Source organism: Micromys minutus, assembly GCF_963924665.1.
Source record: "Micromys minutus genome assembly, chromosome: 13".
In the NCBI taxonomy this organism is placed as follows: Eukaryota; Metazoa; Chordata; class Mammalia; order Rodentia; family Muridae; genus Micromys; species Micromys minutus.
This window is the reverse complement of record NC_137982.1, coordinates 54,144,972-54,289,150: the sequence shown is the minus strand read 5'-3', so window position 1 is coordinate 54,289,150 and position 144,179 is coordinate 54,144,972. Positions and strand designations below refer to the sequence as shown.

Here is a 144,179-nt window from a genome sequence, read left to right as displayed (position 1 = left end):
CTCTTGAATTTTATTAGAATTATATTAATTTCTTAGTTTGTAAGTAATATAGCTACCATATTCTTGTTTGTACAGCTATTATATTGCTTTATTTCTTTGCTAGGTTGAATTATATACTGTTAGGATACATGGTAACTTTTGAAAATTTGAATTTCTCTTAGTGGCATACCATAATGCTATTTAAATTAATGTTCAGCAAATTTAGAAAATTAATTACATAGAAAGAAAATAATTTAATAACACTTTACTGCTGCTTAACCACCTCACTTTTTACTTATTTATTTTTATCACTTTTTAAAATATGCTATTGCTACCATCGTGATTGCTTTATTTTTTTAAACTTTACTTTAAAAAACGAACATAAAAGAAAAAAATTTTAAACTTTTTGCATAAATGTATGCAAATACAAATATGACAATGCTTGGCTTTTTTTTCCCTTTTTTTTTTTTTTAAGGTTTTATATTCTGCATTAAGGTCTTACTAGTTACAATGAGCAAAAAGTACATGTAAAACAGGATGTAACCCGGAGTTAGTCAACGATTTCTTGGTGTGTAAGGATTGAGCATAATTCTTTTTTGTTTGCTTATTTGTTTTGTTTTGTTTTTTTCTTGAGCTTCACACAGTCTGTGAGTTGTTTCTGCGGCACTCCGAGCCTCTGGGGTTAGCATCCCACTATCAGTGACTGCATATTATGTCTGTTCTTTTGTGACTGGGTTATCTCACTCAGGATGATATTCTCTAGGTGAAACCATTTTCTTAAGAATTTGGTTAAGTCATTGTTTCTGATAGCTGAGTGGTATTCCATTGTGTAAATGTACCACAATTTTTGTATCCATTCATCTACTGAAGGACATGTGGGTTCTTTCCAGCTTCTGGCTATTATAAATAGGGCTGTTACCAACACTGTGGTGCATGTATCTTTGTTGTATATTGGAGTGTCTCTGGAGTATATGCCCAGAAATGGAATAGCTGTATTTTCAGGTAGTACTATGTCCAATTTTCAGAGGAATCGCCAGACTGATTTCCAGAGTGGTTGTATCAGTTTACAACCCCCTCAACAATGGAGAAGTGTTCCTCTTTCTCCCCAACCTTGCCAGCATCTGCTGTCATCTGAGTTTTAGATCTGGCCAATATGACTGGTGTGAGGTAGAATCTCAGGGTTGTTTTGATTTTCATTTCCCTGATGACTAAAGATGTTGAGCATTTCTTTAGATGTTTCTCAGCCATTCAATATTACTCAATTGAGAATGTTTTGTTTAGCTCTGTACCACATTTTTTAATAGGGTTGTTTGATTCTCTTTTGTCTAGCTTTTTGACTTCTTTGTATACCTTGGATATTAGGCCTCTATCTGATGTGGAGTTGGTAAAGATCTTTAAACATTCTGTTGGCTGCCGTTTTGTTTTCTTTTTTTTTTTTAAACAACTTTATTTTACAAAACAAAGATAAATGTTCAGATTTTAAACATTTTTTGCTTAAAATTATACATTTTTGTCAGTACTTTTTTCAGATTTTAACATAATTTTTATATAAAACTATATGAATATATTTTTTAGTCAGTACTTGATGTTTTTCAAGGTTTGATTGTATGCCTTGAAAACTTAATAGTTACAATGAGCTAACGTACATGTAAAACAAAATGTAACATGGAAATAGTTAAAGTTTTCTTGTTTTGTAAATATTTTTTTTGTTTTGTTTTGTTTTCTTATTTCTTGGACTTCATACAGTCTGTGAGTTGTTTCTGGGGGAGTGCAAGCCTCTGGGGTTAGCATCCCACTTTCAGTAACTGCATACTATGTCTGTTCTTTTGTGACTGCGTTATCTCACTCAGAATGATATTCTCTAGATGCAGCCATTTTCTTAAGAATTTGGTTAAGTCATTGTTTCTGGTGGCTGAGTAGTATTCCATTGTGTATATGTACCAAAATTATTGTATCCATTCATCTTCTGAAGAACATCTGGGTTCCTTCCAGCTTTTGGCTATTATAAATAGAGCTGCTATGAACATTGTGGTGCATATATCTTTGTTGTGTATTAAAGTGTCTCTGGAGTATATGCCCAGAAGTGGAATAGCTGGGTCTTCAGGTAGTACTATATCCAATTTTCTGAGGTATCGCCAGACAGATTTCCAGAGTGGTTGTATTAGCTTGCAACCCCACCAACAGTGGAGAAGTGTTCCTCTTTCTCTGCAGCCTCGCCAGCATCTGCTGTCATCTGAGTTTTGTATCTTGGCCAATCTGACTGGTGTGAGGTGGAATCTCAGGGTTGTTTTGATTTGCATTTTCCTGATGGCTAAGGATGTCGAGCACTTCCTCAGATGTTTCTCGGCCATTTGGTGTTCCTCAACTGAAAACGTTTTGTTTAGCTCTGTACCCCGTTTTTTAATAGGGTTATTTAATTCTCTGGTGTCTAGCTTTTTGAGTTCCTTGTACACATTGGATATTAGGCCTCTATCTGATGTGGTGTTGGTAAAAATCTTTTCCCATTCTGTTGGTTTGCCGTTTTGTTTTCTTGACGATGTCCTTAGCCTTACAGAAACTTTGCAATCTCATTAAGTCCCATTTGTTAATCTTTGACCTTAGAGCTTGAGCCATTGGTGATTTGTTCAGGAAATTTTCTCCTGTGCCTATGTGTTCTAAGGTTTTCCCTACTTTCCCATCTAATAGTTTCAGTGTATCTGGTTTAATGTGGAGATCTTTGATCCACTTACACTTGACCTTTGTACAAAGAGATAAAAGAAAGGGTCTATTTTCATTCTTTTGCATGCTGAGTGCCAGTTGGACCAGCACCATTTGTTGAATAGGCTGTCCTTTTTCCATTGAATGTTTACTGCTCCTTTGTCAAAAATCAGGTAACCATAAACATGAGGGCTCATTTCTGGATCTTCTATTCTATTCCATTGATCCACATGCCTATTTCTGTACCAGTACCATGCAGTTTTCAGCACAATTGCCTTGTAATATAGCTTGAGGTCAGGGATAGTGATTCCCGCAGATATTTTCTTGTTCTTGAGGATGGATTTAGCTACTCTAAATCTTTTGTTATTCCATATGAAATTGCACATTGATCTTTCCAATTCTATGAAGAACTGGATTGGAATTTTGATGAGGATTGCATTGAATCTGTAGATTGCTTTTGGTAGGATGGCCATTTTTAAGATGTTGATTTTTCCAATTCATGAGCATGGGAGATATTTCCATTTTCTGAGATCCTCCTCAATTTCTTTCTTTAGAGGTTTGAAGTTCTTGTCATATAGGTCCTTCACTTGCTTAGTTAGAGTTACACCAAAGTATTTCATAGTTTTTGTAACGATTGTGAAGGGTAGCTTTTCCCTAATTTCTTTCTCCACATGTTTGTCCTTTGAGTATAGGAAGGCTACTGATTTGTTTGAGTTAGTTTTGTATCCAGCCACTTTGCTGAACTTGTTTATCAGCTGTAGGAGTTCTCTGGTGGAATTTTTGGGGTCACTCAAGTACACTATCATGTCATCGGCGAAGAGTGATGTTTTTATCTCTTCCTTTCCGATTTGTATCCCCTTGATCTCCTTTTGCTGTCTAATTGCTCCAGCCAGGACTTCCAGTACTATGTTGAATAGGTAGGGGGAGAGTGGGCAGCCTTGTGGAGTCCCTGATTTTAGTGGGATTGCTTCAAGTTTCTCGCCATTAAGTTTGATGTTGGCTGTTGGTTTGCTGTATATTGCTTTTATCATGTTTAAGTATGGGCCTTGGATTCCTGTTCTTCCCAGGACTTTTAACATAAAGGGGTGTTGGATTTTGTCAAATGCTTTCTCAGGGTCTAGTGAGATGACCATGATTTTGGTCTTTGAGTTTGTTTATATGGTGGATTATGTTGATGCATTTCTTTATGTTAAACCATCCCTGCATCCCAGGGATGAAGCCTACTTGGTCATGATGGATGATCATTTTGATGTGTTCTTGGATTCGGTTTGCAAGGATTTTGTTGAGTATTTTTACATCAATGTTCATAAGTGAGATTGGTCTGAAGTTCTCTTTCCTTGTAGGGTCTTTGTGTGATTTATGTACGAGGGTTATTGGAGCCTCAAAAAATGAGTTAAGTAATATTCCATCTGATTCTATCTTTTGGAAAAGTTTGGCGAGTATTGGTGTTATATCCTCAATAAATGTCTGATAAAATTCTGCACTGAACCCGTCTGGACCTGGGCTTTTTTTTTGGTTGGGAGGCTTTTGATGACTTCTTCTATTTCTTTAGGTGTTATAGGGTTATTTAGATGGTTTACTTGGTCCTGGTTTAACTTTGGTACCTTGTATCTGTCTAAAAATTCGTCCATTTCCTCCAGATTTTTTAATTTTGTGGAGTATAAGTTTTTGTAGTAGGATCTGATGATTTCTTGAATTTCCTCAGTTTCAGTTGTTATGTCGCCACTTTCCTTTCTGATTTTGTTAATTTGGATACTCTCTCTTTGCCCTCTAGTTAGTCTGGCTAGGAGTTTATCAATCTTGTTGGTTTTCTCAAAGAACCAACTTTTGGTTTTGTTGATTTTTTTCAATGGTTCTTTTTGTTTCTATTTGGTCTATTTCTGCCCTAATTTTGATTATTTCTTGCCGTCCTCTCTTTTTGGGTATATCTTCTTCCTTTTGTTCTAGGGCATTTAGCTGTGCTGTCAGGTTGCTGATGTGAGCTCTCTCCCGTTTCTTTTTGGAAGCACTTAGGGCTATGAGTTTTCCTCTCAATACTGCTTTCATTGTATCCCATAGTTTTGGGTATGTTGTGTTTTCGTTTTCATTGAATTCTAGAAAATCCTTAATTTCTTTCTTTATTTCTTCTTTGACCCTGCTATCCTTTAACAGATCGTTGTTTAGTTTCCACGTGTATGTGGGCTTTTTGTTGTCTTTGTTGTTGTTAAAGACCAGCCGTAGACCATGGTGATTTGAGAGGATGCATGGGAGTATTTCAATCATCTTATATCAATTGAGGCTCGTAATTTTTCCAATTATGTGGTCAATTTTCAAGAAGGTGCCATGGGGTGCTGAGAAGAAGGTGTATTCTTTTACTTTAGGATGATATGTTCTGTATATATCTATTAATTCTAGTTGGTTCAAAGACTCTGCTAGCTTTGCAGTGTCATTGTTTAGTTTCTGTTTCCATGATCTGTCCATTGGTGAGAGTGGGGTATTAAAGTCTCCCACTATTATTGTGTGGGGTGAAATGTATTTTTTGAGCTTTAGTAGGGTTTCTTTTATGAATGTGGGTGCTTTTTCATTTGGAGCATATATGTTAAGGATTGAGAGTTCGTCCTGACCGATTTCCCCAGTAATGAGTAAAAAGTGCTCTTCAGTAACTTTTTTGATAACTTTTGGTTGGAAATTTACTTTATTCAATATTAGAATAGCCACTCCAGCTTGCTTCTTGGGGCTATTTGCTTGGAAGTTTTTTTCCCACCCTTTTACTCTGAGATAGTGTCTGTCTTTGTCTCTGAGATGAGTTTCCTGTATGCAGCAAAGGGCTGGATTTTGTTTATGTATCCAATCTGATAGCCTATGTTTCTTTATTGGAGAGTTGAGTCCATTTATGTTAATAGATATCAAGGAATAGTTGTTTCTGTTTCCTGCCATTATTGCTTTTGTGGGTTGAGTTGTGTCTGTTTTTTTTTTTTTTTTCTTTCTTGTTTTGGTTTTCTTGTTTAGGAGTTTTCTTGTTTTTACTAGGCTGTATTTTCCCTCATTGTATTGGGTTTTCCACCAATAATTCGTTGTAGTGCTGCTTTTGTGGTCAGATATTTTGTAAATTTTGATTTGTCTTGAAATATCTTCATCTCTCCATCTATGATGATTGATAGTTTCGCTGGGTATAGCAGCTTGGCCTGGCACTTGTGCTCTCTTAGGGTGTGCATGATGTCTGTCCAGGCTCTTCTAGCTTTCATAATCTCTGTTGAGATATCTGGTGTGATTTTGATTGGCCTGCCTTTATATGTTACCTGACCTTTTTCCCTTACTGCTTTTAGTATTCTTTCTTTGCTTTGGGCACTTGGTGTTTTGACTATTATGTGTCCGGAGGTATTTCTTTTCTGGTCCAACCTATTTGGAGTTCTGAAGGCTTCTTTTATGCTCGTGGTCATCTCATTCTTGAGGGTAGGGAAGTTTTCTTCTATGATTTTGTTGAAGATATTTACTGTGCCTCTTATTTGATAATCTTCTCTCTCTTCTATTCCTATTATCCTTAGGTTCGGTTTTCTCATTGTGTCCTGGATTTCCTGGATATTTTGGGTTAGGAGCTTTTTGTTTTTTGCATCTTCTCTGGCTGTTTTGTCTATGTTTGCAATGTTGTCTTCTGCCCCCGAGATTCTCTCTTCCATCTCTTGTAATCTATTGGAAATGCTTGCTTCTGTGACTCCTGATTTCTTTTTTAGGTGTTCTACCTCTAGGGTTATCTCTTTTAGTGATTTCTTTATTGTGTCAATTTCCGTTTTAAATTCCCTCTTCCATTCCTTCGTTTTTTTGGTTGTGTTTTCCACTAGTTCTTTGAGTGTTTTTCTTGCTTCCTCTTTAAAAGCTTCTGAATCTTTTTGCTTTTCCTCCCGTTCTTGTTTAAGTATCTCTATCAGCATATTGATGTATGATTTCAGGTCTGCATCTTCTTTTTCTGGAGTGTTTGGCATTCCTGTGTTTGCTGTTGTGGGAGAGCTGGGTTCTGGAGTTTCCAGGTTGTCTTGGTTTCCTTGGGATATACTCTTTCACTTTCCTTTTGCCATTTTGTTGTCAGTGATATGTTCTCGCCTTTCCCTTGTATCTGGTCTGTGTCCAGGTGGCAGATGGGCCGAGCCCTGTTCTATGCCTCAGAGTCGCCGGGTGGAAACAGAAGTTCCAAAGTTCTATTCCTGGTCCCTGGATCAGGCAGGGCTGGGGTGAGCTTACAGTGCTCACTCCGCAGAGATCTCTCTGCTAGCTGGCTGCCCAGGTCTCCTACGCACCAGTCTTTAAAGCTTTAGGTGCTGCTGATCCCTGTGGCAGATGGGTCGCGCCCTGTTCTGTGCACTGATGTCGCCGCCTGGTGGAAACAGAAGTTCCAAAGTTCTGTTCCTGGTCCCTGGATCAGGCAGGGCTGGGGGTACACTTACAGTGCGCACTCCGCAGAGATCTCTCTGCTCCCTGGCTGCCCAGGTCTCCCACTCACCAGTCTTTAAAGCATTAAAAGCCGCTGATCAGTGTGGTGGATGGGCCGCGCCCAGTTCTGCGCACTGAAGTCACCCATGTCTGTTCTTTTGTGACTGGGTTATCTCACTCAGGATGATATTCTCTAGATGTATCCATTTTCATAAGTATTTCGTTAAGTCATTTTTTTCTGAGAGCTGAGTAGTACTTCTTTGTGTAAATGTACCACAATTTTTCTATCTATTCATCTACTGAAAGACATCTGGGTTCTTTCCAGCTTCTGGCTATTATAAATAGAGCTGCAATGAATAATGTGGTGAAGAAGTGTTCCTCTTTCTCCACATCTTCGACAGCATCTGCTGTCATCTGAATTTTTGATCTTGGCCAATATGACTGGTGTGAGGTGGAATCTCAGGGGTATTTTGATTTGCATTTCCCTGATGGCTAAGGATGTTGAGCACTTTTTTAGAAGTTTCTCAGCCATTCCATATTCCTTGATTGAGAACATTTTGTTTAAGTCTGTACCCCATTTTGTAATAGGGTTGTTTGATTCTCTGGTGTCTAGCTTTTTGAGTTCTTTGTATACCTTGGATATTAGGCCTCTATCTGATGTGGGGTTGGTAAATATCTTTTCCCATTCTGTTGGCTGCTGTTTTGTTTTCTTGACAATGTCCTTACCCTTACAGACTTTACAATCTCATTAAGTCTCATTTGTCAATCTTTGACCTTAGAGCTTGAGCCATTGGTGTTCTGTTCAGAAAATTTTCTCTTGTGCCTATGTGTTTGAATGGTTTCCCTACTTTCTCTTCTAATAGTTTCAGTGTATCTGGTTTAATGTGGATATCTTTGATCCACTTACACTTGAGCTTTGTACAAGGAGATAAGAAAGGGTCTATTTTCATTCTTCTGCATGCTGAGTGCCAGTTGGACAAACACCATTTGTTGAGTAGGCTGTCCTTTTCCCATTGAATGTTTACAGCTCATTTTTTTCAAAAATCCTGTGACCATGTATACGAGGGATCATTTCTGGATCTTCTATTCTATTCCATTGATCCATGTGCCTATTTATGCACCAGTACTAAGCAGTTTTCAGGACAATTGCCTGGTAATATAGCTTGAGGTCAGGGATATTGATTCCAGCAGATGACCCAGACATACAGGATTAGTGAGAATGGGGTGAGAAAGCTAGGGGCAGAGAGATCTCAGTGGAGCACACAGAAAGTGAGTGCCTGCCTGTATTGATCCAGGGACCCACGAACCTGACATTGGGTCCTCTGTTCACTGGTAGTAGCTTTTGGGGTGCAAAATAGGCGCTCAGACCAGTTGAAAGCTCAGAACCAAAGGAAGCAGATACACCCAAGAGGAGTAGACAACAAGAAATAATCAAACCTGGGTAGAAATAAACCAAATAGAAACAAAAAGTATCATTGAAAGAATCAACAAAACCAAGAGCTGGTTCTTTGAGGAAACTAACAAGATTGATAAACTCTTAGCCAGACTAACTAGAGGGCAAAGAGAGAGTATACAAATTAACAAAATCAGAATGGAAAGTGGAGAAATATCTACTGATACCAAGGAAATTCAAGAAATCATCAGATCCTACTACAAAATCTGGAAAGCATGGAGAAAATGGATGAATTTCTAGACAGATACAAGATATCAAAGTTAAACCAGGGCCAGATAAAGCATCTAAATAATCCCATAACACCTAAAGAAATAGAAGCAGTCATCAAAAGCCTCCCAACCAAAAAAAGCCCAGGTCCAGATGGGTTCAGTGCAGAGTTCTATCAGACATTTATTGAGGATATAATACCAATACTCTCCAAACTATTCCACAAAATAAATCCAATGCAACACTACCTAACTCATTTTTTGAGGCTACAATAACCCTCTTTCCTAAACCACACAAAGACCCTACAAGGAAAGAGAACTTCAGACCAATCTCACTTATGAACATTGATGCAAAAATACTCAAGAAAATCCTTGCAAAGGAATCTAAGAACACATCAAAATGATCATTCACCATGATCAAGTAGGCTTCATCCCTGGGATGCAGGGATCATTTAATATAAGGAAATCAATCCATCAATGTAATTCACCATATAAACAAACTCAAAGAACAAAACCACATGGTCATCTCACTAGATGCTGAGAAAGCATTTGACAAAATCCAACACCCCTTCATGTTAAAAGACTTGGAAAGAACAGGAATCCAAGGCCCATTCCTAAACATAATAAAAGCAATATACAGCAATCTAACAGCCAACATCAAACTTAAATGTGGGAAACTTGAAGCAATCCCACTAAAATCAGGGACTCGACAAAGCTGCCCACTCTCTCCCTACCTATTCAACATAGTACTGGAAGTCCTGGCCAGAGCAATTAGACAACAAAACAAAATCAAAAGGATACAAATTGGAAAGGAAGAAGTAAAAACATCTCTGTTTGTAGATGACATGATAGTGTACTTAAGCGACCCCACAACTTCCACCAGAGAACTCCTACAGCTGATAAGCAAGTTCAGCAAAGTGGCTGGATACAAAATTAACTCAAACAAATCAGTAGCCTTCCTATATTCAAAAGACAAACGTGGAGAAAGCAATTAGGGAAACGATACCCTTCACAATATTCACAAAAACTATGAAATACCTTGGTGTGATTCTAACTAAGCAAGTGAAGGACCTGTATGACAAGAACTTCAAACCTCTAAAGAAGGAAATTGAGGAGGATCTAAGAAAATTGAAAGATCTCCCATGCTCATTGATTGGAAGGATCTACATTTTAAAAATGGCCATCTTACCAAAAGTTATCTAAAGATTCAATGCAATCCACATCAAAATTCCAACCCAGTTCTTCATTGAGTTGGAAAGAGCATTGTGCTATTTCATCTGGAATAACAAAATACCTAGAACAGTGAAATCCAACCTCAACAACACGCCCAGCATTTGTATCTTGTAATGTTATTATCTGGATTCCAAAGTCCCTAAGTACAATCACTTCTTTAGTTTTGAAACTCTCAACACATCACCTCTTTATTTTGGGAAGCTCCACTTTATGCCTGCTGCTTTTTTTTTCTGGTTAGGAGTCCCACGATTCTGGCATTTTTACACATAGGATCCAGACTCTCCTTACAACACATCCTTCACCTTCATAGCTTCTTGATGTATCTCTTATGACCTTTTTGCAAAGACTTTACACAACCATACCTTATCTTATCTCAGTGGTGCTCTGGACCTGTAGCAAGATTCCATGTTCCTCTCATGACGAAATCATTCTTTCCATCAATACCAGTGATGAGTGCCACCGCCAACTTCTTCTGACAATCTGTGGACCATAAACCCCTAGGACCTTAGTTGTCTCAGCTGTTGCAGACCTCCCCTTGTGGCCCTTGATAAGAACTTCCCTGGGTACTTGTTTTCAAGCAAGGAACAGCTATTGTAGTATATTCAGCTTAGGCCCTTTTCAAGTCCATGTCCTTTTTCATAAACTGAAGACTTTATAATATTTATGTGTGTTTTCATGTGCATATTTAAAAGACCATAGAAACCAGAGAAACATGTAAGAGCCTCTGGAGCTGGAGGTCATAATTAGCTGTTCAATTTGTGTTACAGATCGTTCTAGTCATTTGTAAAACCAGCAAGTTATTCTCTACTGAGCCATCTCTCAAGCCAATGAGCTAGAGTCTGTATTTTCTGGGGTTTTGCAACTTTCAGCTTGTACTAGATATTTTCCTATCCAAACAGCAAGTTTTTAAAATCTTTCTGTTCTTCTTACTGTTGGTTTCCATTGCAAATGCAATTAAGTGCAGGAAATAGTACACATACCACAACTTAAATGCTCCCCTTCTTGAAAATTTATCCTACACACAAATGCATACACTGTCAAGTGAAATCAAGTTCTCAGAACTCAAGTCAGAATGCATCCTGATTCTTTGTGAAATATCACATGACAGACTCCTTATTAGGTTTCTCATAGAGTCTTCGTTCTTTCTGAAACCTTATGAGCCTACCTCTATCACCCATGTTTCTTCCAGCAACCTGTCACCAGAATAGTTTGGCGAACTCTTCTGAGAGTATTCAAGTTTTTTTTTTTTTTTTTTTTTTTTATTCAATATTTTTACCCACAAACCAGTTCCAAGAACATAAGGTTAGCATAATTATGTTTATCACAACAGTTATACATTTCTGGTACCAAATTATAATTCTTGCTATTTTTCTTGATAATATAATGAAATTACCTTGAAAAAAGAAAATTAAAAGGTGGAGATATATGTCAAGCTACCGTTCACAGATTTTCATTCCATCAAGGTGAATAAGCCATTCCAGTAAAAGCTTAGAGTAGCTGGTCATGGTTTATTCTACCCACCACCAAGAAGCGATGGGAAATAAGTGGTATACTCATCTCACTTTTCCATTTTATTCAGTTAGTGACCCATCCCAGAAATGCTGTCACCCACAAATTAAGAGAGTCTTTATACCTCTACTAACCTAATCTAAATAATCTCTCATTAGCATGCCCACAACTAAGTTATATAGATATTCTTTTATAGGTGTACCCAGAGACTTGTCATTTTAGTGATTCTAGGACCTTCCAAGTTGAAAGTCATTATTAACCACCACACATGGCCTGGTACCTAGTTTTCTTCAATTGGTCAATATGAGACAGGACCAAAGACAAAGAACACAGTCTTTATAAGAACTAATATGACAAACCGCATAGCTTTATGTCTGCCATATTTTTGTATAGTAGATATAGGTGAATACTTTAAGCCCATATTTAAGTGTAAAGTTTTATACAAGACTTTGAATATCAGCAGGCAGAAGCCATTGCAGATGTGTGTGTAAGGGATAAGAAATTTTCTCAAGGTTGTGTGCTTAAAAGAACATATGAACATGTACAAATAATGATCCAAAACTGTTCATAACATTAAGTGTTGTTCACAACCCTAAGGTTTGAAGAAAATGTACATTATTACTGGATAGAAATTTGCCTCAGTGAATTTTTAACTTATAATTTAGCATATTCTTATCAAATATAGGTGAATTTATCATTTTAAAGTGAGCCATATTTTTTTTGTATAAATTGACTCTCAAATAAACAAGGCTATCTGCGCTCTGAGCAGACCCAGAGCCACAGCTCTCTGTACTCAAATCTAACCTTGAGGGAGCTGTTTTACCAGGAGTCCTGACACACCTGAGATCAAAGCAGAGACCACCACTACTATTCAGACCTACCTAGTCCAAGTGGGACCCACATGAAACTGACAAGACACAGGAAGAGCTGAGCAGCCTTGAACAGGATCCTTCTTGTTTCTATCTGCCACCCAGAGATAACCCTGAGTCACAGCTCTTTTTATTCAAATATGTTCTCCTAGAGTGCTGACATAACTAAAATCACAGGCTCATAGGCTCACAGGAGGGACAAGCTTCAGGCAGAGGCAGCAAGACCTCTAATATCACCTAATACCAGAGATAACCAGATAGTGCAAGGCAAGTACAAGAAACTCAGCAACAAAAACCAAGGCTACTTGGCATTATCAGAACCCAGTTCTCCTACTACAAAAAGCCCTGGATACAGCAACATACCAGAAAAACAAGATTATAATTTAAAAACCACATCTCATGATGATGATAGAGGACTTTAAGAAGGACATAAATAATTCCCTTAAAGGAACAAAGGAGAACATGGATAAACAGGTTGAACCATTGAAAGAGGAAACACATAAATCCATTAAAGACAGAGAGGAAAACACAATTTAACAGTTAAATGAATTGGAAAAAACCATCCAGGATCTAAAATAAAAATAGAAATAATAAAGATATTACAAATGGAGACAACCCTTGAGATAAAAAAATCTAAGAAAGAGATCAGGAGTCATAGATGCAAAGATCACCAGTAGATTGCAAGAGGAAAAAGAGAGAATCTTAGGCATAGAAGAAACTAGAGAAGACATTGACACAACAGTCAAAAAAGAAAAAAAAAAGCAAAAAGTTCCAAACTAAAAATATTCAAGAAATCCAGGAATTCAGGACAAAATGGAAAGACTGAACCTAAGAATAATAGGTATAAAAGAGAGTAAAAACCCCCAACTCAAAAGACTCGCATAAATTTCCAATAAAATTATAGAAGGAAACTTCACTAACCTAAAGAAAGAGATGCCCATAAACATACAAGAAGCATACAGAACACCAAGCAAATGATCACAGAGAAAAAAAATCCTCCTGCATTACATAATAATAAAAACACCAAATATACAGAACAAAGAAAGAATAATGAAAACAGTAAGGGAAAATGGTAAAATAACATATAAATGCAGACCTTTCAGAATTATATAAGACTTCTCAACAAACTTTAAAAACCATAAAATCTTGGGCAGATGTGATACAGACCCCCAAGAGAACAAAAACCCCAGCCCAAGCTACTTTACCCAGCAAAATTCTCAATTAGCATAGAGGATGAAAACCAAGATTTTCTACAAAAAAACAAATTTAAACAATATCTTTCTACCAATCTAATAGAGTATAATAAAAGGAAAACTGCAATACAAGGATAGAAACTACATCCATCCAAAAGCAAGAAAGTAATCTCACAACAAACCCAAAAGAACAGAACCACACAAGGATAGTTTTGCCTCTAACAACACAAATAACAGTAAGAAACAGCCACTGGTCTTTAATATCTCTCAAAATAAATAGACTCAATTCCCCAATAACAAGACATAGACTAACAGGCTGCATACCATTTTGCTGCATACAGGAAACACACCCCAGTGACAAAGACAGACACAGCCTCAAAGAAAAGGCTGGAATTTTTTTTTTTTTTCTCTAGGCAATGGCCCCTAAAAACAATCTGGAGTGGAGCCATTTTAATTTCCAATAAAATAGATTTTCAACCCAAAGTTATCAAAAAAGATGGGGAAGGACCCTCCATACTCATCAAAGGAAAACTCCACTAAGAGGAACTCTCAATTCTGAACATCTCTGTCCCAAATACAAGGGATCCCATGTTTGTTAAAGAAATACTACTAATGCTTCAAGCACACTTTGTACTTCATATAATAACAGTAGGATACATTAACACTCCACTCTAACCAATGGACAAATCGTGGAAATGGAAACTGAAAAGAGACATAGTGACATTATGAACCAAATGGTCTTAACAGGTGTCTACAAAACATTTCATGCTAAAACACAGAAATGTACCTTTGTCTTAGTACCTCATGGTACTTTCTCCAAAACTGAGTATATAATCAGACACAAAACAAGCCTCAACAAATGTAAATAGATTGAAATAATCCCATGCTTCCTATTTGATCACCACCAACTAAGGCTCATTTTCAACAACAACAAAAGCAATGGAAAGACCACACATACATGAAACTAAACAATAATCTAGTAAATGATAACTTGGACTGGGTAAAAAAAATAAGGAAAATAAAGAAAGAAATTTAAAACTTTCTATAATTTAATGAAAATGAAGGCACACCCAAAGTTATGGGACACAATGAAAGCACTGATAAGAGGAAAACTCATAGCTCTGAGTACTTTCCTAAAGAAATTTAAGACAGCATATATTAGAATCTTAACTGCACATCTGAAAATTCTGAAACAAAAAGAAGTAAACACACCCAAAAGGAGTACATGGCAGGAAATAATCAAACTCAGGGTAGAAATCAACCAAGTAGAAACAAAGAAAATTTGGACAATCAACAAAATCAGGAGCTGGTTCTTTCAGAAAATCAACAAAAAAGATAAACCCTTAGCCAGACTAACCAGGTTACATAGGGTTTTGTTAAGATTCAAGTTAAGAAAATCAGAAATAAAAATGGAGATATAACAACAGAAACTGAAGGAATTAAAGAAGTTATCAGATCCTACTACAAATGCTTGTATGTGTGGTAAATTATAAAAAAGGGCCCAGCCTGTTTCTGCAACTTATTGCTCCATGCTTCCCACAGATATTTCTGACTCATGGTAGTTCTGACACTATAGGGCCATAAGGAACTAGTGCTAATTCATCTCAGTGGCTCCACACTGCGAACAAGGCTCTGTTTGATCCAGGCAGTCAGTGAGTCATTACAGCAAGGCATCTTGCACACATAATTTTCTTGGCAGGTTCTCATCATGCCAGGCTCACACATCCCAGTTCCATGGAAGTTTTGGTGCTTCCTGCCACTGTACCTTCTCTTGAACTCAATTAAGTTGCCACATGAAGGAAAACACCACACAGTAACCTCTGGTTCAATTGATATGATATAATTTTCCCATCTAAACAGCACAAAATCCTGTACACATGCATCCTTTATAAAATATTCATAACAACTTATATCTATTTGTAAAGAAGAATGTTTGCATCTACCTCAATGTTGCTTCCAGGTCCTTATCCCTGCTCTAGTTCCTCCCTGTCTTTCTAAAAGTTTGTTTCCACCCATTCTTCCTTCTAGTACAATGACAGGCCTCATTTTATCTTGGATCTGCCTTTTTACACTTCGCTCTTTCTGTCTGGTTGAAAAAGGAACATTTCTCTGGAACTTAAGAAAGACTAAAAATGTATATGTAATATCCTGGCTAGATTGTATAGCATTTGAAAACCACCTAAATAAATATGTTCTCTCAACGTTAAACAGCTTGGGTAAGTTATCAGACTATAATTAGTCTTCATCCCTGTCAGAAATCTGAGAATGAGCAATATATCTGTAAATATAGAGACATATCTTCCAGAACTGAGACAGGTTGTAGAGACAATTATCTACTTGCACAGTCCCCTGTTAGTAATATGTGAGAACAAGTCTTCAGCCTTCTGGTCAAATGCAGAATGTGAAGGACTGATCATTCTGGCTTGGCAGAGATTTAATCTTGACTATTCTGCATAATGTGTCCTTTTCTGGACAGTATTTCGGTGTAGATGAAATAAGCAAATTCTGCCCAGTGTCTGCTGAGCCACAGAGTATCACCTTGCCTGGAAATAGAGATGCTCGTTTTTTTCTTTGAATCAATCAAAAGGGAACAGTTAGAAGCAGACATGTCTCAAAAAAAGATAAATAATGTTAAATGTTATATTTTGTGGATTTCTGATGACTTTGAAAAAATCTATCTATATAAAGTAATATGGACTATTAACTATTTTTCAATATTTCTGATGAATATTTTGAAAACATCCTAACACTGAAATAGGAGACATTAATTTGTAATTTGGCCCTTAATCCCTGTGTTTAATCATTTCAGATTAGGTTGCAATGGCTTCAATAGAAGGACTGTTCCCAAGCCTTATACTTTTAAAATTTTTGTAACAATAGAGGAGACTTGTGTCAATGAAAACCTTAACTTGTATCAAAATAAATTCTATAAAAATGTAAAGGTTATAGCTTTAGATTAGTAACACATGTAAAGATTTTTACCAAATGAGATTATGGCTATACAATCAAGTTCCAGGTAATTTCTCCCTGTTAAATTATGACAATTTCCAAATTTCATAGAAAAAACAACCTTCGAATAATCACGTTCAACTCCCCAAAGTCCAAGGATTGGTGAGATGACTCTCCAATGACTTCTTCAAGCTGTACATGGGTGTTGAGATATCTAGAAGGGTGTGGAGGAATGAGGAAGCCAACCACACCAATGAGTGCTGTAGTTTTTGATATTTGTCTTGGACTAGATCCTGAGGATCAGGAGTTCCAGCAGGTCTGACAGTGAGACTCACCAAAGCTATACATTTTGTGATATATAAATCTCAAAACAAAGCTTTACTATCATTGAAATCTCTTTAGTTAGGATGACACTGTTTTTCAATTTTTGATTTACTTTTTCAGGTGATCTCCTTTTATCAAATCTGATCCATATGTATCTAGAAGGTATCCAGAGCCCAATAATCTTTTCTAATAGTGCAAAGACAAACCTTTTTTCCAAATTAGCATAGCCATTAGTTGGCAACCAGAAAAACTTGTATCTTGTAATTTTTTCCAAAGAAATAATATCACCAAAAAACTTAAAATCACACCCATTTTGAAAATTAAGACAATATAAAACAGATGAATAAATTAAAACACTGTATGAGCCTATTCTTTGGCCTTTCTAATCCTTCAGGCTAAGAAATCAACCCATAATTCTCATGGAGCTCACTTTGGAGAACTTGCAGACTTTAATATATGATTTAACTCTTGAGTTCCCTATTTGAGGCTTGCATTTACCAATAATTTCTATAAGATATATCTGTATTCACTCTGCCTGGTTTATAGACTTCTTTTTTTTTTTAGTAACTTTTAAAACAGGCAAATATTATTACTCTATTTGGAGTCAGTGACTTAAAAGATGTAATTAGTGCATTCCTCACAGCAGAGTGTTTTAATGTGCATTATTTACCAAAACATGAAGAGAACGTTTATGGGGCTCTTCAAAAGTAGCACACAATTGTTTTTGGTTGATGCTAACGGACTTGAATCAAACAGACACTGGCTAGTACTACTAAGTTCTTACACATTGGTTATCTCAGTAAGGGTACTGGAGACTAAGCCTGTACTAACTACTGGTTACTATGATGAGAAGGTAATAGGAGAACAATCCAGTGGATTCTTCTCTAACTTCAGCATCTGTCAGCATCTGGATGTGCTAAGACAAATTTATGAATATGTAACAAGCTTAAAAGATTTTCCAGAGGCCACAGTCTGTTCTATTCTGGTGGGCTACAGGAATCTGATCATTCTTTTTCCACAATCCTTAGCTTTCTCAGTTGCATGAGATGAAGTGCTTTGAGAAATCGAGGGAGTTAGGTAAAATCTGATATCTGGAGTTGAGCCAGGATGTGAAGAATTTAAGATCTATAGGCACCCTTACCAATTCATCCATAGATTAACCTATATCTATTAAACAAAATATGACTGAAGTAAAGTCATGTGATTTGGGATATTCTGTCATGGAAAGATTGGGTTTCCTGATGTGGGGAATCTGGCAGTGTGACTCTACGTCCATCAAGAGCTGAAATAAAGTTTCTTACCTATAGAGAGTTCTGTGAGAACTGGGTTTTAGTTTTTATTTTTACAATTTTTATGAAATTAATGTACTATCCAGTATTCTTATAAAGCATGAAATATAGAATAGCAGTTCCCTACTCAACCATAAAACAAAAATGAAAAGAAAAATGTATGTATGAAGTAAATTTGATATCTCTATGTGTTCATATTGTTCTAAAATAATTGTGCAATAAATCTGCAAAACAAAGCATTTTATAAAAAGCAGCACAGGATGCAATTAAGGATGCTAGAATTCTTATGCAGAATAAAGATGTAAAGTCCAGGTATAATAGGTAAAATTTATGATTCAATTACATGAAATATTTTTAATGCTAACATAAACTATAACTGTAGTTGGCCTAATTATGAATTGTAATAGAAACAGAACATGAATTCACTTATAAATTATGACATATTTCACTGTTAATATTAAATAATATTTAAATATGATATTCTAATGTTAATTTATGAAATACACTTGTAATTTTAAGCATTACATTTTTATGTTACATATTCTAGAACTATGAAAAATACATTTTACTCAGAAAGTAGTTAACTGGAGGCTTTCTCTCTGAGAGAAGTGCTAATTATTTACTATATAACATTTCTCTTTGATTTTAATGTTGAATTCCATTAGCATAAAGAATTAGGCCTTTTTTATTTTGAAAATTCTATTATTGTTGATTATCAATCAGGTTGCTTGGCAAAAATTACTTTCAGCTCTGTTTTTCAAGTCGACAGAAGCAATCCATTTATTCAAAGGTTACAATTTATGCGCTGACATCCTCATTAAAATATGTAAATTTAAAAATATCATAAAGGTTTGTGGAGCATGTTTCATTCTTCACTGTACACAGCTTGAGTATTGTTGTTTGAAATCAAATTACTTCAAGATTTGGTTCCCCAAATTATTTTAGACAAAAGAGGGTAGATGAACTATATTGGTGCATGTGTCACAAAATGTTTCATGTGAATATTTTACATGGTAGAACAGAATAAAGCAGTTTAATTGTTTCTGATGTCTATATGCCTTTAATGTGTATCTTTGAGAGATTATTAATCAAAATAACAATCAATATTTTCAAATTATTTAGATTTTGTTCATATACATTTTTGTAACTGTTATGCTTATATAATAAAAGAAAGTTAAACTTGTTTCTTTAATTTAACCTGAGTGGTAAATGTAAGAGTTTTATTTACATTGAGTGATAGATGTAAAGAATTTTATCACCTTTGAGAAGTTGGCTACATTAGGAAGTAAGTGCTTCTACTGTTGGGAAATAGTGAAAAGAATGAAATGTAGTTGTAAAAAGAAGATGACATGATGACTTGCTTTATACGAACCACTCTCAGGAGAGCTCTCAGGCAAGCAAAAACTCATTCATATGAGAAAGACATTGTGCTGTTCATAAGGGCTTTGCCCTTATGACACAGACTTCTTTCATTAGGTGTCATTTCTCAGCACAGATGGAACCAAGCCTCAACATGAATGTGAGTGACAACAAATCAAGCTCAGTTTATAGGGTTTTCTGCCTCTGTGGGATTTTCCCTTCACTTGCTTCCAGTCTTGGCTCCATGGTGTTTATTGAATGACTCTTCCTTAACCTTCTATTTATAAAAACTTCCTCACAATCTCTTTGCAGGACTTTCTTTGTCTTAATCCTCTTCACAGCATTTATTTTGCTCTACAATGCAACCTCTCTGAAACTGGAAACTGACCACTTGGTTTAGTATTTCATCATGTGTGTTATAATGACTGTAAAATGGTAGATATAATTTGCCTTTTCCTACATGAACAGTACATTCCAGGCCGACTTTGAGATACACTAACAATTCTAAGTGTGAGGCTTTGAGGAAATCACTGCTTGCAAGTGATTGAGGTAGGATTTGATTCTAGAGAATTCATGGTCACACATCATATCAAACTACAGAGTAAGAAATGACTTTTAGTATTTAAAATAAAACACTGGTCCAGCAAGATGTCACAATGAGGAAAGACATTTTATATCAGGCTTGACGACCTGATTTCAGACCCCAGGAGACATGTTATAGGAAGGAGAGAACCAACTCCTTCCTACAGGCTGCCCTTTCACTTAGGTGTGCTGTGATGTCCACATACTCACATGTAACCCCAATATACAAAATAAATAAATGTGGTAAATTAAAACACAACTTTTATTTCTCTGAGGTTTCACATTCTTCACTCCTTCAGGTAAAGAGAGTGGGACAATGGGCTTGCATTTGTATTTCCTGTTGAAGTTTCCTCAGGCATGACCTTTGTTAGTACCTCAGGGTAAATATCTCCTGTAGCATGCTAGTACTAATTTACCTTCACTGTTGGTGTTAAAGATTATGGTGAATTAAGACTTTATAATCTGTTGCCTGAACCTCCGATCTGCTTTTCCTGTAGTAGTTATTTACCTCACCACACAGCCCCTGGACTATTCCAGACCCTGAGATTTCTTCTCAGATTTTATACTGCATTCATGTTCTTGAAGATAATTTGGTATTTTGAAACACTTATACTTAGCAATATAACTTTAAAAACATAAGACTTGTTTCCGCTCTTTTCCACTTGTAATCTGTTGTTTCCAGAAAAAAATATTTATTTTACAAAGTAGTTGATAGTATAATGTGTTCATAAGATTACAAGCTAATTTGCTCAAAAATTATGAGCTAATGCTTTTTTTTTTTTTTCTGAGAAAGACTGACAGTATGGTCAGATGAGAGGCAGGCCAACTCCAAAGCAGAACTCCCACTCCCCACCTCCCCCCAGCTACTGAGTGCAGACAGCTAGAACTTGTCAAACATTGAAAGTGTTTAAGAGAGCCAAGTAGAGTTTCCTAGCCAGTCCTCCAGAAATTCTTTCCCACTATCTTAACACAAGACTCATGAAGCCTTCTTAATCTTCCATACAAAATGACCCGGCTCATCATTTGACTTCACCATCTCTGCCAAATAAACTTCCAGAATGCGATTTTCTCTGTGGATACATAGAATGTGGAATGGCCATTAGTTTTGTGAGTGATTTGGGTGAGCTTTATTTAGTTTCATAAATCCTTTATTAATGAACTGATAATTTCTGCTTAGCTGGTTTTATAATATACATACATAAAATAATATAGTTGGGTTATATTTAAATTTATAAACATCGATTTTGTGTTGTCATTATGATTTCTAAGTATTTTATTCTTTGACAATTCCATTCATGTATATGTAATACATTTCAGTCACATACATCTCTATACCCCCTCTTATCCATCTCCTGCCACATTTCCATATACCTTCCTATCCCAAGTTTCCATATGATTTTTTAATCTTTTTATTTGGCTTTGTCCCCTACTGTTTGCAATCAGGACCATCTGCATGGTCAAGGATGTGGAACATCTACTGGAGAATGGGTAACAATGGTCATACAAAGTAGTGACAAACAGAAGACGCTGTCTTTTCTCACAGCCAACTATCAAATGTCAAAATCTCATCTGGGCAGTACAATGCGAGAAATGCTCAGAATAGAAAACCTCATTTTTGAATCCTTGGGAATGCCATGTTAATTTGACAACAAAACCCAGTGGTCTCCATTTGGAGTTTCATTTTGTGTAATCAACTTTTAAATATCTCAGCTAATGGGTCGTTATTAGGTCATTTGATTCAGATATTTTTCTTCACATTTACATAATAGGCACCTGGGTTTTATGAATTAGTAACACAGTTTTCCTAGAGTCTCAGCTAAGAGACCATTATGCCCACTTGCATTAAATGTGGTTTGTCTGCCCATTGACCAATGTCAACCTTATTCTGCCTTCATTGTTGCTGACTTACTTGCTCTTGCTTCGGAGTACAACCAATCCAGTCTCCATTTCAAGAAGCTGTAAGAATCTAAATCAAGCAAAAAGAAGGAAATATGAAAAATAGAAATCAGCTAAGCTGAAATTAAAAAATGATGTGGAAAATCTCTAAGGTCAAAGGTGAACACGAAACTTACTAAAACCAGGACCTAAAAAATGTCAGTGAGCACAGAACCCAAACACCTTATTCTGGCAGCTCTTCCATGCTTTTCCTTCTTCACTGTCTTGCAAAACAAATTGTGAGCAACTAGATATGAAGCTTTAGGTTATCATTTACTCTATAAAAGTTGTTGTTATCTCAAATAGAACACTAATTTATACCCTGTCTTGAATAATCATTAAAATGTTTGTTATAAAATGATATGCATGGTGGCATGAAAACATAAATTATAATTATTTTAAATAAATGTAAAATGATAATTTTTAGTTATGAGAAGTTTTAAGTTGCAGGCACATTTATGAATCTATGGACAAATTATGACTTAAGTTCAGTGCAGTAACACAACCCCAGTTTGGAATTTTGATATATGTATATTGGGTAATTGCATGTTTTTGTTTTTACTGTAGGGAGAATTTTGTTTGATTGTAATTCTGGACATGCTTATAAGTTTATATTTGGAATAGAATGCAACCTGTGATATTTGACAACCAGAAGTGTGTGCATAAAAGCAGTGCATGAGGAGCAGGCTTTGTATTGGAATATAGTCCATTTCCATGTGTCTTAGAGACAGCAGCCTCTAGAGATGTAAGATCATTTCTACATTCTGCAGCACTAGTGTGGACTCACTACATTTCTCCCGATCTATTACTAAAGACTCTGCTGGAAATTCTGTCTACAAAGAAGTGATGGGTGAGAGCAGAAATGGAGCCTATCACTTAACTGGTATCAATGACCAAAACAAGGTGACAGTTATTTTTCACTTATTGTAATGGATTAAAAGGGAAGGCATTTAAATGCATCCACAGAAATCAACTGTTTCTTTTCACTACAAGATCACTAATACCGTGGCAGCTTAATTTGTTCATAAATGTGTAGATTAGCCATAACAGATGCTGGGCTCTGCTGGCAGCTACAGCTTTGTTTTAAAATAGAGATAGCCATTTTGAGGAGCAAACAAATTGCTTTATTTAATGCTGGTGTTGCTCGTCTCATTGAGGAAAGCACTTTGCCACAGCTGGAAATTCAGCTGCTTTTCCTATGCCGTGTGCTGCAGATCAGATAAAATGTAGGAAAATGCATCAGACAATAAAATAGTTGATTCAGTATTTAGATTTGGATTTCTTCAAGTTAGAAATGCATTATTCCCAGAAAATGAATGTATATTATATATGTGATATAATAATGATCATTGTTCTAAGCATGTTGCAGTAAAATTTGAAATTTTCTTCAGTAAAAAACCAAAATACCTATCTTGTGAGTTTAAGTGTTAAAGAAAATTATACTTGTGAAACTTGGAATCCTTGGAAACATGTAGTAATCTGTGAGAGATGATCATTTGTGAGAATTGTTTAAAAGTTTCCCAGACCATCAGGGTTTATAATAACAATGGGATTCTGGAAAATGTCAAACATTTCTGATGATGTGTTAAGCTGGTTAGAAGTACAATAAAATGGCTTATCTAAACCAGTGCTCTTCTCAGTAAAAGGCCAAACTCGTATGCTTCTCTGTGCTTTGCTTTGTGAATACTTGTATGTCTTCTTCACTGTTTTCAAAGGTCCAACTCATTTATATTTGGTGTGCACAAGTTTGGAGTTCATGAGCAAATAAAGAGCACCATAAAGAGTGTATCTAATTTCTTCCTTTTTCATATATGACAGAACAATGGGCCAAGCATGTCCTACCTCCTTATGTTACCACCAGAAGACAAATTAATATGAAATAATTCTTCTCAGATATTGTGCAAAACAGTTAAGCCTATGCCTTTGAGAAAAGAAAATTCAGGTATATCCTGTAGGCAACCTAATATTAAGATTGTTTCTTCCTTCCTTCCTTCTTTCCTTCCTTCCTCCCTCCCTCCCTCCCTCTCTACCTCCCTCTCTCCCCCTCCTTCCCTCCATCCCTCCCTCTCTCTCCCCCTTCCTCCCTCCCTCTTTCCCTCCTTCCTGCCTGCCTGCCTTATTTCTATTTCTTTTTCAAAAGTCTTATCAATAGACAGCCAGATGTCCCAAGAATGTATTCAAATCTGAAACTGGCAGGGGTGTGGAGGTATGGGGCATCCAGAGGACATGCTAGAGACCAGGGTTAGATGAGGTGCCCAAGAATCAATAGGGGTAACCTTAGCAAAGGCTTACAGCATTAGTGATGTGGTCCCTGAAGGGACCACCTATCATCAGACAGAAATTCTAGTGGAGTAATATGGACAATAACTTACCCACAAAGCTTTTGCCCCAAATTTATGTTGGATATAAGTAATAAAGGGAACTGAGAGAAAGCAGAGACTGAGGGACTGGGCAAGCAATAATGGTGGAAGGGAATGGCAGAGAGGGGTGAATAATATTACAAAATAGAAAAATGTTAAAGTTTGATCTTTTATTATGTATGTTGATAAATTCTGGTCCCCAAGGCCTGATTGCTCTCAGGAAGGAGAGAATTTGCACGTACTGTGTGCCCCCCTCCTTAATTTAGAATAATTGTTAAATAACAATGCTGACAGCCAATAGTTGGGCAGAAGAGACACAGTTGGGGATTGGGATTCCCAGGTGTGGGGGAGATTCCCTGGTAGTGAGAGAAAAGTGGAGACAGGAGAAGACGACATGGGGTAAGAATCTTAAAATCATGGCTCTGAGGGCTGGGCAGTCAGAGTTAATAGCAAATGGAACATTGTAAGTAATAACGGGGTTATGGATAGAAAGGTAGATTGAAATAGCAGAGAGGGTAGACATCTGCCCAACTCTAGTGATGATTAAGGCTTATTATAAATATAAGGCTGCTTGTATTGTTTGTTAGGGAGTTGAATAGTCAAAGCTGGGTAGAAGCCCTGGCTTGAAATTTAATATTTCTACAATGACAAAGAAACTTTCTCATGCCCACATGATTGTATGATACTCTTTGAAATAAAACCTTCCTATGAAGCTAGAATCCTCTAAATGAAAATTTAAAGGCATTTGATATGCTGAAGCAAACGGAAAAATTGGTTTGTATATTAAATTTTTTTTTCATGAAATGTATACTTTTTGGCTGTATGTCTATGGCTAGTAATGATGACAAAGTTTGCTGTTGTACTACAAAAATGTGATCATTTAATGTTGAAAACTTTCATGATAGTTAAATGGTGAAAAAGAACAAAACAGAGACTGGAGAGAAGGTTTTGTGGTTAAGACCACTTGTCTTTCCAGGTGACCCAGTTTGATTTCCAGTACCCACATAGCAGCCCACACCTTCCCTAAAACCAGTTTCAGAGTACTTCTGTGGGCACTGCATTAAACACTGTAGCTCACAGAAGTGTTGCAAGATTCAGTTACTAACATTCTTGTAAACCCTGCCATATGGCAAGAAAGACCAGAGCTTTTCTTTATGATACTAGGAAATGTACAATTTGGTAATTTATACTCGAAATTTATATTATCAATCGAAAATTTAATATAGTAGTATTTCTACCACTTGTCTGTTAAAAAAGTTAATTCTTGATAGTTACACTGAAATTTTTAAATAGAAAACTGAGTATCTCATTCTGACTTTATTTAAGAGGATTACAGTATTCCCAGGAAGTGAGCACGAAAGTTTTTGTATTTTTAGATATTAGACATGTTTAGGGGGATCGTAGCTGACTATCCTTTGGACCCTGGCAGGCTCTACCTGTGAAGACAAAGGATACCTGGCCTTTCTGTAGGGTCTTTAATTGAAATTTATGTTATTTGTCTGCATTCTCAACACTGTTTTGACTGGTATGTGGCAGTTTCATGCACCTCTTTCCTTTAGCCTGCTTGACAGCCTTGTTCACAATAGCTCATAGATGTGGCTTTACTTCAAAAACAGACATCTGTTCCAATTCTCCTACTTCATTCGTTTCTTATTTCTTGTGGTAGGAGTTTATTTTTTTTTCAAAGAAACTTTTTATTTGCTAAATTTTGTTATCTCTATAAATTATTTCTGATCTGCTATTTATGTTTCCTTCTTTATAATAGTTTTGAGATTACATTTGTACTTACATTTTTCTGAGTCATTAGGAGATAAATTGATGCTGTTCTCAGACTTTTCTACATTTTAATGGTGACATTTATCTGTGTAAAATTCCCCTTTAGTGCTCTTTGCATTTAAGCAGATCTGATTTATCATATTTTCATTTTAGTTTTCACCAAACTTTCTTTAAAATACATTTTTAATTTTCTCTTTCAGTCGTTGTTGAAGAAAATTTTGTTTGCTTTCTGCGGATTTGTGGATTACTTCTTGTTAATCGGTTACTTCCCATTTTATTACACCATGTTCAGCAAAGATACTTCAAAACACCAATTCTCATCTTTGATGATTATCTGTGAAAAGATCCTCCAAAAATTGTCTGAATATTCCAGGAGAGACTCTTGTCTTTATTCTGCGTTGGAAGACTGGAGCTGAGCCCTAATATCAAAGAACAAATATAGCAGTAGCAGGGATGAGGTGGATGAATTTGCCAGCAAGAGTAAGTAAGGGCAGGCAGACAAAACTATCCTGATATCTTCTATCTGGGCTACCCATATTTTCAAGTGGCTTTTCCTGCTCAGATAATCTGACCAAGAACATCTCTCACAGGGATGAGAAGAAATTTGCATTTAATTGATTCCAGTATTCATACAATTCTTGCATACAGTTTCTTCACATTTTCTTTCTCCAAAGTTCTTCTTTTACTCATTAATGAATCTAGTTTTTTTTTTTTTTTTTTTTTTTTTTATCTAAACACTTTTACTTTCCGTGTCAGTAAGTTCATCTTAATTCAACACAAACCTAGACATAACTGTGAAGAGGGAAAGTCAGCTGAGAAAATGTCTCAGTAAGATCATCTGTAGGGAAGTCTTGATTAATATCTGGTCTGAATGGACCCAATGGGCCACTGTGGACAGTACTAATAGTCACATGGTCTTAGTCTGGATAAGAAAATAGATTAAGCAAGCCACAAGGAGTGTGTCAGTGAGAAGCATTCCCTCATGGACCTGTTGCAGTTTCTGTTTCCTGGTTCCTGTCCCTAACAGGATGGAGTTTATAAGTGATAATACATGTTTTCTGCCCCTTGTTGGTTTTGGTTATGAAATTTATCACAACAGAAACCTGGCTAGGTCATTATCTTAGTTTCTTTTCTAACTTTCCAGTAATAAAGACGGAAGTTTGCAAATAAGACTTCGTAGGTGGAATGTGTGACTTGTTGAGATGTGAACTATCTGAATGTGCCTTCAACAGTTGACAGCCTTTCGCATAATTGTGTTGATTTAACTTTTATTAGTTTTGTCATTTACATGCTACTCATCTTCTCAAAGTGACACAGGAGCGACTCAAACTATAATAATTGGATGATATGTTCTGCTTTAAATATCATTTTATTTTATAGAGAATCACAATTTTATCAAGTGGAGAAGCTTCAGCGCTTATCCTGGTGAGGTGGTGAGGAGGATTTAGGGATACTGCCGCTCGACCGGGAGAACACTTTTGATAGAGTTGAAGATACCTTTGCCAGCATTTTAGATCCTTGCTTGGAAATACTGCTCCTGGGCATTTCTGTGGAAAAAGATATTGGGAAAACCAGTTACATTGCAACAACAATTCAGAACGCAGAGGTTGACATTTGTAAAATTATCTGTGAAAGATAAAGCACAGCTGGCATGTTTTTATTTGATCGACTATGATATCCTGAAAGAATTGTGCACAGCAGTGTCTTCAATGGTTGATCATCTTTGATGAGCTCAAATACCTTGGCCTAGAATCATACAGGTAAAGTGTGTATAAGCAAATAATACACTGCAATGATTTTTGTCTCTCAGGGTGTAGCATCCTGAGGCATCTCTAAGTAGGTGTTCGAAATCCACCTCTTATCCTCTCTGAAAACTATTTGAAAATACTTAGTGTGCTGAGCAGGGAGACCCATCCCAATGCTCTGTGAGTGGGTCCTAGTTTACAGTTCTCGTGTTAAAGCAGAGCCACACTAAAGTGCTGCAATCTCTCTTTTGAAAGTTTATAGGTGTATTTCTTTGTCTTGTAAGATACACTGCATAGAAAATGAAAATGTCAGCATTTGGATATAGCTTTCTGTGTCAGCTATTAACAACTGGGGTCTGTAAAAATATAACAATGTATGATCATAATATTTTACTAACTGCACTACATATAACTTTCAAAAGTTGAGAATCTTTCACTACTCATATTTAATTTCTCATTAAGAAAGTCAACTTTGAGAAGGCTGCTAAGAATCTAGCATATTTCATTGGCCTGTGCATCATGGTAGCTAAACTGGGCCACTTATTACATCTTCCTTACATCATCCACCTTGCTCTGGAAACAATGCATTCATGTGAACAGTGTTGCTGCTAAATGATCATAACCATGCTCCCCTCCAAAATCACAGGGCTCTTTCTAGCACAGCAGTTACATAACTTTAGAGAGCTCATTATAGTTTTTCTCCTCAACTATTTTCACTTTGTTCTTTCATAATATTTGAATAGCTATGGCCGAACAAATGCTAGTCACACCGTTTGTTGTCCCTTGGTGCCCGAAGTGAAAGACAATTTATGTAATAACCTGGTAAAGATATTATTTCAATCCCATATTAATAACAAACAAGAAAAATGTCACTCATGTTGTTAAGATCAATGTTGACATTTTCTGATTCATAGGAATAGTAATAAGTGCTTTATTCCACTGAACACTAAAAGTTTAGAGCATTTCATACCTGAGACCTGTTCCTTTGAAATACGTGCACTGCTGGCCACATGCTTTGATCCTTCATAGATGGTGACAAACTGCCAAAGCACATGGACAGACTTAGACTTCGGTCAGGAAAGATCACATATACCAAGAAATATCTAAAGATTATCAACATCGCACAATTTCATATAAGTCAAGTCTGTTTTTTTTTCTACATCAAATAAGCGCCCTCTGGGATCCAGGAAAGTGATTTTTGTCAGTTAAAGGTTTTAGCACCTTGTAATAAATTTTGACCTTGGCTATAAACCTCACAACAACCAAAGGCTGGTTTCCATTGACACTTGGGAAATATTACCTGTTTATGGACTACCTCTTTTGCATTCATTGCAATAAATTGCAAACATGTTTCTGAGAAAAGATAAAATAATAAGAGAGAAGCCAAGATGCTTTACTTCAAAACTCAAGTTTTTCTGTGGATAGTTTACTACTTTATAGGTTCTGAAGTGATGAATTCATTTGTTTTGACATTATAAGATGCATTCCAGATACTGGGTTTGTTCTGTAGACTTGGGTCATTTCTTTGAATAAAGGAACAGTTAACTGTTCTGAAAAGGCAAGATGTAGCCTTCCTTTTTACTTCCAAATTTATGGTCTGAAAATCTTTTCTCAACGTAATTTCAAGTACTCAGGAGAAACTTCAGACTGGCTTGTAAGAACTACTTTTCTTAAGTCTGTATACAGATTCCCCACAGCCTTTGACTCTAAACGGAATCTCCCCACTTTAATCATTGGGTTAAGATACCCTCGGGCTCTGGTCTTCTTACATATTACATTTCATAAAATGAAGACCCACCTCCATTTTTCCAGGACAACAAACAAAAAAGTACAGAAACAAACTGAAGGCAACAGGTCCATCCCATACTTTAGACCAGTTTGTGGGCTTTACTTTCTCTGGTGAGAGAGAAAGTACTTCATTTAAAGATTGAGATGCCGTCTTATCACCATGACTAACCCTTCTCAAAGCAATGAGGACAGCAGAGAGCAGGCTGTTCCCTCCTGCTCATGAGTGGAAGGGTTAAGGCCTTCTAAGCAAGCATCATCCTATTTTTCTCTTTGATTTCCCCTGCTTAAATGGCTACTACTTGTTTTCAGGTCCTGAGTATTGTCGACAGTTTTCAGGTGTAATCAACTAATGGATATGTGCATATAAAAGGAGCTTATGCAACTTTATCTAGAAATGCCCTGAGTAACAATTTTAACCAGTGTCTGGGTATGGTCAAGATAATAAACGAGAAGAAAAGCACAAGAGTGGAAGCGTGTCGACTAGTTAGTAAATTTAGCATCAGCCAAAGAATGATAATGATCCTCAACCTGCAATGTCAAGGTCCCTCTCCCATTGACAAATGATTTTCATTTCTGCAAGGTATGAATTAAATGCAACTGGAGCTTCTTGAATAGATACTTATGTCCATAAATAAAGATTAGTTTGAGTACAGAAGCAACTAGTTTCTTTGAAAAAAATGACAACAATTTCTTCAATGTTACAGAGGAGTTTATGAATTAGTTCTGAAATTGTACTATTTTGTAGTACTAGAAAAACTGCTGAGTCCCTGGTGATTTTGCTATTCTCTATTAATGGATGTGGGGGAAATTACAAAGCTGAATTAAATAAACCAGAAAGACACTGTGAAAAAAGAATAAAACAAAGAGAACATACAGCTGGATGTATTAAAATTGAGAGGGTGGAGGAAGAGGAAAATTCCCCAGCCTACAGCATGCAGGAGTTGGCTGCATGTAAAGTCAGTTTGTCGAGAGCATAGAAACATGATGGAGCCAGGCATTTATCACCCTCTTGCCCATCTTTGAAATTACCCTATGTGTACTGTCTATGTCTACCATATCATCACTGGACCCCAGAGTACAGAAATTAGAGGACATTAAAAATATTCACCTCAACACTGTTTGAGTTTCCTTCTTGTGGTTCCTGACAGCTTCCTGTAAGAGGCAGAGAAAATATGTATTATAAATATACAAAATAATACATTTATACATAAATGTATACATGCATATATTTGTTGGTACAAACACAATGTTTTCTCCCTAAATCATACAACCTAGGCATATAGAGTTACTAGTTTTAGTGGATATACGATTGGAACAAATTTGGCACAAATGAGAACCCCAGAATATAGAACATGTATTTGTCTTCTACTTGGAGATTATGAAAAGACGATTGAGATACATCGGGAGAGACAGGCTCTGTACTTCAGCTGTTACATATCATATGCAAAGTGGAACAACCCAGTGCCAGTTTTTTTAACCTATGAATGATGCATTGCCTTCGTGATAAGTCTTAAGGGGCCTTTCAACTTTAACATGCTTTCTATTTCTTTAATTACAATAGTTACACTGAACCAAGTATACTGGCACACACTTTGAATCTCACTGGAGGGGATAGAGTACTTGTGAGGTCAAGGCCAGCCTGGTCTCCATAGCAATCTCCAGTCTGGCCAGGACTACATAGTAAGATATGGTCTTAGAAACGCTATGCACAACTGAAACGAAGACAGTAACAGTGAAAGTGATTTCTATATCTAATGAGAGGAAGTTTCCTGAGTAGACACAGAGATGATCAGGCTAATCTTGAGTGGCTTGAACTTCATGGCCATGCTGGAATGAAAATGACCCCTAGATCTCTTGTCCATATTGTCATTATTTAATCAGATTTATCTCACAAGTTCTCAACAAATATTAGACTCAAACATCCTAGTGGTGTAGTTAGCAGTCCATAAAAGATGATATTAAAAACAAAACAAAACAAAACACCAAACAGTTCATGCTAGCCAGATTTTAATCTGACCAAATGTAGTTGGCCTTTAAAAGGCCTCTTGCATCTTGTTCAGGGTAAGCTCCAATACAAAGGAAGCTTACGTTTTCAATAAGAACATTCAATCCAGTTATAGTCTAGACATGTTAGCATAGTGATACATGCTTTTCTTCTCAGTCAGAATAAATTTACACACGTCATACCAAGGTCATAAAAGACAAAGTACTAATCTTGTTTTAACACCTGTTTGAACTGATAATGATCACTTGCTAAGTGTAGCCATAACTAATGGTAAAATAAATCAATGTCACTTTCAAGCGTGATAACTAATATTTTCCTGCTAGCAAACAATTAAGTCATCAAAATAGTCAACAAAGTTTCTTGTTCATCAGTTTTTAAAATTAAAAAAGGAAGTACAACCTTCTGTTACATTAGTCTTTGGTTCTGGTATAAATTCTTCTGCTTCCCTAAAATTAAAAAAAAAGAGTTTTAATGTATATAATTTACAAATGAAGAAGTTACTGGTTAACAAGAATCTGCCATTCTTCAGATGGAAGGAAAGCACAGATAGCATATCGCTAAAATTCAAAATGGAGGAAGAATGATTTATAAATCGATTTTCCTACTCTAAAGTCTATAATTAAATGTGTGTGTGTGTGTGTGTGTGTGTGTGTGTGTGTGTGTGTATGTATATAGCCTAACACCTTAAAAAGATGCAATGTACTGTTTCCTGCCACTAAAAACATTTACATGGCTGTGAAACACCACTATATTCTATCTCATGACTGTGATTTGAGCTTAAACACTAACAGCCATTGCTGCTGTTGTGTTTTTGTCATCCCCAGAAAATCACTATTTTACTGTGTCCCTAAAATTTTGAATAGTACAGATACATAGATTCTTAATCACATTCGTCATTTTTTGATTTATGTTAATTAGTTCAATGTCACCCATGTTTACAAATCGCAAAGCATGTGAGGAGGATTTTCTTTAGATAGAAGATAACATCCTAAAGATTTCCTAATGAAGATTTTGTCATTGGTCTATTGTGAATCATGCTGTTATTGATACAGGATCACAAATACCTGTTGCAGAGCCTGCTTTCAGCTCTTTGAGGACTATACACAGAATTGCTGGTTCACCTGATCATTCCATGTCAACTTATTTAGGAAAGCTCTATACTGCTTTTCACTTGAATTTTACAATTTTACCATCTGTACATAAAGGTTTTGGTTTCTTTGCATCTCTAGTACTTATTTTCTTTCTTTCCCTTTTCTTGCTCTTTTATCTCCACCTTTCTCGTCAGATAGTCTCATCCCTCATTTCAAAATAGCATCTTCAGTGATTGCAGTTTGTGTTACCTGAGTGATTAATGATGTACAGCATCTTTCATGTGCTTTCCTTAGTGTGTACTAGTGTGAAGTACCTTTCATCTGCTTTCTCTACATCACTTAAGAGGATTGTTCTGCTCAAGTAGTTTGCATTTTTTTTTTTACTGTTTTTTTTTGTTTGTTTCTTGAGGCATGGGAAGTGGTTTGGATATTGACACCATATATATGTAATACATACATATACGTGTGTGTGTGTGTGTGTGTGTGTTTGTGTGTGTGTAATTTGCAACTATTTTCTATTGATTTTTTGTTCTGATTTTTGAAGTGACCATTTCTGCCAGAAAACAGTATATTTCTTACTGTTTAATACTTTATATTTTTACTTTTGTAGGTTTTTTAAATTAATATTGCTAGTTTTTATTGTTAAAATTAATCTGAGTGCTCCAACTAAGACTTTTTCCATGTCTAATTAAGAGTTTTCTTGTAAGGTAGAGCTTTATACTGTAACCTTCATATTACTTAACAAAAGTGAGCAGGTATCTTTCTATGCTGACAGTTCACTTTCTGTTACTGACCTGTCAATATCCTTCAGGTTTTAGAAACAACTATAAGCAACAATTCATATTAAAGCGGCAAATATCTGATCAAAGGCGTTTATACACTGGAGCACAAGTGTTGACATGAAAATGTAGAGACTAGTTAAGTAGATGTACAGAGTCACTGGCAAGAGGAAATTTAAGAGTTATAGTGGAATCAAGGGATGGAGAATCAGAATTAAGATAAGAAGGTTTTGATGTTGGACACTTGGACAACTACAGATTCACTAGCAGCCCCATTCTTGCCATAAACCCTACTTGCATTCCATGTTTCTATATTTGCGCTGCATTAAATTTTATGTACCCAGAAAGGAGGTCCTCTTGGTTGTATGATGATGTGCTCATAATTCTGTGTATGAAGTAATGTGTTGGTTCAGTAGCAAGGATTTCTTCTTTCTGTAATATTACAAATCGGTATTACAAACAACAGAACTCAATATGCATTTATGCATTCCAATAAGTATTTTAATAAAAACATTTAGAGAGTACTTGAAATAGTCTTTAAAAATTAATAGCAGTGTAAGGTTTTGTAATGGCTCTGTGAAGATTATGATACTTGGTTTTGAATGCAGTTTAAACATAAATGTCGTACAGATGTTGAAGAATGTAAAATTCAATTTTTAGACTTTAAAGCATTTTAATTACAGTTTATTGTATTAAGGATAAGAGCAGAGATGGGACTCTAGGCATCTCATAAGCTTATTTGACCAGACATTTTAACACATACTCTGACCTATTTGTTGGAAAACCCGTGCTTCTGATTTGACTGAAATTACATGTGTTTATTTTCTGTGGTTTTACTTTCTGCTAGCTTAAACACAAAAGTAGAAAAGCCCTGTTAGGATGTTTAATTAAGGAAGTTGTCTTACTAGGAAATTCCACGTCATATGATTTCCAAAAGTATGATTAGTAGGGACTTTTGGACAGGGTGAAGCCAAAGGCATCCTTGAGATTTTTATCATGATTTGGCAGCTTGGGCGGTACATCATCATGACTAAAATGTTTAGTGGACATTAAAAATACTTTCAATAATCTGTCCCATTTAGGTAAGGCCTTTAAAACTATGGAAGAAAACCATTTACCTTGTGAGAGTTAGAAAGGTAATACATCTATTAAATGAAACTCTGAATTAAAACCTAGGTAATGGTTTTCTTTTCGTTGTCAGTTACTTGTGGTGCTGTGGATTGGAGTCAGGTCTTAACCAATGCTATTCAGCAGTCTGACTTCCAACAGATTATTAATTAATAAGGCTGAATTTCCCTTAAGCCGTTTCTGTTTTCCATTTTTCTTCAGCTAGTTGTTCTAGGTCTTTCTTTCTGTCAAATACTTAATCGAGTTTCGTATTCAGTTAATTACCTAACCTATACTATATATCCACAGGCCTATGTAGGTAAGGAGTCTGCTTTAGGATACTTTGCTGTGTAATCAAGTGGCATCCTAGTAATGAAATGCATGAGGTTGTCCACGTTTCCCAGCTGTTGGGGGTTGCACATGTCACCTACCTTAAATTGTAACTTGTCCCTAGAAGATGGTGATTGAGCCAAGCTTTTGCAATAGGGCATGTCAAGCTCAGCAATGGCTCTTTTAACATATGTCTGGTTTGGATCCACTGTCTGATGTCTACTCTCTTCAATAATTTCAATATTTTCACCAGATGTGGACTGACAGCATTTGCTCAGTGCTAAGAACTTTTTCAGGCTACTGGTGCTTGTCGTTGTCTTGGGAGAAACAACAACCTGGTTTTCTTCAGGTTTAACGACTTGTTGAGCACAAGCTTCAGCTATGCTTCTCAGGCCCTGGTCTCCCACAACTTCTCCGAGGATGATTTCCTCCTCATCAGAAAGCGTGTCCTCCCTTAAGCTAGTATCTGAATCTTTTTGGCCAATATCATGAGCGACTAGCCGAATGATCAGATCTTTTTTGTTATTAATATCTTTCAAGAGCTCTACTCTGGTGATATCAGGCCTTCTTACATTTTGAAATGAATTTCTGCCAACAGCCTAGAATTGAAAGAACATTACATGTTAAAAACAAATTTATTAGTCACTTTTCTGATGTTACTTTGTATCATAACTCTTATTTATGTTTCCTAACTTTAATCTAAAGGATATTTTAACTATTTTAAAAGAATGATATAGATAAAAATCATATATAATATTTTCTGGTATATGCCTTTATTTTTACATTAACATGGTATAAATCTATCACAACTTATTCCGTACATTCTGCCTAACAGAAAGGCTTAGCTTTAGATGTTATTTTTAAAATGAACTTACAGTTTTTGATTTTTTTTTGCTATTTCTCTCAAAAGTTTTTATGGAACTATTGGTATTTTTACGTAGTCAGTAAGGAACTCTATAAAAATCTAGATATTCTTTTAAAAAAAAATCAAGGTTTTTTAAGTATACCTAATTTTACTTATAAAATTATTTCTAATGACAGGTTAAAATTTTGATATTTATACTACCTTTTCTACTTCATAATATGATTCTTTGGTTTTTGCAAAAACATATGCAATCTTCGTTTCTTTCTCATACTCCAAATATTTTCATTTACAATTTTTATTACTATAGATAAATTCAAGAAATGGTAACTATAATTCAACAACCTGATCACTTTATTCTGTAGTCTTTGACTATATTACAGCAATTATTTTTAATTATCAACTAACATTTTATTATTATTTTATCATTCATTAATTATAATTATTATTTGACTTAATCTTTCTTTGCAAATTTCCAAGCTATATTTTCTCAAGTAATAATGTCTTAAAACTATCTTCTGCAGAAATTAACTTTTTAGAAGCAACTCTTTAAATAATTAAAGCAATTCCATTATATGTAAAAAATTACTAATGTTAGAAAATCCAAATGTATGTAATAGATGTTGGGGATTTGTTACTGAAAGCAGCTTAAGTATGTATCATTAGTTGAAAAGTACAGCATCTCTAAGCAGAATGTTAAAAACCATGAGGCAAAGCCAAGAGTCGAAAGTACTTCAACTACCCTACAGGACTGTTGGTCTGTCTTCTGTTGAAAAAGGCCTGATTATACTCAATGTGGCACATGAGATTTCTGTGCTCTGCATTCTGGTTGTTTATTATTATTGTTGTTGTTATTATTATTATTATCATTACTATTATTAGTAGCATCAAGTCAATATTTTCTTCCCTCAACAAATAATCTTATATTTGTTTGTGTTTATTTGAAATGTAAATCCATAAAATATCCAATAAAAAAGATTTATAAAAAATTAAAATCCCCATTTTCTGTGGGTTATATGTGGCCAAAATAAAGTTGATAAACATAAAAAGAAATTGTTATGAATGGTTTAATAATTAAATTTTATTTTAGTGATATTATTTTATAGGATTTATTTATACATACATACATACATATACACAATATATGCTAATGAAGCAATGAGAACTCAAGAAGGAGAGGAAATTTCAAACTTGAAGGAACTATCATATATCCTTAAAAATAAAAATAAATGGGATTTCAAGAGTTTAAGTGCACAATAATTTTAGTATTTCATTTAGGAAACATAAATCACACACTTTCAATTTTACCACTTAGAGGCAGAGGTATGGTAGTCAGAGAGAGCTAAAGGGAACTGGGGTTAAATTTTTCTGGGGATATATGTACAAATATTTGTTCATCTTAGAGAAAGCACAGGGATAGACCTCAAAATATAATACAAACAAAAAACCAAGCACAATTATATCCAAATCTAGCTTATTAGTTTTACTGAAACCAGTGATTTTCTTTGGGGCTATGTACAGGACTATGGGCTAGAGATTAGTGAGCTTTGGTGAGGCTGCACAAGGGCACAGTACTCAAACAGCTTTATCACTATCAATCCTAAGCCAACATGGATGATGGCTCACTAGAGTTGTGAGCTCTGAGCTCCGTGTACAGCATCCAGCAGCTTCCCACTTTCTAGTGCTTGTCACTGCTGAAACAACTCTGAGGAGAATCTTGTGAATCTTAGGATCCTCAGGAACTTCCAGAGACTTTGAATTTTATTTAATTTTTGAGTCATATCTCTGTCTAAAAGGGAATGTTATGGTTTTGAAGAAATAGCTAAATATCCCCAGCCTTCATAGTGAGTTCTATGTTGACCCTGTCTTTAACTCATCAACCAATCAATCAATCAATCAACCACTAATTAACATATTAGTTCATGAAGTTTTGACTAATTAACATTTTATTTAAATAATTAACTAATTAATTAATACCTAGTTAATTATTAATCATTGAGACAATTCAGAGGTTTTCAAATTCATTTTGGAAAAAAATTGAACTGTTTATATTGCAGAGAATATAGTTTTATACTTGGGTCAGTGACATGGCGCAGATTACATCCTTAGCACAGAACTCTCAAACGTTCACACGTTCAATGTGAAGAGTTTAAATAGAACCCCCACCCCCATGCCAAAAATAGTTTACATTTTATTGAGCTGTTGATCAAAGAGGTCCTACAGAACACTCTAAACATCAGAGGCTATTGATAAGACTATTGGTTACCCTTCATAACCTGACAGTAAACTACTATTGCTCGAGACACTAAAAACGTATATTCTCAAATATAAAGAATGAGAAGCATCATTTCTATTGACTGACTTTCATGATACAGGAAGGCATTTTGCCTGCAATAGGAGGGAAAAAAAGTAGCTTTCAATACCATCTAGCTACAGAACCAGGAACCTACCACAGTGACCTGACTTCAAGATACACAACAGTGGCACAAAATTTAGCATAGTAACTGACTACTTTTTGATTGGATATAAATCCAAGTCAAGTGAGATAAAAACTAGACCTGACACTGCACAAGTGGCCTAAGACTATATATATCATTAGCTTAGGAAGAAACAAATTACCTTTAATCCGATAAAATGGTTTCTCACAACATATCGCTATACCCGTAGATTAGTGCCTCATGCAACACTCATCAGACAATAATCTTGGTAATTAACACAGACATCCTCAAGTGAAAAATATTCAGAAAGTAAGAGACCTTGTAGCACTCAGCCCTAAAAGCAACATCTTTATCAAACCCCAACCCTCAAGGCCCAGGGATCTTTGGAGACTAGAAGAAGGAAAGACTGTAGGGGTTACAGTTGATAGGTGGTTACAAGAAAACAGTATCTTCTAAACAACACGGAAGGAATTATACACATGTGGACAGAGAAGGTGACAGCCTGCACAAGACCTGGACAAGTTCACACCAAACAAAATCCCTGCATTGGGAGGAGGAAAGGGACACAGTGTACTCCCCTACGCAAGAAGCCTTTTGTAATTAACAGCATACTAGGAAGGGAAAATCAGTTTCCTCTGAAGAAGTATCCCTAGTATCAACCACACCCCAGGACAGGCCTCTTGGCCAGGAATAATTGACCTATTAATCTACATTTTTGATAAACTCTCTACATTTTTGCATACTATTTATTTATTCATTTAGTCTTTTGGTTTCTCTTGTTTGTTTTGATATTTTTTCCTTCTTTTTTTCTAAGAGAGATAGAAACAAGGAATATAAAGTTGTGTGGGTAGGAAGGTTTGGAGTATCTATGAGAACTTGGGGGCAGGGATATGTAAAAAAAGTTCTTTTGTGCCTTTATATACATACATGTTCTTATAAATGCCCAATTAAATCATATTTGTATCAGTCCAGTGTTAATAAGGGTATGTGTACTTCTGTGCTTTGAAGACCAGGTTCAGTGTGTTATCTCATAAAACTAGAGTTAGGCCTCCCTGTGAAATATGGCTATTGCAAGTCCTTGATCATCGAGGCTGTACAAATGAGCTGGTGTGGCTAATTCCCTGTTCAGATGACAAAGTAACAAGCATGGCTTTCTCTGTGTCCGGGAGAGGGAGGAAATCACAGAGCTGGCTTGCTGTTTGCCCATTTCCCCCATTGCTGTGATTCTTACCTCCAAGGGTTTCACATCCAGCCGTCCAGTCCTATCCAACGAGATGCGTCTTTCTCTCTGTCTCGATCCTAATTCAGATACATCTGTGGAAGAAGGTCCTTTGCCACTTATGGATGCTCTTCTCAGCTCTGTTATACTACATCCTGTTCTCTTTATACAGTCCATTTTAAGCGTCTCCAGAGGCTGAGTCTTCATGGAAATAACTGCTAAGTGTTCTGCGATGATATTTGGATCTATTTTCATTGGTTTATCCCTGACATGTGGAATTATTTTAACTGGAAGTTCATCTTCTAGTGCCTCCTCAGAATCTCTGTCTGAGTCATAACCCAAGAGTGCAGCATGCTTTTGTGCCTTTTCAATGATTCTGTTTGTGTCTAAATCTCCCACAGTGGCAGTGTAAGGGCTCTCTGCGTGAACTCTACATGATGGGACACTGGAAACTCTATCAACAATTAAGCTAGCTACCTTCTTAGGGAAGGCCTTCTTTGTACCTTTTATATCATGGAGTTCATTCTGACTTCCAGATTGTTTTATTATATTACTGTAAACAGACTCAACAACCTGAGAAATCATTTCCATATTTTCTGGATCTAAAGATTGCTCTTTATAATTTGAATTCACAAGACTAATGTTACTTTTGGAAATTTCAGCTCTTACAGATTTTGTCAACTGAGATGCCATTTTATTCAAATTGGGCTTCCTTAAACTGTTTGTGTCTTTGCTTGCAGGGCCAGGTGTCTTTGCTAGTTTAGCCAAGAACAAGGCCAAAGCTTCCTCTAAAACTCTGGAGTCTAACATAACATCCTTTATGGATGCAGGTTTTTCCTGGGACTTAATTTCATCAATAATTTTCACCACCTTTTCCATAATCTTGACAGCTTCTAGAGCTAACTCTGAACTTGAAAGTTCCTCCTCTGATTGAGGTTGAAATTCAGAATTGGAAATCTCCTTCACCATTGAAAAACCTATTATGTCAGAAAGGACATCACCCCTCCCCATTAAATCTTCAAACACCGAAGTAGGGGAGCCAGAGTGTTTCAAAAGTTTGGCATAAACAGAGTTGACTACCTTTTCAATGGTTGCCTTGTCAGCCGAAGGCACAGCTTCTACTTCCTTAGCAGGCTGTACAACCTTGATTTTACCTTTGGAGATAAAGTCTTGGATTGAACGTATTATTTTTGAGGTTATTGTTCGAATTTCAGTTTCTTGAGATTTAGCTCCTTTAGTTCCTTTTGGAAACGTAGATAAAAGTTTTGATAAGAACTTTACAGCAATTGTTTCTATTACGTTATAAGATAGTTTACGAGGACTTGGAGGCCGTAATGTGGTAGTTAAGATAACATTGGAGAGGATATTCTCAACAACTTCGTCAACTTCTTTACACTGATGTGGAGTCAGCTCACCACCAAAATAGTTCTGCAACTGGTTGCCAGTTACTTCTCGTAGAACTAAGTCAACTATGGTTTTCGAAAGGAGTTTGCATCCACTAATTATACACTTTTGTAAGATTTCCTGTGATCCAAACTGTGGTAAAAGATTATTATAAATTGTCTGAACCACCCCTTGAGTAATTTCATCATCATTTGGATGCAGGGATTCGACATATTGTATAATCAAATCTTCATTTTTAGAAATCTCTGCTGCAATTGTTTTCACTAAATTCGATTGAAGGAAGTCGAGTTGTGTCAACACATTTTCTGGAGTTAGTTTTGTTTTGACATTGGATATTTTTGAAAAGACTTTTGCTAAAAGACCAGAAGTCACATTCTCTAAAAATTTGTAAGGCAACTGTATGGTATATGGAGATGAGGTCTGACATTCTTTACTGGTTGTTAGCACCACATTTTGGACCTTTTCCTCAACATCTTTTGATTCCAGAGGCACACATACTGAAGCTGGTACGTCATCAGAAAATATCAAGTTAAGTTGATGCTGAAAAATTTCATTGATCACTGTACCAGTTAGCCTTTTTGCTAGCTTCTCTCCATTACTGTTGATGTTCTCACAAATAGACTCTTGAGATTTACATTCCTTTAAAATGTCGCAAACACAAGAGTGAACAATTTTATTGACTATTGATTTTTCAATTGACGGCATTTTCTCTACTGAAGGCAACTTCTCAGAAAAGGACTGTTCAGGTGTTTTCTGTATATGTGACATTTTATCCTCATTTTTAACATTCGATGTGGATGATGTCTTTTTTATAATTGTTTCATTAAGCTCAGGGGGTATTGTATGAGCTGATTCTTTGACTGCTTGTGAGTGTACCTCATTTTCTTTATCTGATCTAAAGACCTTAATTTCTGCATCCGAGAACTCCTTCATCATTGAATCGACAAATCTCATGGCTGTGTCATAGAGCTCAGCTGGCTTTTGGTCCTTTGTGTCTGTACTTTTATCACACTTCTCTGTTTCCGGTGAAGAGGTAAATATGAGTTTGTTCACCAGTTCAGTGATGACATCTTCTAGAAACTTGGCAGGAACAATTCTAGACTTGCTTTCTGATGGGGACTTAGGATGGTCTGTCATACTATATTTAGTTTTCATCTCTGTCAATCTTTTGGTCTCACTCTCCTCTCTTCTTTTAGTTTCCTTGTCTTTGCTTGCTTTCTCTTTAGCAGCAGTGTCTTTGTGAACTGATGGGGACAAATCCTTTGTTGTAACAAGCTGTGCAGAATCTTGAAGTATAACCAATGATTTATCACTTAGGAGGCTTCTGCTGTATATTGGTCTGGAAAAATTCGATGGCTCTTGAGAAGAAATTATAAAAACATTGTCATAAATGTTTTCAATAACATTTTCAACACGTTCAGTTTCTGAGTCCAATTCTTCCTCTACATCTGATTCTGCTGCAGACTGTCTCCTCTCCTCCTTGACTGGATGTTGGGGTATTAGTACATTTTTTTCTGTCATGGTCTCTTTACTCTTGCTTTTGGGCTTGTCATCTATTTTTACTGAACTTTTACTGACATCAGTCTTTTCATTTTGTATTTTCAAATCCGATCTAAATACCTCCTTCTCAGGACTGTTTTCAACAGTTGTAGCAACTTCAAAATGGGTGAATATTTCAAGAATCTGTCCCTGCTCATTGACTAGAACTAAGTTCTCCTTCCCAGTTTCATTACTTTTACATTTATCACTCAAATATTGCACCTGAGCTCCTCTGCCTTTCCTGCTGGTGGATGGAGACTTAGCCGAAGTTTGCACCTGAGAATCTCTGCCTTTCCTGCTGGTGGGTGGAGACTTAGCCGAAGTTTGCACCTGAGTACCTTTGCTTTCCATGTTGGTAGGTGAAGATGTAGCTGGTGAGGTGGTCTCTTGTGTGGCAGGTTTGACTTTGCTTTTCTTTTCTTTTTTCGCATCTGTGATGTCTTCACTTGGTCCTGACAGGAGATTTGTGATATTACTTTTCATAATGGTAGCTATAGAGCTAAGTACTGGATCTTGGGTATCATCTATTTTAGTTGATGCACCTTTAGATAGAGCAAGCTGGTTATCTTTTAAGAAGCCACTAATTTGCATGGAGGTCTTCTGTGGGAGGAGCTCAACCCTCTGGGAAATATTTTCTGGATCTAAAAATGAGAAGAAAGTTGAACACCAGTCTCCTGAAAATAGTGGTTGAATCTTGAATGTAGAGATTGCCTTTTGAGCCAAAGAAGAAACCATTTCTATAACAATGTTCCCAGAGCCATCCTTCTGAATACCATCAGCTCTGAATTTCCTGATAAACTGATCATAGACAAAATTAGATATTTCATCAATTGTCTCCTTCGCAATTGGTGGGAAAGAAAATATTTCTTCAGCATGTGGTAATACTTTAATTCCACTTTTCCTAAAATCTCGTATGAGAGAGTTTGCAAACTTAATAGCTAAGCTTACAATTTCTGCCTCTGGCATTTCCTTTTTTCTGGCATCTTCACTAAGAGTTGAGAAAGAACAAAATTTGTGAGCAAGGTCAACAATTACGTCCTCTAAAAATGCAGCTGAAAACAGAGAGGATGGCGTCTTTTCCTTCCCAGATTTAGCAACAACAGATGCACCACCAAAATGAGGTGAGTTACTAGAGGGTGAGTCTTCACCATATAAAAATAACTGCAAATGATGATCCATGAGTTCTTTAATAATTGAACCAGCTATTTTACTGAGGAATGAATCGCCCTTTTTGTGTGCATCTTTCTGTACTTCTTGGAATTCAGGTTTCTTCAAAATATTTTTACATACAGAGTCAATGAAATTCTCAGTTGTTTCATAAATCATACTGGCTGTATCTTCTGCAGTGGCAAATCTGATTTCATGTTCCGAAATTTCTTGTATAATTTCATCAGTCAGTTTTGAAGCGGCAGCCATGAACTCGTCAACATCATCTGGACCAGCCTCTTTCTCCTTTAGTTCATTTTCAGTGTCATCTGAAGGAAAGATGTTTTCTAAAAGCTTGTAAATCATATTTTCTATCAGAGAACAAGGGAGCACTGTAATACATGATGGTAATGCATTGGTATCCTTCAAGATGATATTGAGCACATTTTTGATGATATTTGCAGCTTGAGGTGAAGAATAGCAAGAAGGCATTAATTCTCCACAAACTAATGACTGCACCTGATAATCATACATTTCTTCCAATAGAAAATGATAGATTTTCCCCCCAAAACCACAAGTGTCATTTTGTACAGCCCTGTGTAATTGAGTCAGAGTTTTATATTCATAAAATAGATTTTCATAAACAGAGTTGACTGTCTTTTGAACCATTTCTTTATAGGTCTCTGAATACCATAGACTCTCATCCAAATGTTCAGCCACTAAAATCTCAGATGTAGTGAACTCTAAAACAATTGCTTTCACTAGTGTTCTAACAATGTTCATTATTTTTGCTATTGCTCTCTCTGGGGTTTCATCATTCAAGGAATTCTGCATAAATGTCTGAAGAATTTTGCATAAAAGCTCAGTAATCACTTCTTCCAAAAAGACAGCTGAGTTCACAATGAACAACAACTCTCTTTGCTTAGTGCTTGCTGTTGCTTTCTTCTTGCAGGTTTTAGCCACACCTCCTTCTTTCATTTTGGAAGCAGAAAGAATACTTTTGTCTCCAGATAGGAATGACTCTAAATGGTGATTGAAGATCTCTTTTATTATGAAACTTGCAATTTTTGAAACAGGTATGCTCCTTATGCCCTTTTTATCTTTTGTAAGTGACTGGTACAGATCTGAATGGGAAAGATCAGTGTAAATGGAGTCGACCATCGACTGTATGTCCTTCTCTGAAATCATACTCTGCTTCTCACTTCCATGTTTTACGATACATATTGCATGTTTTGAAATTATGGACATGATTTCATCAATCAGTTTTATGATGGTTTTACTTAAGTCTGATTGAGAAGTGTCAGAATATCCTACACTGGGATGTGATGGATTTATCTGAGACATAAGCCGAGTGACTATTTTCTCCAGCTGAGCGTGTGAGAGCATGGCAGAGTACACTGTTGAAGCCTGTCTTCGGAATCTTGACTTACTAATGTCATAATGGACTCTATTCACCAGCATGTTTTGGCTAAGTTTGGAATGTAAGTCTAAAGGAAGATTAGCTACAATATCTGATGGAATTTGGAAATAAAAAATTTCAGTCAGAATGATCTTGGTTATCTGGGCAGCCAACGCCTTTGTATCGTTCAGAAAATTTTTATCAGGCATGATTTCCATTTCATATTCTTCTAAAACTTTGCTATACACAGTGTCAATGATGTTTTTGAGTATATCTTCTTTTACTGGGGATAAGCTCAACTGTTCTTCAGCATTTTCTATAGTAGTAACCTGAGCTTTTGAAAATTCCTCTGTTATCCAATATATGAGGTTTTCAGCTTTATCAAACAAGACATTTTCTGAGTTTCTTGCTGAGTCCACTTGTACTATGCCAACTACTCTGTGAAATATTTTGCTCACTACTCCAGAGACCACGTCTTCCAAAAATGTTGAAGAATAAGTACTACCTTCCAGCAGCTCCTGCCTGTCATCATCAAAATATTCACATGATGAAGTAGATAATTGCCTTTTTTCCACAAATGGCTGAAGATGGTGTTCGCAGATATATTTAATAATAAACCCTGCCATTTGATCAATGAAAACATCATTACTTTTTGTGATATTTTGTTCCACTGATTCTGGAGAACCAGAGTTTTTTAAAATATTTGTGAAAACTGCATCAACAAGATGCTGAACATCGTTTTCTGAGTAAAAGGACTTGGTTTTCTCTTCATCTTTTGAAAATCTAATTTCATGTTGGGAAATTTTTCTCCTTATATCACTGATCAGGTTGGAAGCAATTTCATTAAAATTTACTCCTTCTTTATCTTTGAAAGCTCCTTTGTATGAAGCAATTTTAGGAGAAGCAATTTTAGCAGGAAAAGGAAAAATTTTAGATAACAATACTCTGATCATATCTTCTAAAAATGTATATGGTAGTAATGTATTGTATAGGGGTAAAGTCTGGTTTGGCTTATTGGATTTATTGATGTCACCAAGAATGTCATAAACAATATGGTCTGTCACTGAGTTAGAACAAGGAGCAGCTGACAAATCACCAGAAAACAGAGGGTGAAGAAGGCAGTCTGAAATAGCTGCTGTGATTAATTTGGTGATATTTTCCACAAAAGCTTCACCATTTTCAGACTCATCAATGTCAGGATCTAGTCCATGCTGCTTCAAAACATTCCTATATACTGAGGCAACAAGTTCATCTACAATATCCGTGTTAGTGAAGGGAAAGGATGATTGCTGATCACACAGAATTGGAATCTTAGCTTTGTCTAAATGGTCATTCACTGAGCTTACTATTTTTTGGGTCATATTTTCCAGCTCAACATTAGTATTTAGCTTAGGACTAAAAATCTTTGATAAAACTCTGGTGACTATTTCTCCTACAAACTTATCAGGGCAAATGCCAAAAGGTGATATCTTTTGGGACTTGTGAGATTCTACAACTTCGTTGAGAACTTGTTTGACCATGAAAGTTACCTCATCCAGTGGGGTTTTGGAGCGAGGTAAAGTCTCTCCATGCAAAAATGGTTGAAGATGGTTTTCAATAATCTCTTGAATAATGAAACTGGCTATTTGGTCAATCATAATTGGACTTCGACTAACTATATTTTTCTGTATTAAATCAAGAGAATCAGACATTTGCAAAATATTACTGTAAACAGAATCTACCATCTTTTGTAGATTTTTATCTGTGTGCAGACACTGATTATCATACATGGTGAACCAGATTTTATGTTTTGAAATGGCTGACATCACCTTATTTGTTATACAGTTGGACATTTCATTAAAATCTGAACTCGACAAGTACTTATTTTCTAAACTTGAAGACTTAATAGGACAGGGAAGAAGCTGAGCCAAGAGTCTTCTGATAACATATTCCAAAAATGACTGTGGTAACATGGTACTGTAACCTTTTGAGGACGTGGGTTCAGAGTTAAATTTTTTGAAACTATTTTGGAGTTTACACAATATGATTTCCGAGTTGAGGGTGTGATATAAATTTGATCTGAGCTTTCCCTTGAAGCAAGATGGAAGCTGATAGTCTATAATCTCTAACAGTATGCTATTAGATATTCGTTCAGCTACTGGGGTGTTATTATATGGTAGATTACCACCGCAGGTTACTGTAAATTCATATTGCTGAAAAACATCATAATAAATGGAATCAACAATCTTAGTAATGCATCCTTTGTGGGCTGATGGAAAATATAACCTTTCTTCAGGGTACCTTAGGACAGTAATTTGAGCATTATTTAACTCTTTTACTACATTGTTGATAAGTAATGTATTTATTTCATTGAGCCAGGCTTCAGTGACATTTAGATTTTTGCTACGCAATGATGAAGACAAATTAAGAAATAGTTCTGAGATTATTTCTTCTAAAAATGTGGCTGAAAAAACACCACCATTTACACCTCTTTGACATAGGTTATGAAAGGGTACTGTGTTGATTCCCCTTGGTTCTTTTCTGTCAGGAAATATCAAAGAGGTCGGTTTTCCTACATGTTGTTTGTCAAATGGTATGTGCATTTTAAAGCTAGTTGCATTGGTATTATTCAAGGACTTGTTTAAGAAAATATTGTCATAGCTCATGAACCCTACACGGGCTTTAGTCTGTTCTGGTTCTATTAATACTTGCCTTTTTGCTTTTGGGATAAAAGGCTGCATTTCCCTTGTTCTGTAGTTGCTGTATTTGTTTTCAAAAGGAGCTTTCTGTAAACCATGAGATAGCTTGTCCATCAGAGATTTAACCAAGCTGTGGGAAATAACATTAAGTATACACTCTGATGATAATAAATCTTGATCAACGTCTGCCAGATTTTCCAACAGGTCTGACATGTAATCTCCTTGAAATTGTTCACAGTCTATTGGTGACTTCCGGCAATCAAAACCTCCACCTCGAACACTTGGAAGAACTTTGACATGTTGCCATTCTTCTGGTACTTCATGAAAATGCGGACTATCCTCAAAAAGTGGGCCTCCCCCTGTGCACTTTTCTAGAAGTGTTCGGATAAGTTTCTCACACACAACATTGAGAAGAAAAATTGATTTAGGGGAAAGCCCTAGATTGTTTGTAAGGGTTCTATTACTTTGCTGATTATTGGAGGAGGAAAACGTTCTTGTTAATTTACCAGAGTTCATATCTTCATCAGGGAGTTCATCTGGTAAAAATAAATCTAAAACAATATTAAAGACTTCATTGACAACTTCTTTTGATTCATGAGATCTTAGGCTGCCAACCAGACTGTTTAACCTACGTGCCAGGTAATTTAATTTATTTTTTTGAGCAAGGTGATCATTCAGGCGAGGTGATGATTGCAAGTCTCTTGGATGCATCTGATTTTCCCTGATATCCACTTTGTTTGAAATGGGCAAACTGTTTTTAAGTTTGGGATATGACTTGTGTCTTACATTATTTTCAAAATGATTTATCCCCAGTACTTTGGACAATACAAAAATTACTTCTTTTAAGATATCTTGAAAGATATCATCAAAGTCAGAAGAAGTCACTCGTGGACAGAACATGTACTTTACAGAAGTATGACAGGAAGTATTAGCATATATCATGTTTCCATTAGAAAGAACTTCAACAATAACTTCAAAGATATTTAAGGCGAGGTCTTCGATGGAAATAGTCCTGGTTTTATGCAGTTGAGAATGAATTAAGATATTTTTGTCAATTATTGTATCATGAATTTCACATGCTTTCTCTTTGTTGCCATCAGAAATGTTTGACATTAGGTAGCAGATGACTGCTTCAGAGAGGTGCTCACAAAACTGATGAACTGAGGAATTACTGTAGATGCTTTGTGGAGGCTGCTTTGTATCATTCTTTTTCTTTGAGAGTAAAGAGATAGGAGACAACTTCTCAGTTGAAACTAGAAACAAAAAGGAAAGAAGAACAGAACCATAAAGCATTTTTAGTACAGGTTACAGGAAATAGGAAATGTGGATAATTTAAAAAAAGAAATAGGATCTTCCCTAAATACTTCGCAATTGTGAAACCTTGGCATGTACACTGAGGAAGCATGTGCAGATTTCATGGGCACGAGGAGGCCAGAATTTCAGGTTTACTCACACGTCCTGCCATGGCTCCAGTGACATGACTGTTTACAAGTATATTACGTCAAACTATTGGATGCTATGCTGCATTTTACTTGTAAGGTGTAAAGTTTTGTGTTATACTATCAGCATGAATAAAATACCAGTGCATCAGCTCCAGTCAGGTTAATGATAGGCTGAAACAGAGAAATGCGTGGGTACTTTGTACACATTTTAATTCAAGGTACATTCTCAACCAAAATTCTCTAATTTTTTGTCTCTCTCTTATCTGCAAGCCTAGACAAAGAAAATATCTTCTAGAGTCAATGCATAAACAGTTAAGTTAACAACATTTTTATGCACCATGAACATCTAAAAGTAATAAAATAGTTTTTACCTTTCTAAAGCTAATTTCAGAAAATCAAAATGTACACTTTCAGACAAGAGATCCTTTAAATATGTCTTTCCTGTTTTCCCTAAGTTATTCCAGTTTGAAAACTAAGGTTTGCTCTTCTTGCTTACCTGCAGTTTTGAAGTTCTTCAAATGTGTGATCACAGATGTTGTAACATGTCTTGCAACCAAATGCATTTCGTTTGGACCAAGTTCATGATCTGCAAACGCAATGGTGTTGGTACCCTCCAGAGTCTCTGTTGTTGTTTGGGGATTTTTATTTTTCCATTTGTGTAATAAAGAGGAATCCTCTTGCCAGTCTTCGAGACCTCCACTCTCCTCCTCCTGAAGGGCGGTCGTTCGGCTATACCAGGAACTGAGCAAAGTTTTCTCCATTTCCTTTTGTTCTTTATATACTTCAGACAAAGAATTTTGCTTTGAAATAAAAAATGGTTTTATGGTCTCTGTGTTTTCATTAGTGTTTGGTTGATGGGCAAAGCCATAACTCGACAATACTGTGTTTACAATATTTTCTGCAGCTAAACATATTTTGAGCGGGGACACATTTGTCTTAATTTCATTTGGCTCCGCTGATCTGGTGGTTTCATAATGAAAAACCCTCGGATTTTCACCTTTGCCCATTTCTATAAAGGACAAGACTTGTTTTAGTGATTTCTCTGTGGAATCGTTTACTTTCTTAAACCATTTTTGCAGCACACTCCCTTCAGGGAGAAAGCTGTGAGCGTTTGTGGCTTCCTCGAATGGTCCAGAGTTTGGTTTCCTCCGGCCGTGGTCTTGAGCTTTGTGTCTAGAACACGACCGCACGGCTTTTGAATTCGGCCTCCCTGTTGGCTCCGAGCTTTGGCTTGGGTTTTCTACACGGGGACTGGCGAGTGACGATGAATTTGATGCCCTGCTATGCTTTTCTTTCACGTCATCCTCTGACGCCAACCCCAAGCCGGATACACTCCTTTGTGGAGGATTGCTCCTCTGAGCACTGCCACTCAGGTTTGATGGAGGCCTTTTCACGGGAGGTGCAAATCCAACCTGATTAACAATGTAAACATTCTCAGTTCCTTTGAGCCAGTTATTGGTAGGAAGGCTTTTGATCAAAGACTCCCCGAAATGGGAGCATTGGTCTATCAGTGTGCCAATGATCTCGCTTGCAGCAATATTCTCTCTCAGGACGCTAACCGGACACGGCTCCAGTTGGCTTATTTCTTTATCTAGCTTATTCTTGATTATGCTAAGCATGCCGCTGACCGTAGTGACCGAATATGTAAGTAATTCTGAATGGAATAAATGAACCTGTAGGAGTGTATCCTGTACATTTTCTTTGGCTGTAGTAGTGCTTGGCTTAGACTCATCACCAAACTTCCTAAATGGTGACTTGGGCAGCATCTTTTGGCTTCGTTGTCTTCGCTGCACTTGAAGGAGGTTGTCTATTGGCATTTTTACTATTTCGGAAAACTCATATTTAGACATATGCTTAAACTTCAAGTCCACAAATGACTCTAACATGGTTAAGACTCTTTCGACAATCTCATGCACAATTTGGTTGCTGGGGCTCATAGACACCGGGTCTTTCATCCACAGGTTGCACGTCTGCACGCCACTGAGGATGTGCTTGATTGGAACACCGTGCTTACTTTTCGCAGCAACATGTCCTTTCCTACTGGCTAGCATTCCGGAAGTGTCCTGAGTAGGCATCTGAGACAAGAAACACAGCTGTAATTTCTCAAAGAGCATTTCGACAATCTCCCGTCCAAACATGTTGATTTGCGCCTGTGTGTCCTCAGCCCTGGCAGAGACACCTTTGAGGCTACGGTCGTAAAGTCTGTTTTCACACTCTTCAAGAGGTGGCAGATTTAACAGTGAAAGCGAATACTCTAAGTCTTTGGCTTTAACTGAAATTTCGGTTAAAGTGTTTTCGGCTACGGTTAAAAGTTTAGACTTCTCAGTTTCCGTATCGCTAGTTTCCGTTTGCCATTTGTCAAACATTTTTTTCAATATACCCTCTTTAGGAAAAATCTGTTCTAACTGTGAGGAAACATTTTCTAAGTAAAAACATCGTTGCTCCGTAGGGTAACCTGCACCCAGATTGTGCCCGGATAGGCGGTGGCCACTCAGATTTGAGACGTTAATTGGAGAAGCCAAATTGTCCTTGTTTGTAGCATAGAGCTCTTGTAACACCGCATTAACAATTTTACTCGCTTCAAGGATTTGGCCAGATGATAAGACTTTGGTGCTGAACACGGCTCTTTTTTGTGCTGCTCTCTCAAGCCCACTTAGAATTACTTCGAAAATCTCAGTGATTATGTTCGTGGCATACACTCTTAATTCTGCATCTGGTAATCGTGTTTTCAGTGTGGTTTTGGCGTCTTCTGCCTGTGGAGGCTGTGGCAGTCCAAGGGCGGTTTTGGATCTGTTCTCTCTCTGAGTCTTCTCTCCAACAGATAACTTGGTCTTGCTTTTGGTCTTCGTACTGCTAATTCCAAGATGTGGTTTTGTTTTAAATTTAGAGAGAGCGGTGACCTTTGATCTCATTTTTAAAGTTGTTTTACATCCTGGCCTCGGGCTGTTCTTCGGGCTGAGTTTGGAATTATGTAGTCGAAGAAGGTACAAGTCATCATAACTACCTTCAGGCGGATATCCCTCTAGATGCAGGGAGACAAAATTTGATAGCTTCTCAAGAACTACTTGAACTAAATACTTGCCGATTTGCAACGGTGAGTATGGTAAACCGTTGTTTTCTAACACAAGTGCATTTAAATTGTCAGGGTAAGGTTGTATGTGTGGTATCCTCGGTCTCAGGAGGCTGCTTCTTTTTCCTGCTGGCTTAGTTTCTCCGAAGCATGGTAGCTTTACTGCTGAGCTATCACTGCCTTCCTGCATCTCTCCCTCTCTTCTGCCTTTATTGTTTTTGTACAAGGATGTCACAACCACAGAGTACATCTCTCCCAAGACGTTTTCAAGTATATCCCTTGATACATTGTTTATATGTGACTGAAAGAATTTCTTCTGTGTTGTGGCTGCTGTTTGACTTTTAGACTTAGACACTATATAGGGAACTTCATTGAAAGGGGCTATGTGGCCTATGATGTCCATTATTCTTTGACTCAGCGTCCTCAAAACCTCTTCCACTGCCCTGAGTACCTCAGTTTTTTCTCTTGGTTTTGATTCTCCTTTTCTCATAAATATTTCTTCCAAAATATCTCTCTGGTCTTCTTTATCTGTGATCATTTGGTTTTCTTCTAAGGAGTCAGCCGTCAACTGTGGTAACGGGGTTGCCTTTTCCTTCTCCTTGTATTCCAGCAAAACTTCATTTGACATGGTTAACTGTGAACAGCTAGAGTTCTCTGATGAAGATAAAAAATAATCCTTTACAGATTCTTTACTGTGCAAAATACTTAAGATGCTATTAACAATTTCACTCACAACCATATTCTTCTGAAATAAGATATTGTTGGAATACGTGTGCACACTTTGCATTTCTACGTCCAAGTCATTTTTGATGAGCTTCAGAATAGTACTGGCAATGAAGGCAGCATAGTCCTTCAGGCTAGTTGGTGATAAATGGGCTGTAGTTCCAAAATTTTCTCTGCAGCTGGCAAAAATGGGTTCTGCAAGCTCTTGGCTGGGGATGGTTTTAGTTGTTGGTAATTTTAAGACATTCACATCAGACTCAGCTTGGCCTGGCTCATGAAAAATGCAGTTGTCATCTTTCCTATTTTCAAATTGTGAGGTAACGAACACATTTCCTTCAGACTGAAAGGCAAGAGTCATTAATGAGTTTATTCTCTCTGTGGCAAAAGACTGTAACCGATTGAAAATAGTTTCCGTAATGCAGTTTGCATTTTCCTCACATGCGTCAGGAGCAGGCTCCTTGGGGTCTTCTTTGCCATTTACAGGCATCTGATAAACATGAGGATAACCTAAATCCTTATTTTCTGAATGTGAAAAATGGTCTGGGTTTTCTTCCGTTTTTTGCATTATAGAAAGAGGCTGTTGGCACTGGGATTTTGGAAGCATATCGTAGAAGGCCAGCCTGGCAGAAGCAGAGCTCTGTGCGTTTCTGGCAAGCATGACCAGACTTGTGAGGTTATGGAGTACGATATCCACTATGTCTTTGGACACCAAAATGACATCTGCTTTTGTAACTGAGACTTTAGGGGTCACATTTGTACCCATAACTACTGGTTCAAAATTTGCCTCTGAGTGTTTTGTAGGTATACCGTATTTCAGAGTAGGCACGGCAAATGAGAGATTATTCTGACACACAATGTTTTCATAAATATCGCATAAGATTCCTTCAATGGTATCTTGAATTTGAAACTCAAGAAATTTTCGATATTCTGTTTTGTTGACTAGCCTTTCAATAATACCAACTTGCTGATCTGAATAATTCTCTTGGTCAGAACTGTATCTGTCACACCTGCTTTTGCAGGACACAATATCAAGCACTGTGTTAACAACCTGACTTGCAATATTCTCAGAAACCACAATGTTATTTGTCACGAGAGGACTTTCTTGTTCTTTATCTAACTCATGTTTTATACCTTGTAAAATTTTTCTAGCCACTTCTTTTGCATAAATATTTAATTTGGACAAAGACAGTTGACACCATGAGTCTGTCTGTTCTGGATTACTCTGATCCACCGAACAACTGGGAAGTTGCTTATCAGAATAGGAATCTTCACCTGATAATGCTTGGCTTAATGATCCCCCTTCCTGCTGTACTGGCAAAGTCACTGGAACTGTGAAGGTGACTTGGGGATAGAAGAGAGATTCTACTTTGGAAGCAGCAAACGACTCTAAATTTTCTAATATTGCCTGCACAATGTCTTCAACTACATTGATTTTGGTCAGTTTGTCAACATCCCAGCTAGGCTGAAGGTCACATGCGTCTTCATTTAACCCACGGATGGGGTTCTGTCCTCCATAAGTACGCTCGCGGAGAGACGCGTTGGCCGAGAAGATGATGGTTTGGCATCTGTTTTCACTTACATGTTTTTCTGTAGTGGCCGCCGAGTAAAGCTTGTGGAATACGGTCCTTACGACGTCATTCACCACTACACTCACATCTGTGTCGGATACTAAAGGACCCATGGTTTGGTCCATACACTGAGCCGCTGTTTGAGTAGAGGACGCAGGCGCATTGTGAGGCATCCCACTAAAATGAGTGCGCGGGAGGGAAACCACATTTAATTGACTGATTAGGGCGCTTTGAAAAATCTCATTCAAAATGTTTCTTATAATGGGAGCGAGTGGAGACCTGTGTGGCTCTTTCAGCTTCACTTCAAGTTTGCTTAAGGTTCTTTCTAGAACCATCTGGTCAGGAGAAGGGTTTCTGGTTTCCTCAGTGAATAACGATGCATCTCCAATAAGCTCTTTATTTTGTGTGTCCTCATCTGGAAATGAATCTGATTCTGCTCCTCCAGGAAGGAAATTTCCATAAGTTGGTCGGTACCCGAAATTTTCATTGCCCTTGTTCTCAGATTCAGGTTCATCAAACATATCTGAAGATACTACATCTAAAATTAAATCAACAATATTTGTGAGCATTTGTGTCTTGTCTGTTGAGTCCTTTTTATCCACCCTACGATCTGATGGGTTCAGATTTAATTCTGTTTGAATGGCTTTCAAAATACCATTTGATACCTTCTTTGCAAGACTGTATAAAGTATATTGCAATGATCTATCGTGAGCACCTGCAGGAGAACTGTTGCTTTCACATTCCCAATCCACTGTACGCTCTTTTTTATTTTTATCATTAAGAACACCAACATTTTCTACATTTCCACTTGCAAAATGTTCCAGTTTAGCAAAAACCATGTTAAGAATATCTGAAGCAATACTTTTCAGTTTTGAGGGACACATTTCTTCTGGGATCTCTGTTTTGGAAGGCACTGGGGGGTCATTTTTTTCTTTGCTTTCAGTCACCTGATTATCCTTCATGATGTTGGAAATGATGTTAGCGATTATGTTGGTGCATTTGGCCATTTCCTCCATAGTCGAAGCAAATGATAGGTTGTCTGTGTTAAGTGATTCAGAGACAGTTTTCAGCCCAGAATTTATGATGTGGGTATCTATGTCAACGTTACATAATTTTGCAAGGACATAGTCCAGAATTGCTTTAGAAATGTGCTGAATGTTTGACAGTGTTGGAGGGTCCTTTTCTAAGTTTTCTGTGTTTTGATGACTGCAGGATGGCTGAGAATCAGGGTGATCACTTGTGAATTTACTTAACATTTCATGCAGTGTATCCCCAATTTGATCTAACACCTCCAATTTGGAACTGTCCTTGAAATCCTTTTCATCGGCCAAGCTGTGCTGAAGGCAAGGTTTCGCCAACGATTGGAGGAAAGAATTTTTATCCTGTTTATTTGACAAAACATTTTGTTTATGAACATTGCCAGACCTACATATAGTTGCAGATACTGCCTTATCTGTACAGGTTGAAGTATTTTTTTTATCTTCATTTGCATTTGATATCATTTCACAAATACATGTCAGTAATGGACTTTTCATAATGTCATCATTGACACTGGTGACATGGGACTCTGCGACTTTATTGGAATCAGTAAACAGCCCTTTGTTTTTATGGCACTTGGGGAGGTCTGTCGCCTTAAGATATGGGTTTATCTTGTTGATTTCTAGTTCACTTTGTATGGCGTGCAAAATGATGTTGACTATTTTTATTGTGTACGTAGTAAGCTGAGAATGTAGCGACTTTCCTGCCCGTGAAGATTTGTCACCTCTCTGCAGCTTTGGACAAACAAACAGCTTCAGCCTTTTAAAAATTGTATTAATGATCTTATCAGTAATATCATTTACATGCTTAGGTTCACACTTTCCAGATTTTAACTGGGAAGTCTTTCCATGCTCCAGGTCCAGAGAAGATAAGTATTTCATTTTCTTCTCACTGTCAAACCAGACTTCAAATGGTGCTTTACTTGATGTTCCTTTGGATGTGTGGGCAGTGTCAGAAGGATGTACACATGTGTGATGAACTGATGTAAAGGCATTTTTAATGGTATTAGGAATGTACGTTGAGGCTTTATGAAGTATATTTATCACAGAATCTGTTATTTCATGTGCAAATGCACAAATTTCTGACCCAGAGAACATTTGTTCCATCCATTCTTGATCTGATATTCCTTGAGATTTTTCAGAGGTGAAAGCAGAGGCTTCTTCACCAGATTGGCTTCCCAAGTAGCTAGATGACTCAGAAAACATATCCTTGAGCATTTCTGTTAAAATATGTTTAACTATGTTTTCTGAAGCATTTTGTATTTGGTGTTTTTGATCTTGGTTGAAAATTGAAGCCCCATTACTCAAGTGGTGTTTTGTCTTCACAATATCTTCACTACTAAGAGACAACTCCAACTTTAATCCCCAGTCAGGAGAGCCAACTTTGTTTTGAAAAGTAGACTTTGTTGGCAGTTTATTGCTTCTTTTGGATTCAAAACCAGTATCTCTCTTTTTAGGCCAATGGTCAGGAATCTGCTCTTGTGATTTTGCTTTCTCATCACTGAAAGATGAATCGAGCACACTTTGTACAAAGTTATCTATTTCCTCATCATCATCTTCAGAATAAAGAACCATTCCAGGGACATTAACAGGTGGAAAGTGTCTTTTAGACTTGGGGGTATTAAGTGATCTAGTGCCAGTGAGCCTGTACTTTTCTTCAGTGTCAGGAAGATTTCTTACTCTAGGTTGTCTTTGTTTTTTAACACTTGCTTTTACTGGCTGTTTGTGAAGCTGAGTTAAGACATCATCCAGCAGCTGGAGAAGTACTACTGTTTCTTCAGATGCAATAAGTCTCTCATTATTGAGTTCAGTTTGGACATAGCCTAGTATAGTGCTGATTGCCTCTTCTACATAACCAACCAGAGAGGACTGTGAAAAAATACTTGATATTAAGTTTTGTATCTCTTCTTTCAGAATTAGATTAGCAGCATCAGAAGGAGGGCTAGCTTTCTTTTGATCAGCTTTTTGATGGACTTTATGTGTTGGCTCTGTCTTAGTTTGTTGGTGGAAATGTTTGGTTGTATCTTCTGGAGGAACTTCAGTTTTCTTACATGATGCAAGAACCATCAATTTTTCTAAAATGGCATGTACCATATCATCTGCAATATCACACATTGGCTCCAAAGTATAACTCAGTGTATCTTCAGAAGGTTTTGTTTCTACAGATGAAAAGTATTCACCACTAGTTGATAAAGTTGGTTTTATATCAACTGATAAGTCTTCTTGAGAAAAAACCTGCACACATTTTTTCTCAACAGCAAACTCTAGCTTCTCAAGCATGTTTTCGACAATATCTGAAGCTACTGAACATATGTCAACATTGGAGAGCAACTCTTCTCTTTCAGTTTCAGACTGCTCAACAAAAACTTCAGCGGTCACAGAAGATAGAGAAGGAATGGCTTGGCTTAAGTCACACATCATTTCTTGAAAAATACTTTCTAAAATAAGTTGTGTTTCTTCTTTCAAATGACATTTAAAGTTTACGAAGACATTCTTTAAATTTTTTATCTGATCCATGGCCTTTGCTTTTTTATCATATAGCAATGGAATGTCTAAACTCTCTGTTTCTGTGGTAACATCTTTGGATGTTTTAGTGCACGTTTCTAATGGTGTTAAGAGATGACTATCTGATTTACTACTTCCTATCTTAGGAAATGGATAGTCCAAGCTGGTTTTGTTGTAAGTGACTTGTGAAGACATAGATTGTCCTTTCCTTTCATACGTTTGGCCAATAACAGTTCTTTCCACATGTGCAGAAGTAGGTTTCAAAGGTGTCGGTGGTTTCTTCACTGGCGTGTCACTGGCAAATATATATGGTTCAGCTTGAAATGTCTTAGCTGTGTACGTTCTGTATGTAAAGCTTTCACTGCACGTGCTACAGAAGCTCGAGCTATCTGAAGACAGGTCGGAGCCATCAGACACAGGGTATATCTTACTCTGTACTCTTTCTTCATATTTTGTGATGGCTGGATATAATATACTGGTCACTGTAGCTACGACCCAGCTCATTATATTTTGGATTATGCTATTTAGTTCTTCAGAAGTTACCTAAAAAGAAGATAACCATATAAAGAAGTCACACAAGTATTTACTCTGAATTGGGGAGATTCTGGACTTCACTCAAATCTTTATATTAAACAGTTCATAAGTGGCAGGCCAGCATGATTTATAAGGAAACAACAAAGAATCTATTCATAATTTCAGATTATTTTAAGCTGGTTTATTTCATACCAGAGAGAAATATTTTGAGTGTAAAATTTCATTTTATTTATATGACTTAAGAAGCTATATAAATTGATTCCATACACTTGTTATCTTGAAATCAAAGTTAAGAAATTGTTGTCTAGTCCTATGTCATGAAACATTTTTAGAACCAAGACCCATTGTGGTATTAATTACTCTGCTATATTTTTTTAAAACAGTGGAAAATATGTCCAAGTATTTATACAAACCAAAGTATTTTGGATTTTTCAGAAGGACTTTTCTAGCTTATATATAAAAAATCAACTTTGTATCCATTACATGTTGCAGCATTAAGTACACAATCTCTTTCTGTGGAATGCAAAACCTAGTGCATTTTAGGCCGGCTGTGCGGCAAATCTGACTTATCAGCATCTAAGAAAATGGGAAATAGATGAAATGAAAACACCAAACACAATCTCAAGGCTGACGGGTTGTTCTGGCTCAAAATATGTCTAAGCTAAACTGAAATTATTCATGTTTCACGTCACTGTTACAGGAAATGCTAAAAATCTATGTAGCACTCTCTATCCTGAACTAGTGCTTGGGGGCTCGTGGACAACACACAAGGGCGTTTAGCTTTAATTCCCCAGATACTTAAAATAGTTGTTTTTGTTTTTACTGCTATCGTTGATGATGGCTAGCACAGGTTGTTCCGACAGCAGATATAAAAGCATTGTTTGCATAAGTATCTCCTTAACCAATAATTCTAATAATAAATCACACATTCTCACCTAGAAGAAAACTATTCTAAATGAACAGTAGAGAATGTATATATAATATACATACAATACGAACATTTTTATCATCACAAGATATGATCAAAGGTAGACCAATATTTTTCTAAAACTAGGTAAAAAAACAAAGCACTTCTGAATATATAATATAAAAGGGAGGCAACTCCTAAAATTTTGCATGTTGCAAAATGAGGCTGAAGGAATTCTTGTTTTTCAACTTCTTTCTATTACAATGGAAAATAGAAACATTTCTTAAATTGAAGCTATGTGTGTGCCTCGTTCCCTACGGACTGAGCAGGATTCCACAGAAACGTGCTCACTGTTGTGACAGTCTTCAGTATCCCCGACTACTCTGACTACACTCAGACTTCAGTCTCATTAAAATATGAGACTTTATTTTTTTCTTTTATTTTCTTTATTTATTTTTCTGTTTTTTTAAATTTAATTTAATTTAATTTTTGTCTCAGCTCATAGGTGGCCAAGTATCTGTGCTTGTGATCTTAGGTAGCACGTTTTTTTTCCCCAGGAGACTTGCTGTACACAAATACAGACATCACAACTCAGTCACTACAGACTTCGCTGGCAATATCTCCAAGGCTATGCTTAGTAGTAATATCTCACGAGAGATGAGGTTCTGTTATCTCACACTGCTGATCAAGGCTGGTCTCAGAATGTTCTCCCATTCTTCACCCAGAGACCTTCCCAAAGTGTCAAGAAAATCAAAGATAACAACTTTGGACTAATATTAGACTCTTAAAATTACCTAAAAAAATAACCACAAATATCAGTAGATAATTATTCGTATATGATTTACATTTTTTTCTAGAATGGCACACAATAATTAATACAATATATTATTGGTTCTCTTTAAATACATACTTTGTCTTTCAAGCAATGTTGTAGATTTTGTTGCCTATAAAATGAAGAAAATAATTACAGTTGAGTTAAGTTAGGACAAATGAGATTTCTTTTTGATCTATTTAGTTTCTTTTTAGGACAATTTTTCTAAATAAAAACAAAATACCCTAAACTTTACTTTGCTTTATTCATTGTTTATATTTAGTGTTCCTCTAGATATGGACTTGCAGTCTAAAAACCGTGCCTCACTTATTCAGAAGAATGGAGCTGCTGTACCCAGTACATACATAAGCAATGCCTGACACTGGGAGTTGCCACTCTGCTATACCTTAGCTACGCTTATTTTGTGATGGAACAAGATGATTTTGATCATCTTTGATCTGCTAACAGAGACTATGGAAGAGTAATCTTTTGGTCATAGCTCTTTGGCAATCGTTTACCTGCCGTTTGGAATCACATAGTCCCATCATCTGTTTTGCTATATCTCATAGTAGAAAAGTGGTATGTGGCTCACTACTCAGTAACTACTGGTCCGACTGATGGGTTTCTGGCTACATTGAATGCTAACTTCGGTCATCCTTGTGTAATGTTGTGATGAACCCACTTTCTCATGCGCTGCAGTCGGACTCACTTCCTAATTTCTGTCAAGTTGCCACTCCTTTTAATTTCCTTAAGCATATGTATTCTAAGCATTTTTGTCTAAATCTGATACTGAATTTAGAAACAAAAGCTGTCTAAATATTGCAACTTTCTTGTGAGAATAAAAAATAAGGTTTCAATCATTGCACTGTAGAAATGGGCTGGGGAGCCTGGCATGTTTGGGCTTTCAGAGAGGTAGGAAGTGGAGGTAGGAAGACTGAGTCCATGAGCTTCCTTGGTCACTGGGACTATGGCAGGAAAAGAAAGAGGAGATAAATCAGAGATTAGAGAGAGGGAATGTGGCTTGAAGAGAGAGGAAAGAAAAGGGAGAGAGAGGGTGAAGGGGCAAAAGTCTGTTGACTACAATTTCTTCTCAGATCTGGTTTGTTAAATCAACTCAATGCTCTGCTTTTGTTTTATTTGTTTATTACTTAATTTTATTTTTTAAAACGTATGGAATAGAGTTTACTCAGGACATGGGGAGGGAAGTTAAGAGGGTAGTAGGGGCAGAGAGGCGAGGAGAGCTCTCTCCATGAGCACTTAGAGAGAGAAGGGGGAAGGGAGTGGGGAGAGGAAGGACAAAGGGGTAAGAGAAAGAGAAGCAAGAGCAAGAGCTAGATCTTCTAAATGTGACTTTTGGGCTTTGTTCAACCTTAAGACATAAAACAGAGTCCTATATCTCCACTGGAGGTGCACCACAGGCCAAAAGAGGGAGCAAAGATATATAAAATCATCAAATCCATAGCATGCAGAGAAGCAGTTGTTTTTAAGACAAGACATAGAATTAACAATAATGTAAGATAAAAACTTTTAAAAAATTTAGTTTTTTAATAAATAAAATGGACACTGGCAAAAGTAGTCAGAACTATATTCTGGAATTTGGAAAGATATTTAGAGGCTTGCAACATCTCAAACGTCTATTTTAGAATGATGTGAATATAACATGGGGAGTTTTCAATTGCATTTCTTAAAAGTAACTCCTGATCATCGCAGTGCACTAATTCTGTGAACCTTACTATTTGCCTAATATTTGTCATTGTTCCTCAATCTTAATTTTCTCTCCCTCCCTCTTTTTTGTAGTTTTGTTTATTTCATGTATGTGAGTACACTGTAGCTGTCTTCAGACACACCAGAAGAGGGCATCAGATCCCATTACAGATGGTTGTGAGCCACCATGTGGTTGCTGGGAATTGAACTCAGGACCTCTGGACAAGCATTCAGTGCTCTTAACCACCCAGTTGTCTCTCCACAGTGTGTACTCAATAGATGCTTGGTAAATTGGTTTTAAGGATATGCCTACCTATATTGAATCACAAAGGAAGAACAGTATTGGATGTTTTTTTTTTTTTTTTTTTTTTTCCCTGTTGGCTTTTTTTTTTTTTTTTGCCTATGATTTTACCCATCTATTGCTGACAAAGTAATTATTTATAAGATAATTTGATCATACTATTATTGATCCAAACTGAGTTTTACTTAATAGACAATAAGGTTCTAATCTATATGTCAGAGGATTTCAAACTTAGAACTTAATGCTGATGTATTACAACTCTACTCCTATGCCAAGACAACTTATTTTCATTCTCTATCCTGAATTTTTATTTCTACATTAGAAATGTTTGGCATTTACACTTTCTAAAATTAATAAAATATTGAAGGAGGAGGAAGGTGCTTGACAATGGAACAAACATGGGGTCTCCATGATAAAGTCTTTCATGATACATAGTTAAATTAGTATGTGTGATAAGCAAAGTCAGAGCAGAGAGTAACGAGCTTTGTAATGTTCTCCTTTAACATTTATTTATTCCATAATAAAGTGATCACTATCTGTACATGATGGGTGTCTGTCCTCCTTATTTTATCTCATTTGAATGAGATTAATTAATTCTGGCTATAGTACAGTGCTTTGTATTCTATGAGGATTCACTAAATTATACATATTGATACCCATCAACCTCATTGAAAGTCTTAATCAACAAAGCATAGTCTGAATATGAAAATCATTTTCACCAGAGATTGTTTCTTTTCTGTAGCAATTTACATAGAAATCAAGATTTGCAATGTAGCTCAATAGGGACTTTACCTGATTTGTTGATTTTTTTTAAAAAGATGTTAGCACTGGGTTTCTGAGAAGACAGTCCAGTGTGTACATAGCTTGCTGTTAATAAGACCTGGGTTCAGATCCTGAGCTCATGCATAAAACTGGGTCATGTTCAGAAAGTAAGTCTGTCTGCCTCATAAAAATAAAATATCAAAGTGAAGAGAAGCGGGGGTGAAGATTTCTGCCTGGGCACACATGCATACGTGCACACGTGCATCCATGCACACGTGCATCCGTGTACACGTGCATGCCATCCCCACATAAATATGACAATATGTCCAAAACATTAGTCTCCTCACAAGTTGAAAACATGCTAAAATAGCTGTTCTCCAATATTTGTTTGATAAATAATCTTTGGTACTAAACATCTCCTCTCTAAGAATTTCAACTTACCTCCTAGCATTATTCTGGACAACACTGCAGATACTTTTAAGAAGAAAGATGACTGATTCACCAAAGCGATATGGTGAAAAAATATTGATAAAATACTATTTTATTAGCTTTTAGAAGCTCATCACCTCAAACTTCCTAGGTGAGTATTTCAAAGATAAATTCAAAAGTGTCCCCTGAAATTGAGTGAAGCCACCTGGAGAGAAGGACAAAGACCTTGGACACAGAAAATAAACTGCTGTGTAGACAGGAGAGGACAGAATTCACTCTATAGTTCAAGTTTAGTTCTGAAAGTTCTCTATCAATAACATTTCACAAAGACTAAATCAAACTAAAAAGGAGGACGATTTCTTGTAGTCATGTACTTAAGCAATTATTAAAATATAGGTTCATAATTCTATAGTAATGATTTAAATACTTACATATTTGAGTAAATGGGAGAAGAAAAGATACCCGGAGGTGGAGCAACACCCTGTGATCCTAAGCATCAGGAAAGGAAAACTATAATTTATATTCATCCTCAGTAAATTTTAAAATGTCAATACCATTTTTTAAATATCCATTGACAAGTATACATGCTTTAAGAACATTTCACAACCATTTCCAAAGTCTTTAATGTGGAATTTAATATACAGTAAAATCTCAACTCCTATTGACCTCTGCAGTGCCTTGTGGTACCTTGTTTTTGTATGTATTCTATTGCCTACAAACATAAGAGTACAACCTAATATCCCACTGTAAGTGTCTCTCGACGCCTCTAGACTATTGCTATGGTCATTTCCTTTTGAAAAATTGTATTTACATTTCTTATATTTTAAGGTTTTGCTGAGTCTCTGTTAAAACCTCTGAAATTGTTCCATGAAACTCATCTGAACAACTACACATCCTCCCTTAGCATTTCCAAAGCACTGTACAGTACTCATATTAAAGACTTTATGGAAGCTGGAGAGAGGAATCATTAGGTAATTACACATGCTGCTCTTATAGAAAACCCAAGTTCAGTTGCTAGAAGCCATGCAGAGCAGCTTACCAAGGTGTATAATGTCTTCTCTAGATGATCTGACAGAAACCTTTATGTTTAGGTACCTGCACTTGTGTACACACACACAGAATACACACAAATATGTTTTAAAAATAAAATAAATGTATTAAATACTGAAACAGAAAAGTTTAGTAGATTTTTATAATCACAAGTTTACTATTAAGTTATATATTTCTCGGTGCATGAGTGTGTGTGTGTGTGTGTGAGAGAGAGAGAGAGAGAGAGAGAGAGAGAGAGAGAGAGAGAGAGAGAGAGAGAGAGAGAGAGAGAGAGAGAGAGAGAGAGAGAGAGAGAGAGAGAGAGAGAGAGAGAGAGAGAGCATGTGTTTGGTTTTGGAGAAGGAACTGAGACTAACAAGGCACAGAGAAAAGTCATGCATGGTAGAATGTGTTTATAAACTCTGTGCTAGGAAGATAGACTGAGATATTTTTAAACTCTCTAGAGAGACTGCTTAGCCTATTTCTTGCCTTCCAGGATACCGAGAATCCCTATTAAAAAGAAAAAGAATTATATGTTGCCTAAGGTATGATATGCAAAAGCAGTTCCTTTGGCTTCAACAAATGTGGATTTGTATACATATGAGCTCATACTCTCACATGCATGTGGACCTGAATATATGTAAATGTGCACACCCTCACAATGAACTTCTACCTCTAACACAAAAATAAGAAATATAAAGAAAGTTCTACAACAATAATCATCATAGACAATCACATTGGTTCTTTGGCAGTAGAGAATTACTGAGCCAATTCCTCAAGCCCAAGATGTCAACAATTTAAACACCAGGTCCTATTTCAAGTTGGGTATTTGGTTAGAGGAAAAAAATGTATTTATATGAAGAAATATCTGTTGCTGGTAAGTAAACAACATTGGTATATAGAGCTAACTATGGCCTCACTAAGAGAATTGTGTGAGGGGCTTATGAAGATCAAGTCTATGAATCTGCAAGTCCTTCATATAAAATATCATAGAATTTGCATATAACATATGCCTTCTGCTATATTATTCTCCAGATAATTTATAAATTCCTAAAAGATAAACAGTAATGCTATATCATGTAAATAGTTGTAGTGATACAATAAAAGCACACATGCTTCCAAGACTGATACATAAAGTGTACAACTAACTATATGGACTTGTGCAGCACACACTTGTAGTTTGGTGTACGTTGAAAAGTGGGTATTAGGGTGAAGGCTACATAACAAAAAATTTAATGATGTTTTTAGGCAGAAAAAAATATTTATATATAAAAGGAACAGGCCATTCAGAATTGTACTCACAAATTTGAAGGCCATTACATTAAATTAAAAAGTCAAAAGTGGCAACAACAAAAAGCCCATAAACACATGGAAACTAAACAATGCTCTATTAAATGATAGCAGGGTCAAAGAAGAAATGAAGAAAGAAATTCAGGATTTTCTAGAATTTAATGAAAACAAAAACACAACATACTCAAACCGATGGGATGCAACGAAAGCAGTACTGAGAGGAAAACTCATAGCTCTGAGTGCTTCCAAAAAAAAAAAAAAAAAACCAAACTGGAGAGAGCATACACTAGCAAACTGACAGCACAGTTGAAAGCTCTAGAACAAAAGGAAGCATATACACCCAAGAGATGTAGAAGGAAAGAAATAATCAAACTTAGGGCAGAAATAGACCAAATAGAAACAAAAAGAACCATTGAAAGAATCAACAACACCAAGAGCTGGTTCTTTGAGAAAATTAACAAGATTGATAAACCCTTAGCCAGACTAACTAGAGGGCAAAGAGAGAGTATCCAAATTAACAAAATCAGAAATGAAAGTAGAGACATAACAACTAAAACTGAGGAAATTCAAGAACTGATCAGATCCTACTACAAAAGCCTATACTCAAAAAAGCTGGAAAATATGGAGGAAATGGATAAATTCCTTGAAAGATACCAGATACTAAAGGACCTATATGACAAGAACTTCAAGTCTCTAAAGAAGGATATCAAGGAAGATCTCACAAAATGGAAAGATCTCCCATGCTCATGGATTGGAAGGATCAACATTGTAAAAATGGCCATCTTACCAAAAGCAATTTACAGATTCAATGCAATCCCCATCAAAATTCCAACCCAATTCTTCATTGAGTTGGAAAGAGCAATGTGGAATTTCATCTGGAATAACAAAAGACCTAGAATAGCAAAATCCATCCTCAACAACAGGAAAACATCTGCCGGAATCACTATCCCTGACCTCAAGCTATATTACAAAGCCATTGTGCTAAAAACTGCATGTGGTACAGATATAGGCACATGGATCAATGAAACAGAATAGAAGATCCAGAAATGAGACCTAACATATATGGTCACTTGGTTTTTGACCAAGGAGTTGTAAACATTCAATGGAAAAGGGACGGCTTCTTTTTCAAATGGTGTTGGTCCAACTGGCATTCAGCATGCAGAAGAATGAAAATAGACCCTTTCTTATCTCCTTGTACAAAGTTATCAATTGAGGAATATTGAATGGCTGAGAAGCATCTAAGAAAGTGTTCAACATCATTAGCCATCAGGGAAATACAATTAAAACAACCCTGAGATTCTACTTCACACCAGTCAGCATGGCTAAGATCAAAAATTCAGATGACAGCAGATGCTGGCGAGGCTGTGGAGAAAGAGGAACACTTCTTCACTGTTGGTGGGGTTGTAAACTGGTACACCCACTCTGGAAATCAGTCTGGCGATTCCTCATAAAATTGGACATAGTACTACCTGAAGACCCAGTTATTCCACATCTGGGCATATACCCCAGAGATGCTTCAACATACAAGAAAGACACATGCACCATAATGTTCATAGCAGCCTTATTTATAATAGCCAGAAGCTGGAAAGAACTCAGATACCCTTCAGTAGAGAAATGGAAACAAAAATTGTGGTACATTTACACAATGGAGTACTACTCAGCCATCAGAAACAATGACTTAACCAAATTCTTAAGAAAATTGATGCATCTAGAGAATATAATCCTGAGTGAGATAACCCAGTCACAAAAGAACAGATATAATATGCAGTCACTGATAATTGATACTAACCCCAGAAAGCTATGAGCACCCCAGAAACAACTTACAGACTATATGAAGTTCAAGAAAAAACAAAGGCCAAAAAAAAAAAGAAAGAAAGAAAAGAAAATGAAAACCATTATGCTTAATCTTTACACACCAAGTAAACTTTGACTAATTCCAGGTTATATCTTGTTTTACTGTACTTTATGCTCATTGTAACTAGTAAGATTTTAATGCACACTATCAAACCTTTAAAAAATTCAAGTACTGACAAAAATGTATTTATATACTTTTATGCAAAAATGCTTAAATATGTACATTTATCTTTGTTCTTTTAAAATAAAGTTGTTCAATTAAAATAAAAGTCAAAAGTGCAGACAGGAATGTGTCCTGTGTTTTCTCTTATGTGGAATATGGATTGTCTAACTCATAACAAGAGAATATGTTGGAATGAACAGAAAGGGTATGAAGAGATATTGGTCACAGTTTTGTATTTCTAAAATTAATGAAAATTACATATCTAATAAGTACTGTGACTGTTGCTAACACGTGTTTGCTGTATACTTAATGATTAGGAGAAAGAGTCTTAAGTGTTTTAACCAGACGCGTATGTGGACATGCACACACCACGGGTAACTGAGGTGATCAGACATCATATGGTTTGTGTGTTTGTCAAGACTATTTCCTCTATTACGGAGTGAAATCTATGGAGATTTATCCTGGTGAATTTCCCTTCTACATTCTGCACTTTGAACAAGACCTAGCAGAAATCTTTGCAGTGATATGTTGGTTGGCAGAGATTTTGTAACGATTACTAATAAGTATCTGGGGAAAGGATGTTTTAATAGCTGCTCGGTGTGTTGCTGATATTTACCTCGTTCCCCAGCAACGCTTGATTTCCTGCTTGGCTTTCCAGTCCAATCAGCGTGCATCTCCTTCTACGTAAACAACAAGAGAGATTTATCCACATCTTAACATCAATTTCTGTGTTAACATCAATGTTCACATTCCAAAAATGCAGTGTCAAATTTCTCACACACCTCCATTTGTAAGAGACAGTCATGTTTTGTACTTACATTATTATTTATATATTTTTATTAAAATGTTATACTATTATTAAAATGAATGTTTATCCAAAATGTCCAAAATCACACATCTGATGCTTCCCCAACGTTGATGCTTGGCCTATAGTTGTGCTCATGAATAATACAGTAACATTGTGAACAATCTAACAATTTTTTACACAATTGAAATTGGCATCAGGTGTGAAAACTGAAGGTTCAGATGTTTAGGAGAGAGGTATTATGTCCCTCCTATGGCACCTCTTTCCCACAAATAGAGCATTTGATGGTAGCCCAAAATTAACTACATACAGAATGCAAACGAGTCAAATTTTAATTAGTCAAAGTGTAATTAGAGGTAGTGCGAGATATTATTGAAAAAATCATTTCAGTGTTACTGAAGAACAAAAGGGGCACTTGCTCCCTCCACACATAACCCTGAGTTTCTGTTCTTTCCTGAGGACGAAATCTACTTGATAAAAATATATGGCAATAGTTGTTATCATTTTTCAGTATTTGAAATGGAATGCAGGTGACGAGAAAAGCACCTGAAAATTTTAGACACTTCACAATATGCTGGAGGACAGCTGAACTTTTTGTCACAGATTTTGTATCTGGGAACATCTGGTGCCCCTCTGGGCTTGACAGGGAGAGTGAATAGCAGACACAAGAGTCGAAGAGGTCAATAATCCAGTTCCCACGCATGAGCTCTGCACACTCAGGTGCACTGTTTCCTTGTCCTTTCCCCGTGCTTATCAAGATAGAATACTGTAGTATCTTCATTGTGAAGTCTGGATATTTCAAAAATTAACCTATACAGTATGTTATTTTCATTCCCAATACAATGACCAAAATTAATAAGTGCCTTTCTGTCTCTCGTTCCTTGTAATGTTTTGAAAATTTACAAAACAAAATGTATGCCGCAATGTTTGTAAAGACTGTTTTAACAGACCTTTGTCATTTCTTTAGTGTTAGAGGCTTTAAAATATGGTAAACAACTTGACTAGTCCAGAAATTAAAAATTTCATGATATTTAGCATATTTAACAGGGCTAATGACATAGCAGAATAGTGAACTGTGCAAAAATACAATTAACAAATATTTATTTATAATAAATTGTATCACAGACACATGGCATCTTGGTAATCATAATACATTTTAGATATTCTGAATTATTTTATATCAATCGTTATGTATTCTAAGTCACATAATGCTATTTTCTACTCAATATGAAGAATTCATATGGAGAGAATCTATTAAATCGTTAGTGTACTGAAAATTGATAAAAATATAAAATCATAAGCATAGTGAATCAGTTGCTAGTATGCTAATATTGGGGCTAATGGTATTGATTTTGTTCCTAAGATAACAGGCTGATTGATCACTACTGATAAGTTTCCATTAGCAGATACCTTATTACTGGTAAAAATGTTATATCAATGTTATCATCAGAATGCCGAAAAGCTCAACTGAATAATTTGAGGGCTTAATACACAAAGTAAACATTAAACCTCACATTATATTTAGGTATACTGAACTTGAGTTACTGTATTTTTATGATGGCATTGTAAATTTAATGGGATAAAGTTATAGTGTAAGGTAGAAGGCTGCCATTTTCATGTATTAAAGTGACTATAGATATCTCCTTTCTTCTGTGAATTTAGAGTAAATTAAATAATCTATACCTCTTCTTTTTGATGGACCAAGGATGTCTGTGAAAGTTTAGCATTCTTTGTGGGTGATTCTTGAGCTGAAACTACTGAGTGTCTAGCTGATGTAGTTCCAGGAACTAGAGAGATAAGAGAAAGCATTAAATATGAAAACACTGTAGTGTCAAAGGTGAATCACAACCTGAAGGCTTGCTCTAGCATTCTGCCCAGTGAACTGCCACACTGACTAGAAAATCACCATTAGCAATCTATTTAAGTTAAAGAAGTTGCTTCAAGAATAACATTTTTTGTTATGGTTACTTCCCCCAAAATATCACTGTTTCCTAATTGCTTCCAAAAAAAAATTTGAAATTTTTGTCTTAGTCTCATGAAAGTAATAGGGCCTATTGGCAAAATGGACCATTTAAATTGTACTCAGTCTGCCATGATAATGTGCAGCTTGTCCACAGGAATAAACAAAGTTGTGTTTTAAGCTGATCTTAAACAAGAGGCATGAAAGTGATAAAAAGTTGTTTTGGACCTGTTTTTTACACAGAAAGATATACAGTGAGTTAAAATGAAAAACTGGATGGAGGGAGCGTTCTGGATAATAAAGAAACACTAAGCAAACCTTTCAAAGGTATGTAATGGAGTAACTATGTACTTAATTCCAGAATTGTCAATGCCGTGCATAATCTTACCTTTTTCATCGCTTCTCCTTTTCGTCATTTCATTTCTCTATATGGCAAAATATTAAAAAATATTCATCAGTGACAATGCTATGTTGTCATACAATACAATACTTTTGGAACAGATTCTGCCTTCTCTCATCTGAACAATGAATCCAGATGCTTTTCTGCCACTAATTCTGTCATGAAAAGTGTACCAGATGTGGTACATATCATTAATTTCCTACTTTCTCAACTTCAGTTCAAAACTGAGCTCAATTTATAGCTGTTCTTCTACCCTGTACTTTATTTATAGCCACTGTGTGTGTGTGTGTGTGTGTGTGTGTATAATATTATATAACATATATTCATATGATATAAAAGTTTAAGGCCATTCATTTGGATACATAAAATTAAAATTCTTCTAACTCAAACCCCATTCAGCACTATATAGTGTTTATTTAAACTATTCCTTAGAGCCCAAACTAGGATAAAAGTTACTCCAGATTAGTGTAATCAGATGTCTATGCCTCACTAGAAAGTGTGTCTTCAAGAGGAGTCAATGTCCTAATCAGCTTTGCATTTCTATGGACTCAATGTTCTTATCTTCCCATGTTTTGGCTTATCTCAGTGCTCAGTCAACAAAGTCAGCTTTGATTTCAAACACTACCAGTAAATAGCAACATTATCAGAATTGAAAATGGGCTTTGGGTTTGTTTCTGCTAAGTATCATACTACATTAATAATAAAGCTAAACTGACTCCTTCTTGCCCCAAAGAAGAATCTTTTTTACTTGCAAGAACTCTTTGCCCCAAATTAATCAATACCAAGTTAGTGAAGGAGAACACGTATAAATCAAACTTAAGCAAATGAAATAATATACTTTTGAAACAGTTTACCTTTTGTTCTGAACTGCTGTTTTGTACTTCTGCAGGATAAGCAACTGAGGATCCTGACATTTTTGTAACGTTCTTTGAACTACTCTGAGACTGATTAAAAGTGGCTGATACTTGTCCTAGGAGTCAATGAAAAAGAAATATTTTCTATTTGAACATTTTCTTAAACTAATCACTAAAATTTAAAATATTCATAAGTAACAATACCTCTGAAACAGATACAACTGAAAGCATCATTTATTCATTCATAAATTAGGATTTGTCATATAAGTACTTCCTTGGAGGATGGTAATATATCCATCTTTCTAGTCCCAATGTTACTGATCTGTAACTCAAGATTAGTTTGTGGTTTCTGAAATTATACATGAATTCAGTCAAGGAATGTGTATACTTTCTCCTGCTGTTTTTTGTTTTTGGGGAATAATATAATTTATTTCTTGCAAAATAATGTTGTAACGTGTATCAAGTTTGTCCCTTTCAATTGTATACAAGGAACTTTGTATTTTATCATTAGTTTATGGATCTCTCAGCTGTTTTCAGTTTCAGTGATTTCTGAAATTAGCTTCTGTGAATTTTGGTACATAATAGTCTGTGTGTGTATGTGTGTGTGTGTTTGTGTGTGTGTGTGTGTGTGTGTGTGTGTGTGTTATGTATATTTCAGAAACTAATCCAAAATTAAGTGTGTTAGATAGAAAAGATTTTCTTCTGTTTGGTACTTCATTCCTTGCCTAGAAACATTATTGACAGTGAAACCTTTTAATTTTGTGCCATCACATTTGTTAATTCTTGTTAAGTTCTTGTGTATGTTTATCTCTTCAAACCTTTTACCTATTTTTTCACTTAACAGTTTCAGTTTTTTTTACATGATTTGATGTTGAAATTGACTTTTGTATAAGAAATTGGCATCTAGTTTACACATGTGCATATCCAGCCATCCCAGATTTACTTGCTGAAGATCTTTTTTGTTTGTTTCTTCATTTGTTTTGTTGTTTTGTTATTGATTGGGTTTGGTTAATTGGGGGTGAGGTTTTTTTTTTTTTTTTTGTTTTTTTTTTTTTGTTTTGTAGCATAGTTGTCAACAACAAATGTCTATCAGATAGTATAATAGTAAAGGTCCTTTGAACCTTTGAATTTATTCCATTATTCTACATGTCTTTTTTTTTTGTGTGGTAACCTAAAATGTTGGTTTTGTTACTGTGTCTCTCTTAAGTTTCTATTGCTCAGGATTGTTTTGAATGTTCAGGGTCTTTCCTGCTTGAATTATAATTTGGAGATTATTTTATCTATCTCAAGAATTTCATAAGAATTTAGATAAGTGTTACATTAAATTTGTAGGTTGCTTTTAAATTATAGAAATTTCCACAATATTAATTATGCTGATCCACAACATAAGAGAAATTTCTATATTCTTGAATCTTCAATTTCTTCATTATTTTAAAATGTTCACTATAGAGTTCTTTTGTTTTATTAATTATTCTTGTTAACACCATGATAATTTTAAGCTATTATGAGTGAGATTGCTTCCTTGTATTCTCTCTCAGCCTGTTTTATGGTAACATTAGGAGAATATTACTCTTCTGGACAGAGTATGACCAGTATCTTTCTACATTCTCCAAAATGTTCAACACTTCAAAAATTTGTTGTAGCCTTACTGTTTTTTTTTTTATCCATAGGAACACATGATGACAAAGAATCATAGTGTTACTCCTTTCCTTATCATTTATAGCCTTTTAATTTCTGCATCTTTTCTTACTGCTCTGGGTAAGACTTGAGCACTGTGCTATAAAAGGTTTAAAATGTAGACACCATGATTTGTTTGAGTGGGAAAGCTTTGAGCTTCGAACTTAATGCATGGTTAGGTGTGTACTTGTATATTTATATAGCCTTTAAATTATTATTTAAACATAGCCTTTTAAATATTGAGACAGGTTCTTTATAGTCCTAGTTCCTTTATAACTTTTCCATAAAAGAATGAGGGATTTCTGTTAAAAATCACATTTTTATCTATTGGACAATCATGGAGTTTTTTCTCAAGTCTGTTTATATGATGTTACATTTGTAATAAAATTATAGTGAAACCTAATATTTCATAGTGAACATATACAAGTAAGGTATAAACAAAACAAACCAAAAACCTAATTGCTGTTTATTCCAATCGGTTAGAAAAAGGCATAACCTGTTTATTAATTTGGTCAATGTAGATTCAAACTAAGTTGAAAAGATTTGTGACATTTGATACTATTGAATAATTTAGAAATGCTTAATTAATGATATAGAATTATGAATTATTAGTATATATGCTATGATAATGACATTTTGGTCCATTTACTAAAATGTTACTTATCATTTATAAATACATACTGAAATATTGATGATGATGTTATATGTGGGATGGGTTTCAAAAGAACTTGGCAACAGATAAATGTTAAAGACAGATAAAATGCTGTATGAGTTATTGAAAATTGTAATCACAGTTCTATAAGGCTTTATTATCATCTTCTACTGGGCTTTATTTATATTTGAATTATTTACTAGGAAATGCTTAAGAAGCCTTACAATTATAAAAATATTTATCAAAAGAAAAACAAAACAAAACAAAACAAGCTCAGATCATCTGCCACCTGGACTAGTGGAGCCCCAGAGAGAAAGGCCTGGTGAAAAGGGGATCCTAGTAGCCAGGGGGCAGAGAGATCTCTGCTGAGCACGCATGAAAAGTGCGCACCTGACCTGCCTGATCCAAAGACCAGGAACCCAGCATTGGGACCTCTGTTCCCACCCGGCGGCTTTGGGGTGCAAAACAGGACTCAGAACATCCTCCACCTGGACCAGCGGAGATCCAGGGACACAGGCCAGGTACACTGAAAGGGCAAGAATATATTACTGACAACAAGATGGCAAGAGGAAAGCGAAAGAGCATATCCCAGGGAAATCAAGTCAACCTGGCAACACTAGAACTCAGCTCTCCCATCACAGCAAACAGCGGAATGCAAAACACTCCAAAAAAAGAAGACTCAGACATGAAATGCTGCCTCAAGATGATGATGGAGATCCTTAAACAAGTACAGGAGGAAAAGAACAAAGAATTAGAAGCTTTTAAAGAAGAAACAAGAAAAACACTCAGAGAACTCGAAGAACTAGAAGAAAACAGAACCAAAGAGATGAAGGAATGGAAGAAGGAATTTAAAACAGAAATGGACACAATAAAGAAAACACTAAAAGAGACAAACCAAGAAGTAGAAATCCTAAAAAAGAAATCAGGAGTCACAGATGCAAGCATTTCCAACAGAATACAAGAGATGGAAGAGAGAATCTCGGAAGCAGAAGACAACATTGTAAACATAGACAAAACAGTCAGAGAAGATGCAAAAACCAAAAAGCTCCTAACCCAAAATGTCCAGGAGATACAGGACACAATGAAAAGACCAAACCTAAGGATAATAGGAATAGAAGAGGGAGAAGAATATCAACTAAGAGGCACAGTAAATATCTTCAACAAAATTGTAGAAGAAAACTTTCCTACCCTTAAGAATGAGATGACCACGACCATAAAAGAAGCCTTCAGAACTCCAAGTAGGTTGGACCAGAAAAGAAATACCTCCCGACACATAATAGTCAAAACACCAAGTGCCCAAAGCAAAGAAAGAATACTAAAAGCAGTAAGAAAAAAAGGTCAGGTAACATATAAAGGCAGACCAATCAGAATCACACCTGATTTCTCAACAGAGACTATGAAAGTTAGAAGAGCCTGGACAGATGTCATGAAGACCCTAAGAGAGCACAAGTGCCAGCCCAAGCAGCTATACCCAGCAAAACTATCAATCACCATAGATGGAGAGATGAAGATATTTCAAGACAAATGTAAATTTACAAAATATCTGACCATAAACCCAGCACTACAATGAATTATAGGTGGAAAACCCAATACAATGAGGGGAACTACATCCTAGTAAAAACAAGAAAACTCCTAAGCAAGAAGACCAAAAGAAGAAAGAGACACAGATACAACTCAACCTACAAAAGCAATAATAGGAGGAAACAGAAACCACTATTTCTTGATATCTATTAACATAAATGGTCTCAACTCCCCAATATAGAGACATATGCTGTCAGACTGGATACATAAACAAAATCCAGCATTTTGCTGCATACAGGAAACTCATCTCAGAAACAAGGACAGACACTATCTCAGAGTAAAAGGTTAGAAAAAAAACTTCCAAGAAAACAGCCCCAAGAAGCAAGCTGGAGTGGCTATTGTAATATCGAATAAAGTAAATTAACAACCAAAAGTTATCAAAAAAGATAAGGAAGAACACTTTTTACTCATTACAGGGGAAATCTGCCAGGAGGAACTCTCAATCCTTAACATATATGCTCCAAATACAAAATCACCCACATTCATAAAAGAAACCTTACTAAAGCTCAAAAAATATATTTTACCCCACACAATAATAGTGGGAAACTTTAATACCCCGCTCTCACCAATGGACAGAACATGGAAACAGAAACTGAACAAGGACACTATAAAACTAGCAGAGACTATGAAAAAACTGGAATTAGTAGATAACAGAACATATCATCCTAAAGTAAAAGAATACAACTTCTTCTCAGCACCTCACAGCACCTTCTGGAAAATTGACCACATAATTAGACACAGAATGAGCCTCAATCGATATAAAAAGATTGAAATAAACCCATGCATCCTCTCAGATCACCATGGTCTAAGGCTAGTCTTTAACAACAACAAAGACAACAAAAAGCCCACATACACATGGAAACTAAACAACCCTCTGTTAAACGATAGCAGGGTCAAAGAAGAAATAAAGAAAGAAATTAAGGATTTTCTAGAACTCAATGAAAACAAAAATACAACATACCCAAACCTATGGGATGCAATATATGCAGTACTGAGAGGAAAACTCATAGCTGTGAGTGCCTCCAAAAAGAAACTAGAGACAGCATACATCAGCAACTTGACAGCATAGCTGAAAGCTCTAGAACAAAAGGAAGCAGATACAACCAAGATATGTAGACAGCAAGAAATAATCAAATTTAGGGAAGAAATAGACCAAATAAAAACAAAAAGAACCATTGAAAGAATCAACAAAACCAAGACCTGGTTCTTTGAGAAAATCAACAAGATTGATAAACCCTTAGCCAGACTAACTAGAGGGCAAAGAGAAAGTATAGAAACAAAATCAGAAAGGAAAGTGGAGACATAACAACGCAAACTGAGGAAATTCAAGAAATCATCAGATAATACTACAAAAGCCTATATTCCACAAATTTGGAAAATTTGGAGGAAATGAATGAATGCCTAGACAGAAACAATATCCTAAAGTTAAACCAGGACCAGGTAAACCATCTAAATAACCCTATAACACCTAAAGATATAGAAGAATTCATCAAAATTCACCCAACCAAAAATGCCCAGGTCCAGACGGGTTCAGTGCAGAATTTTATCAGACATTTATTGCTGACACAACACCAATGCTCTCCAAATTATTCCACAAGATAGAATCAGATGGAATACTATCTAACTCATTTTTTGATGCTACAATAACCCTTGTTCCTAAACCACACAAAGACCCTACAAGGAAAGAGAACTTCAGACAAATCTCACTTATGAACATTGATGCAAAAATACTCAACAAAATCCTTGCAAACCGAATCCAAGAGCACATCAAAATGATCATTCACCATGAATGAGTAGGCTTCATCCCTGGGATGCAGGGATGGTTTAATATAAGGTAATCCATCAATGTAATCAACCATATAAACAAACTCAAAGAACAAAATCACATGGTCATCTCACTAGATGCTGAGAAATCATTTGACAAAATTCAACATGCCTTCATGTTAAAAGTCCTGGAAAGAACAAGTATCCAAGGTCCATACCTAAACATAATAAAAGCAATATACAGCAAACCAACAGCCAACATCAAACTTAAAGTTGGAAAACTTGAACAATCCCACTAAAATCAGGGACTCGACAAGGCTGCCCACTCTCCCCCTACCTATTCAAGATCATATTGGAAGTCCTGGCTGGAGCAATTATAACGCAAATGGAAATCAAAGGGATACATAAAAACATCACTTTTTGCAGATGACATGATAGTGTACTTAAGCGACCCCACATATTCCACCAGAGAACTCCTACTGCTGATGAATAAATTCAGCAAAGTGGCTGGATATAAAATTAACTCAAAAAATCAGTACCCTTTCTATATTCAAAGGACAAACATGTGGAGAATGAAATTAGGAAAAAGATATCCTTCACAATAGTCACAAAAACTATGAAATGCCTTGGTGTGACTCTAACTAAGCAAGTAGAGGACCTGTTTGACAAGAACTTCAAACCTCTAAAGAAGGAAATCAAGGAAGATCCCAGAAAATGGAAAGATCTCCCATGCTCATGGATTGGAAGGATCAACATTTTAAAAATGGCCATCTTACCAAAAGCAATCTACAGATTCAATGCAATCCCCATCAAAATACCAACACAGTTCTTCATTGAGTTGGAAAGATCAATGTGCAATTTCATCTGGAATAACAAAAGACCTAGAATAGAGAAATCCATCCTCAACAACAGGAAAACATCTGCTGGAATCACTATCCCTGACCTCAAGCTATATTAGAAAGCAATTGTGCTGAAAAATAGGCACGTGTATCAATGGAATAGAATAGAAGATCCAGAAATGAGCCCTTATGTATATGGTCACTTGATTTTTGACAAAGGAGCTGTAACATTCAATGGAAAAAGGAGAGCCTATTCTACAAATTGTGTTGGTCCAACTGGCACTCAGCATGCAGAAAAATGAAAACAGACCCTTTTTATCTCCTTGTACAAAACTCAAGTGTAAGTGGATCAAAGATCTCCACATTAAACCAGATACACTAAAACTATTAGATGAGAAAGTAGAGAAAACCTTAGAATACATAGGCACAGGAGAAAATTTTCTGAACAAAACGCCAATGAGTCAAGCTCTAAGGTCAAAGATCAACAAATGGGACTTAATAAGATTGCATATTTTCTGTAAGGCTAGGGACATTGTCAAGTAAACAAAACGTCAGCCAACAGAATGGCAAAAAATGTTTACCAACTCCACACCAGATAGAGGCCTAAGAACCAAGGTATACAAAGAACTCAAAAAGCCAGACACCAGAGAATCAAACAACCCTATTAAAAAATGGGGTACAGCACTAAACAAAATGTTCTCAATTGAGGAATATGGAATGGCTGTGAAACATCTAAGGAAGTGCTCAACATCCTTAGCCACCAGGGAAATGCAAATAAAAACAACCTTGAGATTCCACCTCACAGCAGTCAGACTTGCCAAGTTCCAAAACTCAGATGACGGCAGATGCTGGTGAGGTTGAGGAGAAAGAGGAACACTTCTCCACTGTTGGTGGGGTTGTAAACTGATAAAACCACTCTGGAAATAAGTCTGGCGATTCCTCATAAAATTGGATATAGTACTACCTGAAGATCCAGCTATTCCACTTCTGGGCATATACCCAGAGACACTTTAATACACAACAAAGATATATGCACCACAATGTTCATAGCAGCTCTATTTTTAATAGCCAGAAGCTGGAAAGAACACAGATGTCATTCTGTAGATGAATTGATACAAAAATTGTGGTACATTTACACAGTGGATTACTACTCAGCTATCAGAAACAATGACTTACCCAAATTCTTAAGAAAATGGATGCATCTAGAGAATATCATCCTGAGTGAGATAACCCAGTCACAAAAAAAAGAGACATAATATGCAGTCACTGATAGTGGGATGCTAACCTTAGAGGCTTGGACTGCCCCAGAAACAACTCACAAACTGTGTAAAGTTCAATAAAAAAACAAACAAACAAACAAAAAAAAAAAAAAAACAAAAACAAAAAAAAAAAACCCATTAGGCTCAATCCTTACACACCAAGAAAACGTTGACTAATTCTGGGTTACATCCTGTTTTACATGTACTTTTTGCTCATTGTAACTAATAAGACCTTAATGCAGAATATCAAACCTTAAAAAATGCTTAAAATTTGTACATTTATCTTTTTTTTAAAAAATAAAGTTGTTCAATAAAAAAAGAAAAAAAAGAAAATGAAAACAATGCTGATTTTGAATAGCAATGATCAGAAGACAGCATATAATATCAGATACATTAAACAAACAGTAATTAAAATCTGAGTATTTTGTTAGAACTATGAAAAAACAATGAAATATAATATTTTGTCTGTGTGTAGAGCTTTGTGTATGAATACATGCCCATTTCAATGTATGCAACGGATACTTAATTGTGTGTACATGTGTGTAGAAACCTGAGGTGGTTGAGAAGTTTCTACTTTGACCAGGGTCCAACTTAGGCATAATGGTTTGATGGTTTAAGATTATAATACCAGCATAAAGGAAACTGAGGCAGAAGGTCTACTAGAAGTTTGAGGCTAACCTAGGCTACAAGGCAAGACTGAGGGATCAATTGCAGCATCAGTAACAACAATAACACATGCACTATAGTGAAGGAAGCAGCAGTGATTATTAGTGTGATAGCTGCTTGGGGAAAAGAGTAATATTTATTTTACGAATAATTATATTCATCAGACTCTAGGAGGCCGAGTAAAGTTAACTGGGAATGGGGAAAGCTTTGAAATCTAGAAGCTGTCACAGGCCCAGTGAAACACTATCCAACAAACAAGGCTCAAAGTCATGGGCCTAGCAGGGGCATCCTCATCAAGGTACCATAGAGATGAGTCTAGCAGGGGCATCCTCATCAAGGTACCATAGTGATGGACCACCTCAAACTCAGTCATCCCTGTAGGAGAATAGACAGATGAAGATTAGGCAGCATTGACTTCTTGTTTCTGGATTTTGTTTAAAAAAATAAGATTACACACAGGGAAGAAAAGAATGGGATGTAGTTTTCTTTAGGTTTTTATCAAAAATTCAGTTATTTTTAGTTTTTATGTTAACTGTAACTTTGAGAGTTATTGGTGAAAGAAATTATTTAATTTTGTCATTTTCATAGGTTGCTATTAGAGTACATCTTGTTTGAGGACACATGGAGAGTTTGAAATTGAGAACCTAAAGTGACACAGCGTAAGAAATACAGGAAGTGATTATCTAACAAATGGTCACAGTAACTTGAATAAATGTGTTTAGCTTCTAGACTATTTTTGGGTTTTCTAAAAACATTCTCAGAATTTAACATATTTAAAATCTGTCAATCTGTACCTACAATTAGTACTAATAAATCTCGAATTTAACTCTTCTTAAGGAATAGTCAGATGACCAGTGGAAAAGACCAAATTAGTTATCTATTCTCAAAACAGTAATGACGTGCAGCCTCAAAAATCAGTCATTTGTGTGTTTATCCAAGTTTATCTACACTCAACTGACGGTCAACCACAACTCAGTCTTCCTCCAAATCACTACTCTAATTGTTTGCTGTTTATTAATTACCTGATGTTCCTTTATATGCTTTCTGGTCACCATCAGAGTAAGCTATTTTCAAATCATCAAACTGCTTCCTTTTCTTCTTTGAGGAAGCTTAAAAAAGAAATAAAACATATCAGTCATAGTGACAGTGAAACTGCTGAAGGTCAACTATCTTTTTATGCTTAAGAAGGTTTTGTTCATCTATGTGTGGGACTCAGAGGATGAATAGAAGATAAAGTATTGTCAAGTAGAAAGAGAATTATTTCTGGAACAGGCCTATAACTTAAGGGCAGAGTTGGAGCAACTAATAGTTTGCATTTAGGAAAGAATGATATCCTCATTATAGTCTACTGCAACATGTGGTTTGCTTTCTGTAGAAATACACACCACCACAGTGTCATGGATGAGGACCCCCTGGTCCTAAAGCACTATGTGGTTATTGGATTTCCTTAGAGATGAACAAAAATGTGTGCATGTGTTTGTGTGTGTGTCTCTCTGTGTGTGTATGTGTTTGTGTGTGTGTGAGCATTTGTGTGTATGTGTGTATGTGTGTGTGCATGTGTGTATGTATGTGTGTGTGTGTACACAAGTATCTCTAGAAGGTTCTGCAGTGTTAATCAGTTCCTTGTCACTTCAGTATTATAAAATATGAATTATACTGTTTTCTAAGGTGACTCATGAAGCAATATTTAGGACTGCTACTTCACGGGGTGAACAGATCGCTCAGAAGTGAGGATTACTTGTTCCTTTTGTAGATGACCTGAGTTTGGTTTCCTGGACATACATGGTTCACAATCAATCTGTTCCCGGTAAGTTGCCCTTCTCTTACTGCAATAGATTATCAGGCATGCACAAAACACAGTGTGTAAACCTAAATACAGAAATATATACAGAAATACTCATACACATACAATAATTTTTAAAAGAATGAAAGAAAATGACAATCCCCACTCTTGTATTGCTCAAGAAAAGAGATATTGGTATTACAAAGCTGGTAAACTGATTTATAATCTGAAGCATGGGCTGCAGAATTCCTTCAAAGGAACTTATTTAGTATATTCACTTTCCTCAAAATTTTATGACATGCAAAAATAGAAGTTTAGTATTGAAGTGATTAAAATTGTAATAAACCTGTAGCTGTGTAGGGCACTGCAAGCTTCCAGAGACTCAAGGAGGGAATGTGTTATTACAGTTATCAAGAAGTGTGTGATTTAATATAAATTGAGTATGAAAGATTATGAAGAAACTGTTAGTAGGTGGTTGTGGGCTGAGAAAATGGACATAGAAAGACACAAAGAGGGAAAAATAATGTCTAGTAATGTCCCTTACTCCTACTTGACAGAACTGTGAGGCCCAACAATTTGCTCCAATTTTGAAGGGAGGTCTTCATAGAAATTTTATTATGTTTAGTTTTAGATGGCGAAAGTATATGTGAATGGCTAACTACACTGTCCAAAACATTTACAGGTCTTGAAAAGTACACATGGAGAGAGACCTATGCTTCCAACTGCATATGTATCAGAGGATGGCCTTATCTGGCAACAGTGGGAGGGAGACCCTTCGTCTCCTTCATGCCCCAATGCAGGGGAGTGCCAGGGTGGTGAGGTGGAAGTAGGTGGGTAGGGAGCTTCCTTCTAGCAGCAGAGGGAGAGAGGGACATGGAGGGGAAATCCGGAAGGGGAATAACACTTAAAAGTAAATAAATAAGATAACCAAGAGCAAAATGAAAAGACAAAGATCTTGGAAATTATGAAAGAGGGTTATACAGATGGAGCCCAGCTCCAGAGCCTGAACACGTCAGCAGCAGGGGGCAGCTGTCACACTCAACCACATAGAGCAAAATAAAACTTAGAAGTTTGAATTAGGGCTGCACTCCATGTAGTAATGAGTGCTTGCCTATATACCTTAAAGCAAATTTAACGGATAGCAGTTTAGTGTTAGCAGAAGAAATTAGCAGAATTAGAGAGATGCACTCAATGGACTGGGCAAAGGTAAAAAAATACAGAATCCAGCTGAGACCAGATAAGGAGGTAATCGGGTGATTAAAGGATGGTCTCACCTGAAAGTGGGGCTGATGAGGGGCAAGGTGGGTGGTGGCTCTGCTCTTTCTCAATAGGATAAATCCCTCGACATTTATTAAAATCCTGCCATGGTGACCAAGGAATGACTAATGTAGGGAGTTTTGCTGGAATTACTTGATGTTACACAAAATGCCACTGGTACGGGTGTGGCACAGCTAAGTCTGCTTTGTTGTTTTAAAACTGTTTCTCATTCTTTCCCACCTTCTTCCTTCTTTCTCTAGAACTTCTCCCCTCTATTTTTACTTTTTGTTTTCCCAGGTTCTTTCTATTCTTACCAACTCACCATATACAAAAGCACCATGGTAGTGTATAAGGACTATTATTTCACACATTGATTTTAATGTGTTAGTAGAAAAATATGCATTATCCTAGGTATATGGAATCTGGTATAAAATTGGCAAGGCAATCCAACTTGTCTATAAAGCAGCTGATAAAGCTGTTGTAGTTGGGTGTATGCATGTGAATATGTGATCTTTTTAACCTGAGTAGTAATGTGGAAATGGTTAGTTGAGCATCTCATATAAAGCAAGGAGCAGGCACAAGTATCTAAGCATGTTACAGAGACTGATGCATCCCACTTAGTGGCATGACTGTCTCACATTCAAATGTTGTTCCATCCTGTCCTTTATATTCGAGTCCATTTCTTCCCATGACATCCTTTAAGCCAGTGTCCTGCAATTTTTGTAAATGATAAGCCATTTTCTTCTCTAGCATTGCTTGTTTCTAAAGTATGAAAGAAAGTACACAGATTAGTATTAACTTTGCATCCATAAATCCAAAACACATATTTAAAGCATGTAGAATAGTAGAAATAAACTCTGGGCATTTACCCCAGAGATGTTTCAACATACAACAAAGATACATGCACCACAATGTTCATTGCAGCTCTATTTATAATAACCAGAAGCTAGAAAGAACCCAGATGTCCTTCAGTAGATGAATGGATGCAAAAATTGTGGTACATTTACACAATGGAATACTACTCAGCCACCAGAAACAATGACTTAACAAAATTCTTAAGAAAATGGCTGCATCTAGAGAATATCATCCTGAGTGACATAACCCAGTCACAAAAGAACAGACATAATATGCAGTCACTGATAATGGGATACTAACCCCAGAAAGCTCTGAACACCCCAGAAACAACTCACAGACTGTGTGAAGTTAAAAAAAATGTATTTTAATTAAAATAGAACTGTACCACATCCCCCTTTCCTCCCTACAGTCTCTCCTAGTCTCTCTCCTATCCTCTCAAATTAATAGCCTCTTTTCCTATATTGTTGTTACATATATACATATGTGTATGTATATATACCCACAAATACTTAATTACAACCTTAAAATGTATTTGTATACTTTTATGCAAAAATGGTGAAAATTTGTACATTTATCTTTGTTTTTTAAAATAAAGTAAAAAAAAGAGAAATAAACACTTAATCTTGTCCTGGGACTTGTAAATTTAAGGAGAATAAAACTTAGAGTAAGGAGTAAGGATTCCATTGTTGCTTACAATTTAAAGAGAATAAAACCTAGATAGCATAATAAAAGACAGTTTTATTTCTGATCAAATATTTAGGTGAAAGGTGAATACTTTGGTAGAATTATTACCTTCTTTGAAATTTAAGGTTTCTTTTTTGTAAATCTCTGGGATAGTACTGACCATGGGCATGGCAGAAGAGAGACAAATGTGCAGAGAGCCTATTGAAATGTTTATTGATTATTTGCTATGAGAAAGAATCAGTATTACATAATGTAATACTCAAGATAGCAGAAAGGACCAACCTAAGGGCTAAGATAGAAAAAGAGAGTTTGCATTCCCATGAAGATGAAAATTATATGTATTTTGCAAGCTATAACATAGAGGCACTGTTATCCATACTAGCAAGAATACTAAAATGGGTCTTGCTTCGATAGTAGGCAATAACAGGTTCAGATAAACAGAAACACTAGCCTGAGCTTATAAGTCATTAAAAAACCCGATTAATCAAACTGTTTCCAAAGATATAAAAAAAGACTGAATATACAAAGTGAACATGTGGCATCAAGTTGAAGAGTGCTGGGCTTGTGAATAGAAGCCATACAGCCTGCAGAAATAAATCACTCGATTACAATTAACTTCGAAAAGACAAAGAAGTTAGAATTCAAGTTAAGAACATCAATATACTCAGCATAGCTCTTTTCTGTGTGCTTGCAAAATAAAACAATGGTACCTAAAAGAAACAAATATCTACATAACTTCATATGTGAGATGAAGAATCCAAAAGATGCATCAATAATAGATCTGACATTATAGAGGAGAGCTGTATGGATTCAGTAATTCAAAGTTCCTTAAAGAAACACTGGAAGGGGAGTGACTCAGATTTTCCAAGATGTCCGAGACAGTTTAATGTCCTGGAAGAGGAAACCATACATGTGCATGTGCAGTTAACCTTCACTGCAAACGTGTTGAAATCTGGAATCACCGTGGATACCTACCACATGGTGGGTCTATGAGGTTATTTACAGAAAGCTTTAGATAAAAAGAGAAGGCACACGTTAGAGGAGGGCAGTACTATCGCAGGGGATAGGATCTCGGACGAAATAAACAGGAGAAAGGTGCTCTGAGCACAAGCATTCCTTTCTCTGCTCTCCCTGTGGATACAAGTGGCCCCCAGTCATGACCCTCCAGTCCTGATTCCATAAAACAGAAGACTGTGTTCCCTGCACTGAAAGCTACAATACACTCTCTCTCCTTTAAATAGGTTCTTGTCAGATATTTGATCATGGGGAGAAAAGTAACTAATATGAGATAGAACGGAAATATCTGAGAATAGCTACCTTAAAAAAACCCATTGAATCCCGAGGTTCAGGAGAAAACCCAAACAGTATTATTACAAACCAACAGAATCAAAGAGTGCTTCACCAAAAAGAGTGCTACACCAAAAAGAGTGCTTTACCAGTACCAGATCTAGACAAAGACACTAAACTAAGAAAAATATCTGACAACCTACCTACATTCCTTCTTCATAAAACTTTCACTATGTAATAACAGAATGTTTTAAACCCAACAGAAGTATGTATAAGAGGGACACAGATCTCACAGTTGACTTTAATAAAGGTATTGGGTTTCATTGTTATTTTTGTTTTTATTTGAGATCCATAACAAACTTACGTAATTAACTACTTTTATGTATATGTGTGTGTATTCCATCTATAGATGCTTAAAAGGTTGTTGAAGAATTGAACATAAAGTGGTTTGCAGGCCAAACTGAATAAGACAAGCCTACTTACATGAACAGTGAATCTCAAACAAGACTAAGATGCACATGTGAGAAGTTCAATGTAAAATAAAATAAAATAAATTCAATTTATGATATTGTTATAGGTAAGTACAATAGGTAGTTCAATGTCCAATATTTTATGAAGTTTAAGTAAGGTGATAGCTGTAATACAAACCAAACTGTAAATCTCACACCTATGTTTGTTAAGAATAAATTGCCCCAAATTTAGAATTTTAGATTTATATTTGTTAACATAATAATCATTTATTGTGTCTTATTAATTAAAGAATCAGCCTACAAAATAATACAAACTGGGCAAAAGTAAGAAGAGGGGACAAAGCTCATAGTTAAGAGCACCGGTAGAGAAGCTAGGTTCAGTTCACAGCCCCAATATGGTGGTAGACAGCCTCATATAATTCAAGTTCCAGAGCATCTGTGTCTGTCTTCTGGCCTCTGTAGGCTCACACATGCACGTAGTGTGCATGCGCATATGCTGTTAAGCACTTAGAAACATAAACTACAAGTAACTCTTTAAAAAAGATATAAAAGGGTGTGCTTAGTTTTGAGGGTAAATGAATATTCGTAAGAACAGTTCTATTGTGTTTGTCTTTGTGACCTTGGTGGTTAGTGAGCTGGTAAAGGGCTCTGTGTTCTACCATTTTCCCTTACTCTGCTCTGCATTTTAAATCAGGAGAACAGCACAATATTAAACCGAAAAAAGAGCAAAACATTTAAAACATGAAGAACAAAGTTTTTTTTAACTAAAAAAAATTCTAACTAAACTAACTAAAAAAACTAACTAAAATTTCTAGTTCTCTAAAAGAATATATTGATAAGAGTCAGATTTTTATAGGAACTGGAGCTGTTATTTTATTTTGGAGATACATCTGAAAGAGGTTACATCAGATCAAGAAGCAGAGTGCCTTTTGCACTATGAAAATGCATTAGACACGACCTGTGAAAGTATTCCTATCCGAGCAACGTGACCCTAGCACTACATGTGAGTCAGGTGGCTCAGGTCACGGGGTCTTGGAGCCAGGAGTTCCTGACCAGACTGGGCCACATAGCAAGACCCAGGTTTTTGTTTGGAATTTTTAATATTTGCTATTATATTCTATTTTATAATATCCAATAAAATCATTAAAAAATATTTACTTCGAACACCAACTTCTGTCTTTAAACATCCCAGGGAAGAAGGTAAATCTCACCCTACCTTCCGGTCACTCTCTTCTCGGCTTTTCCGCCTTTGCTCCTCTACCCTCTGCTCTCTCTTAACATCTTCCCCGATCTTCGTGAGAAGCATCATCTCCTTTGTCTTCCACTCCTAGAGACCAGAGTATTATGAAGCTGGCTGCGTGCGCTGTTTTCAGGGCAGTTGTGTGTTGCCCACCACAAAGAAAATATCTGACAGGCCAAGGGCCCAGCAGATACACAGAAGTCACCCCGCGCTTGCTTTTTGAATGGGCTCTTCTTACTGAACTTGTGTTGAGAAAGCAGATCAGGAGCTGTGGGTGGGGTGCCTCGGGAGTGGGGCTATGCTGACAAGCCTGTTAACCTGAGTTCAGTTCCCAGAACGAGGCTGGCAGGAGGAAAGGACGGACTCGGGCTCACAGCTGTCTGGACTTCTCCACTTCATTAGGTCATGTGTGCACATAAATAGATAATTTCTAATTAAAAATAAAATTAGCCATGACTAATTTTCACTAAGGATATTTTAAAAATAAAATATTTCCTGTGCACACGGAGGTCTAATTGGAAATGAGGCAATACTCAATAACTTTATGCAGCAATCTCTAAACACAAACCTGCTTCATTATGCAGTGTGTAGTGTTTGCCTTCATGTTTTATAGTGTGACTTGTGTGTGCTACAGGGGGGTGAAAGCTTACAACTTGAACGTTTCCAAACAGCATAATATAGTTAAAACTGTCTACAGCTGGGGAAACTATACACATATTTCCCCGTCACAACGCTGAAGTTACCTCTTACCTCTTCGATTTTCCTACGAAGACTAAGTTTCTTCCTTGCGTATTCCCGCTGCCGTCTCTCTTCTCTGTCCATACGCAGCAAGCGTTGCTCTTCCGCTGTGCGCTCCAGCTGCTCTAGCTCTTTACTTATCATGTCCAAGTATCTGAGTTAGGAAGAGCGCAGGATCGCGGGTGATTTGGGGAGCTTTAGCTCCCATACTCCCAAATCTAGCCCCGCCTTGCGTGTCATGGTTTGCAACATGTCAGCAATATACGTTTTTGCGTTTCCCAGAAATGTCACAGGGTTTGCCTAATTTTGTTGTTCTTGTTTTATCGGTCCCATTCGTTGAACTCCAGAACAGAGTTCAACTCACAATGCTTGGCTTACTTTCAATTACTCCTTTTGAGTATATGTCTGTTGTGAACAGGGATGGGGTGTATAGCAAACTGATCCATGGTTCTACATAGTGAGTAATAGTACCTCAGTGGGCTTAGGAATCCGGACTTGCTAACCTGACAGAGAAAGCAAGCGAGGTTTCAAATGCATTCACTGAAAGAACACGGGGCTCTTGGTAGCAACACCAAACTCTCACTGATGGTCTGGGGAAGTGATAGCAATGTATCTCATGTTACTGCTATGAAACAAAGCTACACAGTATAAAGTCATACAACATAAAACCCCTCAGTAAGGTCGCTGTGCCTTCAGATACACAAACCTGGTAATGGAATGCTAACTAGTGATTATGAATGGGAAATATCTGCATAACCCACAGTTATTTAGTTTTTGTTCTCTTTAGATATATTAAAAGTCCTCTTCTTTACTTGGACTTATTTCTTTCCACTTAATGCTGTCAATCTTTAAAGAGCAATTGTAAAAGTTGCTTTTCTTTTCTGTCTTTTTAAATCTAAAATAATTAGTAATTAATAATTTAATGCTAAATTAATTTCTTCTATGGAACAATTGTCTGGGATCTGGTGCTGCCCCCAGCTGTCAGTTTATATCCCTCAGGCTCCCTGAAAACTCAACACATGAAGTTTCCACTCGTAGCTTTTATGTCCATGATTCCTAATTTCTGCATTTCTCTGAATCCCCTCCATAGATGACCATTAAATGCTGTCTACTCCTTAAAAAAAAAAAAGTTCTACCTACAATGCTTTTTGGTATAATCCCTTTCAGTTACACACGCGCATACACACACACACTCACACATACACACGCACATGCACACACACATTTGTCTCACCTGTGCCTTAACAAACGTTCTTGGTCTTTAATAGACTGAGTGTTGTCCTGTAACAACCAGTTCTGGAATTGTGTGACGTTTGAACCATGAGGAAGATGGCTGTTTTCTTGAAGTTTATGCAGCTGTTTTGAAATCATTTGCTGTTTTTTCCAAAACAAAAGTCAGCAATATGTGTTTTTACATTTCCCAGAAATGACATTTTCACATTTTATAAGTGATGAATTGTTTTAAGACATTCAGTTCTATTTTGAATCTATTTACAGCTGAAGTAAAATCAGAATTTGACTCTTCAAATAAAAGACAAATGGTTTTGTTTCCTACTACATCTTCTGCATCTATTTTACTATTGATTCATTTATCTATATATGTATTTTAGATGACACAAGGCCTCACAATCTGTAGCTCAGGGTGGACTTGAGCTCATTGTCCTTCTGCTGCAGGTTTTCAGAGTTCTACAATTTCAAATGCACGCAAATCTTAGCCGTTCTCATTTTATTTTTTAACATTCTTACTTTGTAATGTAAAATTTTGAGCACACATTTTTCTCATGCTTATGTCTCTTGACTCTTAAGAAACACTTGAATTCATTCATACATATTTCACAGAGAACAGATTGGGGTCTGGGGGGGGGGGAGAACGAGGGAGGAGGAGGGCAGAGGAGAAAGAAGCATTCTAGACACAACATTGATTCAAAACTGAAAGAAACTCATTATTTGTAATCTAAGAATTCTTCACTTTCATAAACTTTTTGTGAATAAAGACAGATGTATGTATATAGATACAATCAGTTTACCTAGTTTTTAGATATTACATAAGATATTATGTGTGATAAAACAAATCACCTGTTTCTAAAACTGCTTTGGTTTCAGATTTAAATCCTTTGGTACAACAGACAGCTTCTGGTGACAGCTACTCAGTAGCTTTCTGCTTTACTGAATTTTGAATTCACTGAATTACTTACTAAATTAACATTAAAATATAAAAATATGATACTAAATATTAGTGTACAGATGATATGGTCTAACCCCTTTTCTTTTATTGGGCAAATGTTGAAAGTTCCAAATGTTGTTCATTTCTGGTTGCAAATTTCACATGCAATATTATTTCATGAGCAGTTAAACTTCAAAATTAAAGAAACGTTACACATGTAAGTCAAACTTCAGCTCCTGCTTGCACTAATTTTAGATTAATAGCTTACCTGCTCTCTTAAATAGTTTCTTTCGAAGTCTAATTTGAGGCTGGTGAGGTAGTGCCGGTATTTATTCAGCTCCCTCAAGCTACATACAATCTAAAAACAAAACCCAAGTCATAAATATTTTACATATGTGAAGACTGAATAGTCAGGACACCTGCTTATTAGAGGACAGAAAAAGAGCAATGACACTGTAATGGCATGTGGGTGTCAAGAGTAAACTTCACAGGCGATACTTCTACATTTGTAAGAAAGAAATTTCTACATGAAAATAAAACTTTCTTATTACTATGTAATAAGAAACTTATTACTCATAAGTAACTATACTTAAACAATAATTCAAACTGTACTTGGATGTGATGGTAAATATAATGTCCAAATGCAGTAAGGTTAAGCTGGCAGGAAGCCTCAACTATATTTCCTACATTCCTATTCAAGTTTCATGTTTGTAACTTTCATTTATAAAAAATTATAAGGCAAAACAATATATTTTTCCACAAGTCATGAGCATTCTTATTGTCTTGAGCACACGTAGTGCAGCAACAATTATTAAAATCAAATGAATTTGGAAGACAGTAAATGATCTAGCTTATAACTATTATGCATGGAAAAATACATGCAGTTATATGGGAAAAGGTGTAACTGTTTTAATCATTTATTTATTTGTATTAGATACTCTCAGTAGTCACATTTAAAATGTTATCCCCTTCTCTCCCCTCTGCTGCCATCCCCCTCCCCCTCCACTTGTCTCCATGAAGGTGTTCCCTCTCCCAATCACTCTCTCCATCTCAGTGCCTTGGTGTTTCCCTACATTGGCGAAACACATTCTCACTGGACCAAAGGCCTCTTCTCACATTGATGCCAGACACTGCTGTCTAAACCACAAGAAAATAGCGCCGTTTCAGACAGAACAAGAGAACCATGATTAAACATTACTGGGAGCATTACTATTCCCTTGACTCTTCAGAACACTTGTCAATATTGTGTGTGTGTGTGTGTGTGTGTGTGTGTGTGTGTTAAAGAGAAAAGGGGGGGGGTCACAGAAATCAGATGTGGAAGCTCTGCTTGTTTGATTCCTGAGTATCCTATAAAACTGACCAAGAAGTATCCGGTTATACCAGATAATACCCAATTATACCCGGTTATACCGAGTTAATGATGGCATTTCTGAAAGAAGGTTCTGGTTATGACACTGTGGAGGCTGATTCAGTGGGTGGAGCTTCAGTGGTGTGCAGAGGGTGGAGTGATCCAGAGCCTCCTTGTGACTGATCTTCCAGTGCTCTTCCAGACTTTGCCTATCTATGTTGGCCTTCACCCACTCTCACTAACAGATAATCCCCCCTTAGGATGTATTAACAAAACCCAGTTTCCAACTCACCCACATTGCAGCCAGGGCCTAAGGCTAGAATCGCTCTGTGTTTGGATAGAACAACTTTCCAGATTTTTCAACCCATGTATCCGAAAAGTCACTAGATTGATGATTTCTCTGTGTGGTTATTATAAAAACATTATGAAGTTACTTCTACATTGAATCATGGAATTTGTGGGTAGCTTATATTTGTGCTTCTGAGCTGTGGTTACTCATTTCTGTGTCCAGAAGAAATTATTTTCTATTCCCTCTGAGGTGAGAGCCTGCATCAAGACACTGGCTTTTGTTAGGGTATGAAAGCAAATACAAAATGGTATAAGATCTTATTCATTTTAGAGAACAAAGCAAGCAACCTTCAACTTACTTTATTATTGCTGGTGATGTAGCCACCTTTCTTTAGTCTCCTCAGAATATCTTTGCGCTTATAGTATGTTCTCAAATGTGGATCATGGAGACTTTTATATTGAGTTTCTAAAAGTCGACAGTAAGGATCATTCAGGTTAAAACCATAGGAAGGTCGAAAAAGCTGCAAAAAAGCAGATATTAAAATATTACTAATATAAATTAATGTATTTTTCACTCTTAATTAACCTGTTGACATGACTAGAAAAGTCAGACATGCAATTTAAATTTGAACTGGGAATAAGCAAGCAACAGGAGGATTTGCTCATGCAGGCTTTCCTCTTCTCCTGCCCACGTGAAGTAATTTAAACAGTTGGCCTCTCTAAATCAGTTCCTTCCCTGGTGCATCAGCCTCTGGCCATGAGACAAGAACAGAGAGGAAAAAGAGAATAATGTATAATTTGTTGTAAGAAATAAAGCCTGTGTCAGGATTCTATCTTTCCTTTTCCTCCCTAAATTGAAAGACTACACTCAGAAGAAAAAAGGGTAATAACAATTATTTTGTTTCAATAATCAGAAAGTCAAAAATGTAGTAGAACACCTTTCACTGGGATTAAATGGAAACAATCATGTAACAGGAAGTGGAGCTCAGGTGCTAAAGACTAAGAATAAAGATCAGAGTGTCATAGAGACTTTAATGCACTTCAAGGTTATAGTCATATAGAAAGTTATATAATTCAACATATTGAAACACTAGTTTTAAGGCAAATTTAAAGAAAACAGGTTTTTGTCATATATGTTAATACCAAACACAACCTCATGCAATAAATATCATCATATAGGTATAATTTTGTCAAATAAATATTACCATATAAATATCATAATAAACATAGCCATATAAAAGAATGAAAAGACATTTAATGTTCATGAATTGCTATTCTTGTATTCTAAAGAAAATACCTACGATATGTAATCTCATTTATCAATTAGACCATTATCAGAAGAAGGTTGTGGTGTGAGTTCTCAGTTATTTATTCAAAGGGAGAACAATAGCATATCCAAAGGCTCCCGAAGAAGATAAGGAAGGTATATAAGAGAGGTCTGTGTGAAAATCTGCTAATGTCATCTTTGTATTTTAAACCTTACTAATGTAATACGAAGACTGCAAAGGGGTGAGGATGTTGGAATGTGTGTGAGGGAGCAGAAAAAGCAGAGAGCACGTGTCCTTTTTAGGCATCTGATTCAATTCACATTACCACAGAATATTGTGCAGCAATCCAGAGAGTCCTGAAGGTACTAGTGTGTGACTTCTGTTCAGTTTACCTGAGGCTACAAGTTCAGTTCACATCTTGAATATTGGAGACTTGGGTGGAGTAGGGGTTCTGAAACAAACTAGAAGCCAGAAGTGCTTTTAAGGGGAAGCCCAGGTACAAGATAGCTGAGGAGCTCTTCTTTTGAATAAAACACACCTTTGTTAAGACCCTGGGTTATTTTTTAAATTGTTTTATTTATTTACATTCAAAATGTTTCCCTGCCAGTCCCCCTCACAGAATTCTTCACCCCATTCTCCTTTTGTTTGCCTCTGAGAACTCACCCCTTCATCCCTGAACTCTTAATGCCCCAACTTTAATACCTTCCAAAGGGCTTAATTGGGAAGGTTGATTGACTACCAAAGCTTCCCAGAGAGCACCCACTTCCCAAAATCCTATAGCTCAAAGTCTAATTTAGTGAAACTTGGACCATATGAGAAGTAAACATTTTATCCTAAGGTAGATAATAAAGCAAATGAATCTGTTGTCTCTTTTATATGGTAACTTTTGGCTGTTAATTCCTTGTAGACGTTGACAAACATGCTTCTCAACAAAAATACATTAAGCTTTCTTCAGAATCACGTAGTATTTTGAGGGAAGTGAGCAGCTCCCTGTATCTACTGGAAGTGATGAGTATCTGCGTTCAACCTAAAGACATGTTAATTCTAAATAGCGAACTGTGGTGCTCACAAGAGTTTCTGAGAACGACTCAGATTAACTAATGAGGAAAAAGAAGAAAAAAGGGAGAGAGCAAACCAAGTTTGGAGGCAATTTGGATGAAAAAGTAGTGTTTGATCTCTGAGTATCAAGAACATGGCCTGGAAGAGGTCATTTGGAAGCTATAGTAGAGAAAGGGGCTAAGATAACCAGGGGCCTTTAATCCTCACAGAAACGGGGCCTTTTCCATTTACAAGAATTGTAATAAGAAACTTAAAAAATTACTTCAAGCCTATTTAAAAAACTTATTACATGAGATAGCAGTTGGCTCAAACAAAACAAAACAAAACAAAAATGTCATCCACAGAGAGATTAGTCCCAGTTAGTTTTGGCTAAAATCAAATACCGTAATTAATAATCAATACTGATAGCATTTGAATCAAAGGTTTCTAAGAAAAAAAACAATATATAGGTATGAAAGGGGCTTATCATTAAATGTTGCTGTGTATTATAAATTAAAACAGAGCTGAGGGTCTAAATCTTTTTGATCATGATTCTATAATACCATATTCGATGGAATTGCTTTGTACGTCATGTAACCAGTACGTGCGGTAGGACGTTTGTTAGTACCGGTTCTCCTAAGGTAAGCAGCTATATTCTCTAACAGCAAGGAGAAGAGAATAGAAAGACAATTAACACAATTAAAGGAGTTGCCTTACCTTTTCACTGATATTTGTAGTAAAATATACCGTATCAGTTCCTGGGATCATAGGCAGCTTGACCCCAAGAGGAAGATCTAGGAGCTGAGCAGCTCCTACCCCTGGAATCGGGGTTTTGTGTGCGCCCTGTCAAATATAATCAGAGAATTTGTCTTTCCTTTCCATAATAGTCTTTTGCTTTGACCCAAATCCTCACACAAGGATACAAACCCACGAATCACCGGGCAAGGTCTGAAGGGGCACCCAGTCCCTCAATCAAGCCAACCTAAGGCTCTCTGCTGTAGCAATACTGGAGCTAGCAAGGTGATTACTGGTCCCAGGCCCATGATCGATGGCTCGTCGAGCCGAAGGCCAGGACATGCACACCACCCTGGCCAGGACATCCTCACCACCCTGAGGCCGCTCCACTCACATCTCTGCATTGCTGACTGTCCTCAGCCACTGTGCTGGAGGCTGCCTTGTTGGCGGCCACATTAGCAGTCTTGGAGCAGGCGCTGAGGTAAAGCTCCATGACAGCCTGAGCTCAGGTCCTCCCTTGATGCTTCCTGGCTTCCGTCGCCTTAGTCCCTCAGTTCCGAATGACCGGTGCCAGCTCCCTGCGGCCCCACGAGCTTACGTTCCACATGGAACAGTGGAGGCCACGTACGAGACAGAGCGCCTCAGATTGGGGAATTCGGCCAAGAAACTCGGACTGTGACGACCTCAGTCCAAGGTCTGGTTCTCTTGGAAACCCTCCTCCCTCAGACAATCCAAACAAACAAACAAACAAAATTAAAATTGTGCTGGTCATGGGGATGAAATAAGAGACCCAAGGTAGTTAATATCTCCTTCGCCAAAAGTTTACAGTGCTTCCATGTACACCGAGGGCCACAGGCCTGTCTACTCTTTCATATTCATTCATTCTCCAATGAGGACATTGTACCATCTCATTACCGAGACTTCATGCCGTTCCATGTCAGGTCCACAACCCACAAAGAATTCTGCTCCTTTCTGTCTCCTCCCTCCTCCCCTCTCTGTTGGTATCTCTTTTCTCTTTCTGTATCCTCTATTTTACCCCACTTCCTCCTGTTACTAACAATCCAACCAAATTCGAGTCACTCGTGACTGAAGAGGGTGAAATATAACGGTAAAATATGGCGCTCATCTTTGAGCAGCTATATCCAATAGTAGGGACCAGGCAGTGATCTGATTGGTCAAGAACTAGGATTTCGTTGGTTCCTACATTTTGGTTGATATATTCCCTCTCAGCGCTGATACCCAGTCTGGCTTAAACTTGTACAGGTCTTGTACACACTGGGCACATGTTTGGAGTTTATATGTCTATCTGTTAAGTCCGGGTTCCTTAACCCAGTGGCTATGCCTTTACTGCCAATTAAAACTATTATCTCCATATATTAAAGTTTTCCATCAGTTTACGAATATCTCTCATCAACGAGCTACGTTTTTATTTTCAAAGATAAAGGAAGGAGTCTACAATCTCGAAACCAACATTCTTCCAAATATGACAATAGAAATTTCTATTGTGTATCATTTAACTGAATACTTGTATAAGACCCAATGACAGAGTGAAATGGAATTACTTTCAAAACTAGGGATTATAATAGCTGACGGGGGCTACAATGCCCTAATGGTATTTTATGTCAACAAGTAAAAATTCCAGTGCCAGGAAATGGTCCCATTTTGTGAAATCATTGGCCCAAAGTATCTTCCCCCACCCCTTTTTAATTGGATATATTTTATTTACATTGCTATTGTTATCCCCTTTTCCAGATTCTCCACCATAAACTCCTATCCCACTACTCCAACTCCTGCTTCTATGAGGATGCTCCTCCCACGCCCTCCCGCCTCCGTGCCATGACATTCTCCTACACTGGGGCATTGAGCCTTGGCAGAACCAAGGGCTTCTCCTCCCACTGATTGCCAAAAAGACCATCCTCTGCTACATATACAGCTGGAGCCATGGGTCTGTCCATTTCTACTCTTTGGATAGTGGTTTTGTCCCTGGGAGCTCTGGGTGGTTGGTAATGTTGTTATGGGGTTGATATACTGATAAGCCACAGATCCACTGATCTTGTCTGACTCTTAGATAAGCTTCTTCTTACAGTAGGTGATAATGCAGAAACCCACAAATGGACAATGGACAGAGTGCGACAGACTTTCGATCACTCAGTGTTAAATGGCTGGCGTATGTTCATCAAACTTCCTTTTGAAGGCTTAGGGGTCTATTTGAAGAAAGGTTAAAAGATTAAAACAGTGTCTTCCAGACTCAACCACTGATAGACCTGTGAACTCAGAAAATGTGTACAATATCTGGACAAGTTTAAGGCAGCCAGAGTGTCATCACTGAGTGGTATATATCAACTATCCTCCAGGGAGGCCTTATGCCTTCATGCCCAGGAGTAGTTCACCAACTCAAAGTGAGTGCCATAGTGTTTGGTTTTGTTTTAATTTTTTAAAATTTTATTTAATATTTTTCACAGTCTAGATTTTATCCCCATCCTCGTCTACCTTCTGACCACATCTCATACACCACCCCCATGTCTCCACAAAGATGCCCCCACCTTCTCCCCTCCAACCCATGAGACCTCCCCTCTCTCTGAAGCCCCAAGGCTCTGGAGGGTTAGGTACATCTTTTTTGACTGAGTCTAGGCCTAGCAGTCATCTGCAGTATATGTGCTGGGGGTGTTATATCAGCTGGTGTATGCTGCCTGGGTGTATGCTGCCTGGTTGGTGAGCCAGTGTCTGAGAAACGTAGGTTAGTTGAGAATGCTGGTCTTCCTACAGGGTCACCATCCTTCTCGGCTTCTCCCAGCTTTTCTCTAAATCAACCACAGGGTCAGCAACTTCTGTCTATTGGTTTGGTGCAAATATCTGCATCTGACTCTCTTGGCTGCTTGTTGGGTCTTTCAGAGGGCAGTCATGAGGGGTCCCATTTTGTGAGCACTCCATAGCATCAGTAATAGTGTCAAACACTGTGGCCTCCTTGAGCTGGATCCCACTTTTGACCTGTTTCTGGACCTTCTTTTTCTCAGGCTCTTCTCCATTTCTGTCCCTGCAGTTCTTTCAGACAGGAACAGTAATGGGTCAGAGATTTGACTGTGGGATGACAACTTCATCCCTTACGTTATGCTCTGTCTTTCTGCTGGAGGTGGGTTTTACAAGTTCCATCATCCTTTTTAGGGCATTTCAATATTTTACTTTTATGTGGGAAGTTTTTTTTTTTTTTTTCTTATTGGATTGTTGAATGTTTTGATCTTTGTTTTTCTTTTGAGAGAAAGAACATAACCTGCAATGATTGGAAGACTGGAGGAACTTGGAGGATGTTGTGGGGGTTAATATATGACCAAATTATATGAAAATATTAAAAAGATAAAAATACAATTGTGTTTAAAATTGTAACCCAAATCAATTTTAGAAGAGCAGAGGTTCATGCTGACTAAACAATTATTTCAGTTTCTTATCATTAAACTGAAATGAGTATTCAGTTTGAAAGGCTTTTTTTTGTTCTTACTGCACAAAACCATATCATATTATACACAGCTAGCAGAGAAATAAGGTGGTGCTTTTCAAAGAATAAACATTCATTTTTACACAGTTAAGTAAAGTGCCTCTAATTGTGGTTTTGTAATTTCCTTACTTTTTAATCTTCATAATGCTAAATTAAAGGAAATTTATTTTTTGTTAACATGGAATAATTGTCACTGATTCATGTAGTTGGTATTATAACAATTTTAATGCGTGTGCTCAGAACAAGTGCCAATTAAAAAATTACTACAGTCTTATCGTCTCCTGCCAGCTGCTGTTTACATTAACTTTGCAGGGGATCGTGGTGCTATTTAAGGCAGCTCCTTATCAGTTATGGCTTGGTTCTGTGTGGTGGCTAATATTTTCACCAAATTAGTGAATGGTCTGAAAAAAGTTTTATCTTTACTGTGGCTTCATATGAAATGAAGTTGAGAATAAGGTGAATCTTTGGAAACATTCCATAAGGCACAAACAAAGGAAACAAAACCAAAGAAAGTGAAGAAACCCTCGTCACCCTCTTCTTGCTGAGGATTCTCCATACAGAATGCCTTGTCAGCTCTTCAGTCTGTTACAGTCCCTCTGTATGCTTGTCATCCTCTCTCCAAGTTCTTATCAGTCATGTTATTTTAGACAGAGCCCCAAGTGCTGCCTAGCTCCGTGTCAACACTAGAGTTACTGGAAGGAGGGAAACATCAAATGAGAAAATTTGCCCCACCAGATTGTCATGCCTGTAGCACATGGTTGTAAACGTTAGTAATTGATGTGGGATGGTCTGTGCTGTTGAGGACAGTGCCACTCTGTCACAGATGGTCTTAGGGTAAATGAAAGCTTAGGCTGATCTTGGAGAGCAAGCCAGGAGACAGCACTCCTCGTGGCCTTTGCACAGCTTCTGTCTCCAGGTTCCTCCCTGTTGTCATTTCTGCCAAGGGCTTTCTCAATGAACTGTGGCTCAGAATACATAAGCCAAACAAGTCCATTCCTCCTTGAGCAGCACTGGGCCATGGTGTTTTATCACAGTGACAGAAACTCTAACTAGGTAGCAACAAGCCGAACACTGACAGATCTTGCTTCACAGTGCACTTTGAAGGAGTGTGTAATTAGTATCACACCAAAGAGTCACACTACTCATTTCCACTTGTTAGCATAACCACTATACACACCTTCAGGTTGCTTTGCTTGTGTTTAGTGTATCTTTGGTTCTTTCTTTCCTCTCACTCTCAGCATAAAGAATATTAGTTGGACTATTAATACTGCCTCTAATTTTGAAAACTTTATGCAAAATTATCACAGTCAAAGGTATCGACTCAAAAGGATGTGCTCTTTTGTTTGTGTATTTCTGTGCACTTGAGAAAGGGTCTAGCTTTGTAGCCCAGGATGTTGAACTCACAACCCAGCATCAGTCTCTGGGCCAGGATTACAGGCAAGTGCTGCCCTGCCATGCATGGTGTAAGCTTCTTCATAGTCTTAATGATTTTGTTTCTGTCCTGGCCCACTCAGTGAATATTATTAAAGTTTGGAACTACAAAAAGATTTCTATTAAAGGGCCATTAGAAGAATCGGGGTTTCTTTTTCCTGTGATTTTACAGATAAAAAGTAAAATTTCTCCTTAAGAAAGCTCAGAAAAAAATGTGTCTTCTGAAGACTAAGTATCCCAATGTGTCCTCTGAAGACTAAATACCCCAATGTGTCCTCTGAAGACTAAGTATCCCAATGTGTCCTCTGAAGAAGACTAAATATCTCGTATACCCATGTCACACAGGTGTTTTAGACCTATTATTTAAAGTTGAAGTTGTATTGCTTTTGATAGCCTTCAAATCCTAAGCATTGTTTTTATTTGAATTTAATTATGGGACAATTATCCCTTATGAAACAGTTCCTACACTGAAGGACTTATAATACTGTACTTTAATTGTCCCAAGTGGTTTTTCTTTTCTTTTATAACAGAAACAATTAGACAGCTGATTTTCATAAATTTGATTTTAAGGCTCAGGTACTTAAACTCAATTTTCTTAAAAAAATCTTTAAGGCAGGTCTATGAGTTTATTCTACTACAAATGAGCTAGAAACCTTCGCTTCATGCTTTGGTGGTCTGTATGAGAAAACTAGTAAGGTTTATCAGTATCACTTTTAAAATTTATCAATATTAACTTGTTACCTTTCACATTTTTTGTGGTAAAGGGACAATTAGTTACAGTTAGTATCTTTTAGGAAGAGAACTGGGCTTGCTGCGAAGATATTTTCTGTTTAGTGATTAACCCAAAAGTGAATGAAAGATAGCAACAACTTCATGTTTTCCTACAATAAATATGGCTGAGTTTTAACTGTGTTGTAGCCAATCATTTGTAAACTCTGCATGGAAATAGGGAAGTTGGTGATGGTTATAATTATTGCTGCCTGCAGTTTTATCTGTGGCAGGCTCTCTAAGTTGCAAATTTCCCAGACCCACTAACTCCCTCATAAGCCAGCCTCGTGGGTCTAGATGTCACCCTTGTGGGTACACTTTCCCTCAGCTCCCTGAGAGGCAGGGATCTCAAAATTGCATCACAACAGCATATTCATCATTTGTAACTACTTTTTTAAATTTGGTGAGCACAGGGTTAAGTTCCTTGCCTGAATTATTTCATGGGACCTTTACAAAGCAGATAATGTTAAATCCATTTGCCTTCCATTTAAAAGTAAATGTGGTGAGTGTTCCCAAGGGAGAAGAAGGTAGTGATTCATAAAATCCTACTAGATAAAATAAATGTGAATAACTGACTTTGTGCCAGAAAAACTGATCAAGTTTCCCTGGAATGGCTCATTTTGTGTGGGGGATACTTTGAGCAGGATGTCTCTGGTTTAACCACTGATGTTGAGGAGAGATAGCTCCGAGGTTAAGGATACTGGCTGCTTCTCCAGAGGTCTTGGGTTCAATTAGTAACATGTGCATGGAAGCTCATAACTTCCATAAGTCTAGTTCTAGGGCAACTAATACCCTCTCTGGTCTCTAGGGGTACTACACCCACATGGCACACAGATACACATGCCGGCAAAACACATACATAAGAATAAAGGTTAAAAGTTACCAAAACAAAAATGTAGCCTAGTGTGCTTTCTTAGGACTGTCATGTACTTTTTGCCAATGTTGTGTGATATATTGCAGCTTTCTTGGCAACATGAATTTTATGCTGCAATTACTCTCTAATTTTTATTGTGATGTGAACATTTTTTAGTGTCTCTCTGAGCTTATTGGAAGGTATTTATACAAGACAAGACTAACGTAAAAACAGGGAAATCCTGAATCTGATTTTTGTTATTGCTTACACATTTGAAATTACTAATAAATCTTCATAATAAATAAGGTTCACAAATCATGTATGCCTTATTTGAAAATGTAAACCTTAGAGTTATCTCGAGACTTAATAGATTGGGCAGTGTTACAGATTAGAAAAGGAATATTTGTCATATATTGAGCTCATGTATGTTATCTTAGTAAAACAAGTTTTCTTTGTTACTTGAAACACAAGCGATAAAACAAAGCAAAATGTATTAGGTATTTGTATATGAGAGTTGTAAATTTATATCACGTATTATTTACTTTCCTATTTCTGTGATAAAACACCATGACCAAGGCAACTTATATAAGAAGGGTTGGATTGTTTAATTTTACAGTTCCAGAGGGAGGAAAGTCTATTATCATCACAGGGAAGCTTCAAATGTGGCACCAGGTGCATCTTTAACAGCAAGCTCAAAGCAGAGAGAACAAACTAGAATTGGCTAGAGTATTTGAAACTCTTAAAATCCCTTTTTAGACACATAGTTTTCAGTTGATGACCTTATATGGTAGGTATCTTTGTCGGAGAAACTAAGTATTTAAAGATCAGAGCCTGTTCTTAACCTAATTCTTAACCAAATGCATACTAAACATCAGAATCTCAATTTATGAAATATAACAATTATAAAACCTACAACCTACTTAAAATTATTATAGCACTCATTTTTATAATATGCAGAAAGATTCTGTGCAATTGTTACTGATGTGACTTAGTACATGTTACTTCTTGCTCTCATTTTATCGGCATTTTATCTTCTCTCCATGGAAGCGAGCATTAGTGCATTAATCTTAATATACTTTCTGTGACCAAAATAATTCAAACGAATACTCAGTTTCTTGAATGCTCTTAACATTTTTCACTGAGTCTGTGCTCAAATAAGTCAGACTTTCTCTCTGTTTTCTTTAATTTTATCAAAAAACTTGAAAGAGAATCGTTCTATCAAGAATGCTATGTTACTTTTGTGGAGAAAAGTTAGTATCAGTAATTTTGTGAAGTTTTTCAGATACCAGACAATCATTTAAATTCCCTCTTTTTTTTATGAAATTGATGATTAATAAGGTTATAGTGTCTAATTGATAGCATTCTGACATTAAAAATGTTAATGGTATAAAATATGTATATGATCCTATTTCATAAAATATGTAAGGGTAGCACATATGATTTTAGCAACTTTGTTAAGAACTAAATGACTCTGGATGTATGGATTTATTTCTGTGTTCTCGATTATATTCCTTTTGTCTCCCATGTTCTTAAGCCTGTACTATACCATTTTGCCTGCCATAGGTCACAATTTACAATGTCCCCAACTGTTTTCTCTTTTCATCAAGACTTCCTTGACTAACCTAACATTTTAAAGCACTAAAATTTGTAGTAACTATGTAACAAAAGCAGAAAAGTTACATAAATGGACTACTTTCACAGAAACAACTGCAATACAGATTATTACTTAAATTAGTTTAACTTACTCTTGTGTGTTCAAGACAATAAGAAATATATCAAAATTGTATTTCCTATATTATTGAAGCAATAAATAATTTTAATTTATACAACAGTTATATTTGATAACAAATTAGATAAACTTTGTTATTAACAGACATTTAACATTAGTGGATTTGGTAGCAGAGAACATGTGATCATGATAAAGAATGACTGAGTCTTTCAGTGGGAGGACAGAGCACAAATTATAAAACTCAAGTTGTCATTTCACAGGCTTGAATCAAATCTATTTTCTTCATTGGAAAATCATTTTTTTCTGTGATTTTTTCTGTATAATTTTTTTCCAACAAATTATTTTTCTTTACCCAGTTTACATTAAAATTTGTATCAATTACTTGTAATATCTATCAAAATACTAGCTTTGCTTACCCACACATGAAAGTATTAGTTTTTCCTTTCTTTAAGTATTCTTTGTTGTTTTGCTTCATTTTAATCTTTCTTTCTAGCTCTCTTTATTTCTCAGGTGCAGCATCCGTGGTGTGTACTCACTCCTTCCGCTCAAAGTCTTTCTGCCTACCATGGCACATTTTCCCCAGTGCACAGTTAACTCTTCTGCAGGTGCATTCTCTCACAGGAGTAGCAAGCTAGAAAACAATGTTTAGAGGTCCCGACTGCAGCTTTGGGACACTCAGACTAGCAGGATACCATACAGTTCCGTCTGTTCGCTATCTTAGGCCGTGTTCTATTGCTGAGGGGAGACACCAAGAACATGACAACTCTCGTAAAAGAAGGTGTTTATTTGAGGCTTGATTAGAGTGTTAGAGGCTTGGTCCTTTATCATCACGGTAGGCATCATGGCTGCATGCTGGTAGACATGGTACTGGAGTAGGAGCTGAGAGTTCTTCATCTGGATCTGTAGGTGGCAGGAAGAAACCGTGAGGCACTGTACCTAGCTGGGATTCTGAGCTAAGAGCTTAATTGCTCCTCTCCTGCACCCAGTAACACCCTTCCTCAGAAAAGATCACCCCTACCCCAACAAGCCTACCCTTCCTAATCCGTCTAAAGTAGTGTCTCCCCCTGCTGACTAAGCATTCAAACATATGATTTTATGAGGACCATTCTTATTTAAACCACGGCATTCCACTACCTGGTTCCCATAGGTCTGTAGCCACAATGCATTCAGTTCAACTTCCAAAGTCTTCACAGTCTATTAGTCTCAACACTGCTTAAAAGTACAAAGTTCAAAATCTCATCTGAAACTCATAGCAATTTTCCAACTGTTCCCACCTGTAAAATCAAAATAAAAAGAAAGCTGATCACATACTTCCAACATACAAATAGCAGAAGAAATATATTAGCATTCCAAAGGAGGTTTAAAAAGCTTAGGGAGGAAATAGTGGATGGAAGAAAGACGGGAAAACAGCAGGGTAAACTCGAAATTTCATATCTCTGTGTCTGAAGTCAAAATATTCCTTTGATTTCCCATGCCTTTCAGCATTTTTGGCTGCTACATACTGCTCTCCCTTGGAGGTGCTTTCATAACAGGTCTGCAGCCTTCTCAAACAGGTATCCCATAGCTCTAGCATTTCCAAAATCTTGGGGTATTCAACCAAATCCAGACTTTGCCTTCACGGGTACAGACGATGGCCTCTCTGGGCCCGCATGCAGAGGCACCCTTTCTGGATTCCTCACCTCAATCACTTCCCTTGGCCACAGAGGGAGGTTTCACAACACCTTCATTATATCCTTGCCTTAAAACCAGAGCCAAGTTCTGCAGCTCCCTAGGGTGATACATGGCCTTCTTCTTTCCTGCTTCTTTTACAATACATCAGCGTACTGTTGTTGATGGTTTCATTCACTTCTTAAGCTTTTTCTTAATTCCTTTTCAGAAGCTGGAAGTTTAGCTGCTCTGAGGTCGCCATTCCTCTTTGTCCATTTAGAATCATGATTTTTCTTTAAACGTTTTATCTCCTTTGAGCATTGGACTTGGCTTCATTAAACTTCCTGGTACTCCTTTCTCCTCAAAGTGTATGTTTTTTATTCTTTTTCTTGCTCAGCTTGCTATTTTCTATTTTAGATCTGCATAAGGGTGACCATTGATAACCATACAACAGACACACCTCTTTTTACAAGACCATACCTCTTAATCTTTGGGGTGGTTTGAATATACTTGGCCCAGGGAGTGGCACAATTTGGAGGTGTGACCTTGCTAGAGTAAGTGTGGCTTTGTTGGAGAAAGTATGTCACTGAGAGTGTATGTAGGCTTTAAGAACCTTGTCCTAGCTGCTGGCAAGCCAATTTTCTCCTAGTGGCCTTCAAATAAAGATGTAGAACTCTCAGTTCCTCCTATACTATGCCTGCCTGGACACTGCCATGTTCCTGCTATAATGATTCTGGACTGAATCTTTGAACCTGTAAGCCAGCACTAATTAAATGTTGTCTTTCATTGAGTTGCTTTGGTCATGGTGTATGTTCACAGCAGTAAAACCCCAACTAAGACAGTCCTTTTGTAATAGTGCCACTTACTGATGACTGGACATTCAAATATATGAACTGATGGGTGTGGTTCTGTGCTTTTCTTCATGTCTGGGGTGTTGGAATATCACAGAGATGCCACATGGGGAGGGGAAATATTACTAAGTTCCTTTCTCAGATGCTCGGGGAAGACTAAAGGCAGCCTAAGTTAGGGTTTCCAGCCCATGTTTCTCCAGGTGAGGCTGTAGTTCTCAACTCCTAGGCACTTAGATGAAACTGGGAAGCACGAAGAGTTGAGAATGTGGCTCCTGTCCTCCTGCATACCCAGATGCCACAGAAGACCATGAGCAGTTGGGAACAGGTTGTGGGCCTGAGATGAGCCCGCAGTGGGGGAGAGAGTGCCAGGAGTGCAGAGTTCCAATCCTACCTGTCCTCAATGAAGGGGACAGCCCTTGCTTATCCAAACTGCTCATTCAAGTAGATGAAGTTTTACAGTAAGGGATGCCCTGGAAGAGAAGCGTATTGTTTGTTAAATCCATGGAGCCTATCTTGATACCTCATTAGCACAAAGAACTCTGGGTTTCTATACTATATGACCAGTTGTCATGGTCTTCTTAGTGGGGTGTCATGGTCACATATTCCAGTACAGGAACCTGGTCGGGAGTAGATTTGAATGTCTGCGATTCCCATTGATGAGAATTGCTGGGGTTCCTTAATCTGCTCGACCTTACCAGTGACACAGGCTACTGCCCCATATATGGGGCCATTAATATTTAAACCACTATATTTCTAAGTTACGTACCAACCCATTATAATATGTGAAACATGATGTGGGTTACAGTCCTCACACATGTACATAGACACATGTTGCATTGTGTCCCTTTGTCGTTTTTTCTAACAACATATCTTTTCATCTGCACTATGGCACCTATGACTAAATTTGGATAAGCTTCAAAATGTAAATAATCTTGTATAGTCTATAATAGTCCATTGTTTAAAAGCTATTTTCTATTGAATATAAGAAAGTGCAGATGGGTGCATCTTTCCAAGAATATTGAATTCTGGTTTCAGAGAAATCTCATAATCTCACACTAGCAGGTACATTCAGTGAGACACAGCCACACATAGTTTCTGCATTTTTCAGTCACTTTACTCCAGTGCTTAATTAGTAATTATATAAATAAAAATTCTATTGAAATATCTAAACATGTATAATGAGTCTAAATAAAAATCTTAGCTGATTTACCATATGGGCAATTTATAATCACACCTATTTTTAATATAATATTTTTGTCTCAATAAATTGATCACAGACAAAAAAAACCCTTTCATGTAAAACTTAAAAATCATGCTTTTAAAAACACTTTTTTTTAGGGAAAATGAAGAAATTCCCATTAGAACCAGAGTCAGGAGGACAGGCAGGATATGAAATAGTAGGCTGTTTTTAAAAATGGCAATTGAAGAGGGATATAGAGTGAGGGCATTTGGAAGAAGTTGAGAGGTAGAAGATATAATGAAAGAACATTATAAATATATGAAATTCTCAAAGAATCAATAGAAAAGCATTGAAAACCCCATAATTTCCTATTTTCTATAGGTATAAGACCAAAAATATCTTATTATGAAGTATCCTTTACTTCCATTTTTAATCTATAGAAACCATAGTATCTGTATAAAACATGGCCATGACTGAGATATTATACCACATAAAGAAGTAAAAAGAAAGTCAAGTAAATTTCTTGGAATTTACTAACTATTCACATGAGAGAAGACTATTTTTTCTCATCATGGTCATAACATCTTTAGTCAACCATTCTCTAGGCTCATCCTTTCTGAGCCCACAATGACCATTATCCTTCTGCCTCCTCTGATTTCAGCTGCTTGAAGTGCACATATGCATGGGTTTGTGTAATGATTTCTTGTGTTGTGTTGCATAAATGGAGTGATTCACAGAGTATTATTAACTTCAAAACATAAATTAGAGGACTTGAGATGTTTGCACTTGGAATCAATGACAACGTTTTAAGATACACTGATCATCAGTCTTAATCAATATAAAATTATACTTTCTTGAAAACAATTTTACATCTCCTATCTTGTGAATTTAAGTGTAAAATATATTTTTGCCTTCAGATAGGCAGAAGATACTATGTAAATCACTACAAAATAAATATTAAGTGCCTTAAATGATGGCGAATCAAGTGTAATCAACTCCCTTCAAAGTCAAGTTGAGGTGATCTCTGTAGTAAAACAATTTTTAATTATTTCAAGGAGTCAATTCCTTGTTAATGTTAATTTAATGTGCTTGAGATTCTTTAAGAAATACTGTTAAATAAATCAGTTTCACATATTTTTCTTGGTATTAAAGTCATCTTTGATGCACTGAGGTATTTAGCTTTCGAGAATAGAGGAATCATGTGTCTTGGGAAACCTCTACTTTTGTATAACTTACTGATAAAAATTTAAAAAAAATCACTCTTCTTTTAGAATATCCTTAAAAACTCACAAGAATTTCCTATTCTTCTATATTATTTTCATAAGTAATTTGGATTAAACATTAATTTAATGCTCAAAATTCAATCATGAGATAAGAAAATATAATTTAGAGTAATATTACAAAAACATGTAACTAAATTAAGATGAAAGTAAATAAAACTGAAAATATCTTTCAAAGTCACAGGAGAAATTTTTTTTCCTAATTCATTCTGTTTCATTCATTAAATATCTGCAGTCCTGAGAGTCCAAGCCATAGTCCAGCAGGATACCTGTTTTTCACGATTAGATAAAGAGAGTTGGTCGGAGGACTGATAACTATCCACACTCCTGGGAAGAGCTGTCAGGCCAAATCAGATTGAAATGCAGCCCAACAGAAACGGAAGAACAATATTCTTATTTCAACCTCCTTCAAACTTCATAGGCTCTCCCAGTTTTCTAGCAGGTGCAGTGCTATATTATTCATATTGCATCTGTCTTGACCATGGAGGAAGCAAAGGATAGTGAATAGAGTTTCAAACACAACCTACAGGGAAATTATTTTATTATTTGAGAAATAATTTTGGACCTAGTTGAATCTTATTCTCATAGTAATAAAAGGTAAAAAGAATAGAACATTCACAACTAAATATTCGGCAGACAAAAGTATTCTTGTACAGTTTCTTTGGTTTATTAGGTTATGCAAAGTTCTTAATCTGATAGAATAACAGAATGCGTTTCATTTGCATCATTGGAAAACAAAGTAAGATAATTGTAACAATGTATCCTGCGTCTATATGGTGCATTTTGTGCAAATGCCTTGTGAATATTGAAAACATGGTGACTAGCCCTTATCCTGTAAACATTCAATCAGTTTCTATGAAGTTCTAGGTACAGGGCTATAAAAAATGGGGAAGGATTTCCCAATACCCCACTCATTCTGAACTCAGATATGCTCCATTACTTAGAAGGCATTCCACTGATAGCAACTAGTTTTCAATAAATAAAGAGTAATGGGCATGATACTGACATAAAGCATTGACACCATCAACTTTTGGCAACCTAGAGACTCACAACAAACACATAGCAGATCTATGTTCTAGGAGTCTTTTTTCTAGGTGCTAGCTGTTGCTGGAAACGAGGTCACTGTCCAGAGTTCTGAAAGACATCGGGAATCCTCCACTTTCCATTGCCTGAAGGTCAATAGTCGCGTGGTCTAGCCCATGGGGCTTTCAATTGGGGAGAGAGTTTCTGTGAAACTAGGTAACCCATCAAATATCTGGGCAGAGAATGCATGCTAGGAATGAAAAATCGCAGGAATCAGCTATATCTGTCCAGTACACATATGGATTTACAGGGTCAGGTAACACTGATAATTCTCTCTTTCCACCATATGTGACTTAGGGATAGAACTCACAAATTCAGATGGCCATGCTTGGAAGCAGATGTCATTACCAGCACAACCTTCTCACTACCCTGAGATGTTTAACTTTATTAATTACCTTTTCTGTGTCTGTGGTGATATCATACTTTTTTCTCTCCATTGTGTTGATATGCTGTTTTCTCATTCACACATACAGAATCAGTCTTTTGTCTTGAGATAAATCTCACCTAATTATAGTTAATGGCATTTTAGTTGTGATATCGGATTCAATTTGGTAGAATTTTTTACTGATTAATTTTTATGTTATTTATCAGGAACATAATCCTGCAGCTTTCTTCAAGCTGCATCTTTATCTGATTTTATGTCAGAGTAATGTTATCCTTGTACAATGTATCTATATAGATTCTTTTTGGCTTCCTTTACAAGACAATTAAAGAATTAATACTTGTTCATTTGAACACTTCCTGAAACTAAATAGGAAGGCCACCTTGCCTTATTTTATTTGATGGAAATTCTTTATAACTGGTAAGATTTGTGTCACTGATTATTAGTCTTCAGGGTTTCTGTCATTCAAGCCTGGTAACTTAAAGTTGAGGAATTTGATCATTTCTTTTATCTAATGTCATTGCATAGTGGTGCTTATAATAGCCTCTAATAATTTTTGGCTGTCTCTGTAGTCTCAGCTATAGTTTTTTAATCTTCAACGCTGATTTTGAATATTTCCTTGCTAATCTACTTAAAGCTTTTAAAATGTTACTTACCTCTAATTAAAGAAGAAATTATGTGTACTATACTGTGCATATCTGTATGTGGGTAGGTGTGCCTAAAGAGTGTGAAAAGAGACCAGAAGACATGTTGGATTAGCTGCAGCTGGAGTCACAGGTGGCTATGGGTCAGTTATGTCAGTTTTGGGCACTGAACTTGAAAACCCTGAAAGAGCAATATAGACACTGAATACTGAGCCTCACCTCCAGTTCAGTTTTCTCACTAGTTCTTCCGGGCATCACTTACATTCACATTGTATTGTTTTTTAAAAATTGAAAATGGATTATTATACACAATATAGTCTGATAATGATTTCTCTACCCTCAAATCTTCCCAGATCCTTTTTACTTCCCTCACACTCAGATCCACATTCTTGCTTGTTCTCAGTCATAAGAAAATAGCCACCCAAAAGAAAAGCAAATTAAAAAAAATGAATAAAATCAAGGAGTCAAAAAAAGCAAAGGAAACACTTACAGATGGACACACACACATACACAAAACACACACGCACACACATACACACAAGCAAACATAGATATTCATTAATTGGAGACAATGATATTAAGCAAAATATTTATAGGAGAAAAATAAATGAAGAAAAATACAAAAAAGCACTGTGAGAGAAAATAAAGCAAAGCAAAACAAAGCAATACAAAACAAAACAAAGAACAGAAATGTTAAAAAAAAATCCCCAAAATTACAATAAACTTGGTTTTGTGTTGGTCATCTATGGCTGTTCATGGATCCTGGATTTAAGAGTGGTTTTTCTATGCAGTGAGACTTCTGTAGAGAAACTCAGTTCTCATTTGTGAGTGGTTATAGGTACTGGGTTAGGAATGTGGACTTGTGTCTAGTTCCACAATCACCCTTGGGATCCTGTCGGGTCCACACCATATAGGTTCTGTGTGTGCTGCCACAGTCATGGCAAGTTTGCGTGTGCATCTTTACTGCTTTGTTTAGGAATGCTCTTCTCCATCTGCACCGGCTCTTACGATCTCTCTGCCTAGTCTTCTTCAGGGTTCCCTGAAACTCAAGGGTGAGAATTGATGGAGTCATTTGGTTTGGGGTCCAGTGCTCCAAGGTCTCTCATTCTTGCATATTGTTTATCTGTGGTTTTCTGTATTTTCTCTCATTTGTTGCAGTGGAAGGTTCTCTGAAGATGGCTGAGTAAGAAACCCTGATCTATAAGCTTATTAGAATGTCATTAGTGGCCATTTTGTTGCTACATTAGAGTTTAGTTTTCCCACAAGTCTATGGCCTATCTAGTTTGAGGCCCTCAGCCATGCAAGCAGTATTGTTGATGGGTTCCATCTTTAAAAGTAGGCTTTAAGTTCAACCAAATATGGATTCGTTAATGCCATAAGCTTTGCAAACTATTGGATATGTTTGTAGCTGGTTTGGCCTTTAAATTTATACTTTGGTACTGTACTGGCTGGTTTTGTGTCAACTTGATACAACTTGATACAAGGTGGAGTTTCACAGAGAAAGGAGACTCAGTTGAGGAAATGACTCTATGAGATCCAGCTGTAAGGCGTTTTCTAAATTAGTGATCAAGGGGTGGGGGAAACTTACTATGGGTGGTGCCATCCTTGGGCTGTTAGATTTAGGCTCTATACAAAAGCAGACTGAGCAAGCCAGGGGAAGCAAGCCAGTAAGTAACATCCCTCCATGGCCTCTGCATCAGCTCCTGCTTCCTGACCTGCTTGAGTTCCAGTCCTGACTTTCTTTGGTGATGAACAGCAATATGGAAGTGTAAGCTGAATAAACCTTTTCCTCCCTTACTTCGTCATGATGTTTGTGCAGGAACAGAACTCTGACTAAGGCAGGTAGTATGCAGAGCTCTTCCCGTACTGTAAACACTATTCAGTAGGGGTGAAGGCTCTCGGTGGGTACCAGCTTGACTTTCCTGTGCACAGTGACTTGTGTAGGTGCAGTTCTCCGCAATCATGCCTTCCCATCAGTATTTAGAGAGCCATCAGTTGTCTTTACAATACTTTGATTCATGTGGGATTTTCTGAATCAGTGGAGACTCCAAATCCCTGCCATTTGGTGATTTCACATGATACTTCATACATACATCTATTTTAGCAAATGTTACTGTATTAGGTTTCCATACGACCCTTCAATTAGCCGTTAGTCTTAGCAGCACCTCCCATAGTCTCCCCTCACCTTTGTTTTCCTCTGCTCTCCTTCCCACTTGTTTCTCCTGTTCTGGTCATGCTTCCTTTTATCCATAATAATTTACTTTATTTCCCCTTCCTCAAGTGATCTGATCCTCCCCTGTGGTCATTTATTTCATACATACAACCTCTGTGGTTATATGAATTGTAAGCTGCTTATCAAACACTTGATAGCTAACATCAGCAAAATATACATACACATTTGTATTTTAAGATCTTAGTCACTGAGTGATCTAAGTCACTCAGTCAAAAATAAGATAATATTTTCCGAGTTCAATCTATTTATCTGCAAATTTCATCTTCTTAACAGCTGAGAAATATTCAACTGTGTACGTATGACATATTTTTCTTTATCTATTCACCCACTGATAGACATGTAGACTATTTCCAAAATCTGACTATTATGAGTAGAGTAGTGATAAACAAGACTGAACACATATCTCTGTGGTAGGATGTAGCTCTGGGGTATATACCCCAGAGTTGAATATCTTGGTCATATGCTAGATGTCTTTCTGTTTCCTGGAGGAACTTACACACTTATGTCCATAGTAGCTGTATGAGTTTGTACTCCAGCCATCAAGGGATAAGTATTCTTCTTGTACACCCTTGCCATCAGGAGAACATATTTGTTTTATTGATCTTGGCCATTCTGACTGATGAAAGAGGAAATCTCAAAGTTGTTTTCATTTTCATTGTTGTGATGACTAAAGGTGTTGACCACATTTTAGTTGTGTCTCAGCCACTTTTGTTTACTCTTTTGAGAATTCATTTCTGAGAATTCTGTTTAGATATGTACACCATTTTTTCTTTAAAATTGGGCTCTTTGAGTTTTTGTTGTTGTTGTTTTCCTTTCTTTTTTTCTGATGCTCACTTTTTTCTTGGGTTTTTTTTTAATATGTTTTATGTATTAGCCCTCTATTGATGTTTAGCTGTTAAAAACACTTTCCAATTCTATAGCCTGTTGGTCTGTACTTTGTTATACATAAGCTTTACAAATGTATGAGATCTCATTAATTTTTATTGGATAATTTATTTATTTACATTTCAAATGTTATCTCCCCTCCTGGTTTCCACTCTGCAAACACCCTATTCTATCCCTCCTCCCTCTGATTCTATGAAGGTACCTGCCCATTCCTAGCTCACTGCCCTAGCATTCCCCTATCATCGAGCCTCCAGAGGACCAAGGGCCTCCCCTCCCATTGATGCCAGATATGGCCATCCTCTGCTACATATGCAGCTGGAGCCATGGGCTACTCCATCTATATTCTTTGGTTGGGGGAGTTCTGGAAGGTCTGGTTGGTTGGTATTGTTGTTCTTCCTATGAGGTTACAAACCCCATCAGCTCCTTATTCCTTCTTCTAACTTCTCCATTTGAGACCCCCATGCTTAGTCCAATGGTTGGCTACAAGAATCCACATCTGTCTCAGTAAGGCTCTGGCTGAACCTCTCAAGAGACATCCATATCAGGCTCTTGTAAGAAAGGAATTCTTAGCATCCGCAATAGTTTCTGGGTTTGATGACTGCATATGGGATGGATCCACCTTAGGTAGGCAGTCTTTGGATGGGCTTTCCTTCAGTCACTGCTCTGTTCTTTGTCCTTGTTTTTTGTTTCTTTTCTTTTTAAGACAGGAGCAATTCTGGGTTAAAAGTTTGGAGATAGGTGGGTGGCCCCATCCCTCAACAAGAGGCTGTGCTTAAACTCTGGATAGGCTCTCTACAGGTTCTCTCTCCCCTTTGTTGGTTATTTTAGCTAATGTCATCCCTGTTGGGCCCTAGGAGCTTCTTTACTGGTATCTGAGAATTTCGCTACCCCAATTCCCCATCCCCAATCGCTATCAACCTCTGTTCAATTTCCTGACCCTCCATTCATTTCTCTCTTCCCTTCCCACACCTGATTCTGCCCTCCCACTTTTTCTGTTCCCCCTTTCTTTCTTCCAAGTCCCTTCTACCTCCCACCTCCTGAGATTAGTTTGTTCCCCTTCTAAGCAGGACTAAAGCATCAAGTCTTTGGTCTTTCTTCTCCTTAATTGTTGTTCTCAGTGCCTTAGCTAACAGTGTTCTGTTTAGAAAATCCTTTCCTGTATGAAGGAGTTTAAGAAAATTCTTCACATTCTCTTCTATCAAGTTCTGAGTATCTGGTTTTATGTTGAAGTCATTGATTCATCTGAAGTTGAGTTTTGTGCAAGATGATAAGTTTTGGAACTTTGGATTCTTTTATGTGCATCCATCGAGCTTCATTAGCACCATTTGTTGAAGATGCTGTCTGTATCCCATTAGGTATTTCTGACTTCTCTATCAAAAATCAGGTGTCTATAGGTGCAAGGAATCATGGAGTTGGTCTGACCATAGTCCATGGCTCCTGGGGCATGATGTACCTTCTGGTTGGTTCCTGAGAGAATGATGCACTCTCCCAGGCAGTGAGCTACTCAGGCTGCTTTGTGTTTCCCTGTATTTTCCATTACTAGTCAAGAAAGCATGGAAGCTTGGCAGGACACTTGGTCTTAAGCTATAATCTTTTGTATTCCATGTAACATGCAAAAATCACCGTACCCTGGTGATTACAACTGTACTGATCTTGATAATTGCCGTTCTACTCTGTTTCTGAAAAAATATAGAGTCTGCTTTCTCAAAATTATTGCAGCCTTGGTTGTGCTTTGCCCTCCTCAAATCTAGCCCAATTTATTTCCTCACACCTATATCAGCTGACTTTGGCCTATAAGGATGTGAGGGTGCTTACACTCAAGCTATGTAGATTTATGTTTGCACTTTCGATGCTGTTTTCATTATTATATAATTATAGTGAAGTTTGAGGTTAGAGATGGTGGTCCTTCTAGTCTAGTAGTTCTTTTATCATTAGGATTGTTTTATCTAACCTGCTCTCTCTCTCTCTCTCTCTCTCTCTCTCTCTCTCTCTCTCTCTCTCTCTCTCTCTCTCTCTGTGTGTGTGTGTGTGTTTACATATGAAGCTGAATATTGTCCTTTTAATTTTTGTAAAAAATGTGTTTGAATTGAATTTGGTATTTCACTAAGTCTATAGATTGCTTTTGTCAGGAATGTTGTGATTTGCTGAATTTATGTTTTAGATCCATGGTCACAGTACATCTTTCCATTTTCTTAGTTGGTGAATTACGTGTTCTTCTCTATCTATTCTTGCTAGTTTTGTTTGAAGTATTTTTTGTCAGATATTAAATGACTGGACTGAATTGTTGTTTTGGGGTTCATTTGCTTGAAATATCTTTCTCTATTCTTTTATCCAGAGATGATACCTATCCTTACTGTTAAGGTATGTTTCTTTGGAGCACAGAATCTTGTATCTATATCCAATCTGTTTAATTGTGTTTTGTGATCAGGAAATTGATACCATTGGTATTGAGAGTTTTCCATGGACTGTGTATGTTGGTTCCTGTTATTATACTATTAAAGTGTGGGGTCTCCTCACCTCTTTTTATTTGCTGGTCTGAGATTATTCATTCTTTTTCTCTGTATGTGGTTAACCTCTGCAGGTGGTGTTTCCTTTTTAGCATCTTCTGTAGGACTAGATTTGTAGATAGATATTGTTTCAGTTTGGTTTTATCCTGGAATGTCTTTTAATTATCCATCTATTGTAATTGAAACTTTTGCTGGGTATACCATTCTGGGCAGGCATCTATGGTCACTTAGGATTTGTAAGTCATTCATCAAGGCCTTTCCAGCTTTGAAAGTCTCCACTGAGGAGTCAGTACTTATTCTAATATGTCTGGCTTTATATGTTACTTGGTCTTTTTTTCCTTGAAGCTATTCATATTCTCTGTTGTTGTCCTATGTGTTTAATGTTTGATCATTATGTGTTGTGAGGAACTCTTTTCTGGTCTTGTCTATTTGGTGCTCCATATTCTTCTCATACCTTGATAGACCTCTCTTTCTACAGGTGAGGGAACATTCATGATTTTGTACAACATATTCTCTGGGCCTTTGACCTGGATTTTATTGACTTTGTATATTCCTATTTGTGATCGCTACTCTTGATTGTCACTTTGAGTGTATTCGGATGAACTATAAGGCAGAAATAGAAGGCAGACCTGAGATCCAGATCTTGGATCACAACATGACTTTGGTCTGAATCTTGAAGCTGGAAGACCCAGGTTTTTGATCTGCATATAGGCAAGATGACAGGGGTGTTTTATTCAGATCTTGAGGTGGAAAGACGCTCCTATAATCTGTGCACCCTTAATAGGGACCATCCCTTCTGCTGGAAGCCTATAAGGACAATGAAAGAAAAAGAAAAATTTTTTTCATTGCCTGATTGCCCTTGCTTTGCTAACACATCCATTCTTTCACTGGCATCCTATCTCTTCAGGATTTTAGCATGTACAAAAGACCAGCAAGATACTTTTCCTCATAGGACTGAGCAACTTTTAGATTCTGGAACTTTCCATTCATAGTTAGCCATTCTTAAATTAGCTGGGTTACAGCCTGTAAGACATTCTAATAAATTCCCATAATATACAAACACATAAAGATACATATGTACATATGCACATTCATATACATGTATTATATGCACATGTGTATATATATATATACATATATACATATACATACATATGCATTGACATCATATACCTAGGTATCATACACATAGAGGTCATGTACATATATATCATATCATATAGGTACATATATCATATCATATATGTACAGTGGTTTTCCCCCAAAATGTATTGGGGGAAGTTTTATTGATTCGTTTTCTTTGTCATGTACTGAACAGTTTTCATTCCATTCCACTCTGTGCTTTCATAGGTTTCATTAATGGATTTATTTATATCTTGTTTAGATTATTTATCATATGTATAATTTTAATTTTGAACTTTTTTCTTCGATTTCAGGTATATATTGCATTTCTCATGGCCTACTTCAGTAGGATTGTTGAGCTCTTGTAATGATACTGTTTTTTTGCTGGCTTCTGCGCATTGGCTTGGAGTGATTGGAATTCCAAGTATTTATATTGGTCTTCTCTTTGTGGGAAGTTGTACTTTGTTCCTTCCCTAGATGTTAGGAGCATGTGTTGTCTGTGGTTTGCTTGCTAGGTGTGATTACTGAGGATCCTGTCATACAAGAGTAAGGATGTGCTGGAACGGTGGCACGAAGAAGGATGGGTATAGGAAAGGATTTGTTTAGTTGCCTGGAAGTGGGGAAGAGGAGAAAGATGCCACCATATCGATTCACCTTGTTTCATACTGCATGTACTTAGTCTCCACCGTAGGACTAAACCATCACAATGGATTATTAATCTGCCTTATTTATCTAGGTCTACTTCTGGAGCGCCAACCTCAACTGGTTGAACAAATCCTAATGAAATCTACTAGGTAAGTATGTAAACATCTTTAAAAACCATTTTGACTTTTCCACCTGACCTTAAACATAAATGTGGATGTAGCAGTAGGTATTAGTCATTGTGTAGTCTTCATTTTGATTCAAAAATAATCCTGGGAAAGCAGTGCAATATGTAGTTACCCTGCCTAGGGAGTTCAAACTGACCTGAATTCATTTTCTGACTCACATGGTACCAATTACTTCAACTAAAATTAGGGACAAATTAGATACCTACTTTCTTAATGGAATAACTACAAGTATTGGGGAATTTTCTTGGAACATACATATCAAACTAAATTTCTTATTTTCCCCAAACTCCTTGATCAAATGAGAGCTATATAAAGTACTTGCAATGTACTTATGAATGCTCTAAAGGCAAAACAAAAACAATCACTGGGTTTATATAAAACAAGTACATTTATGCTTAGCTTGCACACAAGGCATATAACCCACAAAGAAAGCAGTACTTCTAATGACTACATCCCCCTTTTCAATGGGATAAATAATGGAATCATGTAGAAAATACTTCTAATATAGAAAACTAAAGGTTATAAGTTTAATCTAAATAATTGAGTTGAATGCTTGGTTTCATTTGATTACAATGAGGGCAGATAACCCAGTGTTTCCTGTTTATTCATGCTGTCAAATAGGTGGCTTCCATCACACCCTCGAAGAATCATTTAGAATGGAGATATGGAAGATATATGGGTTTTTTTTGGATAAATATAGAGACTTGAAACATCCTTGTATTTTTAGATAGGTCTCTGAAAAAGGTTAAAGGCAACAGCAAACAATTCATAGCTAGAGCTATTTGCAGAGAAATTGCAGAGCCAACAGCCAGGTAAATTTATGATACTCATCGTGGTTTTAGAGCATATTTCAGAGAAGTTTCTTTCATGAAGAAGATGGTAGAAGCATTTCTGGGATACAAGAATTCATTAATGTTTCTCTTTCTAGGTTCTTTGCAGAATCTGAGACCTTCCTCTCTCAGCAGGAGATCACTTCTGTCTTTATGCTTACAGAATCTGTACATTTGATTGCAATAATTAAATCCATACCTTTAATGCCCTTATCTCCTCCTGACAGAATAACTTTTTATCTAAGAGTTAAACATTGCAGAATGAGGCATTTATATAAAACTTAAGCAAGTTTTCTCAGTTTGGGAAAGATAAAAATAAATCCTCTATAAGAATATTTTATTGTTCATCAATCCCAAAAAGCAAATGATTCTACGCTAATCATAACTGTTGTGTTTTGACACAAATAAACCACCTGTCAACTAGTACATATAACTCAATGCAGGACATACATGAAAAATGCTTATTTAAAATTATCTATATTGACCTTAAGATAAAGACAATATTAATTATTCTTTCTTGTTAAGAAGATAGGCTACACTGATGTAAGTATAAAATGTTATTCTGAGCACCAGATAGAAAGTACAAAGTGGACAGACACAAAGGATGGAGACAGCTCTGTAAAATAGCTTAATGCCCCAAATGAAAATATAGTCTATATTTGTTTCTAAAGCATGCATATTTTCAAATGATCTAAGAATGGATGTACAGAGAAATTTTAATTTACACTGAGACCAAATTTCAAGAAAATTAAATTGTCTTCTCCCTCTTATGAGTTCATATTCCAAATACTTAATAATAAGCTCGAGAATTTAATGATAGCATATGGATTTATCAGATGTGTCATAGAACTAGAAATTGATATTTAACTCTTGCTCATCCTAAAGTGACTTGTTACTATAATCAATAATACGTTCGTGGCGCTGTATTTTTGGACAAGACATGCAAAGCACACAACCGCAGTGGATGTTGAAGGCAAAATGGTTGTGAGGTGACACATTTTATGCCCATGATTTTTTGACCTACCCGTGCACAACAAATGATGACTTCCTTTCGTTTCAGTTCTTTGTTTTATCTATGACTATTTTCCAATCACTAATAACCAAAGCAAGAAATATATTTTAATGAAATGGAATATGGGGATGAAAGTCTGAGCATAAAGGATAATAAAGACTCTTAGATGGCCTCACAGTGCCATTAAAAACATATCTTTAATACTGTAGAACAAATTTAAAGTATATAGTTTACTTGAATTTTTATTTAGTACAATCAGGTAAGTAATCCAAACCTAGGGACATGCCCTGGTAATTAAAATCTGAAGAGATTAATAGTTGAATTAGAGATTTTGATTTTTAATGAGGAAATATATTGCTTTAATTAATGTATAAAACCAAGAATAGAACTTACAGTTCCTAATATTTTTCAGATCAATACATTAAAACTATATATGTTTATGGGGTAAAGTGGGATAATTTCATATTTATAGAATATATGACAATCAAATCAGCGTAACTTCTACTGGTCAGTTATTTCTTTATATAACTACAAATTTTTCTCCCTGGCCTCTTTGTTCCCAGAAATAATGACCCTGAAACTTAATGATATTGAATACACACCAAGGCCATATGTTTTGGCTCATTCCTTAACTAGCCTGTAACTTATAACACCCATTTAAACTAGGCTACATTTGCCACAGGTCTAGTTACCTCTCCTCAGGTTCATAAGTCCTTCTCAGAGCTTAGAGTGACTCTTTTCCTGTGTCTGGATCTACCCTAGAGTTCCTCTCTCTCTACCAGAACTCCTACCTTCCATTTTCTGCCTCACCTAATAGCCCATTAGTTTTTTTTTTTAATTGAGAAATGATGCTTCCTTATAACACAAAAGAGATTCTCTCTACATCTTTATGTTTGAATCTTAGGCTGTCCTTCTCAAGTTCTTTCTAGAGTTTTAGAGCATATTCTTCCTATTTGACTGTATAAAAAGATCAATGTTTTTTCAGATGACAAAGATCAGAAGTTATATCCAATAAAAATTTATACCAGAAATATTAATATTTTAATGCTTTAATTAAATATAAAATAAGAGATTTTAAAGTTATTAAATTGTTAATATAACATAAACTATAAATATATGTATATATATATATATTATATGTACTACAAACATATAGTACATATAGTGAAAATATGTAACTTTAGGGGTCATATCACAGTGAATAGAAATAAACACGCTGCATAAAAAGTAAAAAAATATATCCTCATTACTGAGCATAAATAATAATCAAAGATGGGATTAAAAGAAAAATATAGTAATTTATAAAATTCTAAATTTTATAATTTTAATTTATAAATATGATTTATAGACTATAAAATTTACAAAATTATAAAATAAGGACAGTTATCAAACAGGATCAACAAGTTTGAAATAATCTTCAGTATAAAAATTCAAAGGTTCTCTAGATATTCTACAGTGGTTTTTGAGAACACTGACACAATAGGACCGGTGGTGTCAGCTCGGTCTCACAAGTGTAGCTTTGTCTGTGATAACTTTGTCATAATTCCCTTTGCAATGAGCTATTGCAGCCTTACTGTGCCACTTCCTCAACAGCGCTAAAGAAGCTACAACAAACCATGGGGATAAGAACAGAAACAAGAGACCTTGTGTTCATTTGTATTGAAGTCATGGATCTTGGTGTCAGCAAGGTCAACGGTCTGAGGTCTGGAAGGACCTCTCTTGCCTCATCCTGATTTTTTGTCATTTGCTGGCCACCCTCGGGGCTCTCCACTTACAGCTGCAACACTTCATTCTTTGTCTTCCCGTCATTTGAAGCTCTGTCTGTAGCTGTGTCTTCATGTAATGTGCTCTACTGTGGATATGCCTACACTTAGCTTTCCTCTTTATAGACACACAAGTGACATTTGATTAGCTTGAACCCTAATCATCTTACACTAACTCGGTTCCTCCGCAATGACCTTGTTTACAATAAGATCACATTCCCAGATATCAGGCTGCAGAGATTGGGGACCTAGTGTGATTTTTATCCTGATTGCTGATTTTTTTCTTTTATATAAACAACTGTACATTTCTTAATTATTAAGATAGGTGCTTATTTAGCACATACTATTTTAATTAATAGACTGTTTTATTAGTTGTGATAGGTTAATAAATCAAACAAAATATTACCTTTCTGGTGCTGGTTATTAAACAAACAAACAAACAAACAAAACCCAACAAACCCTCAATGCAAAACACAGCTATGGTCCTAACTGATTGTGGAGATGGGTATGAGAGAGCATAGTCCTGAAATGCAGATTTAGGTTACCTCCAGTTTCATGCTCCAAGTTGGTAACAGTTTAATGAAGTTTTTGTAGTAACGGAATGAAGCTGGTAATAAATGAAGGCATTTTCAAAGTCAATATGATGGAAACATTAATCCATAGATTCAAGTAGGCTTCAGATGCTATCTGATGACCTCAGCTTTTTGGTGGTAGAAGCTACTGGTTTGTTAAGATATTCTGGAAGGTTTTACCTGTTATTCATAGGAATAGTAGGTTAGACCGAGGTCTGAATGGAACAGCTTTCAAGAGGGTTGAAAAGAACCTAAGATTTATTATAATGGGGCTCTGGACCTGCAACATCCCCACCTCCACAGTCACTGAAGTTTTAACCAATTAGTCAGTTTTGCTATATCTTCAGTGGAAGGCAAAGATCTTTTTTTTTCAGGAACATTCCCTCACAAAGGCATAAACAGACAAAGATAATGAGGAATCTAACACATTAATGAGTCTGTGTGCCGTGGATGTCAATTATCAAGCAGAGAACAGAGGCCATCAACGTGGAGGGAAACGTGGGAAGCCGTGTAAACTATGGTGGTGACAGTACGCTGAGAACAGGAAAGGAATTGCAGATATGTGCTTCTGGTGTGTTGTAGGCCAAGGAAAACATGGAAATCACAGGCACACATGCTGCCATAAACCTGGTGTAATCAGAACAGAGTTCAGAGTGAGGTGATATCAGCTGGGAGATGGGAGCAAATATTTGACTTTGTTTTGGTGAGCCAAGCGTTAAAATGGTGTATTGTAAAATATGTTTCTCTAAAAGAGAACAGAGCAGAACAGAACAGAACAGAACAGAAAACACAGCACAGGGATGAGTAGGGCTGGTGGTAGGGGTGCCAGAGGCTGTGTAGCTGGGACATGGGAGGATTCTGACTGTATGTTTAGTTAAAGCTGATGGTTGCCTAATCAATTTACCAGAAATATACATATATAAATATACATACATATATACATATATATACATATTTATAATTAATTTTGACACACATAATATAATTAATATTATATTTATAAATATATATAATATAATATAATTATAATTATATAACAATATATAATATCTATATGATATGTTATGTGTATGTAAAGAATTTAATTATAAAGTCAAGACTACAGAATAAACCTACCAGAGAAAAGTCACATGGGTATTCCTGAATGGAACTGAGGCGTCTTCATTTTGTAATGTGCAGAAATGGGGGAATCTTAACTTCCATATGCTGGTGTTAGAGGTAAGTGGCCAACAAGCAATGGAGATTTGAGCATGTGGCTGAGCTTTTAAAGTCACCAGGGCACTTAATTTTCTCCAACAGCACTTTACTGGTAGGGCGGTAATAACATTGCTCCCATCTGGCACGCTTTGCAGCACTGGAAATAGTTTTTCCAAGTTTGGCTTGTGTGTGAACTCATGACTCCTAGGCCATGGAGCTGCTCTGGAATGCTGTGGGACCATGAGGGTGTGGGATCTAGCTGTAGAGATTGGGCCAATGGCAGTTTCAAATCATGTGGGTTTTAGACCTGTGCTGCTACTGCTGAGGTTCTCTAGTTCCCGGTCTGTTCCCGAGATAGGAACAAACTTTGACATTGCTGGAGGTATCAGCCGAGGGATGGCACCCCGATAAACTGTGTCCTCACAGAATTTGAACCCCATTCCCAGTATTGAGTTAGAGCAATGAGAAAAGTAGCTAGATTTCTTCTGACAAAAGGAACTTAATTACTGCCAAAATTAAATGCTTAATTTATCTGGTGCTGAGCCTAACTCCAGTCTCTGAAACAGCCAGTTTTGTTGGAACTTTGATTACAGTTGATTTTTGTCTTTCACTATGAAAGAGTCCTCAGTTTATCTGTATCAGAACTGAAATGGATTAAAGACAAAACCTTATATTTCTTGGGTCCATTTTTATTATGACCTCTCAAAATTTGTAGATAACATGATGAACAATCAAGGTTTTACTCCGTGGGATAGCCAGGAAGATATGATTATAGGAGCATTGTTAATACGGCACTGTTGATTTACTCACGGATGGTGGACCTAATAGGAAAAGAGTAAGCAGCCTTTTCAGAATGTCAACCTGTGGATGATGTCATCTGTAAGCTTTCACATGCAGTTCTGAACTTAAAATTGTTATGCATGGTGTTGTGCATACTAGGAATGCATTTTTTGTGGACAAGGTTAGAAACACTGCTAGCATATTCATAATAATGTGTTTCATTATAGCATTTCATTCATGCACATAAGTCACCTTGATGAAATCCACTTCCACCCATTCCCACCTCCCCGCCCCGGAAGCCATGCCTGCTCATATCCTTCCTCTCTCAAACAGTTCAGCTCTTAGTTTCATGTATTTACTAAATACAATTGAGAAAAAGAACTAACAATACATGCAAACTGAATTATTATCATGCTTTCACTGGAACCCTATTTTTATGACCCCCTCCGCCGTACAGATGAGTGTCTACATAGTTGATACACAGGCATTTAAGTAGTTCATCCTATAGGAGCCAGAGAAGGGCAACGGCTGTAGTGGAGACATTAGGTTAAGAATTCCAGCTGTTGCTAATATTAATTTCACATTCTCCTCTGCGGTTTAAACAAATGAAAGGCTGTGGTTTCAAAGGTGACCACATTTCTAACATTCCTGCTGAGAGCTCCAAGGTATTGAATCAATTGTCTATGATGTCTCAAAAGTGTTTTGTAGTACTGTATCAGTGGTATTCATTCATGATGGTGGGCAAAAATAATCCACATTTTAGGCAAGTTTATAATATAGCAAGTTTCATTTTCTTTTGGAAGTACTAACATCTGTAAGACAGAATTTTTCAGAATGTAAGTCAAGTGTCCACCTTCCTAATTATACACTGAAATTTGGAATCACGTTACAAGAGACAGAGTTTCTTTTTTTAACAACCTACCATCTGTGCACGGTGGACCATGCCTGGCGTCTTAGAAGGCCTGTGCCACCACACATAGCTAGATTTGGTTTTAGGCCTGTCTTGAGTCTACAGAAGTTCACACTGCTCTATTGACATGTTGACTCATAAGTTCATATGGATTGATGAAGAACTGGCAACAAAATATAAACCATTTTCTATAGACAGTGCCATCACTGGAACTTAAAATGACTAATTAATCCTGTAAGATAAATACAATATTAAAAGACACTGATATGTGAATTAAATATTTATTGTCTCTGTTCCATACAACCACTATAGGATATTTCAAACATTGCAACAGATGATATTAAATTTTAATGAGAAATTTCAAAGGTTCATTTAGAGTCTTCTTTTGTCTCTGTAGCATATATCATAATCAAAATAAAATTGAGTTCATTCCTCTAGTCCCTCGTGTTAGAAAATTACTTTTGTATATCTTAACATGTCAGTTAAAATCCCCATGGGGAATTTAATTTTGATCTCTTATAGCAACAATAAAAAAAAATCTGTTCTGAGAAAGTTAAATTGTCTGTGACTGCTCAGACAACACTGATTTCATAGCAAATGTCATCTCGCTAGGAGCCTAATGTCGCTTTCTAGACCTGGTATATGAACAGTGGAGTAACTGTAATGTATAATCAAAATGTGGAGCTTAAAATTTTTGTGTACATCTTTATTTTCTAGTATTATGATGTCACACAAAAATCAAGTGCTGAATTTTTCTTGTCAACCCTCTAATAAATATAAAATTCATGTTAAACATATTCTGATTATAAAAGCTATTTTGCTACTGAAAGGGACCTGTTTTACATTTTTGAATAATGACTATGTGTTTCAAATAAAAAGAGATAATATGCCAAGAAACTAATTCAGTTCTTCATATAAAAGCTTATCATGAAAGTTAGTTTTATTAAATGATCCTGAGAATAGTGTCAGGTCACAGTTAATGAAAATGGGAATTTTATGTAGTCAAATATATATATCTTCACTATGATTTATAATCAATATGCATGAATTTAAATGACATGAATGAAAAATTTAACGCCCTAGAATTTTATATACTCCATTCCAAAATAAATATTAATATTAAATTAGATTCAGTAACGTAAAAATATTGACAAACTATTTTAAAATTATTCAAAGAGTAAACACATAGATGTAGATATAATATTAAAATAAATCTATTGCATACTGAATTTCTGAATTTATATATATTTAGAACATTATATTCTTTTAAATTTTGAGTCACAAAAGATGTAAAAAAGATAGTCAAAAAAGTCAGCCAAAGATCAGCTTCATTCTTTAAGATACCAAAATGTATGTGTGCTTATGTGCCTATGTGTGCTTGTGTGCCTATGCGTGAAGGAGTCAGAGGAGGCCAGAGGGTAACCTCCTGTCTCTCTACCTTGTTGTTCCAGCCAGGCCCAGTTGCCAACCTTGGAGCTTGTGCCTCCAGCTAGCAGCCAGTGTGTTCCGGTTCTCCCTTTCCTGCTCCGATCTGCCCAGTACTGAGGAGAGAAGCAGGTCGTGGGTCATGCCAAGCTTGTTTTCTGAGTGCTGGAATCCGGATTCATATCTTCATGTTTATGTACCAGAAGTGTTTACCTACTGAGCCATCTTTCCATCCACTACATTTCTTTTAGGATATTAGAATAGTTTATTTGAACTGGGTATTGTGGCTCATGCATTTAATGTCCGAGCTCAGGAGGCTGAGGCACAGGGATGAAGTGAAGCAAGTGGCAAGTGTGAAGCCAAACTGGGATACACAGCAAGACTATTGTGTTTCAAAACAGAAGACAAGTAAACAAAAGAAAACGCTGTTTTATCTGAAAAGTCTGACATATTAATTACTTTTCTATTGTCCCGATAAAACATCATAACTAGAAACAACTTACAGAAAAATGATTACTGCAGCTTACATATTCAGAAGAAAAGTCCGTAATGGCATAGTAGGGATGGCAGCCGGTGGCTGGAACAGGAAATGGAGAGATCACATCACATCCTCAACCACAAACTCAGAGCAAAGAGCAAGCAGGAACCCAAGCAAGGCCATAAACTCTCAAAGCTTTCTGCCAGACACAAGTTCCCTGCAAGAAAAATGGTCCTGGGGACTAAATATTCAAATACCTGAGCCTATGTGGACATTTATCATCCAATCACACCAAGCAACAAAATATTTTTCCTGCGATTCTTTTGATTGTCATTTGGTGTTTTAATTCATGTTATTTTATTAATGTGTCAATATTTAATACTTAGTAATAATAGGCCAATAAATTTAATTGTATTTTAATGTATTTTAATGCATATACATCACACATCACATCTTTATAGTGATACTCCCAGTTCAGTAACACTTTCACTGAACAGTTGTTCAAAGACAGGAGATTGAGAATTAGAACTAAGAATGTAACTAATTGACTTTGTTATAGGTTCACTGGGCCTTACAAACTTCAGTGCCATTAACTATCTGGACAGTAAATTTCCTCAGAGATAGTTTATTTTATCAGATCCTCAAAAACACTTGAGGATTCACCTTACAGTTCTGCCCAACTCAAAGGCACCAGAAATTTTTCTCAATAATACTTTAGTAGGAAAACTCCTTGGTTTCTTCTGAGTTCTACGTGTATCTTTGAGCCATATAAACACAGATAATATTAAGATCATCCTAATAAATACAACTCAGTCTCCAAAAAAATAGTCAAATTCAGTTAATACTTTTTCATAGTTTTTATTTTTTGAAAATTTCACATGTGTACTAATTGCCCTTTCAACTTCATCACACTTTACTATCTCTCTTGCTCTCTCACTAAAATCTTCCTCCAAATAAGTTTATTGCTTTGAAGTATCTCTGTCTCTCTCTGTTTCTCTCTCTGTCTCTCTGTTTCTCTCTGTCTCTGTCTCTCTCCATCTCTCCCTGTCTGTCTCTCTCTCTGTCTCTCTGTCTCTCTCTGTCTCCCTGCCTCTATTTGTCTCTCTGTATCTCTCTGTATCTCTGTATCTCTCTCTCTCTCTCTCTCTCTCTCTCTCTCTCTCTCTCTCTCTCTACCTAAGCATGAGTCAGGAAGGATATTTGCTACAACATGAACAACTTAGAAGTGGCAATACCACACAATAATATGATAACTCCCTCTCCTAACATTCATTACTTACCCCACATTCCTCAGTGAGGTCTGGGTTCTCCTGAGTTCCTCACATATACATGTTATAATTTTGTACAGGTAACCAGAGGTGCAGTGATTTCATAATTGTAATGGCCTTGTCATACCATGGTTTGAAGTTCTCCTCTTGACCCTATTACATTTTTTTGGTTCTCATCCTGGACCTTGGAGGATGTGATGTAAATGTCTCTTAAGGGCCAAGTTTTTAAAATTTCAAGTTATGAGTCTCTGTGTTAACTTTCTCCATTGCAAAAAGGAGCTTCTCTGACAAAGACCGAGATCAACACTCATCTGAATATGTTAGTACTGAAAAGGCAGTTTAAGATCATGCCCACATAGCAAAACAACAATGGTATTTCTGCTTTATGACCTGTGTGATCCCCAGCCACAAGCTCTGGGCCAGGTTTATAGTAATAGGTATGAGTTCCTTCCAGTAGAATGGGCTTCACATCCAAGTAGAAAATGGCTGATTATCTTCCTAATAATCAGGCCACAATTCATATCTTACCAATATAAATGTTGTTATTTCTCATGGTATCTGTGTCTGGGTAAGACCAATAGTGAATTTTCTTCCCAGACAGCTTTTGTAATATCTTCCATCCCTATGAATGCTAATCAACATGGTGGAAATATCCAGCTTGGGTTGCAGACATGGGGATTTTGAATCATGACCAATAGGATCTCATGATTTAGTTCTGGTCGGCAACTGAAGATGTCTACAGAGCCTGTGGGTGCTTGTATGAAGGTCTCACATACCGCATGCTTGAATTTATATTTAATAACATTTGGTTTCTGGAAGAAGTACTATCTTCATGTAGGGTACATCTATTCAAACTTATTTACAATGATGGTCTTTTAAAAATGTACTTATGTAATAGTAGGTTTCCATGCACTCCTTTATCTATGTGTTTTCTTTGTCTTCAACAGTTGGAGCATTTCATTCCCTGTGTTTCTTTAAGTTGAAAGAGCAATAAATTAATTCTTGACAATATTTCCTTACTTCTGTAACAAATCTGGCTTTCTAATGGAAGAGAATTGTTTTTCTTTAGGTCCTTTTCACAACAATATGCACCATAATTTCTTATCTGTAGAATCAGCACCATTTCTCTTATCCTGAGATCATATTTTTAAAATATCTTTTATTTTATGAAATATACTTGCTTTGACATTTATTTACGTCTTTCTCTTTATTGCCATTTATGGATGTCATTGTTGGTAATTGGTTTTGATGCTTTGTCCTAATTTCGTTCCCAGCTCTTCCAGATGCTAAGGGTCCCTGCCCTCAGCTGGCTTCAATTGGTAGTAAAAAATTCTATTTAGAAAATGACTGGGCAGAGAAATGAAGGCAAGAATTTTAGTTTGTGCTGGCAAAGGACTAAGGAAGAAGAACAAGAGCATCCTAATGACTTGAAGGTGGAGAGATGAGATTTAAGAGCTGCAGGAGAGAAATCATTCAAAATGTAGGTGGGACGGATTGGGAGCATTGGGGATGTGGGGAGCTGCCCAGAAGGTAACGGGTTGTTTGGTAGTTATGGAGAGATTTAGAAATGTCCAACCACTGAGCTAATCATGGCATATGAAAGTTAGCTAGCATGTGTGTATGTGTTTCATTCTTGAATCCAGAGCTACTGAGTAGGTGTAGCACATGACCTGCAGGGATCAGAGCAGATTAACTATTCACTGCTTCATGTCAACTGTTTGCCTTCTCCTGTCTCTCTTCTCACCTATTTGTAAGTAGCTTTTGAAAATATCTAAAAGTGATTTCTCTTCTCTATCTAACAAACATTTTGTTGTAAAAATGGGCTAATATTTCTGTAGATGAACAATCTGTTTGTCCCATCTTTAGGACTTGTGAACATCCCACATTTGCTTTAGAACTTGTCTGTTACATAATTTCTCCACTCCTGTCAATGAGGTTACCAAATTCATAAAAGTTAATATACTTTGGAATCAGATAATTTTCATCTATCCAAAAAGATGTTTCTCCCTGTGCTCACCTGCTTTCTCTGCTCTGCTTTATTTCTTATTTAATGTATATTATACTGTACAGCATCTTCAATAAGTTCTTGTTTTATCCTTAGTATTCAAAGTCATTTTTATTTTCTAATCATCTGCTTTGTACCAGCACAATAATTTGATAATTTTAAGGCCAGTTGCAATTAATAATGCATACTGGTTCATATTTTAAGTTATAATAATTGAATACAAATTTATATTTTTGTATCAATACAAATAGTCAAAAGGACGCTTCAGTCCTTCATAGAAGGGGGAACAAAGTACTCATGGAAAGAAATATGGGGACAAAGAGTGTAGCAGTGACTGAAGGAAAGGCCATCCAGAGACTGCCCTACCTGGAGATCCGTCCCATATGCAGCCACCAAACCCAGTCACTATTCTTGATACGAAGAAGTGCTTGCTGACAGGAGCATGACATAAATGCCTCTTGAGAGACTCTGTCAGAGACTGATACAGATTAAGAGGCTTACAGCTAAGCATCGGACTGAGTTTGGGGACCCCAGTGGAGGAGTTAGAAAAAGAACTGAAGGAGATGACAGTTTGCAACCTCATGGGAAGAACAACAATATCAACCAACCAGACTCCCCACCCCCAGAGCTCCCAGGGAATAAACAAACGACCAAAGAGTACATATGGAGAGACCCATGGCTCTAGCTGCATATGTAGCAGAGGATGACATTGTCTGGCATCAATGGGAAGAGAGGCCCTTTGTCCCATGAAGGCTTGTTTCCTCAGTGTAGTAGGATGACAGGGTGTTTAGGTGGGAGTACGTGGGTGGAAGGGAAGCATCTTCATAGAAGCAAGTGGATATGAGAAGACCCTAACATTTGAAATGTGAATACATAACCTATCAAATAAGTCATGGACACACACACACATACACACATACAAACACACACACACACACAGGCTTAAAAATGAGCTGGAGATATGGCTCAGCATTTAAGACAATGTCCTTTGCACCCATGCAGTCTTCTCACAGCTGGCTGTAAGTCCATTGCCCAAAAGATCTCAGGCCTCTGACTTTTGTGGGAACCAGCATTCAAGTACACACACACACACATACACATTTTCACACGCACATATATACACATTCACACACACACAATTATAAATAATAAAATATGCTCTGAAAATGTTCAATGTACCTTAATGTTATTAATGCTTCGTTAAAATTGCTGGTGGTATTAAATCTTTATTTTTGAATATATATATTTTGTTATGTATGAAAAAAGAAAATATAAATCTAATATTCTTTTTTGTGGAAAGTACAGTTTCCAGGACATGTTTGAATCATGATGAGAACTATTTTTAATAGCATCTTATATTTCTAGAGAGACTATGGTTAATTTAACTTAAACCTATGGTTAATTTAACTTAAACGTAGAGCTTTTGTTAGTAATAAAATAAAAATACAAACTGTATAATATTGTCATTACTATAGCTTTGATAGTTTTTCAATACATGAAGAGAATTCTCTAAAGAAGGCAGTAGTAATAGGAACAAAAGTAATTTTTATACTTCAAGATAAAACATTGTAACAATTGGAAGGTCTTCATCAATTCATGAATATATATGCTACATAGGGATTGCTTTATGTAACAGGATCATGAATGAGAGAATGAGTTCCATTAGAATTATGAGATAGACCAGTGGATTCTAATGCACGATTGGTATCCTCACTCTTTTTAAGAAATCATCCGTTGACAAATATGGAACACCCTGCCATATTAGTGTACCTAGGAAAGAAAAATAAAGCTCAAACATTAAAATAATCACTGTACCCATTTACCTATATATTTAAGATCAATTTTATTTTTTTGGTTGGGAGAGAGGTTTAAGGCAGAGTCTCACTATATAGCTCTGGCTAATGTAGACCATGTTAGATGTGAACTTGAAGAGGTCCTACTGCCTCTGCCTCGCATGTGCTGAGATTAAGGTAGGGACAACTATGCTTGGCATAGGATGAGTTTATTTTAATGGTTCAAGTGAAACTATTTTATTTAAAATTAAATGCAGAGCAGATAGAAACTCTGTCTTTCATGGACCCAAAAAAATGGAAATAATTGGAAACTAGAAAGATATCTATTTTGTCCAGTATTTCTTAGTTTTTATACAATTGTTATTTTTATAAAAATCTTACTTCTATGAATATAGAAGTAGTCAGTAATAATTTTAAATCAATCAATACATAGTTTAAATTTTTCTATTGGAGTTTTAATGCACTAAGTATACATATATGTTGAATTAAATGTTTTCATGTTTCTCTCATTATTATGAAAATAAAAATATAAAGAGGTATAAAATCTATAAAAATCAGACTCACTGAAAATCTTTCAGAAATTAAGACATATGTTTAAAAATTATCAAAGTAAAAAATTGTCAAAACCATGAAATATATATAAACACTCTTAATAAATGTTGATTGGTAAATTATCATTTTTATATTTTTGCATATATATGTATGTGCACATATAAGTATGTACACATATACACACATATTGCTAATTGTTTATACTTATATTATATGCCATGCTACAAATTGTACACTGAATATTGAACATATCTCTGACATCAGTATTTTCACATTCTTTGAAGTGTTAATAGAATTTTTTGAAGTACTTATTAGTTGTGAAATTTCACACCATAAGTAAGTGATGTATTAGATGTTTACTTCATTATTCTTTTTCAAAGGCCTATTAATTAGCCAATCGCTTTAACACTGTATCATGTGAAATGTGTGATAAATTGTCTGTTGAAAATCCTTTTTCCAATTATTTCTAAACTTATTCTCACTGTTCAGAAGTTCATTAAGATGCATGGAGCTTAGGACTTGGAACTTTTACCATATGGAATTTTAAGATTGCAAGTTTTTTTTTTCTTATAACAAAGTTTATTTACAAACAACTTCTTACAAAAATATTTAAATAGTAAGAAAGGCATATTGTTTGCTTACTTTATGTATCTGAAGGTGGAATAAGGGGGAAATGAAGAAGAATACTTCAAAATCATTTCAAATGGGTAAATGAAGAGAGGGAAAACAGAGACAAAGAAGCAACCATAAGGAAGTTGAAGTTGGAGAACTTTAAACAGTCAGGAATACTGAAGTAGAAGGAGAGAAAAAAACGGGTTGGAGATAGCGAGGTTAAGTTGGCCTGTAGATATGAGCTTTAGTCTCTCAACATTATCTCAGAAGTAACTTTTATCCATGCATCTTGACATCCCTTATTCTAGTCAAATAGATATGTGAAATAAACTACCATTTCATAACTATATTTTAGTGGTCTCAAACCTTCTAGAGAGTGATAACTTAGTGAAAGAAGATAAAGAAGGTGGCTATAACAGAAATATGAAAATCTGAAATTTTCCAAGTTTAAAGAATTTTAACACCTGAATATTTCCCAGGTTTAGTAAGAGGTATGGAATAAAGTATTGTTTATAACTCATGTCCAAAGTAGATGGGACTATTGAGTGTACTCAATATAAAAATGTAGATTGTCCTGAAGCTGTATTTTAGTGTTAATTCTGCTTCCCCAAGAAGGGCTGCCCAGTCAAATACTCAAGAGGTGACTTCATCTGAACCTTCCTATTTTAATTAGTAAAAATAAAGGAAAGCCAGTGACTAGGAGGTGCAAGGGAGGTAGAGAAAGAGGTCTGAGAGGTCAGAGGTAGAAGGTGGAAGTCATGGCAACCTGGATCTTCCCAAGGACCAGCTGGCCCAGGTAGGATTTATTGGTTTTATAAAGCTATGGAAATTAAGGATTTTATAGGTCTAATATCTCATTTTTATATCAAAGTTTATATCTTTGTCTATTTGATGTAATCTTGTTGTGTAGAAGGTTTGTGGATTGAGAGTTGAATATATAAACCTGTATGAAAAGCTATCAGGCTGTGGAGTTGTATTTATGTGGAATTTTGGGGTAGAGACAGAGAACAGGTGGCAGAAAACCACTGGGGAAGGGAGTTGTGCAAACGGAGTGAGATCTGGGTGATGGCTCAGACTAGGCGATGGAGGTGTGCACTGTTCCATATCAGGGCTGGGCCTGAGAAATGAGAACTCAGGGCCAATAGAGTGACAAAACATTTATTTTTTTAATATTTACTGCATCATAAAAAACTTTATAGAAAGGGTAAATATGCATGAAGAAACATCTATGTGAGTAGGAATCGATACATATGAGATGATTGGAGAACAGGTCAAGGATTCAGTGCTGTCAAGATCTGGAAGCAGTTGGTATAGTTCTGCTAATGAGAGTAAGCACCAAATTTTTCATTCATTTAATCTAGATCTGGCTGTGTCACGGCAGTAGACTTTGCTGTGCCATAATCATTCATGACGACAGAGTGGACTTATAATTGCTGACACCAACAGAATCACATGACCTTGTCTAATCTAACCCTGTTCAGCAGGCAGCACTGTAATCTAATTGATAATGATTCCCAAGGTAATTTATTTTACTTCTTTTCTTTTCTTTTTCTTTTTCAGTCTCATCATATTGTGTTGGTGTTAATTTACTGGCTAGTCTTAAGTCAATGTGACTTAAACTAGGAGCAGATCTGAGAAGGGAGTATCTTAACTGAGAAAAAGCCTCCATTAGATTGGCCAATGGGCAAGTCTTTCTTGATTGAGGATTAAGGTGGGAAGTCTCATACCAGTGAGAGTGCTATCCCCCTGGTTAGATGGGTAACATACAAAAGTGGAATCATCAGCTCAGTGTTCCAGTCTTGCATCACTGTTTAATCCTCTGGATCAGAAGTTGCTCTGGATGGTGTGACCTGTGATTAGATTCCAATTGTCCCATATTTCTCTTCTGCCATGCTGTGGTCTCTTGTCTACTAAAGGAATGATGGCTTGTAAGAAAGATCTGTTACTCCTGTAGAAATGTACTTCAATTTCAAAACTGTAACTTAAAGAATTATTTGAAATAAAATAGTTATCTATTTCTACAGTAAGAATTTAGTCTCAAGGAGTAAAATAAAGCCAGTCCCCCCCCCCCCACCCAAAATGTTGTACCAAAATCTACCTAAGTTTCTTCTAAAGAAATATGCTGCTTTTCCATTAAACATAGAGAAATGAACATGTTAGTATTTGATACAACTGAGAAACTAAATAGAATGTTTTATTTTAAACATGAAGTAAATATGCTAAAAAGTAAGCCAGACATTTGAGTCTGTTGTCAGCTATTAATAGAAATCATGTAAGTTTGTATATAAATAACAGCTGAATAATTTTTTCCTTACCATGATATTGTCACTTTTAAAGGTTAGGCATGGGTGGAGGAAATCAGTCTGTCAAAAGAGTATAAGAAATTAATTGGAAAATTAGAGTTGGTGAATATCTGCACTTTAAAACTGAGGGAAATGTATTTTAAAATGCAGAGGAATTGTTTTATATTAGGCCAAACAAAATTTGTGAAAAATCCTAGTTAATGGGAAGAAAGTTGAAGAAAGATGTATATTGTTGTGTGACTCCCAGAAGTTTATCACAGACATTTGCAAAAATATTGGTGGTCTGACCCTGTGAGTAAACACTTAAAAGGAAACAAATTTGAGATAGAATTTGATGAAGACAGCAGAAGTGATAATGGTGATGCTTCATTTTTATATAAACTTAATTAAGGCAAATTTCTTAAACATTTCTGGTTATGCTAATACAGTTCTTCCTAAAAAAAAAAATAGCACTTTAACAAGTAAAATAAGTTAGGATACCCTCTATCCATATTTACCAGGATTATGCAATCTAGCCCAGACTCTAAGAAAAAAGTAGAGAAAAATGAAAGTATATGTTCTGTGTCTTCCCATGATCTAGAACATCTTTCTTTTAATTTCTGACATTTAATGTCTAAGGCCTTCAGATTCTGAGACTCCTACTCATACCATGACCTCCATGATTTGCAGGCCTGTGTACTGAACTGGAAGTTATCATACAGGCTTTTCAGGAAACAGGCTTTGCTTAATGACTTAGACAATGGGCTTGTTCAGTAGATAGTTTGTTGTTAGTGTATAAGTGTATTGTTGGATTTCTAAGTGTTCTTAATTATGTAACAGTTTTTCCTATCCTTAGATATAGATAGACAATAGATGATAATAAATAGATGATAGACACAGATAGCTAGCCATAGATGATATACTGATGATAAACCAATCATCTAGTGATAGATGATAGATAGTTGACCGATAATGGATACATATTTAATATATACATACATTATAGATGAATTGTCATACAAAGGTAATAGATATGCATAGATAATAAAGACATAGATCATAGTTAACCCACAGATAAATAATAGATAGGTAGATAGATAATTTATATAGATACAGATATCCATATGTAGATGATGAAGAATCTATAAATATATAGAGAGATGATAGTTTCTGCTTCTCCACAGCTCAACAATTTATAATACAGAAATTTGATACTTAATAATATAGAATGTTGTTAATTGATAGCAAAAAAGTGTATTTTCCAAGATCAGTGTTTACTGAATCACATGATTCCACATCCCAACATAAATGCTGCTTTTATTTTTTTCTATTTTTTTTTCCTTTTTATATTTCAATATAATTACATATGTTTTCTTTTACTTTTCTCCCTCCAATACCTATCACACACTCCTTTCTTTCTTTCAAATCCATGGTCAGTCTCTTTTCATTAATTTTGAGGTATAAATTTCATATTCTGTATAATTGCTTTCCATTACAAAATATAATTTTAAAATATTATTATCAGGGTTGGGAGAAATGGCTCATCAATTAAGAGTACTGACTGCTCTTCCAATAGACTGAAGTTCAGTTCCCAGCAGCCATATTAAGTGGCTTTCTACTAGTGATTACTCCAGCTACAGGGTAGATATTCAGGGTTTTCCTCCATAGGCATCTGAGCTTATGTGCACATAAACATAAAGATCATATGCAGATATTTATTGTGATTATGCACATACACACACACACACACACACACACAGAGAGAGAGAGAGAGAGAGAGAGAGATACAGAGAGAGCAACAGAGACAAACAGTCAGAGACATAGAGAGTGACAGAGACAAAGACAGGGACAGAAATAAGAAACAGACTGAGACAGAGATGGAAAGACCAAGAGACAGAGAAAAAGAGAAAGGGTGAACCAAAATGAAAGTAAGTATTGAGAAAATGTTGCTAGTAGGAAGAGGAGAAAAAGCTCAGTGGTTAAGAGTACTTGTTGCTCTTACAGAAGACATATGTCTGGTTACAAGAATCCACATGGCAGATTATAGGTGCCTATATGTCCAGTTTCAGGGAACTGAGGACTTCTGGCCATGAACTATTTTGCTCTCTCTAGTCAGCAAGTATACATGTAGATCATATCTCTACATGCAGGTAAAATACTCATACCCATAAAACTTAAGAATATTACTGTGGCTCATAGCAGACCTGGGGTGTTGGCTCTGCATCCAGTTCCACAACACCCAGAGGATGCTTGACTCCCAGATTCTGTGACATGCCCAGGATCACAGATGAGGCAACAACATCTGCCCCAACAGTTGGCGAAACTGGGAAACTTAGAACACAGGGAAATAGGAACCCTCACTCATCCAGAGGCACAGGTTTCTGTCTTCCTTCCAGTGTGAACCTGTTCCTGGAGCAGATCTGGGAAACTGACTCTGCATCTATTCCTACAACACCCAGAAGAAGCTGGACTCCCAGGAACTCTGACACACCCAGGATCTCAGGATCACAGGATCACAGAGACAGCTGGACTCAGACACAACTAGGATCACAGGAGGGACAGGCTCTCATCAAGAGACAACAAGGGCACTTAGCCCTAGAGACAACCAGATGGCTGCAGGCAAGAGGAAGAGCATAATTGACAGAAACCATTGCTACTTGACAACAACAGAAATGAGTCCCCACCACATCAAGCCCTGAATATCCTACCACAGCTGAAAAGTGATTCATCTAAAAATCCTATCTAATGAATATGATAGAGAAATGTAAAAAGGACATAAACAATTCACTTAAAGAAATACAAGAGAATACAGGTAAACAAGTAGAAGTCTTCAAAGAGGAAACAAATAAATTTATTAAAGAAATAAAGGAAAACACAATTAAACAAGTGAAGCAATTGAAGAAAACTGTCCAGGATCTAAAAAGGGAAAAAGAAATATTAAAAGAAACACAAAAAGAGACAACCTTGGAGATGGAAAACCTAGAAAAGAGATCAGGAGTCACAAATGCAATCTTCACCAACAGAGTACAAGAGATAGAAAAACCTCAAATGTAGAAGATACCCTAGAAGACATTGACAGATCAATCAAAGAAAACAACTCCTTACTCAAGAAATCCATTAGACAATGAAAAGACCAAACCAAAATAATAATAATAATAATAATAGGTATAGAAGAGAGTGAAGATTACCAATTCAAATGGCCAACTAGAATCTTCAAGAAAATTATTGAAGAAAACTTCCCTAACTAAAGAAAGAGATGTACTTAAACATACAAGAAGCCTACAGAACACCACACAGTTGGACCAGAAAAGAAATTTCTCCCCTCACATAATAATTAAACCACCAAATGCACTGAACAAAGAATATTGAAAGCAGTAAGGGAAAAGGTCAAGTAACAGACAGAGTCAGACCTATCAGAATTACATCAGACTTTTCAACAGAGACTCTAAAAGACAGAGGACCCTAGGAAGATGTCATAAAAATCAAAGGGAACATAAATGCCAGCCCAGGCCACTATATCCAGTAAAACTCTCAATTATTATAGAGGGAGAAACCAAGATATTCCATGACAAAACCAAATTTAAACAAGATCTTTCCACCATCTCAGGCTTACAGAGGATAATAGAAGGGAAATTACAACACAAGGAGGAAAACTATACCCAAGAAATATCAAGAAACTAATCATCTCACAACAAACTTAAAAGAAGAGAACCACACAAGTATAATTCAACCTCTAACTACAAAAGTAATGGGAAGTAAAAGTCATTGGTTCTTAATCTCTCTGAATATCAATGGACTCAATTCCTCAATAAAAAGACATAGTCTAACAGGCTGGATACATAAATTGGATGCAGCATTTTGCTGCAGACAAGAAATCCACTGGAGTGACAAAGACAGACATTAACAATATCAAAGAAATCAGGAATCCAAGGCCCATACCTAAACAGAGTACAAGCAATATACAGCAAACCAGTAGCCAACATCAAACTAAATGGTCATAAATTTGAAGCAATTCCACTAATATCAGGGACTAGACAAGGCTGCCCATTCTCCCCCTACCTATTCAACATAGTACTGGAAGCCAGAGCAATCAGACAACAAAAAAATGCCAATGGGATAAAAATTGGAAAAGAAGAAGCCAAAATATCACTCTTTGGAGATGATATAGTAGTATACTTAAGTGACCTCAAGAATTCCACCAGAAAATTTCTACAGCTGATAAACAACTTTAGCAAAATGACTGGGTATAAAATTAATTCAAACAAATCAGTAGCCTTCCTCTACTCAAAGGATAAACAGTCTGACAAAGAAATTAGAGGGAAAACACCCTTATCAATAGTCACAAATAATATAAAATACCTTGGTTTGACCTTAACCAAGCAAGTGAAAGATCTGTGTGACAAGAACTTCAGTCCTCTGAAGAAAGAAATTGAAGATCTCAGAAGACTGAAAGATCTCTTATGCTCATAGACTCGTAGGATTACTATAGTAAAAATGTCTATTTTGCCAAAAGCAATCTACAGATTCAATGCAATGCCCATCAAAATTCCATCTCAATTCTTCATAGAGTTAGAATTAACAGTTTTCAAATTCATTTGGAATAGCAAAAGTCCAGGATAATGAAAAGCATCCTAAACAATGAAAGAACTTTTGGGGGAATCACCATCATTATAGATAAACTGTAATAAAAAACTGCATGTTATTAATACACACAGTCAGGTAGATAAATGGAATAGAACTAAAGACCCTGGAATGAACCAACATACCTATGGTCACTTGATCTTTGATAAAAAGTTAAAAAACATTCAATTAAAAAAAAGACAGCATTTTCAACAAATGGTTCTGGTTAAACTGGCAGTCAGCATGCAGAAGAATGCAAATCAATCTATTCTTATCTCCTTATAAAAACTCAAGTTCAAGTGGATCAAAGACCTCCACATAAAACCAGGTACACTTAAACTAATAGAAGAGAAAGTGGGGAAGAACTTACAACACATAGGCACAGGGGACACTTTCTTGAACAGAACACCAATGGCTTATGCTCTAAGATCAAGAATTGACAAATGGGGCCTTGCAAAGCTTCTATAAGGCAAGGGACACTGTTAATAGGACAAAATGGCAATCTACAGATTGGGAAAAGATTTTCACCAATACTACATCTAGTTCAGACATGAGAAGAGATTTGGATGTAATACAGAGGGTGAGTAATTTGAAAGTAGGTGTTTAATAGTGGGGTGGAGGACCTTTGTGTAACCACTGCAAAGTCTCAGATGCCAGGGACTCAAGAACATTAGATGAAATACCCAACAACAGGGATATAAAAGCTGTAGAGACCATATCCAGTAGATATGGACAACCCTAGGTTAAGAGATGGGGCTACTCACCCTCCTCAACTAGTCTAGAATTCCTCCTATCAGAAGGAAATGCACGGAGAAAGAGTGGAGCAGAAACTAAAAGAAAGGCCAACCAGATACTCTCTCATCTAGAGATCCATCCCATCTGCAGACACCAAACCCAGACACTGTTGATAATACCAAGAAGTGCTTACTGACACAAGCCCTATATAGCTGTACCCTGTGAGGCTCTACCAGATCTGGACCAATATAGACGTGGATGTACACAGCAAAACATTGTACTAAATGTAAGTACCCTAATGGAGAAGTTAGAGCAAGGACTGTAGGAGCTGAAGGGGTTTGCAACCCCATAGGAAGAACAAAAATATCAACTAAGTAGACCCCACAAAGATCCCAGGAGCTAAACCATAGTCTAAAAAGTACAGTGTGGGGCATCCATAGCTCCACATGAACATGTAGCAGAGGATTGCCTTATCAGCATTAATGGGAAGAGAGCCCCTTGGTTCTGTGGATGCTTGATGGTAGCGGAATACTTGGGCACTGAGGCACAAGTGAGTGGGCAGGTGGAGGAGAACCATCATTGAGGCAGGGGGAGCAGGATGGGATGGGGGCTTGTGGAGGGGAAACCAGGAAGGGGAATAACAATTGAAATGTAAGTAAATAAAATAAACAATGATAAAGGAAAAACATAATTTCATTGTTATTGATTATTTCATTTTGCATAGAAGAAAAAGTACGTGATCTCAGTTTTGGAAAATGATATTTGTATTTGTAAACATAGTACAAAGTACAATTTAGGACTTCTACAGTATTTAGCATCTTTGCACCTTTCTTGAAGATATTTTCATCTCGAACATGTTGTTCTTGCAGTGATTCATAAACACGCACATTACATTGCTACTTAGCTTTCTTAAGTCAATATCCAAATAAAGCAATCAGGACACTACTGAACAAGTCAGAATATCACCAATTCATTATTGAAAAATACATTATACACTATAATAGGTGTATGTACGTAAAAAATCTACTTGAAGTCAGCACTCTTGATGGGCTTGTGATTTAAAGTCATGGGAATTTTGTATATAACAGCAATGACTCATATTAGATTTTTTTTAGTGTTTATTGCAATTTTTACTTATTTCATTTTACCTGGAGAACAATTATTTACTTTATTTCTTAAAATGGTATACATTAACCAAAAAGGAGAGTGTCTCTGTAAAACCTGTTTTAATAAACAATGTAAACCATTTTTGCCTATATTGCTTAAAGTAATGTTTGTGGGGTTAAGACTGAATCAATGAAAGACAAGTGTAATTTAAAATTAAAAGTTACAATGTTTTAAAATGTAGGCATCACAATCTGAAATTTCTTTTGCTCACATTTAGTGCAATGTGTTTATTTAAATAATGGCAGAATTAAAAAAATATAGAACAGTCAAGTTCTCTAAGAGTCATGGGTGGCAGACAGTCTGTGTGATATGAAGTAATTTAAAACAAGCTTTCAGTTCTATATCTGTTAATTTGTTTACTTTATAATTTTTCTTAACAATTTTTAGAATATAATTATATAGTGACACCAGACTAGAGTGTTTGGACAAATCCCTAATTTAACAAGACAATATCTGAGGAAATATGAAGAACACCAATTTTCCTTTGTCTTGTGTCAGCATATCAAAACACCTCGCCTCCTTCCTGTCTGGATGCAATGACACGGGCAATAGGTTTTCTGCTCTATGTGGAAGCAACTACAAATTGTCTACATTATATTGCTCTATTAAATCCAAGGCAAATATCCTTTGGATGTATCTGTGAATCTTTTTTTAAAAAGATGGCCAAGTAAAAATACATGAAAGGTAAAGATAAAAGGAGAAAAATGATATATTTCTAGTCACTGGAATTTGACAGCACTTGGTATACTTACATACTGTGAGGGTAAATATCTTCATGTCGTTCATGTATCATGTAACTTTAACAGCTTTGTAGAAATGTTACTAATATGCAAAGAACTATATATATTTAATGCACACAACTTGTCAAGTTTGTAAAATATAAACATAGTACAGCATAACTCAAGTGCAACCCCGTTGTGAGACCTCCCAATGATGTTTACAAATTTTAAATGTTTTAGAGCCAAAACTAATATTATTTTAGATGAGAAGAAGATGTGCTAATTCTCCAGTGTGTTTGATAGTAAAAACCATCCAGCCGATACTTACAGATTTTGACTCTGCTTTGATCTACAGATCCCCAGTTCAGCACTGCGTCTCAGTTATTTAAGTTCAGAATACCCTTGGATAAATCACTCTAAAGAAAAAACAATGCATGGCAGGTCTCTCTGGGTAGCTGGCAACATACATCTACAATGTACTCATGACTTGGGTAGAACTTTATGCATCCTTCTTACTGTTCCGAATTCAGATGCTAACATGTAAGACACGGATGCTGTTTTATGTTAAAAATGAAACAGGAAATTTACAGACTGTGGTCAATTACCATGGTCCAAAGTTTATTAGAAATACACCAGAAATATTAATGAAAAGAACTTAAATTAAAAAAAAAAGATGTAATGTTTACTGAGAATGACCTTTAAATTGTGTTTTTTTTTTCTTTGATCTTAATTTTGGGAACATTTCAAGTCTAGGTTCCAAACTTATTAAACAACACAATTTATTGTCCTATACTTGTTAATGTTTTGCTTTAAATTTATTTATTTATTTTTAATTTTTAAAATTTATTTATATTCCCTTTCCCCAGCCCCTTCCCCACTTGTTTGCCTCTGAGAGGGTGCTCCCCTCACCCACCTTACCAACCCTAGCCACCCCTCCCTACATTCACCTTTCCTGGGGCATCAAGTCTCTACAGGACTAGACTCATCCTCTCCCAGTGCAGCCAGACAAGGCAGTCCTCTGCTACAAATGTGCTGGGGCCACAGACTACCCATGTATGCTCTTAGGTTGCTGGTTTAGTCTCTGGGAGCTCATAGCATCCTGGGTTAAGTTAATACTGTTGATCTTCCTATGTAGTTACCATCCCCTTCAGCTCCT

General features: G+C 36.4%; 1 protein-coding gene across 1 annotated transcript; it reads right to left on the bottom strand.

Moving 5' to 3' along the window:
- Positions 1-27,527: 27,527 nt before the first annotated feature.
- FSIP2 (fibrous sheath interacting protein 2) lies at positions 27,528-95,881 on the bottom strand (the record flags this gene model as incomplete). Its single annotated transcript, XM_080927939.1, has 23 exons — positions 27,528-27,664; positions 28,833-28,902; positions 30,759-30,802; positions 32,055-32,101; positions 33,866-33,957; positions 35,064-35,561; positions 39,494-48,900; positions 49,586-58,535; positions 60,344-60,377; positions 63,872-63,929; positions 68,393-68,456; positions 70,265-70,368; positions 70,930-70,966; positions 71,796-71,911; positions 81,256-81,342; positions 83,912-84,035; positions 87,786-87,896; positions 88,560-88,701; positions 89,782-89,921; positions 90,980-91,069; positions 92,707-92,868; positions 95,371-95,496; positions 95,783-95,881. The coding sequence occupies 23 exons, from the start codon at positions 95,879-95,881 to the stop codon at positions 27,528-27,530; spliced, it is 20,739 nt and encodes a 6,912-aa protein (XP_080784065.1).
- Between the last annotated feature and the right edge of the window lie 48,298 nt (positions 95,882-144,179).